This window comes from Phragmites australis, chromosome 2, assembly GCF_958298935.1.
Source record: "Phragmites australis chromosome 2, lpPhrAust1.1, whole genome shotgun sequence".
NCBI lineage: Eukaryota > Viridiplantae > Streptophyta > Magnoliopsida > Poales > Poaceae > Phragmites > Phragmites australis.
Genome location: NC_084922.1, coordinates 17,208,535 through 17,328,973, shown reverse-complemented (window position 1 = coordinate 17,328,973; position 120,439 = coordinate 17,208,535). Strand labels below are relative to the sequence as shown.

At 44.3% G+C, this 120,439-nt stretch overlaps 4 protein-coding genes across 4 annotated transcripts; 3 read left to right on the top strand and 1 right to left on the bottom strand.

Moving 5' to 3' along the window:
• The first annotated feature begins 35,931 nt into the window (after window positions 1-35,931).
• Window positions 35,932-37,034, top strand: LOC133901459 (probable glutathione S-transferase GSTF1). The gene is made up of 3 exons (XM_062342825.1): window positions 35,932-36,171; window positions 36,272-36,320; window positions 36,437-37,034. Exons 1-3 carry the CDS (start codon window positions 36,022-36,024, stop codon window positions 36,895-36,897), a joined length of 660 nt encoding a protein of 219 aa, XP_062198809.1. The 5' UTR covers window positions 35,932-36,021; the 3' UTR covers window positions 36,898-37,034.
• Window positions 37,035-54,711: 17,677 nt separating this feature from the next.
• On the top strand, window positions 54,712-56,008 carry LOC133909911 (glutathione S-transferase 4-like). The gene is made up of 3 exons (XM_062352447.1): window positions 54,712-54,985; window positions 55,172-55,220; window positions 55,412-56,008. The coding sequence occupies exons 1-3, from the start codon at window positions 54,836-54,838 to the stop codon at window positions 55,891-55,893; spliced, it is 681 nt and encodes a 226-aa protein (XP_062208431.1). The 5' UTR covers window positions 54,712-54,835; the 3' UTR covers window positions 55,894-56,008.
• A 21,708-nt stretch (window positions 56,009-77,716) lies between these two features.
• Window positions 77,717-81,141, top strand: LOC133909910 (probable potassium transporter 3). Its single transcript, XM_062352446.1, has 8 exons — window positions 77,717-77,791; window positions 78,074-78,317; window positions 78,427-78,678; window positions 78,785-78,835; window positions 78,925-79,185; window positions 79,351-79,403; window positions 79,539-79,656; window positions 79,742-81,141. Exons 1-8 carry the CDS (start codon window positions 77,717-77,719, stop codon window positions 81,139-81,141), a joined length of 2,454 nt encoding a protein of 817 aa, XP_062208430.1.
• Window positions 81,142-91,057: 9,916 nt separating this feature from the next.
• Window positions 91,058-96,279, bottom strand: LOC133909909 (cullin-1-like). Its single transcript, XM_062352445.1, has 18 exons — window positions 96,061-96,279; window positions 95,837-95,936; window positions 95,103-95,288; window positions 94,960-95,007; window positions 94,655-94,867; window positions 94,505-94,582; window positions 94,268-94,357; window positions 94,098-94,178; window positions 93,953-94,015; window positions 93,541-93,576; window positions 93,376-93,462; window positions 93,138-93,287; window positions 93,005-93,060; window positions 92,616-92,898; window positions 92,230-92,373; window positions 91,927-92,145; window positions 91,668-91,835; window positions 91,058-91,520 (listed from the first exon to the last, which is right to left on the bottom strand). Exons 1-18 carry the CDS (start codon window positions 96,198-96,200, stop codon window positions 91,419-91,421), a joined length of 2,244 nt encoding a protein of 747 aa, XP_062208429.1. The 5' UTR covers window positions 96,201-96,279; the 3' UTR covers window positions 91,058-91,418.
• Window positions 96,280-120,439: the final 24,160 nt, after the last annotated feature.

The window sequence follows — 120,439 nt, the reverse complement described above, 5'->3', positions numbered from 1 at the left end:
GAAGTTAGTTGATTCCAACTATGAGATCCCTACTGCTCGCACGACTCAGGTTCAAATCAAATAGTATGAGGCCAACAACAAGGTCAAAAATATTTTTTTCACTAGCTTGAATCGGAATGAATTTGACAGGGTCTAGCACCTCCGTACTGCCCAGGAGATTTGGAATACTTTGAGTGTCTTTCATGAAGGCACTAATCAGATTAAGGCCAGATGCCAAAGCACATACAACCAAAAATACCAAATGTTTGTGTAAGTCCCTAGAGAGTCATTGGATGCGATGTTTGCTCACTTTGATGGGATTGTTACCAATATTTGATCAACTGGTATTTTGCCCTATTCTGACCACGAGAGAGCGATCAAGCTTCTATATGCTCTTGACCGTAGCATATGGGAAGTGAAGATCTTAAGCATTAAAGAGTCTCCAAGTTATGACACGTTGACTTGTGATGAGCTCTTCAGCAAGCTCAAATCCACTGAGATAGCCAAGGTGGCTCGGATTGGTCTCGAAAATCCCCTGTCTCAGAACATGGCATTAGTTTACAGACCTAGTGGTGATAATTAGTTTGCAACTATCTTTTCTTATGCTAACACTTCATCGAGTGGATTTGCTTTGTCTTGCTTGGTTTCTGTCACAGAGGAGCAGGTTAACGCGCTACATGATGAGGACCTTATGCTGATTGTGAAGAAGTTCATCTAATTCTACAATAATCGTCGAGACCGGAGGAGGGGTGGTTCTCGTGCCTACTTTGAGTGCGGTGACACTACCCACTTCAAGGCGGATTGCCCCAAGATCAAGAAGAGGGAGGACGGCGACCACGACTACAACAAGCACAAGAAGAAGAACAAGAAGCCATTCTTCAAGAAGAACCACGACAAGATTGCCAAGAAGGTGTCCAAGGAGGCTTCTAGGATGTTCGTGGTAGCTCTTAGCAACATCGACACTTCTTCCAGTGATGATGAGAGCTCGAAGGAGGATGAACCGCAAACAAAGAACAAGAAGAAGGCCAAGGACTTCACTGGCCTTTACTTCATGGCAGACGACAACAACAACAACAGTGACCCCAAGCTGGATCCTTCCGAGGTATTGCCTTTCTACGACCATCTTTCTATCCAAGTCGATATCTTGAATGATACTCTCGTTAGCTAGGATAGGTTACTTAAGAAAGCTGTGCGTGAGTTGAAGGATCTTAGGCCTAAGTATGAGTTTATCTCTACTGAACTTGCATTGCTTAGGTCTAGGCCCGATGTTGAGGAGTGTGAGAGTTGCCTGATTGTCATGGTTGAGCATGCTGAGCTTTGTAATATGCATGTTCAAGTCACCAGTCGGCTTGATAGTGCCAGGAAGAAGCTCATTGAGGAGGAGTCTAGGTCTATTATCTTAGGTGCTTGTAATAATTACCCTTTGCATGCAAATGATATTGTATTGAAAGACAAGCATTACCCTTTGCATGCAAAGGATATTGTATTGAAAGACAAGCGCCTAGAGTGTTGAGAGTTCTAAGGATGTGCAGCTAAATTATTCCATCTGCACCATCTTTCAGGACAAACTCAGCTGGGTTAGAGGGCAAGTTGAAAAGCTTTTGACTGAGAATGAGTATCTCTTTTCTCTGGTGGAGAAGTGCTCAGAGGATAAAGGGAAAAAGAATTTGATCTTGGCCAAGACCAAGATGTGTGCTAACAAGGCGGATTTGGCTCTTAGGTTGGGTTTTGAGAGGGTGACTTACAGTGGGAAGAGTAAGATTGTGTTCACCACACCTACTACCCCAGAAACTGAAAAGTCCAAAATTAATGCCACAATACAACCCATCAAGAAATCCATTCCTCAATTCACAAAGAAGAAACCTGTACCATAACCCAAGAGAGCTCCACAACCTAAGATGAGAGAGCCCCGAGTGACCAGCAGTCGAGTTTCCAAGAGACTCTACCACTGCACCTACTACTAGAGAGATGATCACTTGGTTGGATTTTGCTTTCGCCGTAGGAGAGATGAGCGACGTGAGTGGGAGTAGAGCACTCGGGACATGTATTGCCCCTCTGTTGGAGTACATGAGCATTTTTCTCTTTTCCTCTCACGAGTCCCTAGTGCTTTTCGGTCTCTTCCTAGAGGTGTTACTCGGCATGGATTTTGCCATGACTCATATGGTTTTGGTCTACGTATAAGAGGTTTTAAGTCTCAGCACTTTGGCGGACCACATTTTTCTCATCGCGGTACTCGCCCTCAGCGTACTAGACTTGTTTTATCTGCACCTCCTTTTACCACTTCAGGGGGGATGACCTAATACTGGATACCTAAGAGGTTTTTAACTAACCCCAATACTGAGTCATCCACCTATTATTCTTCTCATATGTAGGTGGTAGGTGGAGGCCTGAAGAATAAGTGGCCCATTGACTCTGATTGTTCGTGTTACATGACTGGAGATTCATCATGGTTCTCTAGCCTTACCCCGTGAAGCGACATGAGTACATCACATTCAGGGATGATCGGAAAGGAAGGGTGAAAACCAAAGGTATGATAAGGGTGAATGAGAATTTCACTCTTAAGGATGTAGCTTTGGTGGAGCATCTGGAATACAACCTTATCTCTGTATCTTATTTGTTGGATGAGCACTTGGAAGTGCATTTTAAACGCAATACTTCTCGAGTTCTCAATTCTTCTAGCACTTTAATTTGCAAGATTTTTTGAGTTGGGAGAGTTTTTGAAGCTAATTTTTCAGAGTCTCTTGGTTCTTCTCGTTGTTTGATTGCTTAACCTTCTTCTAAGCCTTGGATGTGGCATAGGAGACTAGGGCACATGAGGTTTGATTTACTTACTCGTTTGAGTACCCTAGGCTTGATCCGAGGATTGCCTAAGCTCAAATTTGAGAAGAATCTTGTTTGTGCTCCTTGTCGGCATGGCAAGATGGTTGTTGCCTGCCACCCACTAGTCAATCTGGTGACGACTGAACGATCGGGAGAACTTCTCCATATGGACACTATTGGTCCTTCTCAAGTTCGTTCAGCGGGTGAGAAATGGTATGTTCTTGTCATTGTTGATGATTTCTTTCTCTATTCTTGGGTCTTTTTTCTTGTGAGCAAGGATGAAGCGTTCTCACACTTTCGAAGCTTAGCTTTGAGATTGTTCAAGGAACTCCCTAGTGCATTGAAAGCAATTCGCAGTGATAATGGCACCGAGGTTAAGAACTATCTCTTTGATGCCTTTTGTCTTAAGCATGGCTTGAGCATCAGTTTTTCGCCTCACATGTTCCTCAGCAGAATGGCGTGGTTGAGAGAAAGAACAAGACTTCGATTGAGATGGCTAGGACGATGCTCGATGAGCATAGAACTCCAAAAAAGTTTTGAGCTGAGGCCATTAGCACAATGTGCTACATCTAAAGTCGGATTTTCTTGCGCTCGATCTTGAATTTAACTTCTTATGAGTTATGCTTTGGGAGGAAGTCGAAGATTTCACATTTGAGAGGAGAGCTTAGTTTGTGCTATCCCTATGGTATTGTGTGAGGAGGAGTTGTCCTTTGTACATACTCTATCTCACTTTTATTGCATTTGCATTACATTTTATTATGTAAGATATTCATAGTAGTTGAGCTTTAACTTGTATGTCTTTAGTATTTTCGATTGCTAGACTTGAATTTTGACTAAGTATAGTAGTTGTGTGGAGCAATCTTTTAATCTTAGACACTTATTTATGCTTTGAAATGATACATTTTAAGATGAAATTTGGCAATTTTATGAATCATGTAGGCAATGAAATACTACATTCTTGATCACTATGTTCATAATTGCTTAGGTTTAGTTAATGCTTGTGTTAAGGCTAGTCTGATGAATATCTTGCTCTAGGTCTTCTTGGTTCATGATAGTGGATTGGAGAATATTGCACTATATTTTCTGTCTTTGTTAAATATTTAGCTCATGACAGAACCTTAGGGGAACATGTGTTTCTTGTATCCCAAATGCACTACTTAATTTGATCTTGTGACCATCTTGATAACTTATGTGAATCAAATAATCATGAAAAATCAAGTATCTTGTGCTAAAATATGATCCAATATGGTTGTCTTGAGGCCTCAAGGTGTTTACCGTACCCAGTCGTGTGACACTTTGCTTGGATAAGAGGCAACTTGAGGATAAAATAAAATTCAAAGAAATGTGCCTAACTGTTTAATTCTTTTTAATCACTTGATCACTCTAAGTATTGGTTTCATATGTGAGCGTTTGCAAAGTCTATTTTCATGAATGCTTGTTTGACTAGTTTGAGATTGAAGTTGGCTAGTTTTTAATGCTTGTATTACCTCGACACAAGTGGATACTTATGTGGTGGTCACTTTTAACATGATTTGGCTTTGTGAACTTCAATGCGCCAACCAATTCTTCAGGGTTAGCTTGTAAAGCGTCATGTTCTTGTGTCACTGTCTTTTTTTGAGCCTCTATGCGATTGTGCGCTCCACTTTCTACTTTCTGGAGCCCTTCAATGTTCCTAGTTTTTGCACATGTTTTGTGGTATATTTGTGAAAGCTTATTAGATTTGCATATTCATGCATTGCATAGTGTTTTGTCATTGATGCTTGCATTGCCAAAGGGGGAGAGCATATGTACAAAGAAGAGAATATACTACAAAGGAGGAGAAATGAGAAAATTTGCAACAAATCTCAAAGAAAAATGAAAAAATATGCATTTATCAAGGGAGAGCATTTGTTTTTAAGTTTTTGAGCTTCTCTCGATCTTTTGTGGTTTTAGCTTGTCTTTTCCAATCTTCGGCCATTTGTAATCTGTCTTATGCCAAGTGATTTGTGTTTACTCTTTATCAAGTTTTTGGTCACTTGGATGTGCTTCACTTCTTCTATCATAAATCTTTGTGCTTTGAGGGTTGTCAATGCACTCATCAAGGGGGGAGATTGAGAAACCAAGTGGAGAAGTGTCTTAATTTGCATGTGATGAGGCATTGACAACAGTTGATGTGTAAGAACTTGGATATCATGTGTTTGTGGATGCCTATTATTGTTCATGTCTAACTTGAGTTGGCGGTGTTTGGAATTGACGAATTCTTCTCTGTATGTAGAAAAATTACACATCGGAAGTTCCGGTGTTCAGCGAAAGTTTTGGTGTGGGTAGTATATACTCGCCGGACTATTTCTTGCAGAGATCAATTTTTTGGGCAAAATTAGAGATCAATACACCGGAAGGTCTGGTGAATGTGGTGGCTACACCGGAGGGTATCACCGGAGTATTTTCAGTGCTGAAGTAGAAATGAAAGCAAACACCAGATGATTCGGTGATAGACTTTGAGAGCGCCAGAGTATTTTTTGCAGAGAGGTTGCAGAAGAGTGGTTTGGTGGATTGGCATACACCGGATTATTCGGTGATGGACATGAGATCACCGAAAGCTTTCACCAGACCTTTTCTTGAGAGCGAAGTTTTCCTGGAACTAATAGTATTACACTCACCGGATGATCCGGTGTTCAGGAGCATAATACACTGGAACATTCGGTGTTCACGTTTTCTACATGATGTGATCTGAGTTGAAGTTTTTGATTTTGTGCTAACCTGGAGTTATTTTGGAGTGTGGAGAAATGTGTTTAGTTGTTTCAAGGTGTGCAAGTTATGGATGTAACTTGGTGGTTGACGGTGGGTGATCAGGGCTAAACGGGTGTTTGGTGCCGGACGATTAAGGAGGGTCAGGAAGAGTCAAAGATGATCCTAGCTATACACATGAAGGTCAAGCAAAACATGAAACGGAGAATGAAGATGGCGTATTGACAAAGTCAAACGAAGGAGATGCCGGTACAAGTAGTAAGGCGGCCCGAGGGATCGAGAGTGGGAGAGACTTACCGGCAGTCAAGATCACGGAGGACACACGTCATCATCAAAGGACTTGCTTCAGGTGGAAGCAAGTGACGGCTAGTCATGCTTTGAGAAGCGTGCTAGGGTTTTGCGGTTTGACCTCAAAATCGTGGGAGGATTGGAGGAGTACATGACACTATCGCGGAGCTTACGTTGAGGCGAAGCTAAGTCGTAAAGGCACCGAGGCTGTCCGATGAATGGAGAAGAAAATGAACTAAAATGCCATCGGTGGTACGTAGAAGTGTACTACAAGAGAGATATATTTTAGAAAAAAGCTAGAAAACTTGGGAGTCAATTTTACTAGGCCTATAAATAGAGGGGTAAGGCTATAGGAGAGGTTAAACTAGCCATTTGAGTCCATTTTCCACCCATATGAGAGCATTGTGCTAGAATTTTAGTGCAGAGCAGAATGAGTGCTTACTCTATATAACATGTGAAAGTTTTATGAGGAAAATCTGTGTAAACCGCCTAAAATAGGGCTGATCTCTTTGACCCTTCCTTCTAGTTTCCTTTTCTTTGTTCCCTTGCCTTGTGTGTAAGTTTTTTTTTTTGGTTTTGATTTTTGATCTTATTTTTAGGCTGAAATTTCAGCACATTATGAGGTCATTCTTCTTGTTGCTAGGGGCATAAAATTCGCGTACACATGTTTATGTGATGCGGTCTTGAATTTCCTTACCTATGTTTATGTGATGCGGTCTTGAATTTCCTTACCTCTAGACAATTAATTTAGAGAGTTTCGTTTTTCTTTGGTAGTTATGATCTTTTGAGTGCTAAGATACATGAATTGATCTTAAATGTAACCTATGGTTCATATACTATATGTGGAGTCGTGTTGTCTTGATTTTCTCTTGTTAAAACTTCTTTTGATTTTTTTATTTGAGTTTTGAGGTGTGTTGGGTGATCCATATAGGAAAAGATCATCGATTTCGTAAGATATTTGTTAAGACACTTATTCACCTCTTTTAGTCATCATTCTCGTTCCTATAATCATTTGTTGTTTTGATTAAAAAGTTGGGAGGTAATTGTTTTTGGGGACAAGTTTGTCACGAACTTCTTCTTTCGCAGTCATTTGTTAATTCTTTGGTTTGTCTGCTGTTGTTGTCCGCAGTCTCTGGCATTACTCTGAAGAGTAATAATCAGCGGATGCCAAGTGCAGTGTATTGTGTTTACGTGTTTGTTGCACCGTTCGTACATCATATTGACAACAACAAATACTGCCGAACTGACAACACTATCACAATAAAATTACTATAGAACATTCATATAAAGGAGAGGGGAAATAAGAGGGACTATCTAATGTACAGCTGTTCAAGTGGGTCATGTCTATTGGGCCGGTTTAAGGTACGGTACTGTAGGCACGGTCTAAACACGGCACGATACGTTATGATGGGTCGTGCCTGGGCCGAGCGCGCGGCACGCTGGGCCGGCACGGCACGGCACGGTCTGGCTAGCACGGGCCAGCACGGGCACGATCCACCCTGGCCCGCCGCGGCCGCTCGCACCGCCTCCCGGCCACCCCACCCCGGTCTCGCCGCCACTGCCCACCCTGACCCGCCCGCCTGCCCGACCGCCCCACCCCCGCCATGGCTGACCACACCGCCCTCGCCACGGCTGACCGCCCCGCCCCTGCCACCGCTCCGCCCCACCACCTCGCCCCGGTAGCTCACCCTGCCACTCCCCGCCATCTTGGCCGCGCCGACTCCCGGCCGCTCTGCCCCGACCACCCCGTCCGCTCCGACCATGCCGCCACCCAGCACCATTGGTCCCGGCTCCGCCCTGCCTTGGATGCCCCTGCCGCCCCTCCCCGCCCGGCCGGCTCACCGTGCCGCAACCGTGCCCTAACCGGCCCGGCCCGACATGGTCGGCGATGGGCCGTGCTATGGGCCACACCTCCGGCACGCGTGTCGGCGCGGCACGACCTGTTTGCTTAATTGGGCCTGTCAGGCCATGCCTAGCCGGGCCAGCCTAACAGGCCCATTTGGACAGATCTGATATAATGTTTAGGGCTTTTTTAGTGTTCGGAAGAAAAACCTCTGGAATTACTATATTAGCAATTTTTATGTGGAGGAGAAAGAACAAGAGAATAGTTTATATCGAAGAGAGAGTGTGTATATATATATATATATATATTAATGTGTTCCGCCTTAAATAAGTATTTAACACGTTGGTCAATCCAACCTCATTGAATCAGCCCGTAACCGGAACATCCCTTTTACAAAACCGAAAATCACATATTATAAAATAGGAAAACTAAAAACCGTAAAATCCTTAATACAAAACATGAAACCACACCTTAAAACAAGAAAACCAACAATCGCAAGATTTTTATTACAAAACAGGAACACTTATTTTGAAACTAGAAAACCGATGAACGTAAAATCCCTATATAACACACAGGTTATTAAATAGGAGCTATATATACACACGGGGACGCACCTCGCCCTGCCCTGAACCCCCCGCCACTTGTCCCATGCCCTGAACCCCCCACCACATGTCCCGCACACCCCACACCTCTCACACCCCTACCCACATGCTTGCCCACCCCCCGGCGTGCACTCACCCCGTGTGCAACTACTAATAACTAGGGGTGTGAACAAGCTACTGACAACTACTGAAACAAACTATTTAATAAAAACTACTTACACAACTAAACAAACTACTAATATTACTAGCAACTACTAACAACTACTAACACTATTGACACAAACTACCAAACAATTTTACTATAACTTAGAACTACTAAATACTGAACTACTGACGACTATTGACACTACTAAATAATTTTTCTATGATTTGAGACTACTGAACTGTTACTGACGTAACTACCGAGCAAAACTACTGAAGCATCCGAATTATAGAAATTTATTAAAGAATTACTAAACGACAACTATTGAATATTTACTAAAAGAATTACCGAAAGACAAATACTAAACAACTACTGTGCTAGCGGATGGGCGTAGAAGCACGTGTGGGGGCAAGTGGTGGTGTGTGGGGCATGTGGGCCGTGGCGTGCATGTGCCGGTTGTGTTGGTCGGGGTTATTCTACACCCTAGGTGTGCAATAGCACATGTATATATACACACACATATATATATATATACATACATATATATATATATACATACATATATATATATATATATCAATTATAATGGGAGTATATACTCCTCCTATAATAGGTGTTTAGAAATGAGTATATACTCCCACGTATGTGAGTTTCCCCATGACACACCCTTGGCGTCTCTCGCTAACCGCTCGCACTAGTGCCTCTGCGCTACTCGCTGGCATTGGCAGATCCATCACAAATTTTAGGGGAGCTGGCCGATCTCGTGCCACCCACCCGTCCACCTGCACCGCCCAGCTCTTCATTGACCTGCCAAAATTTTCAAGGGGGCTTGAGGGGCTCAAGGTGCGCTGGCATAGTAGGGGGGGGGGGGACTTGAGCCCCCCACGCCCCCTGGAAGATCCACCCTTGCTTGCCGGTGATACCCACGAGGTCCTCCAGGGAGACCTCATCTGTCAAAACACAAATTCCTCTCTAAAAAAACTGGCTGTTCTTGCTGCTAAATAAACTATCTAGATCCTCCAAAAAAGGTAAAACAGTAGCTACAAATATCATCATTTTTGCGTTGAGCTCATTTTAAGTGTTTGACATTTTCTGTCCATCCAAGGGGTTGACCTTTAACAGAATTCCTTAAAAAGCTGAAAAATAAAACAAGTCATAGAAAATTTAGAAAAACGAGTAGTAAGAATTAATTCTTAAGAATAGTTTTAATTTCCACAAAAAGATTTATAGTAAGAAAATATTAAGTAAACTAGGGAGATTGAGAAATTTCTCGGCGTAACTTTTTGATAGAATGTTCTTGTTTTGTAACTTTCTCCAAAATTGATTCTTTTTTATTTTAGATTGACCCCTGATTTCTTCAGTATTTTTATACATTTTATTATTTTCTTCATTTTATATAGAATTTTCTGATTGATCAACCCTTTTAGTGGCATTAAATGACAAATGCAAATGAACATTGTTCGGGGAAATACCCCAGCCTGCAGACATTACTGGATGGTCACCATCAAGAGCTCCTTCATAGCCTTGGGCTCCAGATCCTCAGCCAAAAGTCTAGCTGCCAAAGACCGTGAACCCCGACCACTGCTTCTTGAGACAGGGGAAGTTGCTGGTCTCCAGAAGGGATTGTTGGGGCCCGTCTTTAAGACCCCTGACACCCGTGATACTGTCAGCCTATGCCTATGAATCTCAGGTCCCCGAAGGCCTCTCGGGTCTCCGGGCTTTGGAGCTTGGGCAAGCTCTCCGAAGCCCAGGGAGTGGGTCATCAAGCCTTGGAGAAAAATCAGCCAAAGGAGGCCCACGAGCCATCCTCCGACTTAGTGTTTGGTGATAGCAAGTGTGAGCATATGTTGTACTCAGCAAGTTGTCAGAAAATAATATGCATATGAAGACTTGACAATAATATGGCAATATAACACTTTTGCATAAACATTATTTATTTTACAAAAATTTAAAAGCAAGTAATAATTAAGTGAAATACAAATAAATAAACAACCACCTCAAAATTCCAACCATCTTGACTTAACCAACTTTTCAACACCTTAACCATGGTTCCTACCACTAATGTTGAACAACACATCAATCATAGTTCCTGTTGGGGGGAAAATAAACCAGCCTGAGGGTAACTGTCGAAGATCACCATCCAGGTCCCTCCGGAGCATTGATCTCCAAACCCTCTGTTAAAAGCTCTATCTCCGATATCATCAGATCCTTTCACGGTACCCCTTCACACCTACGAATCCCTCCCTTGGCTTCGCCGGTTTGACCTCCCGAAGCCTTCCAAAACACGGCCTCCCGAAGCCTCGGTCCTCTGAAGCTTCAGCCTTACTAAGTCCTGGCCCTTTGGGCTCCCTCTTCCCAACGTCTTCACCTCCTTGTTCTATGCCTCGCAAGGCCCCCGCCTCGGGATGATCGGTCACCTTGCCGAAGGCAACGAGGTGAGTCAGTGGTCCCTGGGAAGATCTGCCGAAAGGGGAGCACCGGTCGTGCTTTGCCTGCCAGGAAGTGACTAGCATTAAAGGCAGTGTCTGACATTAAAGGCCTAGGCTAATGGGCGCCGCTCTAACACCCCGGTATGATGGTACCTATCCTGACACCCCTAACAATGCGGCGTTGGGCCGCAATTGGTGACCAGCTTGCCCCCTTCAGGGGGTAGGCACCACGATAATTACCACAGTGGATATTTATTTCCCGACAGGATAGAAGGTAGTTATCCCGGATAAGGCTCAGTAATTTAGCTGGATCCCAGATATTTGTAAATTATGATAACTTGTACGCCAAGCTACGCATGACCCTATAAATAGGAGGCCATGGTCCTCTAGAAAGGAGAGAAGAATACCCAAGGTCACAGTGAAGAAGAACACGCATCACAGCGAACCTTGTAATACTCCTCCCAGAGTAATACATTTTCCTATCATCAATATATTCGTGGTGTTCCAGACTCTCAAACTTTGTCTCCAAGCTTGAGTCTCCTCCTTAGAAGAAACTCTCGCTGTACTTGCTGGGGTAAGACGAACTCTTGCTCCAACAGCGCGCCGTCCGTAGGGACTCAAACACAGAAGTGCTAAGAGAGGTATGAATCCACTAGGAAAACCACCAGAGGATCAGCTAAAACTGCCATACCCACTGTTGCGAGCATGCAACCATATGCATGGCTGCCTCAGCCATACGCACCGTATGCATGCTCCAGCCCTGCTGCCGTATGGGACGGCGTTCCTCCAACCTTGGACAACTCAGAACCCTGGGTCGGTACAGGAACTCCAGACAGCGCAGAGGCCTTCCAGCCTCTGCGCGACAAAGACCTCACCGCCTCAGGAGAGGACGCGGCCGAAGCCACAGCTAAGCAGGTCACCTTCCAATGGTTCTGGGCGGTCCAACCCAGGAATGCTCCTACCTGGGCTTGGTCCCCAGGTGTCCCCTTCGACCACACCTGGGATACCTCGAGCAAGCCAATATCTTCAGAAAGTTATCCACCCAGCGCCCTCCTCGGGCCCCTTAGGCGAAAGAGGGTTCCAAGGAGACGGAGGGCTCCGGGGTGCGTGGACCCTGCCAGCGCCTCCGAGGCCACCCTCGCAACGCCAACCGTGCGTAGGGAACCCCAAGCCCACCTCGTCCGGTGAGGCATAGTCAGAATCACTTCGGCTCCAAAAGTCGGTTCACCGGGCAGCCCCGATGGTCTCCCAAAGGGGAAGGAGCCCCTGGGGAAACCACAGGCTCTAGGACACACCGCCTTCGGCAGCGACTCCGACGATGACTCAAGCTCCGGCGCCTCCGGAGGCACATGGGTGCATCCTGCACGAACCAAGGCACAGCCACAACACCAACGACTGCCGCACCCTCATGACCTTCCGGGAGGAATACCTCGGAAGGCAAGCAGAATACCTAGCCGCAGAAGGAGCAGGAGAGGAACAACGCAGGGTTTGGAGGCTTGGGGAAAACTCCCGGGCAGATCCCCGGTCCCTCAACCTTGCACCGTCACTACCAACCCTACTACCAATGGTATCACATCCAGCAACGAGAACTGAGTTGGGGACATGCCGTCGCCAGGCTTCGGATGAAATATCTCCAGAGCCGGGCAGCGGCCAAGGACCGAGGCTGTCAAGCACTGCCTCTCTCGACTAGTCTTCGGCTAAGCCTCCAAGATGTCGTTGCCAGGCACCGGACGCTTTACCTCTGGGGCCGGCCAACAACTAAAGGCTGAGGGGGTCAAGCATCGCCTCTCCTAGCTTAGCCATAGGCTTTGAGGTCATCAAGCCTCAGGATAGAGGCCTCATTCCTACAAAGGTATGCCCACTGTTAACTACTAAATAGTTTACCTAGTGATCTGTCTTTCATACGGCAAGGTCAGAGTCTATTGGAGGCCTCCAACCTTACTGCTAGGAGTCTTTTTTCAATAGATAGCCACTAGGTAGAAGCAGTAGAACTTAAGTTACATTTTCACTTAGCATGAACAGTTATATCACTTAGCTTTGTTTTACGCTACAAATAGCTTCTTATTGCCAACAGTAGACTGCAAAACTTAGCTAGTCTAACCATGCAAAATCCTACTCACGCAGACACATCATGCCTACGTCGCTTGGGGGGTGGGTCTACTCAGGTTTCCTGGAAGGCATTATGCGGCCTCGGAAGCGTAGTTGCCATGTATCAAGGGATTTCTTTGATAGACCATGTTGCGGCGCCACCCGTAGGATATCTTCGGGTGGTGTGACAAGCCCACGTGCCATGAACGTAGCATGCCTAGGTCAATTGGAAGGCAAGACTGCCTAGGTTTCCTGGAAGGCATCACGTAGTCTCGGTAGACAGTGGGGCCCACACACTGCGGGTGCCCTGGAAGGCATTTGCATAGCCTCGGGTGTCAAAGCCACACCCCAGGGGATGTCCCTGGTGGCGGAGTTGCAGTGATCCGAGGAATGCTGTCGCAAGGAATCCTCGTTGCATGACATGCACTACTACAAAACCTATTTTACGAGACACCTAGGTTTCATTTCTACAGGCGGTTCTTCCTACAAACAGCCTGAGAAAGTGGCTACGGCCCCGTGCGACTGAGGACCGCCTGTGAAAAGTAATTTCCACAGGCGGTTCCTTATGTGCACCGCCTGTGAAAATGCATCCATTTTCACAGGCGGTGCACATAAGGAACCGCCTGTGTAAATTAGTTTCCATAGGCAGTTTCTTTTGTCGACCGCCTGTGCAAATAGTCCATAAATACTCCTTCTCAGCCAGCTCCATTCAGACAGACTTACTGTTCGAAACAGTAAGCATTTACTGTGGCGGCCGATTTGGAAAATAGGTGGGGAAGGTTTTGTTTTTGATTTCCTTGGAGGAGCCAAATAAGGTATGTATATCTCATCCCTAGCTTGCATTTTTTTGAAGTTTAGATTTAGATTTAAGGCTAAATTAGAGTTTCAATGTGATCTAGAGATGCTCATGGTTCTTGTCATTTAGATCATCAAATTAGCTCAAATTTGTTGCAATATTGATTTAATTGTGTAGATTCACATGATTCTAGTATTATATTTTAAAAATGTAGCTAGAATGTGATGTTTTTTAGCCTTAGGAGGTTTTATCATGAATGGGGATTTTTTCTCTAGATCTAGATCTAGATCTTGGGAGAGGGAGAGGGAGAAGGAGAGAGAGTAATGAATTCACATTATTTTGAGTCATAAATTTACGTTATTGTAGATTCAATTGCGTACACATATTATAATCATAACAAGCCCATATTTTCCTTTTTTTTTAAAAATCTTTTTAATTCTGATTTTCAAATTAATTAATTAATTAATTAATGTATCTAATTTTGTGGTTGAAGTTAAAGATGGACAGAGCATGGATGTATGATGCGCCAATACATGGAGAAATATACATCAAAGAACTCTCTGTTTTTATTGAAGCCGTAGAGAAGGACACTTTAACTAAGAAGACAAAGGAAATATACTATGTCCATGTTCTGACTGCAAGAACCAGAAATTGTGGGACAAATCAAGTATAATCAAATCACACTTGATCTTGAGAGGTTTTGGTGAGGATTACAAATGTTTGTCCAATCACGGCGAACAACGTACAAGCAAACCAAACCAGGACATCACTGCTGATCAAGTAGATGGTGATGATGAGGGAGCAGTCGAAGGCGACACTGATGTTATGATGGATGATGATGCCAATTTTGATCTGGATGATGATGCTGACATTGATCTGGAGGAAATGCTGTGCCACGTAGAACCGCATGTTTTAAGGGACACGAGAGGTTTAGATAATTTCGAGGCGTTACAAAAGGCATCGAAGGAACTTTTGTATGAGGAATCAAAGGGCTGTGATAAGGAGTTTACGGTGTTGCATTCGGTGCTTGAACTTCTAAGGTTGAAGGCCAGCAATGGATGGTCCGACAAGAGTTTCTCGGATCTGTTGAGTCTCTTGGCAAACATGCTTCCTAAGCCTAACTCCTTGCCCACCACCACTTATCTGGCGAATAAGCTTATCTACCCGTTGTCATTGGATGTGCAAAAAATACACGTATGTCCGAACCACTGTATCCTCTACCATAAAGAGTACGAAGCCTTGGATAGATATCCAGTGTGCAATGCGAGTCGGTACAAGAGGAATGATGATTGTGAGGACGAATATGCTTCCGCCAACACGAAGAAGAAGAAGAGTAATGCTGGTCGTGACGAAGAAGACACTTCTTCCAACGCGGAGAAGAAGAGAAGAAGTCCTGCGATGGTGATGTGGTACCTACCAGTGATACCCCGCTTGCAGTGCCTGTACTCGAACCCTAGGGACTCTGAACTGATGCGTTGGCATTTCGATAAGCGCAAGAAGGATGGAACTAAGCTTCGACACCCCGCTGATGCTAGGCAATGGAGAAAGTTCGATGCCATGTATCCAGAGTTTGCTGAAGAACCAAGGAATGTAAGGTTCGCGTTGAGTACCGACGGAATGAATCCTTTCGGTGACATGAGCACCTCACATAGCACTTGGCCAGTGGTCCTGGCCATCTACAACCTTCCTCCATGGCTATGCATGAAGTGGAAGTACCTTATGCTGTCCATTCTTATCTAAGGACCGAAACAATCGGGCAACGATATAGATGTGTTTCTGGAACCATTGATGGAAGGTATGGCGAAACTGTGGAACGAGGGGGTCCGGGATGAGTTCCGACAACAGTACTTCACGCTGAAAGCAATGATTTTCGTTACCATCAATGATTATCCTGCCCTTTTTAACCTATCGGGATAGGCTAAAGGGAAGCAAGGATGTGCAGTGTGCTTGGATGAAACCGCGTCTGTGTACCTTCCGTACTCACAGAAGGTAGTGTACACACGACACTGATGGTTCTTACTCAGAACTCACAGATACCGCAATATGAAGAAACATTTTGACAACACGGTTGAGGAAGATACTGGCCCGAAACCTCGCAGCGGGGCACGATTGTTTCAAATGGTCAGTAGCATCAAGGTTGTTTTTGGGAAGCCGCCGAAGGGTAAAAAGAGGAAGAAAAGTGAGACGCCGACCAGCACGCTGTGGAAGAAGATGCCAATTTTCTTTAAGTATTTGCCCTACTGGAAGGACTTGGACATTCGTCACAGCATCGATGTCATGCACGTTGAGAAGAATGTGTGTGATAGCATCCTTGGCCTCTTACTGGACATACCAGGCAAGACAAAGGATGAAATCAAGTCACGTAAGGACTTGGTGCATTTTGAAATTAGGCCAGAGCTACACCCTGAAGACAGACCAAATGGGAAACATTATCTTTTGCCGGCTAGCTACTCTCTGATACTTCAGGAGAAAAAGGCACTGTGCAAGTGCTTACGTGGGGTGAGAGTCCCGACTGGCTACTCATCCAACATTAAGAACCTAGTCTTGATGAAAGATTTGAAGCTAATCGGCATGAAGTCTCACAATTGTCATGTGATGATGACGCAGATGCTCCCTATTGCAATCAGGGGTATCAAGCCAAGATACATAAAGGTGGTCATCACACGGTTGTGTCACTTCTTCAACGCAATTGCTCAGAAGGTGATCGATGCTGAAAAACTGGGTGCTCTACATAGTTACTTGGTAGAGACTTTGTGCCAACTTGAGATGTGCTTCCCTCCATCCTTTTTCAATATCATGGTACACCTCTTGGTTCACATCGTAAATGAGATAATTACACCTTGCCCTGTATTCTTACAACAAATGTATGCGTTTGAGCGGTACATGGGCATTCTCAAGGGCTATGTACGGAATCGTGCTCATCCAGAGGGTTCCATGATCGAGGGCTACAGCACCGAGGAAGTCGTTGAGTGTTGCATTGATTACATAAAAGATTCTAATCTGATTTGTGTACCTGTATCTCGACATGAGGGGAGGTTGTCTGGGAGAGGGACTAAAGGAAAGAAAAGATTCATCGATCATGATTACAAAGCAGTGGAAGAAGCACATTTCACCATCTTGCAGCAGATCCAGTTAGTGGCACCGTACGTCGAGCAACACCTAAATGAGCTCTACACAAAAAATCAAGGCCGCTCGTATGATTGGATCTTGAAAGAGAACAAGCGTCACTTCACCACATGGTTCAAGAACCAAAACCTTCCGGATGGTGAATCTATAGATAAAAAAATGTGAAAATGTTGGCTTGTAGCCCGTCAAGTTTAGTTACGTCATGGCAAGCGTATGACATTAATGGGTACACGTTTTATACCAAAGCAAAAGACAAGAAGAGCACGACCCAAACCAGCGGCGTTCGAACAGAAGCCTATGACACAACAGGAGAAAAGGTCACCTACTATGGGTTCATAGAAGAAATCTGTGAACTCGACTATGGAGTGAATCTGCAGATCCCTGTCTTTTGGTGCAAATGGGTCAAACACCCAAATGGCGTGGCGGTGGACAACTACAGCTTCACAATTGTCGACCTCAGCATTGTAGGCCACAAAGATGACCCGTGTGTACTCGCTGATCACGTCGCACAAGTTTTCTATATAATCGACCCCGCGAATGAAAAGAAGCACATAGTTGTTGCCGGAAAACAAAGAATTGTCGGAGTCGAGAATGTGGAGGATGAGGAAGAATACAATCAGTTCGACGACATACTGCCTTTTGGAGATCCAGAAAAGATCAAACTTGTAGAAGCAACCCTCGATAGATCTGTGATGCCGTACATGCGTCTGGATGGTGTAGGGAAAACAATTCAAGGCAAATAGTGCCATGTTATGCGAATTATTTTCCAATGTGACAGAACCCTGAAATTTGTATACAATTAGGATAAGCTTTAATTTGTATTAAGGACTTGTATGCATTTAAGATGCTTTAATATGTAATAGAATATTTAAGATGCTTTTATATGTAAAAGAATAGTATTTCCTAAACAAGCAAAAATCATTTCACAGGTTTCCACAGGCGGTTAACGTAAGAAACCGCCTGTGGAAATAATTTCCACAGGCGGTTCCTTAGGTGAACCGCCTGTGGATTTCCACAAGCGGTTGGCTTAAGGAACCGCCTGTGGAAATTTCCACAGGCGGTTCCTTATGTGAACCGCCTGTGGAAATCGTTTCTATTTATTTAACCACGCACGGCCCCGAAAACCCTAGGGCTTTCACAAACCTTCGACCGCGCCGTCATGCTGTCCCTCCGTCCACCTCCCACGCTCTCCCTTTCTGCTGCCGCCCCTGACGAGGAGGACCGCTCTGACGCCGAGGAGGAGCCGCCGCCGCCGAGTTGGACCGCGCCAAGGAGGAGCCGCCGCTGCCGCCGAGTTGGACCACGCCAAGGAGGAGCCACCGCCGCTGAGTTGGACCGCGCCGAGCCGAGGAGGAGCCGCCGCCACCGAGTTGGACCGCGCCGAGGAGGAGCCGCCGCCGCCGGTGAGTAGGTCCATATCCCCCTCCCGGCCGAGCCGTCGTAGTCAGTTCTTCGGCCGGCCGTGTGATGCCCCCCTCTTCTTTATGATACCGGCCATCGTGCCGTGGTGAAGTTCCACAAATTTATCAGTTCGTTAACTAGCTTTAGTGCCGTGGTGAATCTGTGTGGTATGTGTTAGTGGAGGAACTTGTGAATACAATCACAATGATAATGCATCCTTAATTATACCACATGTATCTCTGAAACCATCCACAGTTGCAAGGGAGAAAGACATTTCTGAAAAAGCTACTACCATGTTTGAGTACTGGAGGAGGTTATTCACTAACCTGGATATATAATATGCATACAAAGAATCTAGCAACCTTTTGAAGAAGTCAATTAAGAAAACACATGTAGGACTTAAAAATATAGCGATATATGATGTAGCATGACATATAAAACTAATTTGTTTCAAATAGGTTCTAAGATCATTCATGAGATAAACATCTATATAAGTCCTAATAGTTCTTTTAGCTTTCAGATTCCAATAAATTTTGATTATAAAATGATAGAGCTTACAAAGCACAAAATCAAATAAATATACCACTTTTAGAATGGATTAAGCTCACTTTTCATCATGAAGCCACTGTTAGCATCTTTTATATACACTTTCTAAATACTAAATTTAGTCCATAATTATCTATGCCAAAATAAATACAACATAGTAAAATTTGTTGAGCCCTGTATATTCAGATTAAGCCAAGCAGGATATGTCCTTGCATAAGGATCATACCACAATTTCCTGTATAAAAGCAGTTTGAAGTTTGAACCTTTCAGGTTCGTTTAGTAATGATGGATAAATACACATTTTCATGTCGGGATGAAAATGTTGCATGCAGTAAGCCATTCTTTCTCCCTTCTATTTTTAATACTGGTGCTCCACAAATCATTATATATAGGTATTGGGGATATTACATCTATTTGTCTAAAGAACCAATGCCAAGATTTTGTTTAGGTTAGTCACCGAAGGTTTAACCAACAGCAAAGGTTAAATTAGCCGTGCAAAATCTTACCATGTGATATGATCTTTCGTCGGCATGAGTCTTTCTGTAGGCATCAATTTTGTAGTCTTCATTTAGCATCTGGATGTGGACCTGCATTTTCCAAGAAAGCGATTCTAGAGACATTAGTCCTGTCATAGATTGCAAACATAAAAAAGAAAAAAAAAATGAGAACAACCAAAATGCGATATCAAATTCTAACGTTATCAGCTTTACGAAGAACAGCAAGAGTGCATTTGTGCGCATATACAGATTTTTCAAGTCATCTGGACTTGTTGTACTTGAACTCTAGAAATGGCATTCTCAAACTTTGTTGCTATAAGTTAGATGGCATAGTACCTCTAATACACTGATAGTTGGCATTATATATTGAAGAAATCAAAATACTAACAATAGAAATGACAGACCTGGTTAGAACTTGAATGGCAGAATTATTCGGCTTCATGTTGAGTTTCAAGGGGCAACAGCAGGTGTAAGAAGTAATGGTTTTAGGTAGGGGCTTTCTTAAGACATATATTGGCATCCCCAGATTATGTAAGTTTCTATCAAATGCACATTACTCTCCACCTTTCCCCAAACTATTGCAGTCTCAAACTTGAATTTCCTAGTTTAACAAATTGTCAAGCTTGTTACAGATAGTTTCAGAATCGTCTATAATACACTTACACACAGACAGATGCAGATACCGACACATGGATGAATGCACCCCTTCCAAGAGAGCCTTACATGCAAACCAAGCTAATGGTCCAGGCTTAATTCTAAAAAAAACATTAATCAATTTGCTTAGCTAGATACTCTATTTTGCATTTTACACTACTACTAAATTCCCCTTTTTTTATACTAGCAGAATGCCCGTACGATGCCACGATTTCATTGATGTACCATTGCATACTTGTTAGTTTTTTCTAGGCAACAATAATCCAACGATCGAGTAAGTACCATGGAGCAGAAGAGGACAGTAACCCCTAAGAAACCAGAAGCAAGCAGGATGTTGAATGTTGCAATAGAGGCCTCCCCAGCACAGAGGACGCTCGCAATAGAGGCCTCCCCAGCACAGAGGTCGCTTGCAGAAGAGGATGGAAGCAAGAGGTCGGATAGGGGCCTAAGCCCTCACCAGCTGTCCTCCTCCGACAGCAGCAAAAGCTCGGGCTCGTATCATAGCCCGAGCCCTGTTTCGTGCGATTGGGAGATCCGACGTCCGGAAAGTGACAACGAGTACGATCCCACCGAAGAGGTATTTAGTTGAGTCAATGCATTTTATACTTCTTAAATGGAGGAATATCTTCTGTTCATGTCAACTCTCCTTTTTTTCCTCTCTAGAGGGTGAGGGTGCAAAGATCTTTACGTCGATCACCTGTGCCACAACATTTTGCGCCACAACCCACCGCTACATCTGTGCTCGAAACTTCGGGTCCCTTTGGGCCGACGCTGAAATGAAGAAGGGGCGAGCGTAGCAGAAACAAGTTGCCGTCCAGCATTTATACAATAACACAGGTCGGTGTTAAAGGGGAGCCTGTTGCACCTCGTGAGGCCTGCGCCAAATTCCGCAACAATTGCGGATTCCTTGTCAAGGAGTACGTTCCAATAACTATAACTGATTGGCGGTTGGTGTCGGATGAGACGAAGGAGTTCCTGTGGGCAACATTGCAGAGAACCATCCGATTCCCCTTGGGAACAGAGGAAGCAGCCAAACAGAATGCATTGAAAACTATGGGAAAGAGCTTCCGGGGTTGGAAGAGTGAGCTCAATAAGGAATTTGTGAAGAAGAACCTAGTACCCTTTAATAAATACGGAAAGATTACGCCAGAGCAATGGGCAGAGTTTGTTAGGCAGAAGACCACACCTGATACCATCAAACTGGGTGAATCGTTCAAGCACCTTGCGAAGAAGAACAAGCACCACCATCACCTGGGCTCGTCTGGGTACGCCCCCAAAATTCCTGAGTGGAGGAGGCAAGAAGAAGAGGTTGCCCAGGCTGGGAAACCCAACCCATTAGAAAATTGTGACGAGCGAAGCAGGAACTGGGTCTACGCTCGGTCACTACGAACTGAGTCTAGGGACTTAGCCTTCAATAGCCCTGAGACCATGGAGGTGATCCAGACCATCCAAGGGCTTGCTAAGGAAGGGTCTCTAGAGCCCGACAGGGAGAATGACCTGCTTACCAAGGCCCTAGGGAACAAGGAACACCTGGGTCGCACTCGAGGCATCGAATCAAAAGTGGGCTAGAAGCATGGGTTCCCAGACGCTGCGGGCCAATACAAGACCCGTAATAGATATAAGAAGACCCTAGAGGAACAGATACAAGAACAGATTAAGGTCGAATTCATGAAGATGTGGAATGAAAAGGAGAAGGAAAGGGCGGCATTAATGCTGATAGAGCAACCAACCAGCCCAGGATTTCAGAGCAGCGTAGGGTCCACACATTTCGATAGCCAGAGATATCCTGTGGATGAAATCACAGAGGCTACCCCTTGCATTCTTCATGTTCCGGTCGGCAAGGGAGACTTCACTGTCGAGGCTGCCACTGGCCAGGCCATTCCAGGCCATGTGTTTCATAGTCAAGATATTCCGGCCGGTTACGCCAAGGTACAAGTGGACTCGGTGCAGCCGGTTTTCATGAAGTACAAGCTTGAAATCAGCACACCTGAGGGTATTGAGATTCTCGTTGAGGCTGTTGGCAGTTATTCTGTGGCTAGACGGGATATCATATTCAGCTGTCAGAAGTCACAATCGCCAGCGTCACGCCTGTCCCAGCGCCCAGCATCTCTGCCTCAGGCACCTCTACCCCAGAGCCAACCCACTCCGACTCCGGCACCTCTGCCCCAGAGCCAACCCACTCCGCCTCAGGCACCTCTGCCCCAGAGCCAACCCACTCCGCCTCAGGCACCTCAGCCCCCGCGCCAACCCTCTCCGCCTCAGGCACCGTTGCCCCCGCGCCCGGTATCTCCGCCTCAGGCAACTTTGCATCGTGCTTCACCGTCTACAACTCCGGCACCTCCGTCTCCAACGTCTCTGACTCCGGCATCTCCGCCTCCGCCACATCCATCACCTGAGCATCGGAGAGTTCCTACAATGATTACCCCATATGAGAAGATTGATCTACCTGATCCGATAAAGAGGTGGCTTCTGTCCTCGTCAAAACCAAAGGCATCATCCGCTCAGGAATCTCCAGCGAAGGGCGATCTCACGAAAGAGATCGTCAAAGCATTAAGTACCTCACAGATGGATTACGTACCTACACTGGATGTTCCCGAGAAATATGAGCATGGCAAGCCATTTCTGCCATCATTTTAACTCCAAGAAGGTCCGTGGGAGATGAGGAAATTCCACAAATGGTACATGAGGGCATATCGTGCGGGGCTCTCCATAATCACTGCTTCTGTCCCCGCTATCATTATCTAAGCGGAGACAACTACCTCATGTTGGATTTTAAGGACATACATGCTTTGTTCCGCCTCGACAAACTTGACGTCAATCTCATAAGTGTGTGGTGCCTGTAAGTGCCAACAATCTACCCCTACGTTCATATATGTACCAATATATGCTATAGAAGCTAATGACTATTGACTTGTTCTGTAGGATGTAATTTAACGATGCGGAAAAGTTGAAGAGGCCTGTCGGATTCATTGATCCGCAACGAATTTCCCAGCCCAACATGGTCGTGAACATAAGGACTGATGACCCTAGGATTAAGTTGAAGAGTAAAAAGGATAAAGCATGGGTCATAAAAAAGCAACCAAAACAAAAAGGCTCGAAATGTCAACCTACATAGGAAGGGCTATGCTAGAAATGCAGGACAAGGACTGCATCTTCGCTCCCTACAACTTTAAGTAAATGTGATACGTTATGAATCTAACATAAGTGTTCAACTTAGTTGATCAATCAAGAATCTAACATAAGTATTCATATAGCGATCACTATATTTGTATGATGCTGATGCCGAAGTTGAGCAGACTCATGGTCCTTGACTCTGCCGATTTCCAACAAAAATCCTACCAAGATTTCATTGACGTTATACAGAGGTAAAGAAAATCCCCCATACTTAAAATTCTTATACATTATTTATGAATTGATAATTATTTGTTGGCATTCGAATAGGGCCTATAAGTGGTACGTAACGAAAGGTGGGATACACGATACGGACAAGCCGGATGCGATGACGGTCCGTACACACTTTCCAGTAATAACACACTTCTAATTCTTGTATCCCACTATTAATGATGAAGAGTTTTATTGAACTAACGAATACGTTACGTTGTTATTTGTAGTGCCACAAGCAAGGTATCAATAGCGTTCTTTGTGGATACTATGTTTGCCAATTTCTTAGGATAAACGGGAGGTACACAATGAACCCTGAGGACATAAGTCATCATTGCACCTGCACATTCTTATTTGGTTATGTTTCTGTTGTCAGTAGTGTTTTAACTCTTTTAGTTGTGTTTTCAATCCAGGCAAGGATGATCCAATGTGCCAACCAAGCTCTCACCGACAAAGAAATCCAAAACGTCCAACGTGACATGTCCCGGTTTATTATGCACGAAGTCATCCCCAAGAACGGTAGATTCTTTGATCGTGGAGGAGAATTAGCTAGCCATCGGAGACTTTGTGTGTGGGAGAGCGACTCTTAGCTATATAGGCTTGTGATGTTGTGAATATTATTGTACATGTGTTAAATATTGAAATATGTGATGCTATTCATATTGTTATTGAAACTGTGTGAAATCTAGATGGAATAAAATATATTCTATTTTTTTTGAAAGAAATACATACCACAGGCGGTTCTCTTACGGAATCGCCTGTGGAAATCTTTATATCTAAGGCGGCAGATAATGTGGACCGCCTGTGGAAATCGATTTCCACAGGCGGTCCACATAAAGAACTGCCTCTAGAAAACTATTTCCACAGGTGGTTCTTTATGTGGACCGCCTGTGGAAATCGATTTCCACAGGCGGTCACTTTTGCGCCTGTGGAACAGGCCTTCGGTCGTAGGTGGGTGCGCTAAACGCCTATGAAAAGGTATTTCCACCTGCCTGTACAGTATCGTTCTGTACTCGTGATGCCTACACACCGCGAGCGTAGCATGCCTAGGTCACCTGGAAGGCAAGATTGCCTAGGTTTCCTATAAGGTATTGTGTAGCCTCGATAGTGTGTAGATACCGGTTATCAAGGAACTTCCTTGGTAATGTAGTTGCGGCACCCCCGGGGGATTTCTCCAAGGGCGTGACAAGCCCATGCACCAGTAAGCATTGCTTGCCTAAACCCAAGGTCACCTGAAAAGGTTTCTCGGAGGGTAGGCTTTACCCTGGTAGGAAGTGAAGCCCACACACCGTGGTCATAGCATGCCTAGGTCACCTAGAAGGAAAGACTGCCTAGGTTTCCTGGAAGGTATTGTGTAGCCTCTATAGTGTGTGGACGCCGCATATCAGGGGACTGCCCTTATGTGAGGATGCAGTGCTATGAGGAATACTGTCGCAAGGAATCCTCTCTGCACGACATGCTTATATACCGCGGGCGCCGCTTATGCCTAGGTCACTTGCAAGGCAGATTATGCCTAGGGTGCCCTAGAAGGCATTGCATAGCTTCGGTCATATAAATGCCACGCGCCAGGGCACATCCTTTGTGGATAGTGTTGTGGTGCACCCTGGGCATTTCCTTGGGAGCACGACAAGCCTACACACCACGGGCGTAGCATGCCTAGGTCACTTGGAAGGAAAGACTACCTAGGTTTCCTGGAAGGTATTGCGTAGCTCCGATAGTGTGTAGGACCTTCGGTATTAATACATGCCAAGGAACTTTACCAAAACCTCCGACCAAAACGGAAAGTCTTACCAAAACCTCCGACAAAAACGGAGAATCTTACCAAAACCTCCGACAAAAATGGAGAGTCTTACCAAAACCTCTGATAAAAACATAGAGTCTTACCAAAACCTCCAACAAAAATGGAGTGTCTTACCAAAACCTCCGACAAAAACGGAGAGCCTTACCAAACCTCCGGCAAAAACAGAGAGGTTTACCAAAACCTCCGGTAAAACGGAGAACCTTACCAAAACCTCCGGTAAAAACAAAGAACTTTACCAAAAACCTCTGGCAAAAACGGAGAGCCTCACCAAACCTCCAGCAAAAACGGAAAACTTTACCAAAACCTCCGATAAAAACGAAGAGCTTTGCCAAACCTCTGGTAAAAACGGAGAACCTTATCAAAACCTCCAGTAAAAACGGAGAACTCTACCAAAATCCTCCTGTAAAACGGAGAGTTTTACCAAACCTTTGGTAAAAATGGTGAACTCTACCAAAAACCTCCGGTAAAAACAGAGAACTTCACCAAACCTCCGGTAAAAACGGAGAGCTTTTCCAAACCTCCGCACAACGGAGATCCTTACAAAACCTCCGCACCATGGAGAGAATTCTGAAAATCCCCACGATGGAGATGTTTCTTCGAAAACTCCGCCGGGCAAAAAGACTCTAAAAAGACCTAGCGGGAAAGGTACCCAGCATCTTGAAGGCTAATGCCTCTGTGCCGAAGGGGTACGAAACCCGCTGGTCCCCAAAGAGCACCACACACAGATCAAAGAGGTATAAAGATCCCCCTCCCTGCAGGGGAAGGTATGATCACGTGATTCAAACACGTATGGTAAAAGGTAACAACATTACCCTACCATCTCCTTTGGAAACACCTTTTACATATTATTTTATGAGGATTATACTAACATTTAATAAAAGATCGTGCCTCATGACACGGGAAACATAGTGGAACCCCCGATTATTCATTGCAGAGACCACAAAGCCGGACAGCGGCCAAGTGCTGAGGGGGTCGCGGACCACCTCTCCTGCCTAGCCTTCGGCTGGCCTTTGGCTTCGTGGACCACCTCTTCTGCCTGGCCTTCGGCTTCACGGACCACCTCTTCCGCCTTTGGCTTCGCCTCTGACGCGCAGTCGCCAGGCTCCAGATGGAGTACCTCCGGAGCTGGGCAGCGGCTAAGGGTCGAGGTGGTCGTGGACCACCTCTTCCGTCTTCGGCTTCGCCTTCGACGCGCCGTCGCCAGGCTCCGAACGGAGTACCACCGGAGCCGGGCAGCTGCTAAGGGCCGAGGTGGTCGCGGACCACCTCTTTTGCCTTCGGCTTCGCCTCCGACGTGCCGTCGCCAGGCTCCGGACGGAGTACCTCCGAAGCCGGGCAGCGGCTAAGGGCCGAGGGGGTCGAGGACCACCTCTTCCGCCTTCGGCTTTGCCTCTGACGCGCCATCGCCAGGCTCTGGACGGAGTAGCTCCGGAGCCGAGCAGCGGCTAAGGGTCGAGGGGGTCGCGAACCACCTCTCCTGCCTAGCCTTCGACTTTGCCTCCGACGCGCTGTCGCCAGGCTCTGGACGGAGTACCTCCAAAGTCAGGCAACGCCTAAGGGCCGAGGTGGTCGCAGACCACCTCTTTCGCCTTCGGCTTCGCCTCCAACGCACCGTCGCCAGGCTCCAAACGGAGTACCTCTAGAGCCGGGCAGTGGCTAAGGGCCGAGGGGGTCGCAGACCACCTCTTCCACCTTCGGCTTTGCCTCTAACGCGCCGTCGCTAGGCTCTGGACGGAGTAGCTCTGGAGCCGGGCAGTGGCTAAGGGTCGAGGGGGTCGCGGACCACCTCTCCCGCCTAGCCTTCGGCTTCACCACCGACGCGCTGTTGCCAGGCTCCGGACGGAGTACCTCCAAAGCCAGATAGCGCCTAAGGGCCGAGGTTGTCAAGGACCACCTCTTCCGCCTTCAGCTTTGCCTCCGACGCGCCGTCGCCAAGCTCTGGACGGAGTACCTGCGGAGCCGGGTAGCGGCTAAGGGCCGAGGGGGGTCGTGGACCACCTCTCTTTCCTAGCCTTCGGCTGTGCCTCCAACACATTATCGCCTTCAACCCGGATAGTCACTAAGGACCCAAAGAATCAAGGACTACCTTCGGAGTTCATCTCCAAAGATTCCAAAGGAACTTTGGTGAGTCAGAAATCTGGAACAAATTAGGAAGGAGTACGCAGTAACCAGGCCCGAGGAGTACACAGTAACCAGGGACGACGAGGTCACCACTACTCCACCCAGTTCTCCTTAGTTACCCTACGTATCCACTAGTCGTCAGAAAAACTAGCCGTTGCCTTCGAAAGGGACAAAGAAGTACGGTTTGGAGGCACAAAAGCACGCACACACGCGGCCACCCGTTCAAAAGGTCCTCTCGCATTGCGATACGGAGGGAGACACGACTGTTCCCAAAGATCCATGTTATATTATTAAACAACTAGTACATCCAGAGGATACAAACTAAAACAACCGTAAAGAAATTGCCACAAAGAAGATGGATCCCTATGGAGCAAAACAAGGTGAGAAAGAGTACAAGGTTACTAAGTCCAGCAGTGACATGGATATATCACAGCGTCACCAAGTACGTCAACCCAGTGACCGCCTTCACCTCCTACGAGTCTCGGTAGGGGCCATGCATGAGACGGCGTACGCGCTTCATCTGCGGCCTGCCATTACGGAAGCCGATATAGTAGCCGGCTCTTGAGCTGTCGGAGGATGCTGAGGAGTTCGAGGAGGTCACCGGCGAGGCCCTTTCCCTCGCCTTCCTGACCTCTTCCTGCTTCGCTGCCGGGCCAACAAACGATGGCTCACTCTCCCTTAGCAGGAGATCCCAGTCGATCTCCTCGTCATCATCAGAGATATCGATGATTTTGACAGGCATGCCCTCCCCAGCCAAAGGTCAGGCCGGAGCAGCGGACAACTGCCTCCTCTGCAGAGGTGGAAGCCGTTCGGCCTCCGACACCTCTGCCAACGACCGAAACAGCTCAACTCCCGAAGGAGCCGTCGAGATCATCGATGTCTCCGAGGAGGATGAAGATAAAGACGATGCCATACTCAAGTCAAGGTTAACTGCTGCTCATGGGACTGTGGAGACTCCAACCGGGTAACCTCGGCTTTATACCCGAGCCACGCAGCCATGTAGGTCCGGAAGACGAAGTGGGGAGAATGTCGCTGTGTCCTCCCATTAAACACCTAGGGGACAGGGCCGTGGCCATATCCGGTTTCCCTCCAACACGTGGCAACGCTCCACGATGAAATACCTCATTTTCTCGTGCGGACGTCCCGTCACATTAATGAACCAAACCCCTTTCGACGCGTGACAGGAACGGGGGCACAAGACCCTAGCGACCCCTCGCATTATCCAGTCAGAACACGGCAGTGGCACATCTTGTCCCGCCAGGCGAACATGTGGGATTCTCCAAACCCACACGAAACCTCTACTCTAGCAACTTCGAAGGACAGAGAATCGCCATCAGGCATCCTTGATACGATACCAGGATAGGGTTGATTTTTCCTCTTCATCCTCTCCCCCTCCGAAACATCGGGGCCCGAGAATGAGGGGGTACTGTTGGGGGAAAATAAACCAGCCTGAGGGTAACGGTCGAATATCATCATCCAGGTCCCTCCGAAGCCTTGATCTCTGAACCCTCTGTTAAAAGCTCTATCTCCGATATCATCAGATCCTTTCATTGTACCCCTTCGCACCTACGAAGCCCTCCCGAAGCCTTCCAAAACACAGCCTCCCGAAGCCTCGGTCCTCCGAAGCTTCGGCCTCCCTAAGTCCTGGCCCTCCGGGATCCCGCTTCCCAACATCTTCACCTCCCTGTTCTATGCCTCCCGAGGCCCCCGCCTCGGCATGATTAGGCCACCTCCCCAAAGGCAACGAGGTGAGCTAGTGGGCCCTGGGAAGATCTGCCGAAAGGGGAGCGTTGGTCGTGCTTTGCTTGCCAGGAAGTGACCGGCATTAAAGACCTAGGCTAATGGGCGCCGCTCTGACACCCCGGCATGATGGTACCTATCATGACACCCCTGACAGTGTGGCGTCGGGTTGCAATTGGCGACCGGCTTGCCCCCTTCAGGGGGCAGGCACCACGATAATTACCATGGTGGATATTTTATCTCCTGATAGGATAGAAGGTAGTTATCCGGGATAAGGCTCAGTAATTTAGTCGGATCTCGGATATTTGTACATTATGGTAACTTGTACGCTAAGCTACGCATGGCCCTATAAATAGGAGGCCATGGTCCTCTGGAAAGGAGAGAAGAAAAACCCAAGGTCACAGTGAAAAAGGACACGCATCACAGCGAACGTTGTGATACTCCTCCCAGAGTAATACACTTTCCTATCATCAATATATTCGTGGTGTTCCTTCCTCTCAAACTTTGTCTCCAAGCTTGAGTCTCCTCCTTAGAAGAAACTCTCGCCGTACTTGCTGGGGTAAGACGAACTCTTGCTCCAACAGTTCCCACCACTATGATTGATGAAACCAACCAAATCAGACCAGCAAGTTCTAATCATATAATGTTTTCCTTGCCACTTGTAACTGTGAGTACTGCTGATTTTCCAGTTTTACACTCTACAGAGGTTGTAAACATTACTCAGAAGTCATGTCTTCCATATTTGTTGAGCACCCATTCGCCGACGGATTACTCTTACACACTTCCAAAGTGTGTGCTAGGAATTCATTACAAAGCCTTTACAAAGAGCCCCTCTCAACCTGTGCATCCCTAGTAAGGTTTTACCATCATGTGAATACACCTCAACAACGGAAGCCTCCTCTTACGCTAATGGAAACCCTGGAAGTATACCCTTCCGTTCCAAACAACCAAATGGTTTACGCAATGTGGAGAGTAAAGCAAAATAATCAGCTAGGCATGTCCCATACCAAGCTTCTGATTGTACTATTAACTTGGTAAGATCACTACACGAACTGGTACATTTGAGCAAGACTACCATAAACCCAACCGTATATCCTGTACCGGTCTCATCCAAATCACTTGCTTCAAATACTAAATTCTATGTTGCTACAAAATTTAGACCAACATCTTTTATCACAATTGCATAGGACCATTATCATATTCAATTGAGTCATTATTATAATCACCATTCCAAAGAAAGGCTATGCGTCATCTACCCTTCCATAACCAAAACCATAACCATAGTGATAAGGATGATAAAGGATAACTAGTGTAAAGCCTAACTTTTTGGGATTTCCAACAATATTATTAGCATGAATGTTTGTAAAATAAAACATTTCAAAAACTGATATCAATATGGCTAGGAACACAACTTGCCTTCACTATACTCAGTTGGGTCTTTGAAGTCTTGGTCCTGAAGTCCTTCTAGCTCCTTCAGAACATTGGCATCTACTCAAGAACATGGCACCGACGGTGTTAATCGGCTAGCTAACAGCACTGTTAGGGCCATTAAATCTAGTGCATTGATTCTAGATTGGGCGGCCATGATCTAAGAGCTCCAAGGGTATGTTAGATTTTAAACATCAACCTCGAGTTTAGATTGGGCCACCTTAGTCAACTTCCTCCTTACGCCGTCTCCAGATAGAGACAGCGACGACAATCTCCCGTGGTGGAGCTATGCCATAAAGACAATGAAATCATGTCGTGATGCACCATTGGCTCTAAAGAGCGGCAGAAAAGGACCACCTACCCACTACGATTCTATTTTGTGTACGTGTTGTCGGCGGTGGGCTTCGGAGTAGTCTGGTGGGCAGATTCAACCGATTGCTTTGGGGAAAAGAGGGTGGATCCTCCAAGGAAGCTCTAGGGGTTGACATATATACTCGGGGAGGAGAGGGTGCTCGTGTCCATCTCAGTTAGGGTTAGGGTGAAGTCCGGCTTGTGCACATCTTGATCCAGGTCCAATCTCTCTCATTTTAACTCGAATACGGCTTGGAATAAAGGGTTTTGGCGGTGATGTCCTCGTACAACACAATGACAAGCTTCTAGATGACCTCTTCCGTGCGATTTGTGCCATATTGGATCCGGAATCATTGGTGTTTTGGACCATGAAAAATAGAGGGAGGGGATCAACATGAGGTTAACAACAAGTCTGCCTAGCTTCAGTCTCGCATGATGAAGTGACTCGAAAGGGGATAGCGCATGGCCCAGAGAAAAAGTGAAAGAGAGGAGGGAGGGAAAAGTGGCCGGGTCGGCAGCCGAGCGACCTGATAGGAGAAAGAAGGGGGAGGGGGAGTTGGGTTGTGGGTTGGGTAGCTGACCCGAGATGGTTTTTCCTTTTTCCTTTTTATTATATTTCCCATATACTAATATACATACATGTATATGTACACATATACAACATGTATACTTTATAATATATATATATATATATTCTTATATATTAACACAACCGTTTCAATCAACCAATTATTTATATATGTATAGATATAACTAATAAAAAGGATTAAACCTTTATCTTATGTATAGGTATATTTATATTTATATACTTATATGTACTTCCTAAGTTTCTTTTAACTTGCATTTTTATTTTATTTATATCAAAGATATTTTTTCATGAATCCCTAACCGGGCACATGGTTACATAATTCCACCACCCTGAAACCCTAGCTGCCACGTCCATGCGACTTCATCACAAATCCCTAAATAGGCACGTGGTGCTAGCACACCTGAGCACGGTGTTTCACCCCTAGACATGTGGATATCGTAGAGGCGTTGTTGCTGTTGTTGTAGTGCTGATCGGCGACAAGGACGCGAGGAAAAGCCAATCGATTCACGACAAGATCGATTGATGTTGGACTAGCCTTCTCCAACTCTTCTCCTGTTGTTCTATGCGTCTAATGTTAACAATCCATAATCCCCTACTCGTATGGTTTCCTCAATGAACGCGATAGAACTTTTGTTTTGCGCTAACATAGCCTACTCATTCCCCAATAGTTTCCATTGTAGCAATCAGATTTGGGCCATCACATGATGATCGGACGATGGAGATTTCCATCAACTTAATGCACGGTGGATAGCTGCTACTGCAAGGATCCATGTCCTTGCTTGTGGGCTAGATTACCTAAACACTTAGACGGTCTAGGCTCCAATAGCTACACGTGTTCTAAAGAATTTTATTTTTTGGGGGGGGAGGGGTGGCGAGGGGCACTAATGCCTGGCTCCGACCTTGTTCTTGGGCATGTGCAGTTCTTTCACCAACAGGAGAGGGGATGGAGGTGGGTACAACATATCTATATACTCTTATCATGGACCCACCACATTTTTTATGCCATGTGGGGCCAATTAACTTATAGAGTCAACTAAAGCCAACATGTTGTAGAGGTAGTTGCTAATGGTATCAACTCCATCTTCAATATGATGTTTTGACTAATGATTTTTCTTAAAATATATTATTTAAAGGAGAAAGAGATACTCTCTATGTTTTTTCTTTCTTATCCTAGTACACATGCTGCCAAACTTTCTAAAGTTTGACAATTAATATGATTAAAACTATCAAGTCTAGCTGATGGGGAATAGGTGCCTAAATTTTTGTTAGATGGTTTGCTATTATGTTTATCAATTTGTTGACATTGTGTACACGTTTTTAGAGGGTGTCATGACATACAAGTTTGTTATTTGTAAAGTTTATCAAGTCTACTTTCCAATGGATCAATTGCAAACGACATGTGATTTGGAGGTTCGTACCAAAAATATGATAATTTTACTCGATGTTGCGCAGGCTGTCATGGCAACATGTGAGGATTGCTAAACATGGAGAGTCTGAGGCTTACAAGAAATTATTAGAGGATATACATCTGTTCTATGGGTTTTCTAATATTTAAGAGACTTCCTTTTCATGATTGGCATGGTTTCAACTTAACATGAATTTTGAATATTAGAAATGTTTGGATTCAATTTGGATTGATCTTGTCACAGCCAGAAGACTTGGATTAGAAAGTTCATATCTCCCTCATACGGAATCTGTTTCGGACATGTGACTACCCGTTGGAAACCATATTTGATAGCCCATGCAATGGATCTAGTCCACACCTTGTTTCCTTTTGGTTTCACTGCAATATCAAAGAGAAACCGATGGCAGAAAGTTTAGTATTTGTTTATTCGAGTCCAACTTGTATAATGAGTTTGTTTCCTATTTTAGGCATATTAGGAGTCTATATAAGCTAGAGATGTGCATCTATCTACTCAAACTCAACATTATGAATATATTTTAGCTACAAGCTACTCTCATGATGAGATTCTCATGCCCATTCTTCCTCTGATTAGGTGCAACAAACATAGAGAGGAATAAGGTATTTCAATTAAGATTGTGCTGGCTTTTCCACTGAAAATTGAGGGCTTGATAATTATCTTTAAGCGTGTGATTTGATGAATCTATAGAGGCACAAATCCTTGCAATGGCATCGGGTGAATGCCTATGATTCATCATTGTTTATCTTCGGTGATCCTATGTCGAGAAGGTCGGGCCATCCCCTGCATCATATGGTATCATACTGCTAGGTTGACTCAGTAGGATCTTGTAAAGTTGTTCTGTATTTGGATTTTAATTTCAGATTGATACTGATCTTTCATTGATGGTTTGGGGTAGGGTGGGATGAGTTCTGAACAATTATTTATTCTAATCAGATTCTACAAAAACAATATGAATAGATTTATCATTTAAAATACTTTCATATAATTATAATTTTACTACTATTCTTTAATATTAAGTAAAGAAAAGTAGTGGCAAACTTTTATCTTGGAGACTATGAACAGTAAAAATTTCAAATAAAAAAACTAGGGAATTATATATTATGAAAATATTATTTATGATGAACGTAGTAACATTAATCATTTTTAGATAAAGGAACGAATTCCGGTATTTTGCATCCTCTGATGCATAGAGCCTTTTGTTCATTATTACATAGTCTCATCATGGATGATTGAAAGAACCGGAAGGTAAAGAAAAAAATATAAGGTCGATATAAAGATTATCCACATATTCTATAATTAAGCCGTCACCTATTCTTGAAGAGTATAAGCGAGAGGGGATCACCCTGTCTAAGTCATTTATGAGTTTGAAAATAATATGCAACTTCATTATTGATCTTAATTCCTACATGCCTCGAGACACAATATTTTAGATCCAGTTACACCATTGTGCTGAAAATCCTTTCATTCTCAAAGTTTGTTGGAGGAATGATCATTTCACTTTATGATATGCCTTCTCAAAATCAATCTTGAGCATCACCCTATTCTGCTTTTTCCTATGCAATTCATAGATGGTCTCATAGAGTATTATGACCCCTTCTATTATATTGCAATTAGGTATGAAGATTGTTTGTATAGGATGGATTATTTTTGCAACCACAATATTTGCCCATGTATATTGTCTCCTAATCTCATGTCAATTTCCCGTGGATCCAATAACTATCTAATTTTCCATATAATGATAGTTAAAAATAAAAATGGTTTGATAAAAAGAATCATAAAGTGACCTACATGTTTGTAATCGGAAGGAGTAAATTTAACTATAGGCTCCATTAATGAAGATGCTCTGAGGGAAAAAGATGTATAGATCTTATTGAACGTCGTAAGCCAGGAAGTTCTTCATCGAATAATTATCCGAGCCTTATTATAATGTTCCTCGTAGCAGACTGTATCAGGAAACAAGATCATGTAGCCAAGTTGGCCACTAAAGAAATGTCGGCGCTTTTCTTCATCCATTAGTGGTGTCGTGCTGGCTAGTGATCACGAAAGTGAGATGTAAACAGACGACGACTTCCATGGACCCTGAAGAATACAAGCATGCCATCTGAGTTGTCACTGTGGCAGCATCTTGCTTCTCCGTCCAGTCCGAAGCATTGGATCGATACGGGCCTTCACTTTACAGTCGATTAATCGCCGAAACCAATTTAATCCGGATGATACCCTGCTTGTCCTGCCTGTCCTTTACCTCACAGTTTAGCATCCGGTGCTCCTGCAAAACCGCCGATCGATGTCTCCTGCCTGCCGTATAGCTGCCCCATGTGATTTGAGCACCCGGTGCTTCTGCATCACCGCTGGCGTCAACGAGCTCATCCATTCACGTTGGAGTGTCACAGCCACACTGCACCGTCCGGAATAATCTAAATATTCTATCGTGCCCTCCTGGTCCGTTGACGAGAGCACTGCGCGACACCCACGGAACCCGGAGTGCTACTAAGAGTATGTACAATGGGTTTTCAAAGAACATGCTTATAGAAAAAATCATATTTTTTCTTAACTACATTGACACATATGCTTAGACGGAGGAAACATATTTACTAAAGTATTACTACTTATATTAATACTAACTAGATAATTAATTATATTTAAGCATTGTGATATTTATGTATATATATATGAAATTATAATTTTTATATAGATTCTTACCACTTCTTTCTTCAAACACGTAGCATTGTTCATACCTTAATGCAGTCTCTCGCTCTCTGCTCCTCACCCTCCAGCGACCACAATGAGAGGTCTGAATTACTCCGCCACCACGAACAGGGAAAAAAATATCAGTGATGCGATTCTGAGATTTCTAAGATTTCCATTTTACCAGTGGAGGCTGGTAAATTTCTTTACCACCCAAATTTTTTGTTTTTTTAATTCCTACCAGCCCTATCTATTTTTTATATTATTATGTATAGTTTTTTTTATGTCAAGCGGTTTTAAGACAATTAGTGTTATTTTCTAAAGAAATTGAGCCATTTTTCTGAATTTTAACTGAAAAATTTATCGATTTACCGCCGATAGAATTCCAATAAATCTAAAAATCTCATTTATCAGTGACTCAATAAATCTCTACTACCGCTAAATAAAACTAGAACCGCACAGCTGGCCTATAACAGCATTTTTTTCTGTCGCGTCACGCAGAGCAAGTACCTTATCTCCTCATCTGCAGGGGAGCAAGCAACTGAGCAATCCAAGTCTCCAAGATGGCGCCGGTGAAGGTGTTCGGGTCGGCGGTGTTCGCGAACGCGGCGCGTGTGCTGGCGTGCCTGGAGGAGGTCGGCGCCGAGTACGAGGTCGTCGAGGTCGACTACATGGCCGAGGAGCACAAGAGCCCCAGCCACCTCGCCAGAAACGTACGTCGTAACCCCACGCTAAGTTTCCGTCATCGTCAATCTTTTGATCCGTACGTAGTAGCAACTGATCGATCTGGTACATGCTGATGTTCCCGTGCAGCCGTTCGGCCAAATCCCGGCGTTCCAAGACGGGGAACTCGTGCTCTTCGGTATGCTTTCGCTAACCTGTCATTTCTTAGGATTCAATTCACAACGCAACCTGTAAAGAACACATGCTCTTAGTTCCCCAAACAAAAGTATTGTTCGTCACTCATTGAATTTACAGAGTCCCGAGCAATCGCAAAGTACGTCTTCCGCAAATACTCGATGTCCGCCCAAGTCGATCTCCTTCGAGAAGGCAACCTGGAGGAAGCCGCGATGGTGGACGTGTGGACGGAGGTGGAGGCGCACCACTACTTCCCAGCCATCGCCCCCATCGTGTACGAGTGCGTCGTGTACCCCGCCAGGCTCGGCATCCCGCCCAACCAGAAGGTCGTGGACGAGAGCCTGGAGAAGCTCAAGAAGGTGCTCGACGTCTACGAGGTGCACCTGTTGAAGAGCAGGTTCCTCGCCGGTGATTTTTTCAGCTTCGCGGACCTCAACCACTTCCCCTACACGTTCTACTTCATGGCGACGCCGCACGCGTCGCTCTTCGACTCGTACCCGCGCGTGAAGGCGTGGTGGGAGAGCCTCATGGCGAGGCCGTCGGTGAAGAAGATCAGCGCCGACATGGTGTTGACGGCTTGATCGCGCTGGAGGATGACGACGTTGAATTTGATTTGGAGGGGGATTTCATTTCTGGTCTGTGATGTTCAATAACGTGAGTGATTTTGTGTGCCCTTTGTTCCAATAAAATCTTTGCTTGATTGCACGCCTGTGCAAGAGTTGTGTGTGTTTGCATTTTGATTTTATGTGTTAGAAAACCATTTAGTTGTTAAATGTTGGTGCGTGGCCATGTTGACTGACATTACAGAGTTCACAGGGACGAAAATGCAAAATGCAATGGTGATACATGGGCCAAATAATAAAGATGGGGAGTGAAATTGTAAAAATAGAAAGAGAAAAAAGAGATAAGTTTTACCATTCTACGAAGATAAGATAGAAGCCACCGAGGGAAAGAGGAAAGCGGAAGCCACCTCTACTGTGTGAGAAATGGATAAAGGTGACGGATCATAACCGTTATGGATAACGGGTCTCACGTCTGTCACTCCGAACGTGTCATTAATGACATATAATAAGTGACGGGTACCAATAAAATCATTGGTGACGGGTCAAAACTTGATCCGTCACTTATAAAGTTATTGGTGATAGGTTACAACTGTGACCCTTCACTTATAACTTGTTTGTGACCCGTCACTTATAACTGATATACGTTTTTTGCGCTAGACGAAAAAAAGTCAAAAAAAATATTTTTCACCCAAACCAATCCAACTCAGTCCTATCAGCACTCGCCACGTCTTTCTACCTATTTTTCAGGCTGTTTTTAGAATGTGCGTTCCGTGAGAATCGAACTCGCGACGGCCCCTCACGCGCGTAGCTGCCAAACCACCTCAACCTCGCGTGTGTCCTGAAGAGACTCAGATAAAAGATCATTTTAACTATTTTATCAAGGTCATAAGTTACGGGTGTGACTTTTTGTGTTAGAAAACCATTTGGTTGTGTAATGTTGGTGCGTGGCCATGTTGACTGACATTACAGAGTTCACAGGGACGAAAATGCAAAATGCAATGGTGATACATGGGCCAAATAATAAAGAAGGGGAGTGAAATTGTAAAAATAGAAAGAGAAAAAAGAGATAAGATTTACCATTTCATGAAGATAAGATAGAAGCCACCGGGGGAAAGAGGAAAGCGGCAGCCACCTCCATTATATGAGAAATGGATAAGGGTGACGGATTATAACCGTTATGGATGACGGGTCTCGCACTCGTCACTCCGAACGCGTCACTAATGAAATATAATAAGTGACGGGTATGGACCTGTCACCAATAAGATCATTGGTGACGGGTTAAAACTTGACCCGTTACTTATTAAGGTCATTGGTGACGGGTCACAACTGTGACCCATCACTTATGACTTGTTTGTGACCCGTCACTTATAACTGATATACGATTTTCGCGCTGGTCGCGAAAAAAGTCAAAAAAATATTTTTCATCTAAGCCAATCCAACTCAATCCTATCACCACTCGCCACGTCTCTCTACCTATTTTTCAGGCTATTTTTAGAATGTGAGTTCCGTGGGAATCGAACTCGCGACGGCCCCTCGCGCGCGTAGCTGCCTAACCACCTCAACCTCGCGTGCATCCTGAAGGGACTCAGATAAAAGATCATTTTAACTATTTTACTGAGGCTCATAAGTGATGGGTGTGAATTGTCACTTATTACAGGTCATAAGTGACGGGTCACAGTTATGACCCGTCACCAATGTTAATTTTACAATAGACATAAAACCAGTTGACTCGGAGTGTCTTTGGTTAAATGGTCATAACTTTTGCATACGGACTCTGATTTTAACGTTTTTTTGACTCTACGAACATCTACAGAAAAAGTTACATCTGTTTCTCCCCCACTTAGTTGGGTTTCAAATTTTTTGAGGCCTAAAACCGCTTGGAAGATTGAGTTCTCACCTCTGAAAGTTTCTGCACCATTTTTGGAACGAGTGTTTGTGTCCATAGCCGTTACCCCTTACATCAAATTTGAGCAGAAATATACAATGGTTCATATTCTAGTGCTTCTGAAGTGAGAAAAAATAAGTGAAAAATAAAATAAAAATAAATTTTTTCTCAATGTTTGGATCATTTTCTGTATTTCTGAATAACATTATTAGTGACGGGTCATAACTTGACCCCTCATTTATAGGCCTATGAGACCCGTCACCAATGACTGGCCTACGATGACCTGTAAGTGATGAGTCGTCATTGATGACGGGTCAAGTTTTTACCCGTCATCAATGACTGGCATTAGTGACGGATCACAACTATGACCCGTCACTTCACTTATGTAGTGTCTACTTTGTTTGTTTTTCACGTAGTGCTCATAGGTCTTTGGTGGTAGGGGCAGATTGAACAGAGATGTAAATGAGTATCGAATAACTAGTTTTGAATCACTATTTAATTTATTTTTCACTTAACTTAATTAGATAGAAACGAATCTCTAGTTTATTTTTTTAAGTTAGTGGTTGACCTGACTTAAAAAAATACAAAACTTGCATCCTAAGTGTAGATGAGGTGGGTTCAAGAGACGTACGCATTCTGTGGGTTGGGATAAAGAATATCGTTTTGTTTTTTTACAGTTTATGGTGCTCCCACCTAGGAGGGTGTAGTAAGTAGGATATATACAAGCAAAATACTTCAGGAGGCTCGAATTAGTGTCACAAAACATATTCCATTAAACCCTATCTCGGTGTAGGTACCTCTCATTTGGATTTCAAAGCTATCTCAGTGTGGTAGAAACCGGCTTGGGTTGTTAGGAACCCACTGTCAAAAGATTTTCCAAATGCATTTAGAGATCTCTCCACCCTTCTACCCCCTGCTACAATAGCGAGTAGGGAGAAAAGGAGGTGAGCACTCCCTGATGTTGACTTGCCTGGTCCCCTTGCCTCCAACGGCCTCTCCGGTGTCGGAGGAGAAGGGAGGTCTGGCTCGTGGCGGCAGGCTGCATACATTACTAGGATAGCTAGGGTAATCTAGGTAATTTAGGGTGCCCATCGAGGCTTTTGACCCTGCACCACATTTTCAGTGAAGTCGACGGCGTTAGCACGTTCTCCGTGGCTATGCTGCTGAGGGTTCTTCAGTTTTCCATGTCGATGAGATCGCATGGCAATTTTGTCTCACCCTAGCTCTTCTACTACAGCGACGGGCTCGACATTGATTCTGGCAGGCCGCAGGTAATGTTTCATCCTTTCATCCCTTTGGAAGCAGATCTGGTGATGATGTCAATGAAGATTCATGAGGTTAGTCATGCTCTGCCTTTGTGCGAATGGGTGGGAACGTGATGTCATCCTCGATGGCGGGCCATTGGTTTAATAGCCGATGGTGCTGGATGCTGCTTCTGGGCTACCACCTTTTTTGGATTTGAGGGTGGTTGCGCCAGCTTTGAGATTTCCCTTGCAACTCCGACAGGGAAGTTGTCGATGCTCGTCAATGGCAAGTGATGACGTAGATCAGAGGTGAACAAAATGGGGATGTACTGAATTGGTGTTTTAATGGGATCCCTATACCCCTTTGAAAAAAATTGATTTTCCAAATCTTTATTTTCCTATGTTCAATTCATATTCCAATATTTAGTGTATTGTAGAACAACTTCTATCAACATTAGAGAGAGGACTGGGCAAAGGAGCGCACCTGACACCGGTGTTGGGTATGGGAAGTAGGTGGCCACGGTTCAGCAGCACCAGGAGCAAACATTAGCATCGTCAAATGCAAGGTGCACCTCCACGTCTGCAAATGTAAAATCTGCATCAAAGCTCAAGTCAGTAGTTCGAAAGATCACCAAGAGCAATGGATACATTGAGTATTTGTCACCAGGGAGGCCCTCAAAGCCGTTAGTGAACCGATAGAATTTGGAGCTACCTTCAGCTGGAGCCTCATCGAGAGGCAAAGTCCATCCCGCCTCCAACAGCCAAATACTCGTGGCACAAAATTCTTCGGTCATGTCTCGCATGGTCAACTTCATTACAATCCTCTCTAGCAGCACCACTTGCTCCCTTTCACTGGCTGAAAGTCTAATATCCAGCTCTCAGATGAAGAAAATCTCACTTAAGGAGTAGCAAAGCGTCCTATCCTTTGGCATCCAATGATAGAACCACTAGTGCATCTAGTTTGTGTCCCAGCGGTTCTTCTAGTTGTCCTTCACTCTGAACTGGGGCAACAAGTAGATGATACCGAAATAGAAATATTGCCTCTTCCCTAGGGGTGGATACCGAGCTAGCTCGGTCGAGCTTGTTATACTAATGAGCTGACTCGGCTCGGCCCATTTTTGAAATGAGCTAAAAGATAGGCTCAGCTCAGCTTAGTCCAGCTCGCGAGACAGACCACAAGCTTGCCACATGTCGCATGATGTGTAGCCTGTATTTCTGCAATAGTGATCGAGAATCTTTTTAGGTTCCAATGCCAAACAAACATGGTGAATGGATTGGAACATCGGAATTGTTTGATCATATGGTAGCAAATTGTAATAGACGAATAGACCTACAGGTGGCTCTTGACCTCATCATTTGTGAGCCCATCCACATTCATCAACTCCTGATCTACTTTGGAGTGGCAACTGCACTAGCACCAACACCAATTGGATAGACACAAATTCAATTGAACGTTCAAGAAACAAATGTGAAATTCCCCACAACAATGTGACAGAAAGCACAATCGGATCATGGAAATCCTAGCATTAGATGTTCCTTTTCCAAACACAAGGCATTGGAGGAGTCATGAAAACAACACAAACACAATAGGTCAAACATGAACTAAAAACTTAAGAAAATAGTTGACAATAGCTCAAACATGAAAGAGGTTCTAAGTAGCTCGGTATTATTGCATTACATAAAGTTCCAACTTTTAAATAATTAGACATAGTTGCCAAAATGCCAAAACAAATAATTAAGTGATTCTTCAAATCTTATTGTCTGTTCACCATCATAATCGTCATCATACTAGCTGCTTGCCACCACACATTCTAGGAATTTCACAAACTCAATGTCGTCCCTCGTCATCTTCTTCCTGAAATGATAATACAAAATGGGTTAGACATATCCGGCATTAAAAAAAATGATTTGGAAAGAGGGCAACTCTTAGTAGAGGAAAGCATACCATAAACATTTGAAAAGAACCTCGTATCCAACTCGACCCACACACTAATGCATGAACCATGTCTGAACAAAAGAAATACGATAATCATCAAGAATTCTACCTCTAGTACTAAAAGATGACTCTAATGATATGCTGCTAGCTGGAACAGTCAAGAATTTTTTGCCATCTTGGACACAACAGGAATCCTATGATCATTCACCTTCCAATAATCAAGTAATTTGAAGTCCTTGTCATCTATGGGCACATTTCCTTCATCTAGATGGATTTGTAACTTATGTTTTGAACCTTATGTAGCATTAGATTGCAAAAAGGATTGAAATTCAATTGAGACAACTGAGGCTAATAATTTATTTGTACCTTTTAAAGAAGAGGATGAGTTATCCATTCCCATGCTCTCGGCAACCTTGTTGTCATGATAATTAATGTCATGCATATTGTAGAGCCCTTCCAACTTATTATTGATGTCATTAACCTCACTAACAACCCTTTAAGAGTTAGAAATCTGTGCAAAGCACCATTTAATATACCTCATTTTGAACCTGAGGTCAAGAATGATAGCAATAACCATAACCTTATTTATTTCCTCCCAATACTTGTTGAATGTTTCCAACAATGCATCAACCATTGCCTTCAAATGCTCATCTCTAGATTGTTTTTCCTCTGTCATTGCAATCTTCACATTCACTATGTAAGGATAGAAAACATTGGAAGTGGAGTAGGCTGATCCTGAAAATGTATTGGTTACTCCAGCCATTGCCTTTAATATATGTTGAATTTTGCCATAGAATTCCCATTCAGATATTGAAGGTTCCCACTCATACTTAATGTCCACATTAACATAATAAATGAATGCATCTCTATAATCCATGCAAGAAGTCATAATTTTATATGTTGAACTTCACCTTATTTTAACATCAAGGCACATCCCTTTTTCAACTTTCACAGAATAAATGTTACAGACTTCCACAAATTTTGTACATACAGGATGAAGACATCTTGAAGTATTTCACAATTTCCCTAAGCTTCCTTATCAAAGATTCAATTGGTTGTAGGCCATTATTAACTATCAAATTCACTATGTGGGAAGAACAATGAACATGACAACTTGAGATATCATAGTCCCAGTGGGTGGAGTATCTAACTCAATAAAGTTTAACACACAACATTGCATAACCCAATTAGCATCTATGTAATGTGCAACCAAACACATGTACTTAAGGTTTTGGTTTGAAGTCTACATATCAATAGTTAAAATTATGGAGTTGACATCTCTAAAAGTCTTCTTTAGGAGTTCCTTTTTTACATTCATAAACCTTTGTGCATTCATTTCTTACACTCTTCCTACCAATCCATTCGTAGTTGGAATTCATCCACTTCATCAAAACACTAAACCATTTATGCTCTACCATCCTAAATGGATACTCATGAACAATTATCATCTTAGCAATTAATATATGGTTGTGCTCATGATCATATTCAGTATGATTAATAGCAATTGATCCTTCCTGGTCTAGAGCATAGTTGAGCATACCTTGATCTTTATGCTTCTCCACTTTGTTCAAATATTTTGTACACTTCAAAAGGTGCCAATTCAAATTTGAAGTTGTTTTCCCTGGTGTATAAGCATAACTCATATAACAGACATGCACTTTTCCTTTGTCACCATAACCCCTCTTTCCTTTTTGGACGGAGGTGTGACCACCTTAAAAGAGTTCCAACAATCAGCTCGCTTTCCTCTAACCACCTTCTTGGAAGGAGATACTGCAATACCAGCTTTCAACCTTTTACCTGCTCTCTTTGCCTTCAGAGACCTAGACACATCACTATCCTTTGACAACTTCCCATCCTGACTTGAACAATCAACTAACACATGTGAAGATAAATCATCGTTCATGTCAAAGCTATTATCTTCCTTCTCATTCTCCATGACCTACAGAAACAAAAACACTCGATGTAAGCCATGTTGTCTTTAAAACATTGTAGGTTAGCATGATGTCAATATGATATATAATCAAGATGTTTATTCACCATGTACTCACTATGTATGTGGAGGCAGCAAAAGGGGTTGCCTTTGAAGATTCACAGTCGTGGCCAAGCTTGGCCGATGTCATCAGTATCGAGGCAGATAGGTTTTGGGATGGGGCTGTCCAAGCTTGGCCGATTCTAGACTTGGTTGTCGCTCCATTTACTGCATTTTTGCAAAAAGAACTACATCTATAAGAATTAGTGTACATCAAAGCTACATTATTATGCTGCTTGTTCATGTTTGGTTAGAATCACAACCATATTATCAAAGCTACTTGAGAGACATGACAAAGAATTGCAATCATCTTTTGTAAGAATCACAACCATATTATCAGAACAAACAATTAGTGTATAGAGCTGATTGTACATCAAAACCATATTTTGTATTTGTTTATGCATGATCACTGAAAAAATACAAGATCCATCTCAATTGGTCTGTCTTTACATCACTTGTCCCTGAGTATCCAATCAAGCTTAAATCTATGTCATCATTTTCTCTTTTTCTTGGGAGAAGTCATCATTTTCTCAATGGTAGTTGCACGATGGATTCTTAAAAGGTAAAATCTAAAAACTGCACATGCATAGTTTAGTCTTATGGTATGCACACCATTTTTTTCTCATGAAAGTATACAAAATTACTTGCAAGTTTGAACCAATTTGCTTTGGGGGTGTGCCACAGACGCATAGCAAACCTTGGTCCCGATTTCATCGCAGTAGTCTTGGAAAGCAGTACTTGTGAACTGAGTTTCGTTGTCCGTGATTATGCGGTTTGGACTGCCAAACGGCACTACCAGTCCTCGTGTGAACTTAATTGCTGCTGTGGTGATGATCTTCCTATTGGGTTCGGCCTCGATCCACTTAGTGAATTTGTCGATGTCCATGAACAGGAATTCAAAACCGCCTGAGGCTTTGGGGAATAGTCCCACGATATCAAGCCCCCCAGACAGCGAAAGGCCAAGAGAGTGGTATGATTTGCAATGCCTGGGCTGGTAGGTTGGTATTGCAGCTGTGGTACTGACACAACTCACACTGTTTCACCAGCTCGCAGGCATCCTGGATGGCAATAGGCCAATAAAATCCTTGCCAAAATGCTTTTTTGACCAGGGTGTGTACGAAGTGTGGCTACCAAATATGCCTCCATGGATATCAAAGAGCACAGTACTCCCCTCTTCCTGAGTGATGCATTTCAGTAAAAGACCGTTACTCCCTCGATGGTAGAGGTGTCCCTTTACCAGGGAATATCTGCGGGCTTACCATGAGACCTTTTCTATCGATGCATCATCATCAGGGACTATTTGATTTTGAAGGTAGTCCGAGATCTTATCCATCCAGGTCATACCCGAATTGAGCAAGGCGACCACATGATGGCCGCTCGAGGCCGATGGCACCGAGGGAGGCGTTGGCTCTGAAGGTGTTGCCTCGGGTGCTTCATTTATGAGTGGAGCATCCCCTTCACCTTTGCCTGAGACCATGGTCGATGGTCATGAGAGTCTTTCTTCAAAGTCTCCGACTGGGACAGGTTGATGAGAAGAAGCTAGATGGGCCAGGTCATTGGCTAGAAAGTTGTCCTTGCGAGGGACGTGCTTGACCTCAAAGCTAATGAAGTGTCGCTCTAGTATTCTCACATCGGCGAGGTATGCTGCCATCATTGGGTCAGATCACTGAAACTCCTTTTGCACCAGGTTCAAGACTAGAAGTGAGTCCCCTATCGCCAACAATCGTTTAATCCCAAGTGTCAAGTCTGCTCGGCTTTCGGGCAAGAGGCCCTCATATTTAGCAGTGTTATTGGTTGCTGGAAAATATAATTGAACTATGTACCTGAGGATGTTGCCAGTGGGTGAGGTCAGAACCACTCCTGCCCTAGCTCCCTTTAGTGTGAACGACCCGTCAAAGTGCATGGTCCAGTGCTCGTCTGTCTTTGGTTACGGTACCTGCTCGGACTCGACGGACGACCATTCGGCTATAAAATCGGACTACGCTTGGGACTTGATAGAAGTTCGGGAGGTGAATTGGAGGTCAGATCCCCCGAGCTCTACTGCCCATTTTGCCATTCTTCCAGTCGCATCTCTATTATGGAGAATTTTCTTAACTGGGAATGAGGAAATCACCTTAATTTTGTGAGCCTGAAAGTAGTGTCTGAGCTTACGAGAGGCTATTAGGATGGCATATAGCAGTTTCTGAGCCTGTGGGTACTGAGCCTTCGTGTCGTACAGGACCTCACTGATGTAATATACTAGTCACTAGAGGCCGTCTCGCTCGACGACCAGGACTGTGCTTGGGACATGTGGTGTTGAGGCAACATAGAGCAAGAGCTTCTTGGAATGTGAGGGGAGGAGATGTACCTTTTGAGTTCTTGGAATGTTGTTTCTACCTCTAGCGTCCACCGGAAGAGGTCATTTTTCTTCAGGAGTTTGAAGAGCAGTAGTCCCCTTTCTCCTAGCCTTGAGATGAACCTATTCAGAGCAGCAATGCATCATGTTAGCTTCTGAACCTCTTTTAACCTGGTCGGGGATCGCATCTGGTCGATTGCCCTGATCTTGTTAGGGTTTGCTTCTATCCCCTGCTGGGATATGAGGAATCTGAGCAACTTCCATGACAGATCTCTAAACGTACACTTCTCTGGGTTCAACTTTATGCGGTACTTTCAGAGATTGTCAAATGTTTCTTGGAGATTTGCGATTAGATCTATCTTGGTTTTGGTCTTGACGACCACATCGTCTATATATGCCTCGTTGCTTCTTTCAAGTTGTGGTTGAAGAACTAGTTGAATACACCGCTCGTAAGTGGCACAAGCATTTTTTAAGTCAAAAGGCATTTTTACATAGCAAAAGACCCCAAAGGGCGTAACAAAAGCTGTTTTTAACTTATCTTTCCTATACATACTAATTTGATGGTACCCCGATCGTGCATCTAAGAAACATAATAGATCACTACTTACAGTTGAGTCAACCAGCTGATCGATTCGGGGAAGTGGAAAAGATCCTTCGGGCATCCCTTGTTGAGGTCTGTAAAGTCGACGCACATTTTTCACCCACCATTGTGCTTTTGGACCATGACCGGGTTAGCCAGCCATTCTGGATACTGCACCTCCCATATAAAGCCTGCTTCAAGGAGCTTGTCAATCTCCTAACGAAGTGCTTCCTTTCGGTTGGCTACAAACCGACGCACTTTCTACTTTACTGGTCGTGCATCTGGTTGCATAGACAACTTATGCTCAATCACACCCCTAAGGACTCCTGGCATATCAGATGGACTCCATGAAAAGACATTAGCGTTCACCCGGAGGAAGCTGATGAGCGCGAGTTCTTATTTGGGGTCTAGGGCGGCCCCTCTCTGGACCGACCTAGTTGGGTTGGTGACATCCAGGCTCATTGCTTTGAGCCGATCGTCGGGGCTGGCGACGATATGCACTTTTTTCAGCCGCCCGCTGGGTTCTGTGGTCAAGGGATGCGACCCAGGAGTCAATTCGACCACATCAAGGCTCCTCTTGTCGCAGTGCAGGGCTGTCTTGGCACTGCCCGCAATTATGATGGCCCCTATTGGCCTAGGGATTTTGATCGTCTGGTACGCATAGTGGGTAATGGCCATAAAGTGGCCCACGAGAATGTTCTGCACCGTGGGTTCGACCACGACGGGGTAGCGACCAGGGCGTCAGACGCACATGGGATGGTCAGCCTGGCTGAAAGTTAGCAGGACCTCCGACCACTTTAGGCGTGGGCTTGGGTCTGTTGTGGTTGCCCACACCTCCCGAACCAACGACTTGTATTCCCTATTAGATGAATATGTCACGGTTCCTCCGAAGATGTGATGGACCATATGATCGGTCTGCTGGTACCTAGTGCCGACTGGTCAGGGGCGGCCCCGCCCTTATCATTATTTTCGTGCTTGTACTTGCGCTCTCCGAGCTCCTGGTCGATGATGCCTCGTATGACCTTGCATTCGGTCAGGTCATGGGCGTCCGTACGGTGGATTGGACAGTAGCCCCGACCCTTTTCCTGTCTTTCTTTTCAAAGCACCAGCATGTTAGGCTGGTTTGTTCGATCGCTGAGACTTTAGGAGGTCCAGCCTTGCGCTTACTATTCTTGTCCTTCCGGTCGACCCTTTTGGCAGGGGCGGGCCGTTCAGACGCAGGTCGCGGCCTGGTGTCAATCTACCACTCCTAAGCCTCGGTAGCCTACGCACACTTATCCACAAGCTTGAAGAGCTCAATTGTGCTTCGGATTACCCGGGTGGCCAGCTTCTCCACCATTTTCTGGTCTTTGACCCACCCGTTTAAATGCTGTGATCACAGATTCTCCCATGATCCTTGTAATGGTATTTCGGCATTCAGTGAAACACCAAATGAAATCTCACAATGACTCTCCTTGTCGCTGCCAGATATGATATAGGTTATCCTTGATCCCTGGTTGGGCGTAGGTCCCTTGAAAGTTAACGACGAACTGGTCGCATAGATCCTCCCAGGAGTGAACCGAACTGCGTGGAGGTTCATCAGCCAAGACTGGGCGGAACCAATCAGGGCAGTATGGAAATAGTTGGCCATGACCTTCCCATGGCCTCCCGTAGCTTGCTCCATGGTGGTGTAGATCTGCAAGAATTCTTTCAGGTTGGTCATGCCGTCATACTTCTCGGCTAGGATCAGCCGGAACTTGTCTGGCCAGCGCACTTCACGTAACCTGACGGACAGGGTGTTACACCCTATCCCGTAATGGGGAGCCACTCGTTGTTGGGCGGTGGCGCACGCCCGGGGAGAGAGACGACGATCTCGGGGTCCCGGTGAAGGGGTGGAGCCATCCGATGCCTCTCTGCAGGGGGAAGGCGTGTGACAGGGCTTCTTTCCATTTTCCTGCTCGTGCCGAGCCCTATCCTCCTGCTCTCTAGTGGCCACCTGGCCTTGGATCACGCCCCGGAGGTCACATTGGCATAGAGAGTTACGCAGGTCAGAGGGTTGGTTGTCCTGATGTGGAGGTGGTCCGCGAGTACTCCCCGTGGTTGGGGGAGCACAGGACCTATTCCGCTGTGGGCCCTGTTGTGACCCCTTGTGACCGAGACCCTCACCAGTCCTTGCAATAGGCGCGGTGCATGTTGACGTGGTCTGGCACTAAATGGTCTCGACAAGAAGGGAAAGATCACACAGCCATGGTGCAATAGGCGAGCCCTCTATTACAGGTATTGGTGGGTGGCTGAGGATGATCTGTAGGGTCTGCAGGTTTTGCGCCCATGTCATGGTCTCATAATCGAGACACTAGGCGTGGAGCGGTGATAAGTCACGAGGTGGCAAGCCCCCGACATTTAGGTAGTACGATGGCCCAGGCGACGATGGCATCATGGACTGTGCTCTGTGTAGGGGCTCCTAAGGACGATGCTGAGGATGTGGGGTTGTCTTGAAGCACCTGCCTGTCCAGCGCCGGGTTGGTTTCACTCGGGGCATAAAGCCGGGGGCTTGCCATCGGCATTTGAGGCGTTTGGGCCTTCAGTGCCTCCCACTGTATGGTCCTCCATGTAGACACGTGTTGGGTCTTGGAGCTCTCAGACTTTGGCTCGGTGTCCCATGCCTAGAGCACTCCGGGTTCATCCGGGTGGTACCCCATGACGAACACCTTGTAGCAGCTGGGGCCCTCGGAACGAGACTCAGCGGTTGCCATGGATTCGGCCATGGGTGGCCTGGTCAAGTTTTTTTTTAAACTTGCTGAAACGACGAAATGTGCCCCCTACCTAACGCGCCAAATGTCGAGGGTAAATCCCTGACAGTGATTTCAGGGTTTGCTAGATAGTGGGCATGTGAACGATGTTTCAGGAAATGGGAGTGTTTGTTCAGTGGACTAGGGGACATGAGGAGTTATACAGGTTCAGGCCTCCTGGAGGACAATAGCCCTACATCCTGTATGTGTTATGAAGGATCTCAGTTTATTACAGATAATGGTTTTTGCTAGTTCCCTGCCCCTATCTTAGGAACAAGGCCCTCGTCCGTTTATATAGAAGGGAGGAGGAGCACTTACATGTGGGTCTAAATAGAGAGGCCTTTGCTCATCCTAATATCTAATCCAAACCATCATTACGGAGGACCAAGCATGCCGACTTGCTCTGAGGACACCATGCATTTAGTTGCCGTGCGTTTAATGCCACGGGACGGGACAAGGTCCTTTTGTGCCGACTTCATCCACTTGCCTGGTCGGGCTGCTGATGACGTCCCATCAGCCATGCGCCACCTTGCCGGCCTGCAAAGTTCTATCCTGCATCATTTAAAGTTACGGGACGGGATAGTGCCTTTCTGCGCCAACTCCGTCCACTCACCTGGTCGGGCTGCTGAAAATGTCCCATCTGTAGTGTGTCATCGTGTCGGCTTGCAAAGTTCTATCCCGCAATATTTAATGCTACAGGATGGGACAGTGCTCTTCAGTGCTGACCCTGTCCACTTGCCTGGTCGTGCTACTGACAACGTCCCATCCGCCGTGCGTTGCTGTGCCGGCCTGCAAAGTTCTATCCCGCAGCATTTAATTCTACGGGACGGGACAGTGCCCTTCAGCGCCGACCCCATCCACGTGCCTGGTTGGGCTGCTGACAATGTCCCATCCGCTCTGCGCCACCGTATTTAATGCTACGGGATGGGACAATGCCTAACTATGCCCACCATGACTTCATCCTCCGGTGCTGGCGCCTGGAGAAGGAAAATACTTGAGTGGATATTAGCAACTATGCTCTGAACAGGTTGCATCAAATCTAGCCCTGCAACTAGTGGGGTTGGTCGCAGGTGTAAGCCATGGTATATGTAGACTGGTCGGGTGGGCGTTAGACTGGTCGCTGTGGTCGCACTATCGACCAGACTTTGATGAGAATGCTGCTCTAGTTATTAGGTCCCCTGCGGAGCCTGTTAGCTAGGGTATCCCTTTACTTAATACACTGACAATCTCTCTATGTATTATTTGGTTCATCTACTCAAAGCATCTCTACCTCTTTTACATATTCGTAAGATCGATGGTTCATCAATCGTCAACAACATCACGTTTGTAGTTTATTTCCCTGAACTATTTTTTGTTCATCATTCGACAAAGACCAGACACCTCACAGAATCGCCATATTGCTTTGGAGTGAGGGCAATGAGCAATAGCGTGGTTCAATCTTCCTCCTGGCTGTGTAGTTTGTGAGGGCCTGACGACTATTGTCTGCATTTGTTGCACTACTACAAAAACTATTTTAGAGGCGGTTCGTAACCTATTTTTATAGGCATTTAGTGCACCAGCTTGTGATCAAAGGCCTGTGGAAATGGACAATTTCCACAGGTGCAAAATAGACCACCTGTGGAAATCCATTTCCATAGGTGGTTCACTTAAGGAATCGATTGTGGAAATCGGTCTCCACAGACGGTTGCTTAAGTGAATCGCCTGTAGAAATGGTTTAGTCCCACACAGAAAGGGTCCGTGCCCCCTCTTCACTGTCGGTTAAAAAATAACTGAGTGTGAAACATATTACTACCGGTTTGTAAGCTTTAGTCTCACATAAAAAGCCGGGCCAGCAAGAACCGGTAGTGATAGTAATTAACTTTGTTGATGAGTAATATGAATTAGCAGTTATACGAATTGGTAGTTATAAACCGGTAGTGATATTCAAATTATCATTGCCGGTACATATTACTAACCAACAGTGATATTAGCTCATCAAAAGACATACAAATAATAACAAACATTGATAATGGCTATCATTGCCAGTTGGGTTTACGAACCAACAGTGATAATTGCTATCATTACCAGTTGCGCACAATCCACATGGATCCGGTGCCGCCTTCCCACCATCTCCAAGGAAGCCTCCCACACCAGGCTCCTCGTTTAGGGAGAAGGAGGCTTCGCGGCGCTGCCCAACTCGTCCGATTCTGGCATTTCGCCACCTGGATCCCCTTCGTCGGATGACAAGGCCGACATGTGGGACAAGTTCATCCACGAGCCACTGAGGGCCAAGAAGGCTTGAATGAGCTCGTCGGAGGAGGAGGAGGATGAGGATGAGGACTAGGAGGAAGACGACGTTGACGTGACTACAACGGCGATGATGATGGTGACGACGACAACGAGGACGATGACGACGGTGGCGGCAACGACAGTGGTGATGAGGACAACGATGATGACGATGACGAGGTCGTGGACTTCCGTTCATGAGTCGAGTTCCAACTCGAGCACAACTACTAGCTAGCTAGTTAGCTAGGTTAGACACACGCGTGTTAGGGTTTTGCGTTGTAGTCTACATGACAATAGCTTTTACTATAATTAATATAAAAATAGTAATATGATCATTAGTAGTGTTAATCTTCTTTAAATTAATGCATGAATATTTAGATAGAACCGACGGTAATAACCATATAAATCGACCAAAATGAGATCCAGAACGGGCAGTGATAATCATTGAACCGGCAGTGATAACCCTTTTTTGTAGTAGTGGATGAACTCAAGTGTGTCCTAAACATAGTTGGCCCACTCTATTCAGTACTACACTATGTGGATGGAGATGAGGGGATAGTTGATAGCTTGATGCCAAGGATGTTGAGTGTGATTAAGGAGATGGAAAGCTATTTTGGTTTGGGGACACAAACATGCAATAGGTATATGAGAATGATTAAGGAGAGGGTCTGATATCTTTATGAGGACATATTCATTGTTGCCGGTAAGGAAAAAGTTTCTTCATTTATGGTTTTTCATCATTCTCATGCAACACAATTAATGTTATATTCCCTATTCTTGTAGCTTATTTCCTTTATCTGATAGGGCATTATCGGCTCTGTCTTCATGAGAATAACAACTATGTGAGGGCACTCGAAGAGGTAATTGAAAGGCTAGCGGACTCAGTTGAGAATGGGGTTGAGGCAACAAGAAAAATCTGCGCCTTTACATCCTATGAGGGAAATTTTGATGGAAAAATATGTAAGGGTGCAATAGGAACAATGCCAACAGGTATATCCCTTTGCAAAAATAAACCATGAATTTCTCAATTTTTTGTATGGCCCTTTGCATAAATAAATTATATCCTTTTCATTTTGTAGCTAATTGGTGGGTATTGTTAAGGGGTTACACAAAGGAGGTGCAGAAGTATGTCATTCATATCGTGTCACAGTGCATGTCATGTAATGGGTGTGAGCGGAATTTGATCACTTTCGCACTGGTTCATACAAAGGTCATTAACCGTTTTGGTTATGAAAAGATACAAAAGTTTGTGTATGTACGCCACAATTTGAAGTAACGCCTCAAATAAGGTGTGCTAGGGACAAATCACTCCGAAGAGAAGTAGATTGATCCATGTGCTATCAGACCCAACCATGGAATAGTTGAACCAGCCAATAATTGAAGAAGATGACTTGTCTGTTGAAGAAATGCTTAGTTGATGAAGTAAGAGGAAATTTGCTAGGTTGCAAAGGAATAATAGGAAGAAAGATAAGATGGTTGTGGTGGATGAAGAAGCTGACTTCATAGATTATGAAAACAACATGGATGAGGGCACTCCACTTGGTAGTCCTGCTTATTTTGAGTCTAGTGATAGTAGCTCAGGAGGAGACACCGACAATGATAACAACGATGATGACTATGAGTATGATGAACCAAGGGCATGTGATGGTAATTACTTAAGCGTGTTTTCTTTTGTTTTCATGTTTCTCAAATAGTCTAATAGGTGTGCCTTTGTTTCCACAGGTAAATTGCTAGTAATACTTTGGCCACCAAAAGCAATTTGAAGAAGAGTCGACTTAGGATGTCACACAAAGGATAAAGTGTGCTAGGAAGAAGGAGGTGGTTATGGGTCTTTGATCTTTGTTATGACCATGTGATGCTTGTATGAACTTTGATATTCCCAGTTTTCCATTATGGAGTTATGGACCTTTTATATGTTGTTATGGCCAATGTGTTGCTTGTATGGACTTTGATATTCCCAGTTTTCGACTATAAAGTTATAGAGCTTTGATATTTTGTTATGACCATGTGATGCTTGTATGGACTTTGGTATTCCAAGTTTCACATTATGAAGTTATGAACCTTTGATCTTATTATGGACTTTATTACTATGGATATTCTTTGTTTGCAAGTTTAGTTAGATTGATTGTGATGTATATCACAATTATTTATATTTTTTGTCGAATTATGTCAAAACGGGGCTCCATTGCTGCAGCCTATCAAAATTTCGCTGAAAATTTTGAATTTTGTTTGGGTCACTTTGTCGGAAAATTTTAAAATTTCATCTAAATTTTGCTAATTTTAGCAATTTTGCCTGTGGGCAAAAAAAAAATACTGAGTGGAATTTTAAACCCTGCTCACCATGACACTAGACACACCATGTCAAATTTGCCATGCACCTTACCTATGGCTCATATGTCATGGTATGGCAAGGGGCAGGGCACCTCTATTTATATGACTCCTGGACCATTGGATGAATTACACTTGTCACCATCATCCAACCATTCTATTATACAAATACTCTAGAATTGTTCCTGTAAATATCTAGGTTCTACATTCTTCTTTATTTTTCCACGAAGAAAGAGTTCCACCATCCTTCCATGGCAAATATCTAATTCATATGATTCCCCAACTATTCTAGAGAAGTCCTCACGGAAAATGTAAGTAATCAAAACTTGGCATGGCCAGTGACCTCAGGCCATAAAGACTCCTGGTACACGGCATCGCGTTCGCCTACACATGAGCTGCGTGCGCAAGCAATGACGACGGCACTTACAGGGAACCCCTAACCTCTGGTGTCTCTGCTAACAACTCAAATAATCCACCTTAATTTGTCTCCTAACCCACCGTGACCCTCAACAGCTCCCAAGGATAGCGACACAATCCTAATAACTGTATAAACGCATTACCGATCAGCACAAAGAGTATAACATCAATGGCGCCGATGAAGGTTTACGGGTGGATCGTGTCGCCATGGATGGCTCGCGTGCTGGTGTGCCTGGAGGAGGTCGGCGCCGAGTACGAAGTTGTTGCGATGAGCAGGTCCGGCGGTGACCACCGCCGCCCGGAGCACCTCGCCAGAAACGTAAGTACGCCTATCGATCACGCAAGAGTTATTATGCACCTGCGTCGTCTTGTTTAATTTCTTGACAAGTATTGCTTTTGTTAAGATTGGTAGTTCTTTAAGCAATTTATCACTAGTACTTGGTTTAGAGCAAGAAACAGAGCCACCTTGACTGAAGATTTTCTCTGTCCTGTACTCTTTCTGCAGCCGTTCGGTGAAATCCCAGTTCTTGAGGATGGTGATCTGACGCTCTATCGTAAGTCGCCTTCATTACGTGTGGTTTCTTTCTTCTCCTTTTTCAGTTACACAAATTGATTTTATGAGTAACTTCTCGACTGTATATATGTGCATTTCCTATCTTACTATTGTTCTTGGAAAAAGGACACTAGTGTATTTCGAGAACGTAAAAATGGTACTCGTGTTACCGGAGCCACTTTCCATCTCCAGAATCACGCGCCATCGCGAGGTACATCCTCCGCAAGTACAAGCCCGAGCTCCTCCGAGAAGGAGACCTCGCCGAATCCGCGATGGTTGACGTGTGGGTCGACGTGGAAGCCCACCAGCTGGTGCCCGTCCTGCGGCCCATCGTGATGCACTGCATCATCAACCCGCACATCGGGTGCGACCGCGAGCAGGGTGTCGTCGACGAGAACCTCGGCAAGCTGAGGGCGCTGCTGGAGGTGTACGAGGCGAGGCTGTCGGGCTCGGGCGGCCGCGCGGAGCACCTGGTCGGCGACGCCGTCAGCCTCGCGGACCTCAGCCACTTCGGCTTCATGCGCTACTTCATGGCCACGGAGTACGCCAGCGTGGTGGACGCGTACCCGCGCGTCAAGGCGTGGTGGGACGAACTGCTGGCGAGGCCGTCGGTGCAGAAGGTGATGGCCGGCATGCCGCCGGACTTTGGCTTCGGGAGTGGCAACAGACCGTAGTGTTTGTAGCTCTAGTGATTCCAAATGCATATCCAATAAGGTCCCATGTTGTACGGCCACTTGTTTACTGTAACAACCCAAAATTGCAAAATAAAGCATATGTCAGCCAAAATAATTGATTATGGATCATGGTATGAAGTTTTCCGTACAGTTCAAATCTTCTAATTAAACATAAAGAAATTAACTTGGGTTAAGCATTTGAAGTTATTAGAGCATCTCCATCTGAACCCTCATCTTATCCCTCATCCTATTTTTTAAGAAAAAACGCTCGAACGGCTCTCTAACTGATCCCTTATCGGCCTCCTCATCTTTGAGGGATCCATATTTCCCCTCCGTCGACCCTCAGATTTAGGAACCGCTACTGGCTCCCTATCCGTCAACTGCCTCTCTTTCCCGCCGCTCCTTCCCACCACGGATATTTTCGACGACGACGCGAGGTACACTTGCCCCGCGCCGCCGGCTCCCTTGGCCACCCGCGCCGCCGGCCCCTCCACCCTCGTCTCCGCCCCTCCCAACCTACCCCAGCAGAAGCAGCATGAGGAAGAGAAGGAGCAGGAGGAGGCGGCGCCATTCGTATTTCCGGAGCCCGTGCAGGTGGGTGAGGTCACACTCGAGCAGCTCAACCCCAGCAGAAGCAGCAGGAGGAAAAGAAGGAGCCCGTGCGTGTTTCCAGAGCCCGTGCAGGGGTGGTACTCGAGCTTGCAGATCTGGTGGCCATGGGCTTCTCCAATGGCTGAATCTTACTTTTACGGTACATCTTTTTTGACGCTGTGCTCGATTTAGTTGGCCGGACCGCTGGAGGATTCTTCCTCGTCAATCCCCTCAATCCTCTTCTGCACCAATCAGCAATTTGGGCTTCCACAAGCTCTTGTTTTGCCGATCTGGCGTAGCAAGGTGAGAGCACAATCCCCCTTTTCTATTTCTTTTTTTTTTCCTATCAACTTGTTTCTATTGTTTATTTTTTTCCTATCAACTTGTTTAATCAGCAATTTGGATTACACTCGATTCTGCATATCAAATGTGAATTAGTTATTTGATTTCATTGCTGAGTAATGAGTATAGATTCAATGCTAAAACTCTGTGACCAGTATCTAAAATCTGAAAAATAGAGGTGTTTGCGTTCTAGCAAGGGCTATGGACTGATTTATATGTTGGCTTGTTCGGCTCTATATTTCACATAGAGATGAGGAAGCATGTGAAGGAGATCGTTTTCATGCATATAGTTGTAACTTTAAACGCGTGATTTTGCTAACAAATATGACATGGCATGACTAGAACTACCAAACATATGCTTTAATGATCAAATAGCAGTATGAACATTTGCACAAAGTAGAAACACATGAAACATCTTATGTGAAACTCTTTACAATGCATTGAATTAGTCATAGCATTGTTTCTTAGGAAACTGAATTCCTTGAGAACAGTGGTCATGGGGCGACATTGGCTCGACTGTAGCTGAGCATTGGCAGCGATGCCTTCAGTACTCTGAAAGCCAACACCCAAGGTGCTCATTTGATTCTAATATCCTTTCCCAGATTGGATCCGATGAATCATTTATCCTTAATGTTCAATCAGTTGAAGACTTTGCTTGATGCGGCTCAGATTCAGGCTGCTTGAGCAAATAACCCTAACAACTCTAGGCACCCTAGCCGAAAAGTGCAGGTTCAAGGAGCCACAAACATAGACATTCCCGGGTCAAGGGATCGCAAACGGGAAGCTCGGGTGGTCAAGCTCAGGCACAGCCCTATAGGTCCAACTGTAACTTCCCCATCCATAGGCATAGGAACCAGGAAGACTTGAGAAACCACATCCCTCATGACAGGCATGACTTACAGGAAGTGATTGACAGCCACCATGAAGACGATCGTTGTTACAACGATCGTAGATCTCTAGGGTAGAACGGACGACTTGACTCCCCTGTTCAAAGGAACAGGCTTGACAGTCCTCCCCTATCACCTCCTAGAGACTTTGACGGAGGCTGTGAAGCCTTCGCACCTGAGCTCCAGTCGATATGATGGCCCAAGAAGTTCAAAGCGAGTCTGATCCAGAAATATGATGGAAGATCAACCCTAATGAGTGGTTACCGTTTTATACCACTATTGTTCAAGCAGCTAGTGATGATAACAAGGTAATGACCAATTACCTGCTAACTGCTCTCGACAGACTGGCAAGATCCTGGTTGCTAAGCCTACCCACCAACTCGATCCGATCTTGGGCCGAGTTGAAGGTTCAGTTCATCACCAATTTCTAGGGTACGTTCGAACACCCGGGAACGAAAGACGATCTCCATCAGCTAAACCAAGGCAAGGACAAACCTCTTCAGCACTTCATATGGAGCTACAATGATAGGCATAATATGATCCCAGACATCTCCTCTCCCGCCTGGACCGTGCCTCAGTCGGCCCAACTCCCTAACCTACTATCGCACCTCCCACTCGCCCGCGAAAGCCCCCCACACCCCGGCCATTTTGCGCCTTCTTCCCACGCCCTCTCCCGTCGTCTTTGCTTCGGTCTCGCCCACCTCCTGTCGAGTTCGAGTAGAATTTGACTCACGCCACCGCCTTTAGAGACCCGAGCCGCCTTGCATCCTCGAGCCTGCTTATATCTCATCAAGGTCTCGAGTTTCGAAGCTCGTCGAGTTTCGAAGGCTCTCGCCAAGATCTCGAGCTTCCAGGGAGCATCATTGCCTTCCAGAGAGGCGTCAAGGACAGGGAGCTGGTCAAGAAGTTGGCTACCCAAAAGATCTAGACGGTCAAAGAACTCTTTGAGTTGGCTGATAAGTTTGCGAAGCATATTGAAGCCAAGACACATGCCAAAAACCCTCTGTCTAACAAACACAAGCCTGAGTCTTCAAAGAATGAGGGAAAGAAGAATAAATCCGGAGACAAGCATAAGGGTTCAGACATGACTGTAGCCGTAATCGAGAGGAGCAGGTCATGCAACACCAGAGACAACAAGGGCCAGAGCCATGATGGTGGGAAGTGGTGTCCTGTTCATCGGTTCAACCAGCACGACTTTGACGAGTATCAGGTTATCAAGAAGAAGCTTGAAGAGAAGTGCAAGGCTGCTATAGCTGACTATCATAGAAAATAGGCCAAGCCAGGAACTAATGAGGACAAGCATGATTTCCATGAGGCCGATCATAACTCGGCACACATCTTCAGTGGATCGGCCACGTACAAATCCAAGAGGCAGTACAAGGCGGTCGAAAGGGAGGTTAACCTGACCTCGACTGGGCCTCCCCAATACCTCGAGTGGTCGGAAGTTCCAATTACCTTCGATCAAGCTGACCACCTAGTCATGGTTCCACATCCAGGTCATTACCTGGTCATGGTCCAGCCTACTATCCTCAACATCAAGGTTTTTTGAACCCTGGTCTACAAGGGTAGTTCGCTCAACCTTATCTTCGCTAAGACGTTAGATAAGATGGGAATCCACAGGCCTGAGCTCAAGGCAGGGGTTGATCCTTTCCATGGTATTATCCCAAACTCATAGACCATGCCTCTTGGTCAAGTCAAGTTACCTATCACATTCGGTGTGCCTAACAACTTCCATACAAAGAAGCCATTCTTCGATGTTGTGGACTTCGAGATGGCATAAAATGTAATCCTAAGCCACCCAATGATGGACAAGTTCATAGTCGTGGTACATTATGCATACCAAGTGCTCAAAATCCCAGGTCCCAAAGGGGTCAAAAGTATCAAGGGAGATCAATGCGCGGAGGTCAAGTGTGACAAGCAGAGCCTAGAGATGGTCGAGCACTTCTGCCGAATGGCAACTACCACAAAAGACATGGAGTCTAAGTGTCGAAAGCGTCAATCTACTGGCAAGAGCAAGGACAGTGCCAATGACTCCAAGCTCTTGAGTCTTGCTGATACTTCCAAGTCCGATGACGCTACCAAAGGTGAAACCGACGAGGGTGTCAAGGACAAGAAGGCTGGTGGTGGTACCAAGGCAGTGCCCCTCAACACATCTAAGTTGGCTAATACAGTTAGGATTAGGACTAACCTTGACCCTAAATAGGAACTCGATCTCATCACTTTCCTCTGGGCGAACCAATACATGCTTGCGTGGCAGCCATCCGATATGCCTGGGGTCCCTAGGGAGGTGATCGAGCATTGACTAGATGTGGAACCCGGCACCAAACCTGTGGTGCAAAAGCAGCGAAGATTCACGGAGGATACAAAGTAGGCCATCCAGGAGGAGGTCGACAAACTCCCTAAAGTGGGCTTCATTCGAGAGGTTTGTCATCCTACATAGCTCGTGAATCCTGTCCTCGTGAAAAAAGCCATTGCAAGTGGAGAATGCGCGTTGACTTTACCGACCTCAACAATGCTTGTCTAAAGGATCCTTTTTCCCTTCCTCCCATCGACCAGATTGTTGATTCTCCGATGGGTTGTGCGTTGCTATGTTTTCTAGATTCCTATCCGGGGTATCACCAAATTAGCATGGGGGTAGAGGATAAGGAAAAAAACTGCTTTTATTACTCCCTTTGGTGTATTTTGCTATGTAAAGATGCCCTTTGGTTTGAAGAGTGCTGGTGCTACTTATCAACGGTGTATTCAAAATTATTTACAGCCCCAGATTAGGAACAATGTTGAAGCTTATGTCAATGATATTGTAGTCAAATATAAAATCAAAGATGGATTGATTGACAACCTCAAGGAAATATTCGATAACCTTAGAAAGTATAGTATGATGCTTTACCCTGAGAAGTCCACATTCGGCATCCCGTCTAACAAGCTTCTTTGTTTTCTAGTGTCAAGTCAAGGCATTAAGGCCAATTCGAGCAAAATCGAGGCTTTTGACCAGATGTGGTCACTTTGAACACTGAAGGAAGTTCAAAAACTAACAATATGCATGACAGCCCTTAGTCGATTCATCTCCAAGATGGGAGAGCAAGGAATGTCTTTCTTCAAGCTTCTGAAGAAACTGGATCGGTTCGAGTGGATGGAAGAATAGGAGAAGGCTTTCCAAGACTTGGAAAGGTATTTATCATCTTTGTTGAATCTACCCCCGCCTAACAACAAAGAGGAGCTTTTTTGTACATAGCAGCTACTCCACAAGTTGTAATCACTGTCCTTGTGGTCGAACGGGAATGTCTCGGTAAGAAGGCTAAGCTCCAGAAACATGTTTACCACGTGAGCAAAGTCCTACATTGTCGGTGTATCAGGAACCGGGGGTCCCTGAGTCCCGAGGCTAGGCCAGCCGTTCGCCACGTGTCACCATCCTGTGAGGTCCCTCCTGCGGGGTGAGAAAAGTCCAAGTTCTGGGAGAAGGTGCTCGGGGCCACAGTCCCTGGTCCCCGAGCACCCCAGTTCCCCGATGATCCGCAGAGTCTAAGTACCGGGAAGAAAGTGCTCGGGGAGGTGCCCGGTCACCCCCGAGCACCCTAGTCCCCCGACGATCAGAAGAGCTAAGTTCCGGGAGAGAGTGCTCGGGGGGCTGCGTGCGGCAGCCCCCAAGCGCCCGGTTCCCCGAGGGTCAGTGTGAAAGTGCTCGGGAGAGAGTGCTCGGGGCTGCATGTGGCGGCCCCCGGGCTCTTGGTTCCCCGAAAGATCTGTGCAAAAGTGCTCGGGAGAGAGTGCTCGGGGTTGCACGTGGCCGCCCCCGAGCACTCGGTTCCCCGAAGGTTCGTGCGAGAGTGTTCGGGAGAGAGTGCTCGGGGAGGTAAGCAATGCCCCCGAGCACCCGGTACCCCGAGGGCAAGGGTAGGCATTCTCGGGAGAGAGCGCTCGAGGAGGTGAACAGTACCCCCGAGCACTCGGTGCCCCGACGACCCAGAAGGGCTCCCGAGGGGCCCGCTGATGAGGTGTCAACCAGTCAGAGGTCTGAGGCCGCATTTAATGAGCGTGCGCGGCCTGACATCCCCAACTGCTCCCGCCGCAGTGTCAGTCCCTGCCATGCTTTGGCAGAGAGGCGTGGGGCCATTAATTGCACGGGTCCCGTCCCGTATCATCCGGTGTGTCTCGGGATAACATCGCCAGGATCAAGGCGTTCCATCCGCCACCCTGCTGTGGCAGAGGAACAAGACAGGGCGGGCACGCCAGGTTGCTCTGTGGCTGCCCGGTGGGCCCCCTCTACGGCGTCCATTGCCAGGGCGTTTATGGTGATAGGTGACCGGGCGTGCGCCGCATTTTCCACCCCCCCGGTCACTTCACCCAGAAGAAATGATGACGCCTTTCCCAGTCATGGCGTCTTGGAACTTGTGCCCCCTCCTTCCCGTTCGGGGCATGCCTCAGCCGGCGAGTGCATAAAAGAGTCGGCACACCCAAGAAGGAAGGGGGGCCCCCGGATCAACGGAGAAGAGACCGTAAGCATCGAACACAGAAGCACCAAGAGCCGAATCATAGTCTCGGCCCAAGAACAAGGAGCCTCAAGCTCTTAGTTAGACACAATATTCTTGTAACCAGCTACATCCTTGAGGGATCTCCCTCAGGACAGTTATTGCATCCATACAGGAGTAGGGTATTACGCCTCCGTGCGGCCCGAACCTGTCTAAACTTCGGTGCATTTACTTCCCTTCGCACTAGGTGGATCGTCCCCCACCACCGGCCGTTGCATTTACTTCCACTTCTATTTATTTCTCCGACGAACTTATTCAGGATCATCCCCCCGGCCGAATCTCTAAAAAGGGGTCTCTCGGGATCCCTGCGACAGGAGTTAATCCTCCGACATACATGATGCCAAGCTATGATACCCGCAAGTGCAAAATTTGCTCTAGTCTTGATGGCTTCCCGGAAGCTACGGCATTATCTCCAAATGCACAAGGTCATTGTTGTGATGAGTACCCGCTGAAGGATGTTATATGCAATAGGAAGGCAACTGGATGAATCGTGTAATAGGCAATTGAACTCAATGATTTCGACATGTGCTATACACCGTGTACAAGCGTTGAGTCAGGAGTACTAGTAGAATTCATCGTCGTGTGGACAAACATTGAATAAACAAAGCCAAACGTGGTTGAGGACCACTGGATGCTTTTCTTCGATGGATTGCTCACGCTTCAAGGCTCGAGGGCTGACATTGTACTCAAGTCTCCAACGGGTGACGAATTCAGGTACATCATTCAATTAGATTTTAAAGCTTCCAACAAGGCTGCAGAGTATGAGTACTGGTAAACGGGCTTCGCATAGCTATGTCACTTGGAATAAGATGGCTACTCGTGAAAGGGGACTCATAGCTAGTCATAAACCAACTGCAAAAAGAGTGTCAGTGCTTGGATGACAACATGCGACTTCTCTAAACAAGGTACTAAAGCTCGAGCAAAAGTTCAAAGGGCTAAAGGTCATGCACATCCAGAGAAGTGAAAACTCCACTGCTGATGAACTCACCAGACTCACTTCCTCTCATTCACCAACACATGTGGGAGTCTTCATCGAGAAACTCCTCAAATCGTCCGTCTCGATAGCCTCAAGCACAAATACTACCCAACTCGACCAGTAGTCTGGTCAAGTCAGCGAGGCAAAACCCGTAGACATGGAAGTTGCGCTACTCGAACACGAGCCTACATGGATGACCCCATTCTGAGCCTACCTCGAAGGTCGAGAGATCCCTGACGATGATGCATCTATAAAGAAAATTACTTGTAAGTCCAAGCTATAAGCTCTGGTAGACAATAAGCTCTACCGAAAGGGGAGTAACAGAATCTTAATGAAGTGCATCACTTAGGAAGAGGGCAATAGAATATTGCTCAATATCCACAAATGCATGTGTGGTAATCATGCGTCTCATCACACTTTGGTCAGAAAGGTTTTCCGCTAGGGGTTCTTTTGGCCGACTACCCTCTAGGTTGCTTCCGAGTTGGTCAAAAAGTGTGAAAACTGCTAATTTTTCAGAAGGCGGACTGCTTGGCTAGCCCAAGCTCTGCAAACAATTCCTCTTTCTTAGCCTTTCTCCGTCTGGGGCTTGGATATCCTAGGATCATTCCCAAGAGCCCAATGTGGTTATAAGTTCTTATTCATGGCTATCGACATGTTCATTAAGTGGATCGAGGTTGAACCCATAGGAAAGATAACCGCAGAAGCGACTAAAAAGTTCATGAGGAGAATAATTACTCGATACGAAATCCCGCATCAAATAATTACATACAATAGTAGCTAGTTCAGAAGTGTGACCTTTACTGTGTTTTGTGAAGAATTTAGCATCAAAACTTGTTTCACTTCACTAGCTCATCCTTAGAGTAACAGTCAGCTCGAGCGAGCCAATGGTATAGTCTTGCAGGGTATTAAAACTCAGGTCTTCAATAGGTTAAAGCCTACTCAAAATGCTAAGTGAAGGAACTTCGCTCAGTACTCTGGGCTATTTGCACCTCGACTAACAGAGCCACCATGAAACTCCTTTCTTCTTGGTCTATGGAGCAGAGGCGATGCTTCTGACTGAGTTGCAGTTTGGATCACCACGAGTGGAAAGTTGCTCGGAAGAAGAGCAAGAGCAGTTGTGAGCAGACAATATCAACCTCCTCGAGGAGTACCATGATCGAGCGTACATACGAGCGGCTAAGTATCAACAAGAGTTGTGTAGATGTCATAGTCAGAAGATCCAGCCCAAGAAACTCACTGTTAGGGACCATATTTTACAAAAGGTGCAAAAATAGGCTAGGAGTCACAAGTTATCACCTAAGTGGGAAGGACCCTACATAGTAGTCGAAGTTACTCAACCTAGATTAGTGCGGTTATCTACTATGAACGGTGAGGTACTCAAAAACACGTGGCATGTCGATCAACTCCAACAGTTTGATTCATAGATAAGGTAATTTAAGGTAAGTTGACTACAGTTAATTAGACTAACTATTCTATTACATATTTTTTCTTTTCTTTCCTACCTGTGTGGCTAGTGCAAAGTTGACAAAAAGGATTCATCTAGCTCTTGCAAACAGGGAAGATCCTACTTGCCCTCGAACGAGTCAATGAACCTCTTTCGCTCCTCCTTGGGGTGACAATTGATCGCCCTAGGGACTGGCTACCATCCATAAAAATGGCTAGGGAAAATGGTTGAGGCAAAGACCCTGCTCGTGCTGGAGCTATTGACCGGTGCCGAAGGACCCTCAGTGGGACACGGAGATGATCTAGCGGTTGTCGACAAACGACCGCACTCTCTTCACCACTAGAGACTTGTGGGCTCCATCGTCGAATACCTCATCGGTGACTTGGTCAATGATCTTGACGAGATCATCACCATCTTCATCCTCCTCTTGCTCAGCCTGCATCGCCTAGTCCTGCGCTTCTCGCTCCATGGCGTCGACATTGAGGAAGCTCCAGAGGTGCTGAGTGAAGGGTCAATGACCTCTGATGGACTTTCTGCACCTTCTTCTCCTATGCCCCTCACTTTCCTCCTCTTCATTGGAGGAGACGATGATGACTCCTGACGGAACCATGGCGAGAGGCTTTGTGGAGAGAGACCCTACTTCTTCATTTTTGTAGCATCGCTTGGGAAATGGCAGTGGAGTGGAGGCCATGGTCTCAGGATCAAGAAGCACTATTGAGCAATGCGCAAGGAAGATGGGAGGAGATGGGGTGAAAAATAGACTGCCTCAGGTCCCCCATATTTATGGTCATGGGAACATGTCAGACTGTGGAAATGGAACTATCAAGATTCGATAACGCTGGTTGCGATTTTGAGGTCACCTCAGTTGCACGTCAGACGGAAGCCAAGGAGTCATTGGGAATTATGGTGTGTCCAATCCCTCCATGGCAGGATGTTGTGTCATTATGGAATGTCAAATGAAGGGTTGTGGGGAAAACGAGCATGAACGAGAGTGGATTTTTAATGTTCCCTACCTGACAGTTTGAATTTATTCGATGATCATAATGTAATTATAGCCATATGCTCGTAGGTTTACATCTTCGAGCATATAGTTAAAGATAGTGTGTCGATTCTTATGCTCTACTCTCCACTCGATCCAGTCATCGGGTAGAGAGTCGGGGGCTACATCATACATTTTTTATGCTTGTGCTCTACTTTCTGTTTTGGTTATCACATCAACTAGAGAGTCGGGGGCTACATTGCATAATGTAAGTGCTTATGCTTCATTTTCTATTCGATCCAGTCATTGAGTGAAGAGATAGGGGCCATGTTGGGTATTCTTTCTGATGCTATAACTCTACTCTCTATCTTGGTTATCACATCAAGCAGAGAGTCAAGGGCTACATCGTATACTTTTTATACTATGACTTTACTCTTCACTCGATCTAGTTATCGAGTAGAGAATTGGAGGCTACATCATATATTTTCGATGGTATAGGTATGTTCTTTCTTACCCTCCGATCAAGAAATCTTCTCCTTGACTAGAGAGTCGGGGGCTACATAGTAATTTCATATTTCATAAGAACATTTTTTTTTTTGCAAAAGGTTTATCTGGCTATGTGTTGACTGCAGTGGATAGAACCAACAGAGGTATGTGTTGGGTCAATGATGAACAACTACACCTCATAAGGCATAGTGGTATTAGAGATTGTCAAATATCTTACGCCTAACTGCCCACAAGGTTATGAAGTTCTAGTCAGTCTCGTATGTGTTTTCTCTATTGAGTTCATGTTTGCGTGCTGGCTAAGTACACAAGTCGATGAAAGTTTTCAAAAAATCATCATGCTATTTCTCTTTTTAGTTTGCACTAGTGTTTTTCTACCTTCTTATTCTTTCGGCTACTTCGAGTGTCTACTCGAGGGCCAATGTATTTAATAGTGTGTCAAGTTGAGCTTTCAGGTATCAACGGATATGCAGTCAACCAGTTTTGATGATGGATATAACATGTACTAATTAATATTGCATCTACATATGCTAACTATATTTCATCGACAAGGAAATAGTAGGCAATAGCATGCTAGACAAGCAAAATAGCAGTACTGTTATAGACAACTCCCAATCACATGGCAAGTTTCAAATGTTTCGAGTCAAAAACTAACAGGAAATCGGTTAGAAGGACCACCCTTGCTCTCGCCATTAGGCAGCCTAAGCGCTAAAGACTCGATGAAGGCAGGGATCAGAGGTCTGATGCTTTGAATAATATTTGCCGCCTCCTCTTTAGAGCACTCGAACCACTCTGTGACCATCAATGTGTCGAGGTTGGGGTTATAGCTCTTGAGGAGACCAAGAATTGTCTCAACACGGATGGAAAAGTCGACTGGTTCATGTGGTCAAGGGTTTGATCCCTCAGCTTTTGAAGTGCTGTAACAGCACTGTTATGATCAGTTTTTGCTTTCTTCAAAGCACCTCTGAGGTCATCCAGATATTTATCCTTCTTCGTGATAACTTTCATCGCATCATCGAGAACAACATTTCTGCTCCTAAAGTTAGTTTTGAGATCTAGAAAAGCAAACAAGAATAATTCATCATCAGTTGTTCGATGTTCGAATCATATAAAAATGATGTATGGGTAAACTAATTGTCAATCCTTTCTTGGCAAGTGGCCAGCAGAACATCCTTCTCCTCAAGGACCTTCTAGTAGCTAGAGTGGTCAAACACCGAATAATGAGCTTTGGCGATAGCTACCTGGGAACTTGTAGCCTTGATATGAGCTTCTATCACCGCCTAGTAGTTGATAGTTGGCATTCTCACAAGGGCCTCAGCCGTGTTGAGCTTTGAGCTTGGTTCATGTGAGCCCTCGAAAGGTTGACTTGCTCGAGAAGGTGAAGACGGTGCAACGGAGGAAGCTAGAACCAGCTGATCGGCCAAATCGCTTGCCGTCTACTCCTTCGAATTCTCTGGACGTGGTGACCTATGATCGACATTATAAGGAATGGAAAGGAATGCTGCAAGTCAAGATAAATGTTCAAAACTAACCTTTTGGCGATTGGAATGCTCAAAAGGATGTCTGACTTCTTCCTCTTAATCGATATTTTCTTCTTCATCGTAGTTGAGACTGTTTGTGTCAAAGAGATGACTTGGGGATCAGATGAAGCCAAGGAACCCATTGCCAGCAAAAAAAAAAGCCCATAATGACTCATCATCATTCTGGACTTATCAAGCAAATCAGTAGAAGAATGACTAGCATAAGGGGTGGTAACTTGATACAAGTTACCTCTCTTACCGAGTCATGAGGCATATCGATTGTTCGAGGAGGCGATTGAGCAAGAGCTCGAGTTGTCTCCTGTAAGAAAGGCCACCCACATTGATCAAGCATCAGTTGGTATATACTTGATAACCGGAGTAGGTGCTGGATAAATGATTACCTGAATACTCGATTTCAATACCAGTTGACTTCTCCTTCGTGTGCGCTTGAGGGGCGGCGGATCAGATGGAGAGGATGATATCCTAGACAGAGGAGACTCTTCGGCATCTCGATCAGCCAGTGTTTTCCCCTTGGCCTTAACTTCTTTTGCAACAGCACTGGTTGTGGGATGAGGGCCTTGCTTACCATTAGCGCCGGAGGAGGAGGTGCCCTCGAGCACAAAGACCCCAGTCGTGGGGATGTTGTCCTCCTTGAGGAAGACCGGAGCCTAGAATCAAAAGGATTACTCAGGTCAAACAAGTAATAATCAATACTACTTCAATCAGGAAAATTCTCACTAGTGGTCGAGGATTCATGAGGGAGTAGGGCTGAATGGAGCATGGTTGTGCCTCTTTAGCAAATAGCTTGCTCAGTCAAGCAGCAGTGTCTTGCAGGGACATGGCTATGAAGAGAAAAAGAAGACAGAGTCACTCGAAAGAGCTCAACTAAAACAACAAAAGCAGTAACATGGTATATAAATCTTACACCCAATTGCGTCCTGGGAGCTGTCATCACCTCTAGCTTAGTCCTAGGCAAAATGATCATGCGCTTTCAAGGGGCTCGACTGTGAGGACCCGTCCAAACGGTATTCAAATTAATCATCAGGCGGATCATTTCTCATAATCACAACCTCGACAATTAATCAGAATGTCATCCCGACACGTGTTTTGTGCCCAAGATAGGAACACATGCCTTTCCAACATATACATCACAACAAAGCTTAAGAAAGAGTGAGAAATTAACATTATATTACAAATATTTAAACATGCAGTTGTTTCCACAATTTACAACAAAAAGGAAACAACAACTACGCAGCGGAAGAAAACTATACAACAAAAGGATATGGAGCCACATGCCCTTAGGCTCTATACAAAAACACTGAGTTCGGAGTAGAGTGTGCTACTCTTGCCTACCACCCTGATCGGCAAGCACAAAGTAGCCGAACACCGCCTCTTCCTCGCCGACCTGCGAACCTGCATCAACTTAAGGGCAGCACCCTGAGTACGAAGGTACTCGCAAGTCTTACACGATATGAGTATACATATTCCCGACTCCAAGGATCATGCATTTAAGCTGGTAACAAGACTTAAACATGGTTAAGTTAATTAAGCGGTAAGCATTCTAGACATAGGTGTGAGCAACTAACTTAACCAACTTATATGAAACTACCCTGCCATAACCAACAACTGAGCATATGTAAATGTAACAACAAGTATATCAATGTGAACAAGTGCCAACTCGAACCACCAACCACCATACCCAGACCATAATCACATGTCCAACCATCAACCCCATGCCATCATCTACAAAACACAACGAGAACTCTACGACCGGGTGTAGATGAAACAATACCATGCTCATGACCGAGAGCGCGGCAGTTCAAATTATTTATACACCCTGCAGGGTGATACTCCTTGACCCACACGACGCGAGGACCATTCGGCTTGTGCCATCGGCCAAAGTGCACACAAGGGGGTACTCGTGACAACCTTTCCCAACTAGCCTCAACCGTGTGGGGCATGCATCGCTCGGCGCAACGATACTAGAACTACAACCGGAGCAAACTAGTACCACTTACAAGCCCGCCCGCTCACACCGTCGATGTTCACGCCCAAAAAGCCACAGCTGTGAAGGTATTCGGCTCGCCTTACCATTAGATCGGTATGTGGTGAGTAAAGTAAGTGCTAAAGCTAACAACCCCGACGATCAGCCTTAAACGATGCAAGCGATCTTTGGTGCTCGGGTTTCCTCTTCCGACCTGCCCCCTGGACTTTCCACTGAGGCAGACGACACCCCTAACACCACCCATATCTCATCTCATACTCACCACTCACCAACCATACCATCACCAACAACATGTAATTATAAACAGTAGTAGATCCTATTCTCACGAACAACAGAGAACGCCGTCATTCGACTTCTACCGAAATACCTAAGCATTGCTAACCATAGCGAAGACCTTTAGACATCGACTTCACCTCTAGGCTTCAAGGAACACACATAAACTCATGACCAAGGTAGAAGAATGCAACGGCATAGGTTCTACCCAAGGGTACCCGACACATGCATACATACATAAGCATAGATAACACTTTAGACTTTCAAGTTAACATGGTGCAATATGATAGATGCTTGCCTTCCTGCCCTGAATCAGAAAGGTTGGGTGTGTCGGGATCGAACTCGGCCTCTGGGATCGTGGGATCGGCGTTCTCTAAAAAAAATAACGCATGCAATGCTATGAGTATGGATAAAATGCAACAATGCATGCCATAAGATGCGCAAAACATGAATTGTCCAAGTGGTTTCATAATTTTCGGAGATGGTATTGATTATCAGTGATTAAACAAGCAGAAACACATCTAATTAACTCATCAATTATCAAAAGTATTTTATGGAGTTCCAACACTTTTAACACGTAGTTCATACTCATACGAAGCTAACGCAACTGGTCTCACATCGTTTGGAGTTTGGATGAATTAATTATGAATTTTACAAGCCTCTATGCGCCTAAAGGATAGTAATTGCGGAACCTCCGCACTGCAGAACCTCCGCACTTTTCCGGACTATCCACACATTTTTGCGGAGGTCCCAAACTGCAGAACCTCCGGACAATTTTTCGGAGGTTCCGGACTTTCCAGAACTGCTCCTATTTAACGGGAAACTTTGCCAAATCGATTTGCGATCTTTTCCACTCCAAAGGGGGGATATGTTTGGAAGAGTTTAGAGAGTCTAGAACTTAACTAACCACCTAGCAACTCAATTCCTAAATCAAATCTCAACCAAATCCATAATTCGCTCCTAATGCTCAAGAACGCATTGATTTCACAAAAATCGATCCAAATCCAAAATCGATCATCCAAATGCGTGTTCGTGCCATGGGAAGCCTAAAGGACTCACCAAGGATGCTTTTGCCCCACTTTGTGACCTTCGGGAAGAAGTGAAACGCTCGGGAAGAAGAAGAACTCCGGTGCTCCAAGTGTTTCAACCTAGAACACCTAAAACGATCAAAACAGGCTCGAATCCTTCGGGAAAACGAAAAAGAATTGGATGGATGAGTAGCTCTCAAGCGTGTGGTCACATGGGTACCACATATGCACCTCGGCTTCTCTTGTAGTGGCGGGAACCAAGTGGAAAAGGGAGAGCTAGAGAGAGAAAGGTGGGAGAGAGAGAGAGGAGCACGTGGGGAGTGAGGGAGGAGAGAGAGAGGGTGGGCTGCCCCCTTTTGAGTGAGAGAGAGATATTTCCCTCATGTGGGCTCCACAAGTTAGAGAAAAAGTCCTATTTTACTTCTAATTCAATTCTTTCTCCAATTTTCTTTTCGCTCACTTCATTAATCCAAATTGCAGTGCTATTGTGCTCCAAAAATCCCGAAAATTTTTATATCGCGATTTAATTCCTTAGGGGCATCTGATCACATAACTGCAGCTCAAATTTCAATCAGGCGATCCAAAACGATCCAAATTCGAATATGACTCAAATGACACATGTTTACTATTAAACACGCAATTACGGATTTCGGGACGTGACATCGACCTTCGAGTAATGAAGTCTTTGGCCACATGCCACCCGGTTAAACCACTCTGGCTAAGTTTGCCAATCCTCTTGCTGTAATGGGCAGTGTGGTCAGACTTGCGGTGCTTCTTTGACTAGGACAGATGTGGCTGGGGATGAAGGCCCTTATAAACTAAGGGAGAATTGACTGGATCGGAGTTGAAGACATAAAACCAATGTTTTTTCTAATCTTTTTTGCCATGACAAGGTTAGCGAGAACTAGGATATATGAATTTTTCATTCCTTCCATAGCTAGAAACCACAGCCTCCAACACATTTGTTCTCAGTATTCTTCTTTAGATGATAAAAGTATTGGAACAAAATCAAACTCTACATGATACCGAGGAAGGCTTCGCATAGGTGGACAAACACACTGAGCATGGTAATCAAGTTTGGGTCCAGATGGTGAAGCTCAATTTGGTAGCAGTCGAGTATGGTGAGAAGGAACATGGAAGGGGAACATTGAACCCACATAAAAAAATGACTCAAACACCATAATTTCATGATCAAATTGACACGAGGGGAATTCATCACCCGACGCCAGCCTCTGGTTGGCCAACTCATGAGGAGGGACGATTTCTTCGGCCTCAAGTTCCTGGAGCTTTCATTCTTGCATCGAAGAGATTGACCAGACATCCGTTAGGATCCTCATCTCATCCAGCTTCTTGTGAGAGGTGTCGGCGGCCTTCGCGTCAGACTTCTTTTCAGGCGAGGAAGGAGTGGTGGTGTTCACAGAGGTTTTGGAAACCATGGAGTTGAGTTTCTGTGCGGTAGCGCGTGTTTGAGTGGATTAAGACGAGAGCTTGCAGGAGAAGACTGATGGCAAGAGGGTGAAACAATGGCTACATTTCAGGTTTGTACGAATAAATAGCTTGGTATTTAACATCTCTTTGGTAACCACTCCCATCACTGTGGCACTTCATTCAGTGTGAAAGGTGGGATGATGGTGTCATGCGAATCTTTGCTCACCCATCCGCAAGCATTAAATGTGCATATACCCAACGGTTCAAAATTCAGGGTTTTTATCTTTTAACTCTACTTAGACTTGGGTGTCGATAAGTCAAGTTTCATGCATTTCTTGAGTTTTGAGTGCGAACAATAGCAAGGCGCTCAACCCAATGGCCTTTCCACTCGATACTTGAAAGAGGACCTTCCTTGCTCGATTCTTCCGACTACAAGCTTGATCTACCTTACTCGACCAAGCCTAGACTTGGCAGTACTCGAGTGGGCACTTGTGGAAGCCCTATCTAGTGAGCAGAGTTAGGGGGGCTACTATCAAGTATCTAACTACAAGGTATATACACATAAGGAGTGTACCATATGACAAGATATATCGTATGCCTACTTAACAACTCTATATATTATGGACCCGAATCTATAGGACTTGATACTCCTGGGGATCACAAAGACATATACTAGGAAGGTCTCGATTAGGTTATCTGACTCGAGTATGACTAGTCTATGGGCTGGATTCAACTATTTTTCCTTGGCCGATAGGATGAAGGACTCCCTATCAACTACGGCCAGGACTAAGGCGGTGCTAGGACCTCTTTATAAGGTAGGGACCCTGACCCCTGGATGGATGCATACGCATCTCGACGCAAGCAACTCCAAGACCCTAGATATTAGAGAAACTCGGCGACTTCAACCCTATATTAGTCTAGATCCAATCCCCTCCATTGTAATAGGTCTAGATAAATTGCTTGTACTCAAAATAGTCCATATACATCATTATCCACATAGGATGTAGGGGACCCAAACCTTTCTACATCGCGTGTCTTATTCCTGCTCAATCCCTGATCTCGAAGGTACCCTTGTTTAATTATGGTTATATTATTAGGCACTAATCTTTGACAACATCCTATGCAGGTTTCACCTAAAGTCTAACTCCGCTAAGGGCATCCTAGAACATGTTCAAGGCCATGGCAAGGTGATGTTGGACGATGCTCATCCGGCCCCCTCCTGGGCTAAGGCATCCCGAGTTTTGGATAGCTCTACATGGAAAGACATAATTCAAAAGGAGACAAGCATAGTGTTACCATGATATCTTTAATTTATGGGAAGCTTACCCCAAGACTTGTTGTCTAACTCGCAGTGCAGTCCCTCCTTCTTGGATGACTCCTTGGAGAGTTGGAGGCTCATTAGTAGAGCTGACAGTCCTTCTTGGCTAGCTGTCACTCCTTGTTGGCCTCGTGCCTAGCTAGTTGAGACCTAAGTTCCCAGAATTCCGTGCAAGAGGGTGCATTCACGACATGGCCAACTACGAAGCCTAGGTTAGCACACATAAATTTATTAACCAAAAGGTTATCTTGCAGAGCAATACTCACCACGAGAAAGGTGCCCAGGAAGTCCTCCAGGTTGTGACCACCCTCAACTCAGGTCCCCTTAACGACATCAGTTTGGGCTCCCAAGGCACCATGACTCCTGCCTCCCCGCTTCCTCCAGCAGAAACCAGGGGTTCAGCGGTCCCGTCCCGCTATACTTCACCCAGATTTCTTTCACCAGTCTCGGAGATGTTGTCCTCCTAAGCTTAGGGTTCTGGGGGCTCAAGGACGGGTGTCGATGCTCCACATAGTGAATCTTCCTTTAGTAATCTATGAGAAATAAATTTAAAAATCACATTTTTGAAATGTAAGAAGGGTGCCAAGGTGAACATCCATACCTGGGCCTCTTAAGGTCTCATTCCATCCTTTAACTTAGCCAAGTGGAGCCCCTCTCTAAGATGTCTTCTAAAGGGATTCCTCCTCGACCATGACTTCTGATATGGATAAGGTGATGTCAGCCGAGGTACCCATGCCGACAATCGCCTTTCTACAATCCTGGTACGACATCTACTCATGTTTCAGTCTAATCTTTACCACAACCGTAGAAGTTCTACGAGAAGCCCGGACACACCTTAGGTTTGGGTTGTAGGGATGGAAGCGCGGTGCCTGGAGTTGGAGCTGCAAACGGCGTCACAGGGTCACTCACCGACTGGTTGCCGCCCGTTGTGCCCAGGACCTCCTTCGTCATGTTCTCACCGATGGGGGACAAAACTGGCGATGTGGCCATGACACTTCCTCTTCCACTTGGGCTCATGAGCCCCATGATTTCAACAATGTCCGAACCTTCATCCCATACACTCGCATTCTTTGCTTCTGGATCAGGCCTTCCGCATCCTAGGCGCTTCATCATTCATATAGATCACTACCCAAAATCAGGACTATTCGGAAAAGCAAAGATAAAAGGTTCATGAGACTTTATGGCAAGATCTCAACCCTAGCCTTGGCTTCCATCTCTACGATGGGGATCAAGATGTTTGGGCGATGTCCCTCTGGGGGCTGTCTCGAAGAGGAATTTCGTCCTCTGCTCCACCTCCACCTCAGTAAAATCCGTAGTAAGGAATAACTCATAAAAAATAAGTACTTCCTACCCCCAACAACTACTCAGGATAAGCGGGTACCTGTCTCACCTTCTTGGGTCGGGTCCTCTTCGGCTGTGAACTCCTAGGTGCCTAAAATCCCCGGTCATAGAGGACTTAGACGTCTCCTGATGAAGTTTCTAGCAACATCTCATGTTGTCAATCCCCACTACTTTAGATCTCAGATCTCGACAATGAGGGTCCAAGTTGTGGCAGTGGTGGGTGGTGAATCCATCCACATCGCTGTCGGGAATGGTGCAAGTCCCCAATATGTAACTCCAGGTGGGGGAGGCTGCCAATAAAACCACCTCTTGTGCCACCCCAACTAGGAGCTTTTGGTGGAGAAGCCGATGTATTTCGTTGACTTCCCTTCGGGGAGGTAGAATTTAGCGTCACCAGTGACCCTACCCAAGAACCTCTTCGGAACGTAGAAGTACCAGAACAGGTCAAGAGGGGATCGCACGCCTAGATACACCTCACACATATGTGTGAAAATGTTGAGCATTATAATGGAGTTGGGATTGAGGTGGATAAGCTTGATGCCATAGAAGCTGAGCACAAAGAGGAGGAAGATGGAAGGGGATGAACGAAAGTTGCAATGAATACCACAACCCAGGTCATGTCTGGGCTGGGGATCTCTTGACCCTCCATCAATGTGCAAGAGACCAGAGTGCATGAAGGCATAATCTTGTCGCACTCCAGCTAGACCAAGGCCTCCTTCATCACGTCCGACACAGCCCATGCTGGAATCGCGGACTTGACGACAGCTGAGGTGGAGGCCTATTGCTTTTCTACCTTCTTGCAACCCATGATGCCTAGAAGGTGGGGAAGAAAGGTGAGGGTTTCGGCAATGGTTGCAAGCACAAGACGAGAGATGAAAAAGGCAAAAGGCTCATGGAAGATGATGATGAAGAACAGAAGTGTCTCACGAGCCGCCTCGGTTCCCTTTTATACAAGGACAAAGAGGAGCTTGATGATTCTCTAACTAGTATGGTAATGGTTTCGATTACAACTCGGGCCACGATTTTTTTGTGCCAGCGTCTCGTCGCATTTAATATTCAGAATCTCTTTCAATGCAAGTGAGAGCAATTGGACCATAACCATAGGGAACCCAGCTTACTACCCTGCCCAACGCGCACGATTTTTAAATGTCATCATGATCCTCTACTAGGGAAAGAATCTCTTCACCACTGCACGAAATTTCTACTACGACGGTTCAAATTTCATGCTTGGCCAACAAAGAGTCTTTTCTCCCCTCCCTTTTGAAAGGTTGGGATAATATTTCTCGGATGACTCAGAATTCCTACTCGGATGAAATACATACTTGGGGGCTCATGTAAGTACCTGGAGGTGTTTTAAATCTCGACTAGATGACCCGAGGACTTTCGAACACTCGACTAGATGTAAAATCCTATCTGAGGACCTGAGTTATCACTCAAAAAAACAAGCTGTCTAAGCATTTCACTTTACTGGGCTAAGTTTTTGATATGTTGTAGCCTCATTTCACATACTGATAGGGGGCTTCATGATGGGTAGTATAAAACTACTGTATACGAGTGTCCTATGCATATACATGTCTTATAGGGTTTCCTGTATTCTCAGAGCATAGTTCGTGTCTGGGAAAAGAATCCTTAGACATATGAAAACTGCTCGTAGGTCCCACGGTATCCCCTAAACAAGAAAGTCTATCTCCAAGGGTAATAGAATCCTACTCAAAAAAGAGTCCGAAGACTACATGGCAATCCATATATATACGGAGCCAGGGGACCCAACGGGAGACAACAAGCAACAAATCAATTCAAGCCCAACAGAAGCTATAAGCGCTCCATGATCCCCAAGCCTTCTGTATTCATAATCTACATCAACATCTCGCTAAGACTACACACAAGGAACCCTCAGCTAAGTTTGGATCATATCTAGGCTAGCCAAGACCCTCCTTGTAATCTATCTTGAAAACCAATACAAGAACACATAATATAAGACTATTATCCTTTGGATGACCTGAACCTATATAAATTTCTGTCCTATGGCATATGATTTTGCCGAAGTGAGTATCCTCTATTTTTTTCACGTATTCGTAAGACTGATTAGTAATTTACTAATCATCTTAAATTATGTGCCTCCGGTCATCTCACAGTGACATGGACAAATACATGTAGTCATCACGAATACGTTGAAACTCTTCCATAACAGAGTAATATAGAGTTAACCATTGTCTTATTGTATGTTCGTGTTTGTGCTGTGCTAAAATGAAATCTAATTAGTTAGAGTAATATTTGTCAACTATAGTGAGACTTTTGTTGTTACGAATCCGGAAAACAATTCAAACTAACGACATCCAAAATAAGAAATAAATAAGCACTTTTGAAATGCCGCTGCAATGCCAAATTGAGCTTTAGAAAGAAGAGTGTTCAATTTCTACGAGCCGCACTGTTCCATAGCTCTGCCCCCTAACCACGTGGCCAACTGACAACTGTCAACGTCCGCCTGAGAAAGCGTCTCTCTCTCTCCATCGCCACATTTCTCTCTGAGAACACAAACTCATCGCAGAGCTCCAGAGACGCCGGTTGCTCATCCATCTGAATAAAAATGCTCTCATAATCCGTGCATGCATCCACTTCCGACCATCGTCGTCAACGTTCTCTTCATCACCGACGAATAAAATGTGGCCGACGGACCCTGAGTGGGGCCTCTCGCCGAAGAACACCGTCGGCATCGACCCCTACGACACCACCCCGGTAAGTCAGCTCCTCCGACGCATTGGTCAATGTCCATGTGCAATTTTCTTTCTTGTTTGTAGATTGTTGTTTTGTCCTGCATTTTGGATTTAATCGTTGTAGTGCCAACATGGGCGATTAAGACTATTTTCCACCAACAATGTCTAACAACCCCCTAAATCAAGATCGAGGAACATGCATATACACTATCCACTGATCTACCAGTTCTCCGTCATGAATTGTATTGTGGTATTAAGTTTGATCGCAACTTACGTCCCTCATGTCGATGATGGGCGCATGCAGAAACACTGGACTATCAGATACACGAACCTCCTCGTCCTGGCGTACCAGAGCTGCGGCGTGGTGTACGGCGACCTGAGCACGTCGCCGCTGTACGTGTACAAGAGCACCTTCTCCGGCTCGCTGCGCCGGTTCCAGGACGAGGAGACCGTCTTCGGCGTCTTCTCCCTCGTCTTCTGGACCATCACGCTCATCCCGCTCCTCAAGTACGTCTTCATCGTCCTCAGCGCCGACGACAACGGCGAAGGTCTGTACGTCCGGTCACCTCACTGACTGCCGTCTCGATCGATCAACATCGACGACATGTCAAAATTGTAATCACACATGCATGCGTGACGCATGATGCATGTTTGCAGGTGGCACGTTCGCGCTGTACTCGCTGCTGGTGCGGCACGCCAAGTTCAGCCTGATGCCGAACCAGCAGGCCGCCGACGAGGAGCTCTCGGCGTACTACAGGCCCGGGTACACGGCGCAGGACACGCCCATCCTAAAAGCGCTGAGGAGCTTCCTCGAGAAGCATAGGAAGTCGCGCACCTTCCTGCTCCTCATGGTCCTCTTCGGCGCCTCGCTCGTCATCGGGGATGGCTTCCTCACGCCGGCCATGTCCGGTGGGTAATCTACATATCTACTCTAGTCGCCGCTTATTTTCAAGAAAAATAAATTCACTTTTTCGTTCGTCTGATCGATCTTGGCTGCGTTTCGATTTGTGCCCAGTGCTCTCGTCCTTCTCTGGTCTCCAAGTACATTCAAATGCACTCTCAAATGGTAATTAGTATGCCTCCAATTGAGTTCTTACAATTCAGTAAATTCGCTAATCATTATTGATTACATATCAAATATTTGGTGCACTTCAGGTGAGGTGGTGCTGCTGTCGTGCATCGTGCTGGTGTGCCTCTTCACCCTGCAGCACTGGGGCACGCACCGCGTCGCCTTCCTGTTCGCGCCCGTCGTCATCATCTGGCTGTTCTGCCTCGCGGCGCTCGGCATCTACAACATCATCGTGTGGAACCCCAGGGTTCTTTGCGCGCTGTCTCCCTTCTACCTCGTCAGGTTCTTCCAGCGGACCGGTAAAGACGGGTGGATCTCACTTGGAGGAGTGCTCCTCTCCATGACAGGTGCAGTACTACTCTCATGCTTTGTTCTGCACAAGCCAACCAAAAATGACATGTTCGTACTTTGTACTAGCATGCGATGATTGTTTGTCCTAAGTTTCCACTGTCTTTTTTGGTCAGAATAGTTACCTAAATTGATTGGTCGTTTGCACATTGCACTGTATGCAGGCACAGAAGCTATGTTTGCAGATCTTGGCCACTTCACTGCTGCATCCATAAGGGTAAATGGCGTTCCTAACTTTTCATTTACCCTTACGCAAACTTGTTTCTCATTTGAATTTCATTTTCGGATATCATTAACCATTTATCACTTCAAATTTCACACTCTGCAAGCGTGTATATGTCCATGCCTACAGATTGCGTTCGTGGGGCTGATCTACCCGTGCCTGGTGCTGCAGTACATGGGGCAGGCGGCGTTCCTGTCCAAGGCTCCCGACTGCGACATCCACTTCGTCTTCTTCGAGTCCATCCCGCGTAATCATATTAACCGCGCACCCATGCATGCACAGGTAGCAACCATTGATTGATTCTCACAGAGTGTGGTGTGAAACTCGCACAGGTCGCATCTTCTGGCCGGTTCTGGTTATCGCGACGCTGGCAGCGATAGTGGGCAGCCAGGCGGTGATCTCGGCGACCTTCTCCATCGTGCGCCAGTGCACCGCGCTGGGCTGCTTCCCGCGCGTCAAGATCGTGCACACCTCCAGCCGCATCCACGGGCAGATCTACAGCCCCGAGATAAACTGGATCCTCATGCTCGTCTGCCTCGCCGTCACCGTCGGCTTCCGCGACACCAACTTCATCGGGAATGCCTACGGGATGGCGTGCGCGGGGGTGATGGTGGTGACCACGCTCCTCATGTCGCTGGTGATGGTCTTCGTGTGGCAGCAGGGCTTCCTCCTGGCGTCGCTCTTCCTGCTGGCCTTCGGCGCCGTGGAGTGCATCTACCTCTCGGCGGCGCTGATGAAGGTGCCACAGGGCGGGTGGCTGCCGCTGGCGCTGTCGCTGGTGGTGGTGTTCGTCATGTACGTGTGGCACTATGGCACGCGGCGGAGGCACCTGTTCGACGTGCAGAACAAGGTGTCGCTCAAGTGGTTGCACGCTCTGGGCCCCAGCCTGGGCATCGTGCGCGTCCCGGGTATCGGCCTCATCTACTCCGAGCTCGCCACCGGCGTGCCGATCATCTTCTCCCACTTCGTCACCAACCTCCCGGCGTTCCACCAGGTGCTCGTCTTCGTCTGCGTCAAGGCCGTCCCCATCCCGCACGTCCGCAGCTACGAGCGCCACCTCGTCGGCCGCATCGGCCCGCGAGAGTTCCGCATGTACCGCTGCGTCGTCAGGCACGGCTACAAGGACGTACCGGGAGATGACAACGACTTCGAGAACGACCTGGTGCTCCGCATCGCCGAGTTCGTGCACATGGAGGCCGCCGAGGCCGCCGCCAACGCTGACGCGCTGCGATACAGCGACGTCTCGCTGGAGGGCCGCATGGCCGTGGTCACGCGCCCCATCGACCTCTCAAGGACGGGGCTGCTCATGCGGGCGCCCATGCCCGCCGCCGTGGAGCAGAGCCTCGCCATGCGCGCAGCCACCGCCGCCGCCATGGCCACGGACACCAGCAAGTCGGAGACCCTCCATTCACTGCAGGCCATGTACGAGGCCGAGTCGCCGGGGTTCGCCGTCCGGCGGCGCGTCCGGTTCGAGATCGACGAGTCGACGGGCGACCGCATGGACCCGGCGACGAAGGAGGAGCTGAGCGCGCTCGTGGAGGCAAAGAGCGCCGGCGTGGCCTACATCATGGGTCACTCGTACATTAAGGCGAGGAAGAGCTCCTCGGTGTTCAAGAAGTTCGCCATCGACGTCGCCTACTCGTTCCTCCGCAGGAACTGCAGGGGTCCCGCCGTGGCGCTCAACATACCGCACATCAGCCTCATCGAAGTTGGCATGATCTACTACGTCTAGTCTTGCTTGAATAATTTTGGTGTCTCGAATGAAATTAATTGTTTGAACTGAGATCAATATAATTTGGGTTGATTAATTGCTCGATTAAGGTAAGGGCTTTATGGTAGTACTAGACTACTAGTATGCTAGGTATGTGTCCAATAAAACTGTTTTTCAGTACAAGGATCAATTTGAGGATTTGCCATTCAAATAACTCTGCTTCGCCACACTCATAACACTGTACAAGTAATGGGATTACTAAACATCACCTGAATGTTAGATGACTCCAACACTTGAATTTTAGTGTCTCAAATTTGTGCCAAGATTTGTGCTTTTATGGATGGTGAGTCTACGTAAGAAAATTCATGTGTTTTAAGGCCTCCTAACACCTAAAATTTTTATACCTTTGTTACGATTAGTTTATATTGGAATTACGGTAACATTGCATTGGAATTAAGTCACCTTTTTGGTGTAATGTTCGGGTGGTGATGGCGTAATAAAAATTTAGGTGTTAGAGCCTCCAATAATACCTGTTTTTTTAGTACTAAGTTAGTTCTAATTTAAGCTGTAGATATCAAAATTGTATGGCCGGAAAATCAAGTGTTTAGAGCCATTAAAAAAAACAAGATATTGTATAGACGCTCTCATGTTAAATGCCACTTTACACGGTCTTACCATTGATTCCACATGTTAGGGAACTCTCGTCTTTTTCCTTTCGATCTCTTTCCTCCTCTTTCCTCTCATGGCGTCAAGCCATCCATGGCCCTCTGGGAGATGGGCCGCCGCCCATCTGTCCTCCTCCCAACCTCCCCTCCACTCCTGCCCAATGCTGCTCCACGATGAATCCACATTTCCCACCTCCGGTCTCACATGTTATCGTCCTTCATGCAGCCCGCCGCGGTAGCCTCGAACTAGAGCGCGGCGGCGAACTAGGCTCGGTGGACTGGAAGAGAATTCAGAGGTCCGTATAGAAACAAATAAATATTAATAAATTCAATATATTTCTTTTGGAGGTGAAAACATTACACTCACAACATTAATGCAAGAACCCGATAAAACAATTAAAAGAATATCCATACTAATGTCAACATGGCCAGCTCCTTATACTAAGAACATCTCTAAAAGACACCCTATTATGTTCCCTATAGTTAAATTTAAAAAATTTGACTAAAAAATACCCTCCAATAGCTCTCTAAACTGAGTCTCTATTTTTACCAATCCCCTAAACACACCTTCATCCTAGCTAGAAATAGGAAACCCCTCTCAGACTCCCAATCCTACTGAGCCCACCAACCTCTGCAAGGTGTAGGAGCGCCACGCGGTGCGTCCAGTGGCCAGGTCGTTGTCTCCCTCGTCTCGCTCTTCGTGCGCTACGGCCTAGTCGCCTTCATCCTCTGCCTCGCCGCCAGCGATGATGTTTGTTCTGCGTAAGTCCTGGTACCATGCAGGAGCTGTTGAGCGAGGTGGTGTGCATGGAAGACTTGGCGGCTAGCACGATCGACGATGAGGAGGCAGAGAGGCAGGAGCAGGTCGAGGCCTGCACTCACCAGGTGTTGCATCAAGCGCCCAAGAACGACGCCGATGACGTCTAGGCAATGCCCATTGGCCTATTCAACAAGGTCTATACAATTATTGCATTGCATCAACCATCAACTAGCTTGTTCTTTGCTGATTAATTAGCAATGTTCATGGTGCTTGCTTGCAGCTAGAGAGCCGGTAGGAGCGCTACTTCGGCGAGTTGGGCCGCGTGGCATCGTCGTTCGAGCTAGTGTTGGGGGATGACATGGCGAGGAGGCAACTGGCGGCTTTGTTGTGGGACAACAGGAGGGTGAGGACGATGATGACGGCGACAAGCTGGTGACCGAGGAGAGGGTGGATAGGGTGACCTAACGGATGAAGCTGGGTGTCGCCATGTTTGCCGAGCACACCTACATGATGGTCACTGTCGTGGTGCCGGAGTCCGTGTCTGTCGGCCTTGCCGTCACGCAGGACCGCCCGCTCGTTGCCTCCACCACCATCATGCTTACCTGGTACTGCCGCTGGTGAAGAGGAAAGGGAGAGATTACATGTGGGATCCATCCGTCGGTGACACAGTAGAGGACATATAGAGAATAGGATATTAAGAGTTTATTGAAGAGGAAGGAGATTTAGAGAGCGAATTTTATTAAAAAGGCTCCTTATATGAAGATAAGAAAGTAAGTTTTAGAGAATCTCTTAAAGATACTCTAATTATCTAGCTAGGACAAATATAAAAAAAAAACACAACTCCCTAACCAATGGCTGCTGCAACAACTTACTCTACCAAATCACCAAAGATGAATAATAGACAACTTACTCTACCAAATCCGCAAGAGAATTAGCCCCCGGGATGCTGGTATCGGATTCATCTCAGGATGACGCATTGGCCCCCATACGGCCGGATCTCACTATGGGCACGTGCCAGGCAGACAATGTGTCGTGGCACAACGGTTTCATGGACGCCACACGGAGTCACATATGTTGCTCTCCATATGAGTTGCCGCCCCCACTTGACGACTAGGTTATGCATGCCCTTGCCGGGTTCTCTTGCGACAGTGTCAAAGCGGGCATGGGCTCTGGTACAGGAGAGCCGCGTTGTCAGATTTCGAGTCACGGCCTCGGTCTTGGTCGTTAAGTCTGATCATGATGCATTGGTTAATCTTTGCGGTGCTTGATCATGACGCCTGGTTCTTGGAACGTGGAAACTTTGAACTTGCATATCGACATCGCACCGTCCATGCCCTATAGCTCTGGCGCCGGTGACCTATACATCAGCCGTGGCTTCTTCTCCATGTGTATCATCACCTCTCCTTGGGGGAACCAAAAAGGCTCGACGGCAGTTACTGGTAAGGGCCAAGATAATGATAGTATGAGGTCGCGCCCAGGTTATGGTAAAGATAAAGAAGGTCCTGCGGCTACGGCATGGCCTGGCCGTGTTGATGACCAAGGCCATCCGGTAGAAGCGGCACCATGGCCTGGCCCTGGTGATGACTAATGATCAAGAACGCCTGACGGCGACAGTGGCAGTGTAGCTTGGTCCTGATGATCAACAAAAATGCCCGGATGTGACAGCAGCAGCGCGGCCTGGCCCTGGTGATCACCATGAAAGCCAGGCTGTGGCGGCATCAGTGGAGCCTGTCACTTGTGATCACCATGAAATCCGGTCTGCGGTAGCGGCAGTGTGGCTTGGCCGTTGTGATCACCAAGAACGCACGATGATAGGGCAGCCTGGCCCTGGTGATCACCAAGAACCCCTGCCTGCAACGGTGTGGCTTGCCACTGAGTCCCTGACCACCATAAGCACAAAAGCAAGTCGACGGGAGCCCCGCTTCATGAGCACATCTTTTTTTCGAATACGCAGGAGAGCTGCGCATCTTTGTATCAAGATAGAAAACATAAAAAAGTTTTATACCATGACCATATCATGGTTGGGAAACAAATATAACGAAAGCGGACTTGTACAATCATCTATGCAACTAGGTAGACAAACACGAACATACGCTAGACCATGGCACCGTATCTGCTTAGATGTTGCAGGAGGGCATGTAGGTGCTTTGCTCTGGCTTGGCACCAGTTGTCTGCCTCCTCCCTGGTGAGTGCAACAAGGATGTCCGAGGTAACGCGCCGCTTGTTGAAGACAACATCGTTGCGCACCTGCCATATGCGCCAACTGATGAGAAGGAACAAGGAATCAAGACCGCTTCGATGTTGTGCAACCACATGTCATCGCAGATCGCTCCACCAAGTCATGAATGATCCCTAAGATGGAACATGGGCGCCAAGGATTCGCCACCACAGTTCCCGCACGATTGCACAATTCAACAAGAGATGGTTGATGGTTTCTGCATGCTGATCACAGTGAGTGCAGGAATCTGTATCTTGCAAACCGTGCCTCCTCCTTCGAGCATCCATCCAAAAGCGTCCATGGAGCACCAGCCACCCCAAGAACTTAACTTTCGCCGGAGCCTAAGCTTTCCATACCATGTTGGCACCTTCGCAAAGGATGGAACCATGAAACATGGATTGATATGCAGATCATGCCAAGTACTCCCTTGAATTGTTCCATATCCAAATTACACGGTCCTCCTTGGTGCCCAAGTTGATGAAGCGGAGCTGTGACCATAGCCGAAGGAACTGCTACAACGCTGGAATTGAGAGGGGTCCGGTGATGTCCCTAATCCATCGATGGTCCAGCACAGCACCCCTGACAGACCTCCTCCTGGCTGAAGGTGTTATGCATGCGTAGAGCTCGAGAGCAAGTACACGGAAGGAGCAGCCGCCAAGCCATGAATTAGTCCAGAATCGTGTGGAGAGGCCATTGCCAACCTCATCGGGTGGATGCCTCAAAGAGGGCGATGACCTCTTTCTCATGGGGTAGAGGTAACAACGCCCAAGGTTTTGAGCGGTCACATCATTCCCACCAAAGCCACCTCATATGCAGAGCGATTCTGGCTAACCGTAAGTCTTGTATCCCTAGCCCACCGTAAGATAGAGGACTACAAATTTTTGGCCAAGCAAGCAGGCATTGACCCTTGGTTCTCGCTTGATCACCGGACCAAAGGAAAGCCTTTCGAATCTTATCGATCTCTTTGAGCAGTCAAGGTGGAACGGGGATGGAAATGAGTATGTGAAGGGGGGTCGTTGGCAACATGGACTTGACCAACGTGGCGCGCCTGGGTCTAGAAATTAGTTTGGATTGCCATATAGGGAGCTTGGCGGCAAATTCGTCCACAATGGGTTAGAGCTGATTCTTCCGGAGCCGGCCAGTAATGACAGGCACACCCAAATAAGAAATCGGGAAGGATGATAGTCCGCGGGGGAGGAGCTTGTTGATGGTGTTGATATGGTCCTCACCACAACCAATAGGAACAGCTGCACATTTGTTGAGATTAGTTCTAAGCCCCGATGCGGTACCAAACAGCTGAAGAAGGGCAGATGTGCACGGATGTCCTACACGGTTGGTGATAGGAAGACAACGGCATCGTCGGTATATAGGGAACAACGGTGCCTGATGGAAGCATGGCCCGGGGGATCAAGGATTCCAGTGTCTTCTGCCTTAGAGATGAGCCACGAGAGCACGTCCATGACCATAACAAAAAGGAAGGAGGACAGGGAGTCCCCTTGGCGCAATCCTTGAGCATGTCTGATCATCGGCCCCGGGATAGGATTCAGTAGCACATCGAAGTACGCTTCAGGAAGCACAACCCTGACCGGCTTCTTCTTGCCCTGGTTGTCCAAGGGAAGCCGTCCTTGACCCCTAAAGATGTCTTGCCTCTCATTGTCAGACGCGCGCGAAGAGACGTAGATCCCGCATAGCTCCTTCTGGGCGACCTCCCTGTCACTCACTCCAACATCGGTGAACTCCTCCATGAACCACGGCGTCTTCCCCTCGTTGTCGTTGTAGAAGCCGTAGCTGCGGCTAAACCCGATCGGCGCGCGCCCCGCGTTGAGGAGTACCTTAGTCTTCTGCTCCACCCTCCAATGGCCACCTATAGTGACGTTGCGGCGCCTGCCGCCGCTCTGGCGCTCGCAGTGGGTGAAGAAGAACCACTTGTGCTCGAACCCGTGTGTGTGCCCGGGCCCGTACATTTGCCGCAGCTCGTCGGGGTTGTGTTCGTAGATCTCCTCATCGAAGATGGTCCCATTCGTTGCCCGCATGTCCTCGCCTTCCGTCCACTGGCGGAGGTAGTCGGTCATGCATTCCTCCAGCCCCAGGTTGAAGTACACCTTGGGCGGCAGCCACGGGGCCTCCCCGACCGCTGCCGCCGCCATCGCGCTCGCCTCGTTGGCTAGGACGATCAGCAGAGCACTTAGTTTTTCAAGAAGAAAGAAGGCTGATTAGTAGAGCACTTGTGATAGTGACATAGAGTCGAGTTGAGTGTGTGGCCTCCTCCTATCAAAAAACTTCTGTCACGGATGCGTGCTAGCGAGCGAGACAGCCCACGACAACCCGCAGCGTCCCTCTCCTGATGGGCCCCACATTTTTGTGCTGATACTTTGTGCTCAAATTTTTGTGTTCAAATCTTTGAACAGAACTTTATGTTGAAAAGTTTGTTCAAAAAGTTTGCGCTGAAAAAAATTTGTTTGAGGAAGTTTGTATTGAAAAATTTATCGGTAACTTTTCTCGACAACTTTTTCTCAATACTTTTTTCGGTAACTTTTTTCTTAAAACTTTTTCTCAATAACATTTTCTTAAAACTTTTTGAGTCAACCTTTTTCTTGGTAAATTTTTTTACCTAACTTTTTTCTTAGTTTTTTCATCATCTTGGTGTCTCTGGATTCTGGAAATTTGGATCAAAATATTTTTTCCAAATTTTTTGTCAAAACTTCTTCAACAAATTTTCTTCTAGTTGAGGGCCTGGTGCCAGTGTAACACCCTACTTTACAACTAAACATATTTTATTCGAATATGGAAAATTTTGGCAGTATTTTCTCTATAGTTGCGGTATAACTGACCACACACTTCACAGGCAGACAAAATATGATATAAACAACGTAACCACCACATATATCTATTTACACCATATGCAAGATTACTTCTTTAAGTACAAAGCTTATTACAGCACAAACGACATACTACACAAAAACATGGTTTTCAAACACAAGTTTAGATTATCGATATTGTGATGAGGTGGTGCGTGCAACTACCAAGTTTCATCCCCAAAAATGCACGTCGACAACCTAAGCGTACCTGTAAAAGATTTAGCAGGGGTGAGACAAGCTCAGTAAGTAACGACTATGAATAAATACATATCTTACCTGGTTAAGAGTATTTTAGGAACAACCATTTTTCTCACGATGGAAAGCCAAAACTCACGAGTTTAAAAAGAATATCTTTCCACTTGACGAAGTACTTGTCAAGAGAACAACAACGACAATCTCCAACACAGTATCTCACAAAATCATAGCATTTAACTTCCAGGATTCTGCATTCTTCAAATATCATATAAATGTAAGAATGCTATGATGCAACTTCATTTGAGAGTTTTGCGTTGGACGATGCCAACCTCTCATGTAACTCCATGTACCGGTACGAGTCACGCGCGATGGCAGTGACCGGCCTTTATCACTATATGAAATGCATAAATGCATATATATGCATCTGAATTGACGTCAATTCTTATATTCTTATTTTGATGACTCATGTTAAATAACATTGCAAATGATTCAGGTCGCCACAACATATTGAAAAATCGATATATAAGACTGAATTTAACTTCAACAGAATGTAATATCATCCATGCTCGGAATATATTAGAGAATATTGAATACTTCAATTTTACTTGCAAAGAAGTAAGACATGAATATAAACATAGCACTGAAGTCACCCCCACGTTACTTGCCTTTTACCGAAGGCGATGAAGGAATTTCGCTTAGGTACGTCCGGAAGCACTACCACCTGCACAGGTACATTTTAGTACTAAAGCACATCTGAAACACATATAACGAGAAGCGTCAAACCTACGCCTGAAAACGTCGCATACACGTTATTATTTCAAAACACGTCGAACAGATATTCAAATAGCATGATTCGATGTGACATCTCCATTTCATATCCGAATTAGATCTCTCTCTAATTAAACTTTGCTTAAATGAATGAAATGGATATTCCAATTCAAATGTCACATCTATACCTCAAACGACAGTTATTGCAAACGAATTAGATTATTGATTACATGTTCGACGAAAATTGATTTGATTCAATCCAACCACAAACGTTTAGAAATTACCGAGGAATCACCTTCGATGGAATCGACGAGGAATCCAATAAAATTACAAAATTTCCAACTTTCTCCTCTTTTCCTTTTTTTTTCCCCTTTTTCTCCCTTTTTTTCTTTTCTTTTCTCCTTTTCTTTTCTCTTTCTTTTCTTTTCTTTCCTTCTTTCTCTTTTCCTTCCTTCCTTCCTGGCTTCTTCTTCCTTGCTTCTAGCTCATGCTTGCTTCTCACAACGACCGGCACAGAACACGGCTGTGACCACATGGCAGCGCGACGGCGGCGGCTCGTAGGGGCACGGCAGCATGGCGGCGCGCGGCAGCAGCGCGGCATCATGTGGCGCGGCGCACAGCGGCGCGACGGCAAGCAACAGCGGCGCTATAGCGAGCAGCAGTGGCGCGATAGCGAGCAACAGCGGTGCGGCGGCGGTGACGTGCAAGCTGGCTCGGGCGGTGGACGTGCGGCGAGCTCGGTGCAGCAACGCACGGTGACGGGGAGAGAGAGAGAGAGAGAGAGAGAGAGAGAGATAAGCACGAGAGGTTCTGGATGGATCGGATTGAGGGCCGATCCATCCGGTATTTATCTCTTTTTTATTTTTATTTTTATTTTAAAATAATTAACGGTCTAAATTTATTAGACTTGTTACGGGTCACAAAGTACTCGGAACGGACGTGTGAATAGCAAAATGGGTTCGTCTCGACGAGATGAACGCAATCACGGTCTCCGATTGTCCATACGAGCAACGGATCAAAAAATCAACTATTTGGTCAAATCTCTTTTTTCTCTCTCTCTCAATTATTCGGTATTACAGCCAGCCTCCTTGCACATGGGCCGCGCACAACCATGTCCTGGGCTGGCCGAGCCAGAGCACCCAGCTGGGCTACTGCAGAACGCCCATGGCCTGGGCCGGCTCTCAGCTGGCACCGCGCCTGCCCCGCCTGGGCCCTAGGCCGTGCGCCTTCCCCTCTGCGTACCAGCTCGACCTCATGAGTGCGTTGTCATTTTCCTATCCGAATTCGCGCGCGAGCGCGAGAATTAGCTGCCTCCTTCTATCGAGTCCTCAGGCAGCTAGCCCGGGTTCAATTCGGACTCGAGTAGGAGTCTGACTCGGGTTCGGGTCGAACCTGTCTTCTTACCTACCATGCAAAGGCCATCTTGAACCAAATGATTGGAGCTGGTTTGCAACTGAATATCGCTCCATCTAATTCGCTGATCTCTGATCAGTGCAGTGCGGGCGAATGAAGAATGTTTTTCGGTGGCTTGATTTGGTTCTGGAATATGGTGGTCGTGCAGATCGACAGACGTTTGCGATCTTTACAGAAGCTCTACGTTGCGCTGGTAAAATGGAGGATGCGAATTCTCTGTATGTTGACGAAGGAAGGCATTAGGGCACACACCTTCATATATATAATTCGATTATTCGTCGATCCTTTCCTGATGTTTACACCTACCAACGTCCTTATTGATGGTCTATGCAAACATGAAAGATTGGTGAGGCCACAGATTTACTAGTAGATAACATGAAGGAGCAGGGGGTAGAACCGACAACCTGTGCATTTAACATTCTCACTGAGCGGATGGATGCTTTGTCAGAAGAAGCCTGTGTACATATGCTGCCAAGATGTACGAGCAAATGATCGCCTCAGATTGCAAGGCTGACAAATGGATACACACACTGAAAATCAGCACAAACTATTTCGAAGGGAAGATCAAGTTGTAGCAAGTAGCAACTACCGATCGTACCCAGATAGAACATTAATAGTCAGATTTTATATACTTAAGAACTGCTCTGTTTAGGTATTGTTTTGTTGAAATAATGGAAGTTTGTTAAGGCACATACATTTTCTGATGAAAAAGCATCATTTTATGGCAAGACATATCCATGTGGCATAATTTAGGACTCCGTGGCACGCTGGACTAGCGAAGATGCCACCTCGTCGGGCGTTAGCCGCATGAGGATGAGAGCGTCGTGGCGTCACGGTCACTGGGCTCGTCGGTGTTCAAGAACCACCAGCCTCATCGAAGTTGGCATGATCTACTACATCTAGTTTTGTTTCGGTTGTGGCTTCATCGATTAATTATTGTGTGAACTGCAACACCTCCGATTAGTGTTGCTTAATTCTACTCAACCTAGATAGAGCTTTGCATGATGATCCGTGCAAAATGTATCAGTACACAATGTGTTCAATCAAATTGGAAATCCAAAGAACATTTTTCTCCTTGCGGTAAAATTGGTGATTCAGGACAGGATCAAACTGAAATAGCAGAACTCAAAAGGGAACACAAAGATACAAACATAAAACATGTTCAACAGACCAACATATGGTAATCGTTGAGTGTTCCACTGTATCACCCAACCCTAAGCTACTTAAACCTTCAGAAAATCCTGAAATACAAGTCCCCCATAGAATGTACAAGAGGCACCACTGTTGAGGCGTGGCAAGAACATATCAACAGAAATCATGAACAAGATCCTTCAGAAAGCAATGCCCCGGTTGCAACTTCACAACGTCAGCCCTAGGAATCCAGTGCGAGGCTAGCAGCCAGCAAATTATTCATCGATCAATCAAGCTAAGTATCTGTACGAGTTCACAGCATCTTTGTCGCGCTCCAGGTACTCTCTGGTGATAAGGTCCTCGATCCTTCTCTTGATCATTTTGATGTCAGGCTGCAGCAGAACAAGTGTCCATTGTCAACATATCATAGTATCACAGACTCAACAAAATGAATTTTCTCTAGCCCAAAAAGAATTACAATATAGTAACCATCACGCAAAAAAAAAAAAAAACAAGTGTCAGAAGGAAGGACTGAGTACCTTGAACATGCGACTGAGCTGTTCCACACATTCTGCTAAGAGATTCTGATGGGTCATTGTTTTGCGGCTCTTCATGATACGCACTAGGGATGCATCAATTGCAAACCTCCTGTCCTTGTTGACGTCATCGATAACCTTTCTCTTCTCGTCGGATGGAGGAAGTTGTACCTGTGAAACACAAAACTGTCAGGTCTCCAGTAGAAGCAAGAGATCCAAAGAAAGAAAGCAACGCAGTAGAGTTTATATTAGGAAATAACACCTTTATTCTCCGCATCTTATCAGTAAATTTGTAGTTGAACTCAAAGACGTTATTTGGGGAAATTGTCCTGTTACTTGGCTCTTTGTTGAGAATCTTGTACTTTGCACATGAGAGGGAATGTAGTACACGCACAGCATCATCATCAGACAGCTTTAATTGCGTCACAATCTCAGAGTAACTTAGTCTATCAGCTTCATTGAATAGCAGCAGTAGTGCAGCCTGGCAAGGAGGAGATAGGCAAGATGCAGTTATGGCACACTCAGCAAGTTTGTTGATCAATTTTATCAATCATTTGAATCCTACCTGATAAGTTGTAACAATCAGCTCAATGGGTTTGATTTCGAAATTCCCAAGGATGTTGCAACTTCCCAAGGAATAAACCCAGGTAAGCTTTCTGTGCTTCTTGCTGGAGTGATAAAACTGCTTGAAGACCTCCACACATTTAACCTGACAATAAGGATTTTCTAATGTTAGACCAATATGGGTTAGTAGCAAACTAGCAACACATTATCACAGTACTGCAGGAAGCAGAAGCAGACATTTGTTTCTCATTGCAAAGTTGAAATAACTCATATCACTAGTACAACATAATCTGCAAATGTCAAAATATCTTTGCTACTGGGAAGTTACTAAAGCAACTGAACAGGAGAGCCGACCAGTAAAAGTGGTCAAGGAATCGATATAAGTACCATCTCTGAAGGAAGATTTATATCAGTGCTTTTGTAAGTTGGCCAGTATCCTGTCGTCAGAACAATAACATTCAGGTCTACCTGAGGTTTTGACCCTGGGTTTGTGCTTATGTGATCTTCAAATTTTGTTTGATCTTCTTTTGTAACTGCAACATCATTGAGCATGCCCTCCATTTTTGAAGTGAATTGCCCTCCAAAATACTGTTTTAGCTTGGAAAGCATGCTTCTCTCGAGTTCATCAGAGCCACTCTTTTCAAATAGCAATCTCCTTCCTAACTTCTTCCTGCAATACATTTTTCCAGGGAGAAAAAGGATAGGATGTCTCAAGCTTCAATTATGACATCTCTTGCAATAAGATTTAACGTCCAAGCTAATAAAAAGCCACATACCTATGAAACTCAACAAAGAGGTCTTTATCGCTGATGTATGTGAGAAGCTTGACAACCTGGCAATAATTAGCTTCAAAGCTGAGAAAACGAACATATAAAATGTAGTGTAAAAAGAGTGTTGCAGTAACCATACCTTGTCAAGGTTCACTTCAATTGCTTCGTCACTTAATTTTTCGATTCCACCTTTTCTTAAGATACTGTCACAGTATGTTGCGAACAATTCAGCACTAGTGCAACCAGCAACATCTTTGTTGCAAAGAACTTCAAAGGCCTCCTTAAGTGCCTGAGCACAAATAGAATCTAAAGTGAGACAATTACAGAGATACAAAACATAGTACGATGTGATGACAGAAATATTTGAGCCAGCCAACCTTGTGAAAAAGTGTATGGTTTTGGAAACAATCAGTGACATATGCCATATATTTTTCGTGGAGCTCCAAGATTTTCCGCACAAAGTCCTAAACAAGTAACCAATTAGGAAAAAAAAAAGAAACAGTAGAAGCTCAATTAAAAGGAAAGGTATGTAAAATCCATACCAGCTCCAGCGCACTCACTATGTCTTTCTTCTCATTCTACAGATTAGCAGAGTGCAAACATATAGGTGTAATTAGAAAAGATGTTATGAAGGTAATAAAGCAAGAATCAAGATGCAACGGTCCACATTTGAACAGAAATCATGAATAAAAAGTCACTTTAATTAGAAAGCGTGCTAAAGCAGTTAACTTTAAACAGACTATAGTCATCACAAAATGAAGTGGAATTCCACAGTAGAAAATGGCATTAAATGGCATTTAATTAAGTCATTACAATTATTAGCATAGATGAAAAAAAACATTTAACAAAGTTGAAATTTGTACACAGTGCATACGAAATCAAACCCAGTAAAATCAAAATGTAAAGCTAATGGAAAACAAAGTATCCCAAGGGTGAAAACATAGAATGAATCACCTTTTTGCCGGTAGCAGCATCTATTGCTTGTTTCAACAAGGACATGCCTTCTTTATTGACATGCTGCAGTGCAATAAACCTATTAATAAGATGGTACTATTTTAACAGTGCAATGCAATACAGCATAATTTGAGGTATGCAGTACCTCCATGAATATTTTTGATACTGGAGGCAGGCCATCATAAATCCTAGAGAAGAGCCTAAACATCCTTGATAGATCCTCGACCTACAGTAATGAATCCATTTCAAATTTTCAGTAAACCTACTGCCCATCAATTCCTGGCATAGCAAGGCATATGTTTCTTTCTATCAAACCTTTTCATCACAAAGCAATACTTTGCATCCAGAGTTCTCCTTCTTCAGAATTTGGTCTATTTGGCTAGCTAACAATTCTTGTTGTGCATCCTGTAACCATATATTTGTTAAAAGGGTATAATTTCAGTATCAAAGAAATTGACTGCATATCTACATATTCCACACGACCTGGTTAGAAACACCATACATGTAATAATCAAAATGAGATAAATAACTAATTAACAGCCTGGCACAAACCTCCATCAACTTTGGCTCAGTAGAAGAATGCAAATAATGTGCAACTCGTTCCTTCTCTTTTTGTAAGCATTCCTCCGCCTATGACACAGGGAACTAGTCAGAAGGTGTCCTTACACTCTGAAGCGAAAATTTGAAGAGCTCCTCAGTTACCTTGAGCATGTATTCAGAGCAAGAGTCCTCCAGGATCCAGGTTTGGGCCTTCTTAGAGTAGTAATCTGTTGTACCCTTCCGAAATGGTTCTTCAAAGTCGACTACATAAAGCTCCATTTGATTTTGCTGATCTTGCCCAAGTTCAACAAAGATATCAAGAACATTCTTCACAAGAGCACGGTCTATAATCTGGCCCTCCCTATCCTCGTCAACCTGTCAAATCAAGGCAATTTCACAACAAGAAAACGACAGCCATGCCGTCTCTGTAAAATGTGCCACAAGAAGCAGCAAAGGGCGAGATTCACCATGCCAATCACAACCACTGTCAATGTTGCTTTGAGCTCTTTAAAAACCTGTTACAAAAGAACCAAAACTAAGACATTCAAATCTCACGCATGCCACTAAACTTCTTCGTGACTCAATACTCGTGAAGAAATGAAGACCCTACCAGATCGCGGAAGCAACTCCAGCCGACTCTTTTGAGCGGTGTAAGCGACCTCCGTGCTATGAAGTAGCGGTCGAGGTAGTGGAAGAACCTGCTCAGCCACCTGACCATTACCTTGTGGTTTCTCCACCTCTGCACCAATTCCCTAAGCAGAAACTCGCCATGCCTCTCCCTCAAGGAGGGCAACACCTACATGCTCACAAATAGAAGTCAAGCAACACCACAAGAACGTCCTAACACGATCAGTCTAGCTTATTAAGAGGCAACAACTCATATAACTATCGACTGCAGCCAAGAACCCATCTGTAAGAATACAATAATCATCGATACTCATCACGCACAAGTACAGGACCAATCTAAACTCGCACCATTGAACATCTACAAGAATCAATCCCAAAATCCCAGAAGTATACAAGACAAATCTAAGTATCTAAACTTGCACCAGTAAACATCTGCAAGAATGTCGATCACAAAGACCCAAAACTAAAAGTACAGGACTAATCTAAAGTTCTAAACTCGCACAGTTGAAGCAAAACCAACAAACCGTGCACAATTCATAACCAAACTATGACTGGTCCACTAGATGCAATACTGCATTTACCGCACCAGAGCGATCACCACCCCTGGCACAAACAATATCACGCGCCAATCAAACAACCCACCGATCACACCCACCAATCTAAACGCGGCCACAAAGTAAAGAGAAGACGGAGAGGAGGGAATCAAGTGGCACGTACGGTGGAATTGATGTAGTCGCTCAAGGCCTCCTTGTAGCGGTCGTAGAGCTGCTGCGAGTAATCGTTGGGCGGCTTCTGCGTGCACATGTTGTATATCGTCCTGCCGATCGAATTAAACGGAAGCAGATCGAACCACATCATATCAAGAGATGAACCCAAAACCCCCCGAAATCCAAAACCCGGACCAAGAGATGAACCCTAGGATCGAGAGGGCAGCCACGTACGTGTAGAGGTGGATGTGCTCGACCGAGGTGAAGCTGACGCCGGGCTCGCCAGCGAGGATGCGCTTGAGCTTGGCGATGCCGGCGACCATGTCGGCCCACCCCTCCTCGAGGTCGATCACACTGATGCGGTGGTTCTCCATTCCGCCGCCGCCGGATTGCCTCGCCTTGCCTTAGGCCGCAGTACTAAGGGGGAGGAAAAGCAAGAAATGGGGTCGAGGAGAGGAGGCGTGCGGCGAGGCGAGGCGAGGGTTTTGGGGTTTGGCGTTGGCGAGGCGAATAAATAGGTAGGAGGGAGGGAGGCGGGCGAGCTTTGGGGTGGGGTCGTCGATGGATTCGGGATCACCTGTAAGTCGGTTTGGATCCCAAGAGTGCATGTTACCTTCCAACTATACAATGGACCACCATGCATGCGTGGAGTGAAATAAAAGCTTCCGATAATCGGTTTCCAATTTTGAATTGTTTAGAGATCCTTTGTAATGCCTAAAAGTAAAAAAAAAATCATTTTTTATTTTTCCAATGAGTGTGAAAAAGTAAAAATACATTAATATAATATTTAAAATATGAATAAATAATCTTTAGACTGACTTTAGGGAAGTCGACCCTTTTTCCCACTTGGATCTAACCTGAGCTCATGCCGCTACCCTATTGTGGGCCTAAGGCCTAAATCGACATCTTTTCTCATAGGGTTAGCTTTCTCTCCCTCCCTTCCCACTTGACCGCCACCCTGCTACAATACCAAACAGAAAGAGAGAAGGAGAGAGCGGGAGGAAAAAGAAGAGGAGAAGGAAGAGAAGAAGAAAGGCGAAGAGAGAAATTGGAGAAGGCAAAGGGAGGAGGAGCCGTTTCAATTTTATTTTTCTATGCGCTAGGTATTGGATCATTGTTTTCTCTCTATTTTGCGGCGCTCTAGGGCTTAATTGTTTATGTGGTGGTCGATTAGTGGCAAGGTTTTGTTAGGAATCATTAAATTGATCTTTCTTGCCCGTTCTGTTTAATGTAGTTCGTGCAGTTCAGTTAAGGCTTAGATTTTCGTCATGTTAGACGCTGAATTAATTTTTGGTTTAGTTGACAAAGTGGTAGAGAATTTGAAAACCTTTTCACAAAGTCTTATTTCATAATTTTTGGCCTAGTAGTATCAAAGATATGAATTTTTTATTTTAGCTGTCAGATTTTAATGAGGTTCTGGATAGTAATATATCTATTCAATTTTGGATCATCTTAGGTGCCAAATTGGTTCTTCCTATGAATACCAAAATTGTAGTACTTTTCATAAGTTTTTCATATTGGTAAAGTGTGCAATTTTTGTATAAGTAGAATTCTGATTATAGTTCTCTGAATTTGATGTTGTCATTTGTTGACAGATTACATTGATGAATGTTCAAAACTTGGTTAGGGCTTGATAATTACATTTTCTGAAGATCAAATATATAAAAAAGTTGTTGTGTATGAAAATTTATATGTCATATTGAATTTTTAGAATTTTTTATTTATGCTTTAGTAGATATAAACATGTGAATCTCGCTTCTTGAATTTTTAGATAGTTTCCGGAGCCTATTTATAGTTGCCGTTTAGATCACGTTATGGTAAAATAAAAATATGTTTTCCCTACAAAAGGTGTAGGTATTGTTCTGTAGATTTAGAGAATGTAATTATTTACCATGATATCTACAGTATAAAAATAGATACGAAAAAGAGAAGTGTTCCTACTCTTATCGAACGAATGTGATGTGTGTTGTTTTTAATGGTTCTTGCTTGTATAAGGGTTTTGGATATAGGAGCGTCTTATATTCTATATGTGCTTGTTACTTGGAGTGCTTGTGTTGAGATGTGGTTGTGAATTAAGTGGTGGTGTTCTGGATCGCACTAGAGGCTTGTCGTTCTCGTCATCGATAAAGGCAAGTGAACGTAGTTGTTGTATTACTACAATTTTAACCTGTTATTTGTACTACATATATCTTTAAAATGCAGCACATATGATTATATTCAATAATTTGAGGTATTGTGCTTGCTGTGCTATTTATGTTGGAAGGTTCGGATAAGAAGGTGGTAATGCGGATATGTTGTTAGTACATTGCTTCATGCTTGTATGATGATACTCCTTTATGATGGCTTTAGAAATTTAGAATATGGTTGTTGATATTGCTTACGTGTGATGCTTGCTTATGTGGCCCATCCGTGACATGACTTATCAAAGATTATTTGTTTCTTTAAGGGGTTCATTGCTGATGAACCTTAGTGTAGTGGTTATGTCGATTTTGATGGTTTTAAAATCTTTTAGCACATCCATACTTATTACCTTTCAATGGCTAAAATACATGAGGATAATGATGTGGGTTATGTAGAAGTTTACAGAAGAGGTCATACTATGACTTTGATGGGGGTAGTGAAGTAGATTGGAAAACCATACTAAATAGAAGATAAAATAGACATGTTGTCTCACTCATATCTAAATGAAGGTTGTACCTAAGTTCTTACAGCATGAAGGTAGGGGTTTAAGTGAAGTTCATAACTTGGGCTATTTTATATGGTCATAAGTAGTTGATAATGCAGTCTTGTTATTTTATACATGATGTAAAAGATGGAAGCGGTGAATCAGGAGTTGACATATGTGTAGTACTTATTCTATCTATGTTTTGCATAGAAACAATTTATATGAGACCTTACAGTGGAGTAGTCTATTGACAATTTGAAGTATGTTATACATATTGATACATATTGATGATCATAACTTCTGTCGTTTATCTTTAAGTATGCCTTATATGTGGATATGTGGAAGATGTTGAACAATGTGATTCTCTTTCTTACAATTGCATTATATCGTCTGCATCGCACTTTATTGCTCTGCATTTGAGCCAAGTCGGTAAGAAATTCATATAACTATTCCGAGTGCATAACCAGGTTGGTGAGAAAGTTATATGACTATTCTAGAGTGCTCTTGAAGTTATGTTATGATCTTATGGTTACGACCGTACCAATACAACATTGTATATTACCATAATACGATGTAACATTATGCCTTGTTGGGTATGAAGGAAGTGGATATATGCATTGCATTGCATACATGTGTATTTTATTTACAATCATTAAAGAATATTCATGTGAAAGCATTATATATCGAAGTTGCTATGGAAGTGATTGTTGGATACGTTGCAGTTGCTTTGGAAGATATTATGAGAAGCGATGCTTCTTAGTGGTGATATGCATTGCGGTATGACTTTTGGAATTAAAGATTTTATATGTGGTTTTGCATTGCATTCATATGCTATCACGTCCAAAAAATGCTAATTACATAATTATGCAAGTATAATCGTCATCGCATATGCTTACACGTGTTTGTCTATAAAAAACTAGTTATACATGTTTCAAATACCGCTAGGTGCGCTACCACATTTCCCGTGGTCTAACCGCTAGCACACAAAGACTCGGGTTAAGTAGATCGATCACTTTCTTTTGCTCTCCCCCTCTCACTTTTCTCTCACCCTCCCTCTCTTCACTCCACCCTAGAGAGAAAGAGAGGTCCGTTCGTTGTGCTCGAAGGCCAAAGATCGGAGGTTAGAACTCCCACGGGCTTCCCGGAGGATTTTCCCAAGTTCCCCCTCTTTTCCTCACTGCAAAAGCGTTCCTCAGGTGTTCTCCCCTACGCGAGCTTCACCACCACTCTAGGAGTTGATCCGCAAATCGGAGCCTCCCTGAAGCATTCCAATCCAATAGAAAGATTTCATAAGCTGAGGTGAGCTATCCCCTACTATTTCCCTTTTTTCGAGCTCGATTCGACCCTCATGTCGTTTAGGCCCAAGTTCAACCTAGCCTAGAACCAATTCATGGGGCATTTTGAATTTAGCTCGATGAATGATGTCTGAATCATTTTAGGAATACTCCACTAGTCCTATAGAGCATTTTGGTACCCTTCATTGTTGAAGGTTTCGCCGACATCCTCGCTGGTCTGACCGCCACTAGGGCTAGTCTGATTATCAGTTGGGATCGGAAAATCCAAGTTGAAAACTTATACAGGAGTCTGACCGCCACTAGGGCCGGTCTGACTATTGGTGGGTGGTCTAACCGCCACCATGCCTATGGTTAGACCTCCAGAGGCCAAAACTCTCCGCTGGCCACCAGTCTGACCGCCACCTACACATCGGTCTGACCGTCAGCCTACTAAGGCTAAGTATACTTAGGTTACCATGTTCCCTATTTCAAACCTCGAAACTCTAATCACTTAGCGGTCCTTTGCAAATGTTTTCGAAACATGATGCTCTATTATACTTCAAGCATGCCTCATTTGCATATTTTTTCCATCGTTCATTTGGTTATGCAATGCATTTTGATTCGTTGAGAGGGCGTTGCACCGACGGTCCAAGAGAGTGAAGGCGACGCGAACCTCCCGGAGTTTTGCGAGTGTCATGTGGAAAGTATCAAGCAGCAAACCCTAGAGCAGCAAGGCAAGCATATAAGTATATTGCACCCTTTGATTTGAATTGTGGAGTCTAAAATTGATAAACTATGCTTTATGTAAGTTTGCATGGTCAATGAGTCGATGTCAGGCTTATATGGGTAGAACCTATGCAATGCATTGTCCTACCTTGGTTATTTGATTATCCATATCCTTATAGCCTTGATAATATTGTTGATGTCTAACTTGAAAGTTATTCGAAATTCTTAGCAATGCATAGGTCCTCGGTAGAAGTCGAGCGATGGTGCAACCATTGTTCACGAGCTTAAGACTTACTTATTGTTCATGAATATTGATCATGATGTCGATGGTGGGATGAGATGTGTGGATGAGACGAGATGTGAGCGGTATCAGGGGTGTCTTCTGCCCCGGAGTAGTTCCTCGAGATAGTTCGAGAGAGGAGCCTAGGTACCATAGACCGCTTTACATCGGTTAAGCACCAGCCATCGGTGCAGTTGGCTTTAGCACTTTCCATACTTATTACATGTCGTATATGGGAATGATAAGCTGAATACCTTTGTAGATGTGGCCTTTTGGTGTGCGAGTCGATGGTGTGGGCGGGCTGGCTTGTAAGGGTATCCAGTTTGCTCTAAGGGTAGTTCAGGATGTGTAACACTCTGATTTTTAGAATTTATAACTTTTTTAAAATTTTCCAACATTATTGAATAGCTTCAACAGTAGTTTAGGTTTAAAACCTATTTTCTTAATCAATCAATCAATATAGGTTATTATTTTTTGTGCATTACATGTTGAGTTTTATTAGGAGCCAGGTAAATGCATTAGAGTTCTTTTTCCTTTTCTTCCTCTTTGGTGTTTCGAGCGAAAAAGATTTTGAAAAGGTTTTACAAAACTTAGTAGTGAATAAGTTAAGAATCTTAATGGTTGGAATTCAAAATCTTTGAATTCATCATCTATTCAATCCTTAATCATACCTGATCCTTCTCCAGATCAATTGAAATCTTATCCAAATCCTTATTTAAAGCCAATCTCTCATGTTTCTCAAATTCTACCCAATCCAAATTCAAATTCCGTATCTACTCCTATTCTTGTTCAACCTCATTTTTCGTTTCTCTTAAATTCAGTTCAAACTCAATTCAAATGCAAACCTTATTTAGATTTCTTTACAAAAGTTTCTTTTCTAAACTCTAGATATACCTAAAGTGTATTTGGACTCAATCTTTCTCAAATCTAAACCCTTAGCCAAGTCATCTAGAAGGCCCAACACAAAGGATCTACAAAATCTGCAAATTTCAGCACAGTCCTGAACAGCCTCATCTTCTCATAAAGTTTCAGAGTTCAAAACGGTCTCAAATGCAAATCTTGACAATACCAAAGTTGTAGGTCTCGTTGAGACCATCGACTTGAATCTATGGAAGTCCCTTTTTGGATAATAGAGCTAGGAGTTATGGCCCTAGAAATTAGTGCTATGCAGATAAGTCCGAGTTCAAACAGTTATCTCTTGGTGCATTTTTCCAAATCAAGATGGCATTTTCAGAAGTTTCAGTGAATACCAAAGTTGTAGATATTTTTGAATAATACAATTTAGAGTCAAGAAACGTCTAATTTGGAGTTCGGAAGATGGAGATATCATCTTCGGAATAGAGAGCTGCGGAAAAAGGAAATTGTAACCAACTCGAACTCGAATTCGATTCGTGTCCGGCTTGGACTCCACCTCAACCAGCCGCCCCTAGCCCTATAAATATGAGTTGCATGCCCTCTCCTACCCCTATTACACACCACCAAACCCTAGAAGTCGCTGCTGCCCTGTCCGTGTGCCGTCATTCGCCGCAGCCACTGTCGCCGCAGCCCGTGATGCGCTACCTCGTCATCTTCTCCGCGAATCCTCCTTCCTCGACCACCAAAGCAATGTGAGGACCCCTTATTCTCCTCCTTACTATTATTTTAGCATCATACTAAGTCCCTAGGCAAGCCCTAGCCTCGGTCAAAGCCCAATCTACGCCGTCACGGTCATCGCCAGAGGTCAAATCACCAAGCCCTTTCACAGGTGCATGTCCCATGATGTTTCTCATGCCCTCACCAACCAGTTCGCCTAGTAGAGCAGCCAAACCACCATAATCAAGGTCAACATACCCGCTGTCCGGTTTCTAGACGCGTTTTGCGCGTGCACCAGATTTGCATTCGCGTTCCCCGTCAATCTGAAAGCCGTATGGATGCACCCAACTACGTCATGGTGTGTCCATCGAGTCTTCTACGTGACCCTAGGAGCTCATCCTCGTTTGTGCAGCGACACGACCAGGACGCCATTGCCAACCACAGCACGTCGCAGCCATCACCCATCTCATCTCCGTTGATCGTTCTTCCTCTTAGTGGATGATCTACCAAAAACTATTCCGTAGCATTGTGTTCCCGGGATATATGAATATCTTTGTTCAAACGGTTTCTTAAATTTCATAGCCAATCTCCTGTAACGCGAGCGTCTTCGTTCCTGCATCTGTTCATGGTCACCACCAAACCTAGCAGCAGTCATCGCTGTTTTGCTGCTACCTTGGATGACCCCTTCCAAAACTAACCATACCATTGAGTTAGTCTTTCGCGTTCTACACTATGCTTCCCTCATTTCAGTGAAACACCACTGAAGCCCGACATCAATGTCAGTGGCCATGCGCCCGATCGTTGTCTTCGATGAAACCCGAACCACCACCGCTACATAGAGTCACTAGTAGTATCATTAACCTAAAAGTGCAACCTTCGTTCTTTTTGATACATCATAGGTGGTCGAAACTAGATCTCAGCATATCCCTTCTTTAATCCAGGATGATACTTGCATAGCATGCCAAGTCAGCACCACGTCATTCTCCTTATCCTAGTCAGCGAAGTCTGGTCTGCCCTACACTTCTTGAATCTTACGCAATAATGTTGTAAAGTCTAACACAATGATTGTGCAATAAAGCCTTTCCCATAGAAAGATAGTTTCGGAAAATCAGCATTTCCTTTTCAGTCTAATCCATCTTCCGAAAGCTGTTCTCTTTTCATCTTAACTCTGATTTAGGCGATTTTTGCGAATAAATGTTTCTAAAATCATCCCTATCCATTCATATTGTTTTTAAAGTGTTTTAATGATGTTTGGTATGTTGTTCTTAGTGTTTTCTTTTGTGTTGTTTGTCTGTAGTTCTCGCGATTAGTCAATAACGTTCCGGAGCAGTTCGAGGGATTTCAAGACCAAGATTTGGACAATATTGAGCAGTATTGTGTAAAAGACAAGTGTCCTTGATCATCTTGAACCTATGATTTAAACTATTTTTGTTTTACAAAATTGCATGCAGTGTGTGAATATAATGGGTAGTCACCTATATTAAGGTTTTTCCTAGATTTTCCTTTATCATCCATTGGAACCTAGATGGTTTATGGTTAGGTATTTTTTGTGGGTAGATTTCTTAGCCATACTTTTGGGATGTTTAGAAGTGTCGTATACTTGATTAATGAACTTATGCAATAATGGTCATTAATGTGTTAATGGTCTAGCAACATGGAACCTTAGGTCTTGAGCAAAGTATTGTTTTTGATGATGATGGTTATGTTGTTGGCTTAGTGTTTGCTCAAGTGACCTAAGTAAGGACCGGTTCGTGGAGCGACAACCCAAGAAATATCGTACCAACTATGAGACTTGGTATGGGACATGTCTAGCCTATTAATTAGTGAATTCCAGTCTTGTGCGTGCCAAACGGAAGAGTGGTTGTATGGGGACGTCAAAGGCTAGAACCATTTAGTTAGTGGTATGAGATGTGTAGTGGAAGGGAAGGGTGAAAACTTTTTGGAGCTACATGGCGCAAAAGGGGGCTTCTGAGTGGTGTGAATACCATTTTGACGGTGGTGAAACCTAGCGGGCATGCACATAACGGATGAAACTTTGTAACGGTTTTGAAGTGACTTTCTGGGCGACAAACCACTAGCGTGTCTTAAGTGTCTAGCTAAAACGGCAACATGTAAATCACGACTTGTGGGGAGAGCTAGACAACCTCTGCAAAGTGTAAAATCTGATATATCAGTCGTGCTCATGGTTATGGGAGACTTGGATCCTCACATGATTAGTGGGTTGTGTTTATGAGTTTGGTTGTGGTTATGGTTCTGGTACAAGGAGTACTAGATGATTGTGGTTTTGGTTATAGTATAGGGAGTACTATATGGTTATGGTATGTAAGGTGTGGAACCTTGTATGCTGGATGGTTGAATGTATGGGTTACATTCACTTAATAATTATTTAATACTTTTTGAGTCCGAATATATTTTCATTACTCGCATTTATGCAAATATACCATGTGTTAGCCTATTCTTGATATAAGCCTGCATATCATTATCTTTTCACTTTTGCTGAGCGCATCATGTGCTCACACTTGCTATTTTCTCGATCGGTTGCCTGCGGTGTTGTTGGGCACCAGTGCTTCTTTTTTGCTGCAAATATCTTCATAGAAGATAATATATGTCAACTGTTGTAAGAGATTAACGTTTATTCTATAAAAGTATTGCTTTTGTTACTTCACCTGTGACGTCCTTATGTGTGTTGAACATCCTGAGCACACATAAGTCGTATCTAATTTTGTTTGTTAAAACCGGGTGTGACAAAGGTGGTATCAGAGCCATACTAACCGTAGGACACAAGCCTAGATAGAATGGTCGTGCCATAAGGTTATATATTTAAAAACCTATTTTGAAAACCCCATCTCGTGCTTTTCTACTCTCTCAGTTTCTCTCTCTACTTACCTATTTCACTCTTTTGAGCAAAATGAACTTCCAACACTCCTCCTTTCAAACTATTAGTTGTTGAACCATCCCGGTTACTCTATTCGAGGAGGATGCACTTGAAGATCTCTCTTGGTGCTCCTACCTTGCGTGAAGATTTATATGATAAAGATGAAGATCCATCATGACAAGGAAGATTCATCTATCACAACACTGAAGACATGAAGATCTACCTTCGCGCCTCTACCAGTTTTAGTTCTTCGAGTTATAGGAGGATTTTCCCCTAATCTTTGTAAACATTAGAGCACTGTTAGTAGTGTGTGTTTGTGTTGTGTGTCTTGTGTGATTTGCATTTTCTGTTTGAGTGTAGGAATGCGTTGTGTGATGCTTTAGCATCTGCTAACAGCGACGTTCCTTATATATCTTTATAGTTAATAGTATAGTTGGGTTTTCTCCTTCTAGTCCCTTCTTTTCTTGCCAAACCTTCTACCTCAATCCCGATCAGATGATGAACACAAAGAAAGATCAGCTTAGTAAAGGTACCAACAACAATGACAACAACATCCAATAGATGCCACCTCAATTCAACAAGGAACAATTTTAGAGATGCGGACTCAGATCCTTCAAGGCATGACTCAGAATATAGAAAGTCTGCTACAGATCATTGAAGCTCTAGGTGCAGAAGACGAGCGTAGAAAGCAAGGCAACATCAAGAAGAGAAAGAAATCCTTTGAAGGCCATCAAGCAAACAATAGTTCTCGGCTACGTTCCACTCCTGAGCAAGCACTTTGTTCTATCAACCTGAAAGTTTCACAGGTCGAGAGAAAATTTGTAGAGTACTCTTACAAGGAAGGTGTGTTTTTGCTATGAAGAAGAAAGACGATATGCCAATAGATGTTCCCAGAGGATCCTTGTACCTGAGGATAAGAAGGTGTGTGTCCACTCTGGAGAACCTACGCGTTGGGTCAAAAGATCTCCCATGAAGCACCCCGCATGGAACTAGATCAACCCTAAACCCCATATGAGGATCTCAGTTCAACATTTCGACTGTCACGACTTTCAAGTTGTAACTCAAGATAGCTAAGATTGACGAGATTCCATCAAGCTCACAAAAGCTCAATAGGCACCAAGAAAAAAGAGTGATATATTCCATATCAAAGGCTACATGTTTGTCTACTTCTCAAGAACTGGAAATGTAAGTCAGAGAAGTCCGCTCCTTTTTAAGGGGGTAGTCTTCCTAGCTAATCTCTTGGTTCTGGAACCTAAAGACAGATATTAGAGACTGCTAGTCAGCAAAGGTAATGCGGTAATAAAGTGTGCTAAAGGAAGGACAGTACCCAGAAGCTGCACTCCGATCACACAAGTGATTGCTAAGAACAAGTACTCTTTCCTTGGAATTAGGATATGGCTTACTAAATTTTCATGGATAAGAAGGTCCGCCAAGGTCAATCAACAAATGAGAAGATCATTAAAATAATAATAAAGGAAACTTATTAGGAGTGCTAAAACTACGGAATTCTCAAGAATCAAAAAGCACTAAGATGTATCATGATCTCAAAGATTCTTATCGGTAGTATGGAAACAAGAGTAGTGTAGCAAAGTAAATGGTCCTATGTGACACATGTTAAAAAAGTTAGAATAGTACATCAGAGACAACTACAACCGTTGAAGATACCATGAATGAAATTTCCGAGAAAATCCAACATACTCAGGTAATCAATCAAGATTTGGCAAAACAGATGCAAAAGCCATCAAAAGCAAAGTGAGTATAGTATGTCGGGAATATGAGGTTAACACTGATAAGAAAAAGCAATTTGGAAAGCGAGAAGAAAAATTGAAGATCAAGATCCCTTATCTCGTTATCGATCTGCCCGAATCTCGAGGGCGAGATTCCTTTAAGGGAGGTAGATTTGTAACACCCTGATTTTCAGAATTTACAACTTTTTAAAAAATTTCCATGATTATTAAATAGCTTCAATAGTAGTATAGGTTTAAAACCTATTTTCTTAATCAATCAATCAATATAAGTTATTATTTTGTGTGCATTGCATGCTGAGTTTTATTAGGAGCCAGGTAAAAGCATTAGTGTTCTTTTTCCTTTTCTTTCTCTTTGGTGTTTTGAGTGAAAAAGTTTTTGAAAAGGTTTTTACAAAACTCAGCAGTGAATAAGTTAAAAATCTTAATGGTTAGAATTCAAAATCTTTGAATTCATCATCTATTCAATCCTTAATCATACATAATCCTTCTCCAAGTCAATTCAAATCTTATCCAAATCCTTGTTTAAAGCCAATCTCTCTTGTCTCAAATTCTACCCAAATTCAAATTCAAATTCCATATCTACTCCTATTCTTGTTCAACCTCATTTTTTATTTCGCTTAAATTCACTCCAAACTCAATTCAAATTCAAACCTTATTCAGATTTCTCTACAAAAGTTTCTTTTCTAAACCCTAGATATACCTAAAGTGTATTTGGGCTCAATCTTTCTCAAATCTAAACCCTTAGCCAAGTCATCTAGAAGGCCCAACACAAAGGATCTACGAAATCTGTAAATTTTCGCGGAGTCCTGAATAGCCTCATCTTCTCACGAAGTTTCGGAGTTCAAAATGCCATCAAATGCAAATCTTGACAATACCAAAGTTGTAGGTCTCATCGAGAGCTTCAATTTGAACCTATGGAAGTCCCTTTTTGGATAATGGAGCTAGTAGTTATGTCCCCCGAAATCAGTGATGTGTAGATAAGTCCAAGTTCAAACAGTTTATATTGTGGTACATTTTTAAAAATCAAGATGGCATTTTCAGAAGTTCTAATAAATATCAAAATGTAGGCCTTTTCGAGTACTACAATTTTGAGTCAAGAAACATCAAATTTGGAGTCGGAATGATGGAGATATCATCCTTGGAATAGAAAGCTCGAAAAAGGAAATCGTAACCGACTCAAACTCGAATCCGATTCGTGTCCAGCTTGAACTCTACCTCAACCAGCCGCCCCTAGCCCTATAAATATGAGTTGCACGCCCTCTCCTACCCCTATCTCACACCACCAAACCCTAGAAGTTGCTGCTGCCCTGTCCGTCGCACCGTCATTCGCCGGAGCCACCGTCGCCGCCGCTTGTGATGCGCTACCTCATCGTCTTCTCCGTGAATCCTCCATCCTCGACCACCAAGCAAGGTGAGGATCCCTTCTTCTCTTCCCTTACTACTGTTTTAGCATTATACTAAGTCCCTAGGCAAGCCCTAGCCTCGGTCAAAGCCCAACCGCAGCCACAGTCATCGCCGTCGCGGACAGCTGCGCAGTAGCAGATTGGCATTGACGTTCCCGACCGGCCAGAGGTCAAATCACCAAGCTCTTTCACTGGTGCATGTCCCATGATGCTTCGCACACCCTCACCAACCAGTTCAGCCAGTAGAGCAGTGAAACCACCATAATCAAGGTCAACATATCCGCTGTCCGGTTTCTGGACGCGTTCTGCGCGCGCACCAGATTTGCATTCGTGTTCCCCGTCAATCTGAAAGCCGTATGGATGCACCAACGTGTCATGGCGTGTCCATCGAGTCTTCTACGTGACCCTAGGAGCTCATCCCCGTTTGTGCAGCAACACGACCAGGACGTCATTGCCAACCACAGCACGTCGCAACCATCACCCATCTCATCTCCGTTGATCGTTCTTTCTCTTAGTGGATGATCTACCAAAAACTATGCCGTAGCATTGTGATCCCGGGATATACGAACATCTCTGTTCAAACGGTTTCTTAAATTTCATAGCCAATCTCCTGGAACACGAGCGTCTTCGTTCCTGCATCTGTTCGCGGTCACCACCAAACCTAGCAGCAATCATCGCTATTTTGCTGCTATCTTGGATGACCCCTTCCAAAACCAACCATACCGCTGAGTTAGTCTTTCTGCGTACTACACCAACACCACTGAAGCCCGACATCAATGTCAGTGGCCACGCGCCCGATCATTGTCTTCGATAAAACTTGAACCACCACCGCTACATAGAGTCACTAGTAGTATCCTTAACCTAAAAGTGCAACCTTCGGTCTTTTTGATACATCATAGGTGGTCGAGACAAGATCTCAACGTATCCCTTCTTTAATCCAGGATGGTACTTGCATAGCATACCAAGTCAGCACCACGTCATTCTCCTTAGCCTAGTCAGCGAAGTCTGGTCTGCCCTACACTTCTTGAATCTTACGCAATAATGTTGTAAAGCCTAACACAATGATTGTGCAATAAAGCCTTTCCCATAGAAAGATAGTTTCGAAAAATCAGCATTTCCTTTTCAGTCTTATCCATCTCCTGAAAGTTGTTCTCTTTTCATCTTAACTCTGATTTAGGCGATTTTTGCGAATAAATGTTTCTAAAATCATCCCCATCCATTCATAGTGTTTTTAAAGTGTTTTAACGATGTTTGGTGTGTTGTTCTTAGTGTTTCTTTTGTGTTGTTTATCGGTAGTTCTCGCGATTAGTCAATAACGTTCCGGGAGCAGTTCGAGGGATTTCAAGACCAAGATTTGAACAATACTGAGTAGCATTGTGTAAAAGACAAGTGTCCTTGATCATCTTGAACCTATGATTTAAACTTTTTTGTTTTACAAAATTGCATGCAGTGTGTGAATATAATGGGTAGTCACCTATATTAGGGTTTTTCCTAGATTTTCCCTTATCATCCATTAGAACCTATATGATTTATGGTTAGGTATTTTTGGTGGGTAGATTTCTTAGCCATACTTTTGGGATGTTGAGAAGTGTCATATACTTGATTAATGAACTTATGCAACAATGTTCGTTAATGTGTTAATGGTCTAGCAAAATGGAACCTTAGGCCTTGAGCAAAGTAGTGTTGTTGATGATGATGGCTATGTTGTTGGCTTAGTGTTTGCTTAAGTGACCTAAGTAAGGACCGATTCGTGGAGCGACAACCTAAGAAATATCGTACCAACCACGAGACCTGGTATGGGACAACCCTAGCCTATTAATTAGTGAATTACAGTCTTGTACGTGCCAAACGGAAGAGTGGTTGTGTGGGGACGGCCAAGACCAGAACCATTTGGTTAGTGGTATGTGATGTTGTGGAAGGGAAGGGTGAAAACTTTCTGGAGCTATATGGCGCAAAAGGGGGCTTCTGGGTGGTGTGAATGCCACTTTGACGGCGGTGAAACCTAGCGGGTATGCACATACCGGATGAAACTTTGTAACGGCTTTGAAGTGACTTTCTGGGCGACACACCACTTGCGTGTGTTAAGTGTCTAGTTAAAATGGCAACATGAAAATCACGACTTGTGGGGAAAGCTAGACAACCTCTGCAGAGTGTAAAATTTGATATATCAACCGTGCTCATGATTATAGGAGACTTGGATCCTCACATGATTAGTGGGTTGTGGTTTTGGATTGTGGTTTTGGTACTTGATGGTTATGATATGCAAGCTGGAGAGCCTTGTATGCTGGATGTTGGACTGTATAGGTTACATTCACTTAATAATTATTTAATGCTTTTTGAGTCCAAATATCTTTTTATTACTCGTATTTACGCAAATATAGCATGTGTTAGCCTATTCTTAATATAAGCCTGCATATCATTATCTTTCTCACACTTGCTGAGCGCATCATGTGCTCACACTTGCTATTTTCCCTATGCCATGCGACATGTGTGCTGCTGCTCAGTGAGTGAAGATGTTAAAAACTATCAAGATAAGGTTGTGACGTTTTAGGCACGTGTCTCCCGGTCGGTTGCATGCGGTGTTGTTGGGCACCAGTGCTTTTGTTCCGCTGCAGATATCTTCATAGAAGATAATATATGTCAATTGTTGTTAGAGATTAACGTTTATTTTATAAAAGTATTACTTTTGTTACTTCACCTGTGACGTCCTTATGTGTGTTGAACATCTTAGGCACACATATGCCGCATCTGGTTTTGTCCGTTAAAACCGGGTGTGACAGGATGACCCCCACACCCATCGACGCATGATCAAACAGTTGGGGCTTATTGGGAATGGTTGACACGAGTACCCCTCGTGTAGGTCTATGTGGACCCGTGAGCTGTATGATCCTCAAGTCTGTAGGTAAAGGAGTATCCCCTGCAGAGTGTAAAAATAATTCAAATTGCCACGCTCTCAATCCATTTGCATTGGTCGTAGAGTTACGAATGTGGGATGGTGGTATGGATGGTATGTTGGGTAATGTTGATGGCTTTCTATTGATGTATTACTATGGTTCCATTTATATTTATGTGCAGGTTGGTAGTTACAGGTTTGGAAGTGTATGTTGGTTATGTTTAGATACTCACGTATATGTGTCTAGGTTACGGGCGCATATGTTTTAATCAACCTTGTGGCCTTTTTCCTCGCTAATGGCCCAATTCATAATTCTTGGAGTCGGGTTATTTATATGTACTCTATATGGATTAAGTCTTGCGAGTACCTTTGTACTCAACTGCTCTACATATTTTGCAGGTGAGGAAGAGGTAGCGTTTGGCTACTTTACGGCCGTCTATGCTAACGGCGGGAATGAGTAGGCAACTACTCGGACGTCGTGCTTTTGGGGTGAAGCCTAAGGACATATGGCTTCACCCATGTTTTGTTGTCTTTAGCTTTTGTTTTCGCTACATAGTTTCTCTATTGGCTAGGAGTTGATCAGTTTTAGTATCATCCTAGATCCCTTTTGTTGTAAATTGTTAAACTTGTAAATGGTTAAGAACTTGTAATATGATTTAAGTACTCGTTCTTTACTAAGCTTGGTTATGACTTATGTTGGAAAGGCATGTGTTCCGATCTTGGGCACAAAATACGTGCCGAGACTACCGAGATGATATTCTAGTTAATCGTTGAAGTTGTGATTATGTAAATAATCGACTTGGTGATTAACTAGAATATTATTTGGACGGTTCCCCCACATATGCACTACATAAGTTATTTCATTTTATTGTTCTTATATTGAATTGTGTGCAACACCTACACTTACAGTTCTTCTATGGATATATATGTGTCGGTGGTTCGTGGGTTGTTATCTATTGTTCCTTATGAATTATATGTTATTCGAGTTGAGGAGTAATTCTTTAACAAACTTATGATGCCATAGTTTTACTATGATCATATAATGCTTAACATGAAGAGGTGGAGCTTTAAAACAGTTGTAGAATGAAGATGTGTTGTAGAATGAAGATGCTATGAATGTTATTATCATGATGCTCTTCTGAATACTTGTTACAATATTAAATTATTATTTAATCTATTATGATTTAAATAGCTTGTTAAAGTAGTTCACTTACTGAGATTTTTCAATCTCACTCTTGCAGTTTCTCCCCTAGGTTGTTCTTGAAGCTAGTAAGCAGGGAAGGGACTACAAGCATGTCTTGCACTTTATGTCTGCACTTAATATCATTGAATTGTAATACTAAATTATCTTTGGTCATTACAGTCGTGTGTTCAAAATTTATAGTGTTGTTGTGATGTTAAACTTAATAGTTTACTCTTGGTCCTTGTTAGGATAATTTTAATGCTAGTGTGATATGCCTTACATCTTGTTGATCTATATTGTTGCCCCCGCATTACTGTAGGTCAGCTAGTGTGAGATATTGCTATTTTTTCTGTAAGTTCAGCTGTAGGTCATATAGTTAAGTGACATTCCAGGTCTTATGGCCCCTAGGGTGTTACATCCTTGGATTTTCATTAGAGTTGAGAGTGATTTATAATAGTATCAAATTCTCTCAAGTCCATTTTTTCTTGAGGAATTCAAATTTTGTTGTAGTTTGAAATTCTAATTCTTGTGATTTTCAAAATTCCAATTTTGCAGATCAATTTAGCATAATCTTATTTGTTTGAGAACCAAGTCTTGGCTTGGGTTGTTGGTGGAGGTAGTTATACTTCTACCCATCAGGTTTCAAATACTTGGTTTGCTATTTGTGAGTCTCATCGAGGTGAAACATTATTTCAGTGGTAGGTGATGTACGTATCGACAGCGAGACGTGTGTGGTGACTTCGTCAATCTGCAAGCTTTGCATATCTAATCTTTAGTAGGTATTTGTGAGTGCGTACATGTGGTGGTGTAAGTATGTGTGCGTGTCTGCGTGTTGTACTGATGTTTCTCAAAAAAATAATTTTATTTGTTTATAATTCTTGTGGTTTTAAAAATTCCAATTATGTATATTAGTTTAGCATAATCTTATTTATTTGAGAACCAAGCCTTGACTTGAGTGGTTAATGGTGGTGGTTATACCCCTACCTTGATTTGAGTGGTTAATGAAGGTGGTTGTACCCCTACCCACAAGGGATCAAATATCATATTTGCTTCTTGTGCGTCTCACCAAGGAGAAATTTATTTTAGTGGTAGGCGATATACCCATCAACAGCGAGGTGTCTATGGTGACTTCGTCAATCTATAAGCTCCACATATCGGTCTTCATTAAGCGTTGTGTGAGTACGTGCATGTCATGGTGTAGGTATGTCACTACTATAGAAAACCCCTTTACTGTCGACTCCAAAACCCCCTTCACTGTCGGTTTTGGAACCAGCAGTGGGCAACGGGCAGTGAAAGTCAAGGATTCACTACTGGCTCGGTGGACTGGTAGTGAAGGAGGTTATCAGTGCCGCTTGGCCCTATGCCACCCCTCCTCATGCCACGCCACCCCGACCCGTCTCACCCTACCCTATGCCGCCTCGCACTAGTGCCACCCATCCACTCATACCCGCAGGCAATGGGTACCCTCGGGTGACAGGTTTGGTGCTCGTTCTTCTCCTGTGGGCGTTAACAGGCATACCCACAGGCGGGTAAAACCAAGCATGTATGGGTATGATGAGCATTACCCATACTCGCCACACCCGATTGCCATCCCTAATCATCAGCGATGATGAAACCTCAAGTGAGATGTAAAACCGCCTAAATCTACTAGTCAATGAGATCAAGGGGCTAGGAAGTAAGGATATGGCTGACAATTTCATAGTCAACAGGATACTCTACACAATCACTCTAATAAATGTTACATTGGTGACCCTCATTCGTGAGTGATGACTTTGTGAATCTAACACCTCATGATGTCATTGGAAGGATTCTAGCTCATGACTTGATGCAACAAGATTCCAAGGAAGTCTATAATATCAATAATCCAAGTTCAAGCTCCAAGAAACAAAATCTCGCATTTAAGGTAAGAAAAGAAGTTAAAGAAAGCACTAGCAAAGAAGAAAGCAAAGGTCACCAAGAAAGTGAACAAATGGCGCTATTTGTGAAGAAATTCAACAAGTTTCTCAAGAGAAGTGGCTTCAACAAAAATAGTGGAAGAAAGAAGTCCTTCAGCAAGTCAAGGGCAAGGCACTCAACAAAAAATTGTATGAGTGCGACGAACTGGGTCATTTCATCACTGATTGCCCCAACAAAAAGAAAAAAGACCAAGGTGAGAAGAAAGGGTATAACAAGGACAAGTACGACAAGGAAGATAAAAGCAAACACTACAAGAAGAGCTACAAGGGTCAAGCTCATCTTGATCAAGAGTGGGACTCCAACTCCTCCAACACCAACTTTGATGAAGAGGAAGGTATTGCTACAATTCTCTTGCCACTTCACCACAAATCAGGTCGCTATTCGAAGATTCAAGCGACAATGAGTCACCCATTTGCCTCATGACAACAGGGCGTAAGGTATTACTACCAATCGACATTTCAAATGTTGATCTAACTAGTGAGCACAATAGTGATAGCGATGTTAACTTCCTAGATTATCTAAATAAATTATCCTTACCTAGCATGTATGGTTTACTTGAGATAATAGAGGGGAAAGAGGACACTCTAGAAAAAGAAGAAGAATCGCTCATCTTTGAAAAAGAGAGAAACCTTGAACTTGAGAGTGTCCTAGGTAAAGAGAAGGTGAAATATGATAATTTGTCTAAATTATTTGAGTTAGCTAAAGTTTCAAATACTAAACTTGAGAGCCCAAACAAGTCACATCAAGAAATCTTTCACCGCTTGAACAAAGTACATAAGTCTCTTGAAGTGGAAATTGAAACTCTCAAGAGTAGTAGCACCCTATATACCCTATATATATATATATATATATATATATATATATATATATATATATTGATGCTTGTACTAAATTGAAATCTATGCAACCATTTGCAAGTCAAAATGATAGACTCAAAGGACTTCTTCAAAATTGCTTTCTAAAATGCTATAAGAATATTAAGGCCCTCAAGGAAGTCCTTGACTCTCAAAAGGAAAACTTCAATCTTGAAGGAATCGGATACAGCCCCCCTCCCCTCCCCCGAAATGATAGACTCAAAGGACTTCTTCAAAATGGCTTTCTAAAATGCTATAAGAATATTAAGGCCCTCAAGGAAGTTCTTGACTCTCAAAAGGAAAACTTCAATCGTGAAGGAATTGGATACACCCCACCCGAAAGGGAAAAGGGTAAGAGTTGGGTGCAAATAAATCAACATCATACCAAGTTCGTCGAGGCACAAAGTATCAAAAAGTTTAATTATGTTTCTTATGGTACTTTTGGTGCATCATATGTGCTTAGAAAAGCTTGCTATAGTAGAGTCTTTGCTAGATATGTTGGCATTAGGAATAGAAATATTCATGTTGAGAAATCCATTTTGGGTGTCTAAAGTGCTTGTGACTAACATGAAAGACCCAAGAAAATATAGGTACCTAAGAATAAGGCATAATTTCTTTTATAGGAATATACTTCCGGTGGAAGAAGGTAGGTGATTGATAATGGTTGCACAAAACACAAGACTAGAGAAAGGTTCATGTTTTCACATTTTGACCCAAGTGAACCGCCACATGAGACCATGTTTTTGGAGACAATGGAAAATAAAGGTAATGAGATTAGGTAAAGTGGATATCTCAAATGATCTTTCCATATCAAATGTTTTACTTGTTAAATCCTTGACCTATAATTTATTATTCATTTCTCAACTTCGTGAAATGGGATACAATTGTTTATTTACCAATGTTGATGTGATGGTCTTTAGAAGGGATTATTTCTCCTTAATCTTCAAAGGTCAAATGAATGGTAAACTTTATTTTGTTAATTTCTTATTGGATAAAGCTAACCTTGAGAGTTGTTTGATGGCTAAGTCTGGCTTGGGTTGGTTATGGAATCGTAGACTAACTCATATTGGTATGAGGAATCTTAATAAACTTCTAAAGGGTGAGCACATTTTGGGACTAACGGGTGTTACTTTTGACAAAGATAGAGTTTGTAACGCTTGTCAAGTGAGAAAATAAGTTGGGGTGCCACATCCCGCTAAGAACATCATAATGACAACAAGGCCTTTGGAATTACTTCATATGGATTTATTTGATCATGTTGCTTATATAAGCATCAACGGTAATAAATATGGCTTTGTAATTATCGATGATTATTCTTATTTCACTTGGGTATTCTTTTTGCATGATAAAGAAGAAACTCATAATATTCAAGAAATTTGCAAGAAAAACCCAACATGTGTTCAAGTTGAAGATCAAGAATGTTAGGAGTGACAATGGGAGTGAGTTAAAGAACACATAAATTGAAGAATTTTTTGATGAGGAAAGGATCAAGCATGAATTCTCCACAACTTACTCTCCTCAAAAAATAGCATTGTCAAAAAGAAGAACAAGACACTTATTGAGTTGTCAAGAACAATGCTAGATGAGTGCAGGATCTCCCATCATTTTTGGCCGGAAACCATCAATACCGCTTGTCACGTAGCGAACCGGTTATATCTTCATCGACTCTTGAAGAAGACTTCTTATGAACTCCTTACCGGTAACAAGCCAAACATCTCATACTTTTGAGTATTCAATAGTAAGTGTTTCATTCTAAATAAAAAGCATAAAACCTCTAAGTTCGCTTCTAAAGTTGATAAAGTATTTTTGCTTGGATATGGATCAAATACATATGCATACCGTGTTTTCAACACAATCACCGGTATTGTTGAAATTACACGTGATGTAAAATTTAACAAAACTAATGACTCTCAAGTAGAGCAAGTTAATCCTAATATTCTTGGTGATGAGAAAAATCCAAGTGAAGAAGTTAAATGAATGGCAATTTGAGAAATTAGGCCACAAGAACCCAATGTATAGCTTCTACTCTCTCCTCTTCATCAATACAAGTAGAATAACCCACTTCAACTCAAGATCAAGACATCTGCAGCACATTTCTATATCAAGATGAAGAAGAGAAAGATGAACCTCAATCTCAATTGCCACACTCAAAAGTTCAACAAAATATAAAAAAGATCATGATCTTGTAGCTAGCTAGGCTCTGCAATAGAGAAGGGAAAATGGTGTTCATTTGTGCAAATCTGTCTCAACCACCAGAGAGGTTATTAGGGTCTTTTCATGTGTTATTCAGAAAGAAAAAAAAATAGTTTCAAAATAGCAAATATAAAGAGCGGTGAATTTCGAAATCTAATCTCGGAGTAGAAGATCATGAATGCGAAATCTATAATGTCAAATCACAAAATGTCCCCCCTATTCATTTCCGACTAGCACTTCAAGTAGTTTCTCGGTGCGCTCATCATGTCATCCTCCGTCAAGTGTTTGATCACTGCCTACCAAATGTCTTGTCAAAAAGGTTAATATTGCAGAATTCATGTGATAACAAAAAAAATGTTATAGAGCCAAGTGTCGTTCTTAAATTTATGTAGTCAAACTACTTCAGTTTTGATGTACGCTATCGTCACATGTGTAATCAATATGGATACCTACAAAATACTTATACTTTCTGCAGTAGTACAAAAATGTTATTTTGGGTCCCATGTTGTCCAAATACTGAAACATGTCTTTATGCTCGTTTGAAAGTGACAAAGGTAGAGTTGTCTCGAACAGCAATTTCGTTCATAATGCTATAATAATACATTCTAGTGGAAATCAATAGTAAAAGTTCTATTTGACGGCTATTTAGATGCTAAAACTAAATAAATTGTGACAACAAAAATGCTATGATTTTAGTAGGACCATCAAATTTCACATAAGTACACTACGACTCAAAAAACTATTGCAAAATTACATTTTATTCTTTTTTCTGAAACATTTATTGATAATAGTATCACCAAACTACACCTTCTGGAATCTAACAAAATTACACTTATATTGTCGCTTCATCAAGCAGAACCGCACATTTATTGTCATTCCATACTGCAAAACTAGACTTGCATTAGGGTTTAAAAAATATAGTTTTGTGATATGAATCAATAAAAGAAATTGATTCCAAAAAAAGTGTAATTTTGCGATACAAAATGTCAATAGTATAGTTTTGCGAATCGATTCTTCATAGTGTAGTTTCATGATAGAATTTCCAATAATATTAGTTAGTTTTATAAAACATACTCTATTAGTTTTAAACATATATGTATTATATTATCATGGATATCCATAATTGAAGTTGGATTTTTTTGACATCATAATATCACCTTCTCAAATTAAGTGAAGGGTGTAACAAAATAGTAGGCATCATCTTAAGTTGGACGTAAAAAAGTGACTCAAAACTTTATAACTCTTTTGGAACAAACACTCTAAAAGATGGTAGTACATTGAAGTACCCTTTTAGGGCTTCCAATTTTTTTTTTAACCGGTGGTCTTTAGTGATTCAAGGGCTACCATTCGACGGGGTGATCTATTAGGGCTAAATGTGTCTATATGCTTCTGTACACACTTTTTGTAAAAGTAATTGAAAGTTATTCCACACATGAGACTATAAATACTGAGAAATATACTGTTGGATACGGAGCAACCAAAAAGAAATGTAAACAAATAAGATTGTTTTTGATAAACCTCAGTACAACACGCAGACGCATGCACACACTATTATAGAATTGGCCTTATATGCCGGTACATCACTGCCGGTTCATAATGGGTCGGCAGTGCTGGGGTATCACTGTTGGTTCATAAGCCGCGCGGGAAGAATCAGCCATTGTGGCTTATAAACCAACAGTGATAAGGGTCATCATTGTCGGTCGATGGATTGAGCAAGCAGTGATGCCCTAGTCCCTCATCACTATCGACTTAATTCACCGGCCGACAGTGATAGCATAACATCACTGCAGGCTGGTTACATGAGCTGGCAGTGATGTCCCGGCTATATAAAAGTCGTCATCTCCTTCCGCAAGCTCGAGCACAACAGAGAGGAGCTCTGTTCTTGCTGGGTGGCTGCCATTTTTGCTCACCAGGATCTTGGTGGCTTCAAAATTTTGAGGAATCTTCATACCCTAGGTGTTCCAAGGTGTGTAACTTCCTCTCCAATCCATTTCTATTTGAATTTTATTTGCTAAATTACTCTAGATTTTGAAATGATGGAGATGAACCTATCGCCCTGATATTTTGAGATAATGTAGATGCAATTATACATCATTTATGATATGGAAGCTTCAATTATGGTGGAAAGTGTCTTTATTATTGATTTACTTAGCTATATGTATGAGCATATTTATTATTGGTTTTTAATGAATTAAAAAATTTAGCCATGATATTAAGGTATATAGCAAACTCCAATTATATTTTTTATATTTTAATTAATTAGCAAGCTTCAACATATAAACTTTAGGTATGAACATATTTATGGTTGATTTTTAGTGAATTAGAAAAAATAGCCATGATATTTAGGCATGTAGAAAGCTCTAATTATATTTTTTTCTATTTTAATTAATTAGCATGTTCCTAATATGAAAACTTTAGGTATGAGTGTATTTATTTTGATTTTTAATGAATTAGAAAATTTTACCATGATATTTAGGTATGTAGTAAGATACAATTATATTTATGTATGAGCGTATTTATTTTTCATGTTTCCTTAATGAGTCATAGATAAGGTGTTGAATAATAAAGAAAATTTGTAGGGATGGAACTAACAAATACTCATCGGAAGCGGACGTGAAAGCATGCAAAAGGCGGCTCCTCCAACTCGGGCCAATTGCCAGTAGGAGATGATGAGGTAATTTATTTGTTGGTGATCGCAAAATGTTCTAGATGTTATGAATTTGGATTTACAATAATGATATAATTAAGATGGACAGAAGATGGATGTATGATGCGAACCGTTTGAGTGCAGAGTACAAGAACGGCGTGGATTGTTTCCTGGTACAAGCAGCGACGAACAAGTTAAATACACAGTCTCAATACATGTGTTGTCCATACATCGATTGTGGTGAATGTGCGTGGATTTCACTGATATAAACAAAGCATTCATGTAGGATTACTTTCCCCTAGCTCGGATAGACTAGCTAGTTGATACAACTGTAGGGTTATAGT

Excerpts from the sequence above, each read along its gene's own strand:
- LOC133909910 (XM_062352446.1), top strand. The coding sequence starts at position 77,717 with ATGTGGCCGACGGACCCTGAGTGGGGCCTCTCGCCGAAGAACACCGTC. Across the intron at positions 78,318-78,426 it reads CGCCGACGACAACGGCGAAG|GTGGCACGTTCGCGCTGTAC; the intron begins GTCTGTACGTCC and ends GCATGTTTGCAG. Across the intron at positions 78,679-78,784 it reads CCTCACGCCGGCCATGTCCG|TGCTCTCGTCCTTCTCTGGT; the intron begins GTGGGTAATCTA and ends ATTTGTGCCCAG.
- LOC133901459 (XM_062342825.1), top strand. The coding sequence starts at position 36,022 with ATGGCGCCGGTGAAGGTGTTCGGGTCGGCGGTGTTCGCGAACGCGGCG. Across the intron at positions 36,172-36,271 it reads CCAGCCACCTCGCCAGAAAC|CCGTTCGGCCAAATCCCGGC; the intron begins GTACGTCGTAAC and ends GTTCCCGTGCAG. Across the intron at positions 36,321-36,436 it reads CGGGGAACTCGTGCTCTTCG|AGTCCCGAGCAATCGCAAAG; the intron begins GTATGCTTTCGC and ends TTGAATTTACAG.
- LOC133909911 (XM_062352447.1), top strand. The coding sequence starts at position 54,836 with ATGGCGCCGATGAAGGTTTACGGGTGGATCGTGTCGCCATGGATGGCT. Across the intron at positions 54,986-55,171 it reads CGGAGCACCTCGCCAGAAAC|CCGTTCGGTGAAATCCCAGT; the intron begins GTAAGTACGCCT and ends CTCTTTCTGCAG. Across the intron at positions 55,221-55,411 it reads TGGTGATCTGACGCTCTATC|AATCACGCGCCATCGCGAGG; the intron begins GTAAGTCGCCTT and ends TTCCATCTCCAG.
- LOC133909909 (XM_062352445.1), bottom strand. The coding sequence starts at position 96,200 with ATGGAGAACCACCGCATCAGTGTGATCGACCTCGAGGAGGGGTGGGCC. Across the intron at positions 93,463-93,540 it reads TAGTGAGTGCGCTGGAGCTG|GACTTTGTGCGGAAAATCTT; the intron begins GTATGGATTTTA and ends TTACTTGTTTAG. Across the intron at positions 93,288-93,375 it reads ACCATACACTTTTTCACAAG|GCACTTAAGGAGGCCTTTGA; the intron begins GTTGGCTGGCTC and ends ATTTGTGCTCAG.